The 144,179-nt window shown below is 26.1% G+C and overlaps 12 protein-coding genes across 13 annotated transcripts; 9 read left to right on the top strand and 3 right to left on the bottom strand.

Annotated features, from left to right (window-relative positions):
• The first annotated feature begins 12,928 nt into the window (after positions 1-12,928).
• LOC129606322 (general odorant-binding protein 56d-like) lies at positions 12,929-13,746 on the top strand. Its single transcript, XM_055516585.1, has 2 exons — positions 12,929-13,049; positions 13,117-13,746. Exons 1-2 carry the CDS (start codon positions 12,996-12,998, stop codon positions 13,480-13,482), a joined length of 420 nt encoding a protein of 139 aa, XP_055372560.1. The 5' UTR covers positions 12,929-12,995; the 3' UTR covers positions 13,483-13,746.
• Positions 13,747-43,427: 29,681 nt separating this feature from the next.
• On the top strand, positions 43,428-46,835 carry LOC129606424 (general odorant-binding protein 56a-like). 2 transcript variants are annotated; one of them, XM_055516750.1, is made up of 2 exons: positions 43,428-43,723; positions 46,348-46,835. In XM_055516750.1, exons 1-2 carry the CDS (start codon positions 43,655-43,657, stop codon positions 46,747-46,749), a joined length of 471 nt encoding a protein of 156 aa, XP_055372725.1. In that variant the 5' UTR covers positions 43,428-43,654; the 3' UTR covers positions 46,750-46,835. The 2 variants fall into 2 exon arrangements, with proteins under 2 accessions (XP_055372725.1, XP_055372726.1); XM_055516751.1 differs by lacking the exon at positions 43,428-43,723 and adding an exon at positions 45,691-45,775.
• Positions 46,836-58,538: 11,703 nt separating this feature from the next.
• On the bottom strand, positions 58,539-68,385 carry LOC129606462 (uncharacterized). The gene is made up of 6 exons (XM_055516803.1): positions 68,268-68,385; positions 67,269-67,603; positions 67,163-67,196; positions 60,293-60,604; positions 59,076-59,078; positions 58,539-59,007 (listed from the first exon to the last, which is right to left on the bottom strand). Exons 1-6 carry the CDS (start codon positions 68,319-68,321, stop codon positions 58,663-58,665), a joined length of 1,083 nt encoding a protein of 360 aa, XP_055372778.1. The 5' UTR covers positions 68,322-68,385; the 3' UTR covers positions 58,539-58,662.
• On the bottom strand, positions 60,164-60,885 carry LOC129606233 (general odorant-binding protein 56a-like). The gene is made up of 2 exons (XM_055516428.1): positions 60,749-60,885; positions 60,164-60,604 (listed from the first exon to the last, which is right to left on the bottom strand). Exons 1-2 carry the CDS (start codon positions 60,800-60,802, stop codon positions 60,260-60,262), a joined length of 399 nt encoding a protein of 132 aa, XP_055372403.1. The 5' UTR covers positions 60,803-60,885; the 3' UTR covers positions 60,164-60,259.
• Positions 68,386-78,900: 10,515 nt separating the features above from the next.
• Positions 78,901-80,015, top strand: LOC129606526 (general odorant-binding protein 56a-like). The gene is made up of 2 exons (XM_055516881.1): positions 78,901-79,017; positions 79,590-80,015. Exons 1-2 carry the CDS (start codon positions 78,967-78,969, stop codon positions 79,935-79,937), a joined length of 399 nt encoding a protein of 132 aa, XP_055372856.1. The 5' UTR covers positions 78,901-78,966; the 3' UTR covers positions 79,938-80,015.
• A 12,246-nt stretch (positions 80,016-92,261) lies between these two features.
• LOC129606521 (uncharacterized) lies at positions 92,262-93,232 on the top strand. Its single transcript, XM_055516874.1, has 2 exons — positions 92,262-92,387; positions 92,790-93,232. The coding sequence occupies exons 1-2, from the start codon at positions 92,328-92,330 to the stop codon at positions 93,156-93,158; spliced, it is 429 nt and encodes a 142-aa protein (XP_055372849.1). The 5' UTR covers positions 92,262-92,327; the 3' UTR covers positions 93,159-93,232.
• Positions 93,233-95,895: 2,663 nt separating this feature from the next.
• Positions 95,896-96,467, top strand: LOC129606433 (uncharacterized). Its single transcript, XM_055516765.1, has 2 exons — positions 95,896-96,005; positions 96,078-96,467. The coding sequence occupies exons 1-2, from the start codon at positions 95,940-95,942 to the stop codon at positions 96,408-96,410; spliced, it is 399 nt and encodes a 132-aa protein (XP_055372740.1). The 5' UTR covers positions 95,896-95,939; the 3' UTR covers positions 96,411-96,467.
• A 780-nt stretch (positions 96,468-97,247) lies between these two features.
• Positions 97,248-97,954, top strand: LOC129606434 (uncharacterized). The gene is made up of 2 exons (XM_055516766.1): positions 97,248-97,313; positions 97,607-97,954. The coding sequence occupies exons 1-2, from the start codon at positions 97,254-97,256 to the stop codon at positions 97,931-97,933; spliced, it is 387 nt and encodes a 128-aa protein (XP_055372741.1). The 5' UTR covers positions 97,248-97,253; the 3' UTR covers positions 97,934-97,954.
• A 9,106-nt stretch (positions 97,955-107,060) lies between these two features.
• Positions 107,061-108,462, top strand: LOC129606408 (general odorant-binding protein 56d-like). The gene is made up of 2 exons (XM_055516731.1): positions 107,061-107,195; positions 108,019-108,462. The coding sequence occupies exons 1-2, from the start codon at positions 107,145-107,147 to the stop codon at positions 108,370-108,372; spliced, it is 405 nt and encodes a 134-aa protein (XP_055372706.1). The 5' UTR covers positions 107,061-107,144; the 3' UTR covers positions 108,373-108,462.
• Positions 108,463-110,544: 2,082 nt separating this feature from the next.
• On the top strand, positions 110,545-111,211 carry LOC129606461 (general odorant-binding protein 56d-like). Its single transcript, XM_055516801.1, has 2 exons — positions 110,545-110,655; positions 110,858-111,211. The coding sequence occupies exons 1-2, from the start codon at positions 110,593-110,595 to the stop codon at positions 111,209-111,211; spliced, it is 417 nt and encodes a 138-aa protein (XP_055372776.1). The 5' UTR covers positions 110,545-110,592.
• A 180-nt stretch (positions 111,212-111,391) lies between these two features.
• Positions 111,392-112,618, bottom strand: LOC129606460 (uncharacterized). Its single transcript, XM_055516800.1, has 2 exons — positions 112,546-112,618; positions 111,392-111,808 (listed from the first exon to the last, which is right to left on the bottom strand). Exons 1-2 carry the CDS (start codon positions 112,600-112,602, stop codon positions 111,392-111,394), a joined length of 474 nt encoding a protein of 157 aa, XP_055372775.1. The 5' UTR covers positions 112,603-112,618.
• Positions 112,619-114,432: 1,814 nt separating this feature from the next.
• LOC129606432 (general odorant-binding protein 56h-like) lies at positions 114,433-116,566 on the top strand. The gene is made up of 2 exons (XM_055516764.1): positions 114,433-114,537; positions 115,648-116,566. The coding sequence occupies exons 1-2, from the start codon at positions 114,487-114,489 to the stop codon at positions 116,014-116,016; spliced, it is 420 nt and encodes a 139-aa protein (XP_055372739.1). The 5' UTR covers positions 114,433-114,486; the 3' UTR covers positions 116,017-116,566.
• Positions 116,567-144,179: the final 27,613 nt, after the last annotated feature.

Below are 144,179 nucleotides of genomic sequence, written 5' to 3'. Positions count from 1 at the left end.
GTTGGTTAAATTTATCTTCAAAAAAAGTCATTAATCAAAAACCTAAGATTTTAGGACAGATGCAAACCAAAATTTTACAAATATTTAAAAACATCTTTCTTAGTTGTGTCTCTTAAATGTCCAATTGTTTTTATTTTTTTTTTGTTGCGTTTTGAGCCAAAATTGGCAATATTACGTTTCCAAAATCTTTCAATAAGCTAAGTTACATAAGATTAATAGTCGCATGCTTTTTTCGAGCCAAAATTTGACTGTGTATGATTAATTATTCACGTCCTATACAGTTAATTTGCAAAAAAAAATTGTATAGAAACCATCAATAAACCACAAATTAACAAACATTTAAAATTAGTTTTCATTTGAAAGTTTTCATTCTTGAACTGGAAAGGTTTTAGGAAATTTTGGTATTATCTGTTTTAATATTTTGTTATATAAGATGATGATACAAGCGTGTGTTATTCTAGCATTTATTTCATTTATCTATGTACTATACCGGTATTGGTATAGGAATACATACATTCAGTGTAGGACAAAAAGGATTTATTCATGCTATTTATTGTCTTTTACCATTTTCTTTTGGATAAATTTAATGGTAAATTATGTGAATCCATATTTTGATTATGATTTTTTTTTTGAAAATTTCGAAATATGTTAAAAGCAATTATGAGCAATTTTCTTAATATTAATTTTTTTTAGGATAATTAACAATAACAAATTGATTGAATATAAAATTTAGAATAAATTAATTGAAACACACTACATTTCATATCATACTTAAAATTATTTTAATAAACATAAAATATGTTTAGCCTTTTCTATAAGACAGATTTATTTTATTTAAACAAAATAAAAAGTTAACCTTATAAAGATGTTCTGAAGCAGTGATGCAAATAGATTAGCCCAAATATCTTAATTTTTTTAAAATAAAGTCTTCATTTTGAAGATTCGATAAAAGAAATCTTCACAAACCCTTCGAGATCTTCAATTAAAATTAAATTGTTAGAAGGAGGAAGCCGAAATATCAAGATTTCAATTCGAACTAAATGAGACAGCAAAAAGAAAAATTAATGACACGTACAATGGCATATGATATCATAAATCGTATTGGTATTTAGTAAATGCTCCAAGTCCTTAGTATAGAACTAATTACAGCGGAAAATATCAAAAGTTTTGTGTCATGGAAGTAGCGTTAAAATTGACTTTTTGGTCAAAATATTATTTTTTTTTATAACGAATAATTCTATAACATCTATAATCAAATTTCTTCATTTATTAGAAAAAAAAAGATAACGAAAAAGTGAAATATACTTCATTGTCTTATATGTTTATCTCAGTCTACTCTGCTCCCAAAAACAGTATGGAGACACGGAGACTCTGTATGTTGCGATATATACGATATATCAAAACATTTTTAAATCATGACAGGATCTTAATAATTTTCAAATATTTTTTTTTCGTAATCACCCTAAAATTCTTATATTATTTCTCACATTTCTTCTAATGTGTTATTTTATACGTTTACATATTAAAGTAACTATTACAGGTAAATTTAAATTTAAAGTACACCTCAAATAGAAATATCATTTATACTAAATCTATTCCCATTCTCCATTTTATTAAATTCTTAAATTTCGACCTAATTTTCCTCAATTAATTTTAAGAAATTAAAACCAAAACTCATGTCGTGGGGTAACGGTCATTTAATAGTAAAATTTTGTTTCAAATCCACGTCTATATAGACTCTACCCTTTTCTATTTAATAATGTTAATGTAATTTAAGTAAATTTTAAAAAAGCAGAGTGCTATGCATAATTTTCTAAACTAGGAGAAAAAAAAAATGAAATATCTTTTTTTTTTAAAAGGGGAGAAATTTTAGAAAATGAAGTGTATAATTGTGTGTACAAACATATATTTTAGTTTTTAAGGATATATAAGTATCTGATTACGAAAAATATTTGGACACCACAATTGTTGCTTGTTATTATAAAATATAATTAAAATTTTAATGAAAATTAATGATTATTATGTTAATTAAGTTCAATAATTTAACAAACAAATAAACAAATTCTTGTGCCTATATATACGTAACGTAAATATTGAAATTATAAGTAGCTTATTTGAAATAATATTAATACATATTAAAAATTTAAGTACATTTATATGTATAGAACATATATTTTGTTTAGTAATAATATGTATCTGTATGTATGTATATGTTTAAGTAATAAATGTACTTGAATTATTTCTCTTACTTTACTAATAAGCCCAAATTTAGTTTTGCATAAAATATAAGTATTAAAAAAAATGGTGTATATTCCATGTTATTCCGATAATAAAATATAGAAAATGAGAACCCTTCAAAAATTTTAATAATGATGTATTGATATACTTCTTCTGTATTTTGTGTAGAAAAAATAGAGTTACCAAATCATCTACTTTATATTTGGTTGTTGAGTGATGTGATCATAGATATAACTGGTCGTTCTGTAAATAATTAGAAATAAGTTTCTTTAAGGGGTCCGTTTCAATTTTTTCTACAAAATTAAGAAGCTATAATAAATCGTAATAGATTACGAAAATTTAAAAGCTGCTTTGAGCACAATTTATTTCTAATTATTTAACCTGAAATATTTTGATGAACCTGAGCCTGGTATTTTAGCCGCTTTTAGGCAAAAATGAATAGTTTTTATTACTTCCTTCCAAGTTCTCGCCAATCCAAATTTGTAGAACATAATCTTATTTCTCTCTCTTAACTGTTGAATTAACTCTTAACTTTTATTTATTTAAAATAATTTTCGAATTCTGTTTGTAAAATGAATTTTATATAATAACTGCATATGTTTGAATTCGATTCTAACAAATGAAAAAACAAAAATAATTTGGAAATCTTTACATGTAGTTCTTAAAATTCCCATAAAATGTTTGAAAGATTTTTTTAAAATTAGTTAAGTTTAAAGAGAAGATATTCATCAAATTCTTTTACTTACGTTTTCTTTTACGGTTGCTTAGGAGAATATTTTCTAAACACAAAATAAAATAATCTCCCGCAAAAAGAAATTCTTCTTAACACAACCTGTATTGTTGCATTTTGCATAGTGAACAGCATTTTTGACCTCTGCATAGATGAAACCTTCATAAACCGAAAATCTCTAAAAAATAAACTGCCTTCTAGCAAAATTCATTGTCTCTTTAATCCGAAATTTTTCTTAAAACAAAGTGTGTGAAAATGGATTTGGAAATTATTAATTCATACGCATTATTTTTCGTATCCTATAACGCGAATTCTAAACTATATTCGACTTTAAAAAAATTAAAGAATCAGGAACAATACTACAATTCAATATCAATTGGAAGAATATTGAAATGGTAAAGTGGATTACTGGAATTCTAGAGTTCTTTGATTATCATTTTATGATAATTTGTTAATGAAAACTTTTTGATTTTTACTAAATATGAAAATTAATATAGAACTGACATGTGGATGGCAACTCTGTAGAATTTCAGTGATTGCAATTTACTTTTTTGGATTTAACGAAATTTGAAATCCTCTTTATTTTAATCATGTTTTTGTTAATTTAAATTATTTAATTTCTACACTAAACATATACACATTATATATATATATATGTATATATAATATTATTAGGATATTTGCATTAATATAAATATTTAGAGTATTATGAATTATGCAAAAATTTCATAAATGGTATGAGATTTTACACACAATTCAATATTTTATTATTAAATAAGAAATATAAATCGGAAATTGTAATTCTATGTTTAATTAAGATTATTATAAATTATTGATAATTTGAAAATAATAATTAATAAAATAATATAAATTTTCTTTTACAAGTTTTTCAATGTTAATTTCGAAGTATTATTAAAATTTATTATGATATTTGCTAATATTTACACACACAACAATATTTAAGGTTATGTACTTAACAAATTAATTTAGATAATATTCTAAAGTGCTTGTTAACGAATTTCCTATAAATAAAATAAGAAAATAAATGTGATTTGAAATTTTTCTATGCAATTGAAATTAAAAAATCGTAGTTGTGGATAAGGCTATGTTTTTAAAAACAATTTCTGAAGATTTTTTACTTTATATAAAACACAATAAGTGCCCACTTTAAAATTATTTCAAATAATAGAATTCATGGAAATGGAATGAGAACTAATAATAATTATACATTCACCACATTGCCACTGAATAAACCACGAATTTTCAATCAAAATGTGGTATTCTACTATTAAGACATTTATCATTGCAAAATTTAGTGGCATGTCAATAAAAATTTAATTTTTATTTGAATTTCATATAGAATACGATGTACACAATGAATAATTAATTTTTTATTAATAAATTTGAAGCGCAATGTCTAAGGAATTCACTAAAAATTTATTTTTTGTAACCTCATACCTTACAATTTACATTTCCAAGATATTCCAATTTAAATTTAATATCTGCCGTGAAAGTACATGTATTAAGTTCATAAAACTTGAAAAATATAAAAAATTACGATATTAAAATACGAAAAGTTAATATAAAGCTGAAAGAATCAAGCAAAAGAATAACTTTATGATGGGGAAAAAAGGCGTTTTAATAGTGCCAATAATCCATTTATGCCTTTTCACAATAGAAAAGAATAAAAATTGTAGGAAATTGTAAAACATTTTCTTTTATTGAGATTTTATTAATAATAAAAAAAAATAATGTTCCGGGTATTCCAGTTTCTGTTTTTTTCTTGCTCCGCTGTGTTTTCTTGCATAATATTTTTAAAGAAATAATTCGTTTTCATTTAAGACATTAACAACGAGTAAGGCAATAATTATTTTAGCACTATTTATTAGTTTTCCAATGGAAAAAACTTGAGACCTATGTTCAAAAGTAAAAATTTTTTTAAAGTTCATAGACTTGATCATAGTAGACTAATAACAACGAATATCACAAAACTAATTTGACTATTAATATTGTAATTGTTTTATCTTGGGAATATTTTACCCACAGATTAAAAGGAAATTTTAAATCTAAATCCTTTAATTTAATTAAAGGAAATATTTCATGAATCTCTTTAGATGATTATAACAACAAAATTTATTTAACATTTTGTACTTAATTAACATAACCAGATTCATCTTAGCTCTTTACGAAATAAACAGTTAAATTAAGAATGATGGATTAATGGCTCATTTACACATTTTGAAACATCGATTTCTTAAACAACAATTTTTAATTTCATGCCCATTATTTCATATCTTTCACGTCAATTCTGAACATTTTGATAATGTTCACTGCACTCGAATATATAGCGCAATTTAACAAAAAAAATATAAATGAAAGTTAAAAATATTTTATTGTAAAAAAGTTTTCATTAACTTCTCTTACTTCTTGCTGCTTTTAACTCTTTTCAATTCCTTTTAATGTTCAAGGATTTATGATTGATCGTATAACTGTTAAAATATAATTTTTAATGTCTTATCATATAATAATATGTAGTTATGTATAAAGAAAAAAAAAATGGTAGAATTTTACAAAAAAAGAAAAGAAATTTTAAGCTGTAATGCGTTTCCTTCCTTAATGCATCAAAAAAGCATAAAATGGGCTGAAAATATTATTATGTACGAAAAATCAAAAATTTAAAATTAAACAAAAAGAATAAAAAGGAATAAATAAATTTAAATAAATTTGTAATTTTTGAATTATAATTGTTATTATGTGAAAGCATTTTCACAAATAAATAACACAAGCATAAGTCCATGAAACGCGTTGAATGCTAATGTTTATTGGATAGTTTATTGTTTAATATTTTACAACACACAATGTGCAACAGCAAATTTTAATTAACCAAGAAAATTTTAAATTCAACATAGTTTATGTGTTGTTGTTGTTGCGATTCCTTACGACATTTTTATTGCGTTTTGCAGTTATATACGAAAATTACTGTTCCTTATTATTGGAAACGAAAATTAGATTTCTTTTGCTATCAGTTATGAGTTATACTGTCATTTATAATAGGATCGTAAATTTCTCGATTTTGAATTTTTTCAAAAAAAAATTAAAAAAATGTGCCTTCTGTCCTTATGTTTCAATTGATGCTTATGTTTCAATATCCCTAATGAAAACATATTTGTGAAATATGTTTATAACAAAATATTTTGAGTAACTTCCTCGAATTCCATTCATATTCTGACAAACTCCTCAATCTTATACTTATATTTGCTTAAAAACTGTTCCTAAAAATTACTTTAAAAATTTCTTAAATTTCATTTTTTATTAAAATTTAAAAATTTTTCTACAGACTAAATAAGTCATTGCGTGCTATCTTTTAAAAAATTGGGGATTTATTATGGTTAATGCAGAACTCATTCCTTGGTAATTATAAGCAAAAACGAATAACCAAAAAAAAAACGTTATTATGTACGTGAGTATGGAAAGAATAAAGGACATGAAAATGAAATTCAAAGAATTAAAAATAAAGGAAGAATAATAAAAGAAACCGTAATATTACGGTAAGGATTAATGCCGTAATGTCGGAAACATCATTTCAATACAATGAACTGACAATAAAAGAAAGGATTTTTTTTATACAAAAAAAAATAATAATAAAGAATATAAAAGGAAAAAAGTTTAAAAAAATTCAAGAAGTTAAAAATCAAGAAATCTAAAAACCGAAAATATTTAATGTGAAGCTAACTGTACAAACCCCCTTTTTTCAATTTTTACTCCATGAACATAGATCCTGTTTTTTATTTTAATTTTAATGTAATAAACACTGTAAAATAAGGGATTTGTGCACAAATACAACCTAAAAAATGTTTGACGAATGTACATAGGTAAAAAATACGTACATGCTATAAACATTGAATATAGGGCCATTCATCGATATTTGGTTAATGGTGCAACTGAGTTTTTTTGAATGAATAAAATTTTTAAATTGGCTACTCTAGAATCTTAAAGACGTTCTTATTCGAGCACTTGCAAATTGTAGATTTACGATATTATGTTGTTGTATTGATTTGTGATATATGTACTTTATCCACCACTAACTATTAGACACGGTATGTCTGCAGTATATTCTGCAGAAAAATATATAACCAACAAACTCGAATTATGGAACATATTTCAGATTGTTGATGTTATAATTGGTAAGTACTTTCGTTTCACTTTCTCATACAATTATGTACAAAGCAAATATTGGCATTACCTTTATATAGCTATTTTATATAGGTGCTCCAACGTACAATGACATTGGAAATCTGAGTAGCTGAGAAGAATAATAGAATACTCGCTCCGGTAGATTTATAAAGTTTTATATAGATAGCCTTGAAAAGAATGCACTTATTATAGTTAATTTTATTTTCAATTATTAAAAATTCGTTCAGCTTTACACTTTTAATTATTTTAAATTTAATTTAATTTTTTTTTTACAATAATTTTGAATATTTTAGGACTGAGTTTTCAGTTTCTGCATTCGTCACACTTTTTTTTTTAATTTAAAATTATTTAATGTTATAAAACATATTATAACATTCTTAAGCAAATATCAGCTGCCTTTAATCTAACTCTTGAAATACGTACATAGGTGTTATTGTTAAAGGAAATTTAGAGTGGCGTGTATGAATCGTTGTTTACTTTATTGTTTTATTTGGTGTTTGCCTTATAAATTAATGACGATTTTACTGTTTTATTTTTATATTTTTTATACTCTGAAATGTTATACGTATGCATATGCGGGATATTTTAGAGTTTCTTTTATTTTCGTAATTTTTATTAAACGTATATCCTTTTCAAATTACCATTTACGTATACATATATGCTCATACTATGTACATGTTATGTATGCACGTTTATAATTCATAATACATAAAAATAAAAAGTTTATTTTTATTTCAATTTATGCGATAAAAATAAGCTATGCGTATAAACTTTGTACGTATTTATTTTATTTTTTCATGTTTTCCTATTTAATTTTTTGATAAAATAAATATTTTCAAAATTATCCTTGAAATAAAAGAGCACAAAAAGCACAAGTAAGGGAAAACATTTTCTTTTTATAAGGATCGCGTTTTAAGTGTTTTGAATTGTTCTTAAAAATTATAAGTATAAACGCTATAATAAGCACATAAACCGTTAAAAATAAATTTTAGTAGAAAAAAAAAATTATAATAAGGAAATGAAATAAATGGGGTTTTACACTTACAATTTCTTATTTTGGTTATAACTTACTACCCAAATTGTTTCAATGATGACACAAACTTTGAAGTAGACATTTATGAATTCAGAAATAAGCAATGCTTATAATTATTATTTATTAAACAGGGTGTTTTGCGTAAGGTGGCGAATAATTTCAGAGATGATTCTTTGATTAATTTCCAGTAAAAAGTCATATGGGTGAATGGCAAGGAGGGAGTGCAGATGTACTCGTTTTCAAAGTGCAGTAAATGCTTTTAGCTTTGGAACCATGTAATCATCCGACTTGTTTAAAAGGTAATTGTTTTCTGCACCACAACCCCCCACTCTCACTATTTTTTGTTGCAAATTGATCAAAGATTATCCTTGAAATTATTTGCCACCTTATACTAACCACAATGTGATGTGTACGCAAATGCATATTTGTACAATATAATGTGTTTGTATGCGTAATTTCATAATAGAAGATTATGAGTGCGTGATTTAGAAGTTTTTGGTGTTTTCTTTATCATAATAACGTATTTAAAATTTTAGCAAAATTTTTAATATTATAAAAATTAATTTGATTTCAATCTTGTTAATATTTTTCATATCTATTTTAATGAAGTCTACTCGTCTAAAAAAAATTAATAAAGAAAATTGAAGGAAATGATAAACTATACGATATGGATAATTTAATATTATTTTAGACTCTTTTATTATTTCCGTTCTAAAAATATGTATGTAGGGAATTGATTTTGATAAAAGTGTTAAGGAAAAGCTTGAAAGATCATAAAATGTTCAAAATATTTTTCATTTCTTTCATGAGCTTTTTAAAACTAATTTTTAATTTTATTTCAATAACTAAATTATTTCTTAACCATTGTTTCAAGAGGGCGATTGATATAGAAATTTTAGAAAATATTACAAATAGTTGTTAAAAGAAATTTTAGAAAGTTTGGAAGTAGTTGTCAAATCTCAGCGGTTTCCAAGATACAGGAATTTTAACGAATTTTGACGAAATTTCTAATTACTCAACCTTTTCTGCTTAAAACTTCGCTACCGAAAAAGACAGAAGCTTCAAGTGAACAGTTTTTGAAAGGACTAATAAGGTGCTTGAAAGAAAAATACTGCTTGATTTTGTATTTCATGTACTTTCGGAATACCAAGCATTCGAACTTTAAAAAAAATCAAATTTTTCCTTATTTAGTTTTATTTTACCCCATAATTTCATACAAAATTTTTTGAAACTTTGAAATTTGTTTCTACAGAATTTTGTCCAGTTACTTAAGCTTTAATTTAAGTAATTAAACCCTAAAAATCCGTTTATGGTACTGGAGGTATAGCACAAAAACTATTTCTATTTCAATATTTTAAGGGCTCTAATAAAATGTGAAAAATTAAAAAATTTTCACTATCATAAAAAAATACCTTGCTATTTAGAAACTAGAATAATAAACAGTTTTGATATAAGCTATGGTCATTATCTCATTTATAACACGTTAACATAAAACTATAGTACTACTCTAATTCAAAAAAAAATCCAACGAATTGAATTTATTTTTCCTAAAATTTGGAAGTTTCTGAAACTTGTCAGCTAGTACACAAGTTTTTATTCGTTTCCAGTTAAACAGAATAACCTTTAGCTAAGAATTTTATCAAAAACCGCTAAAATAACCGAACTGGGAAGTTTTCAAGTAGTTGTAATGAGTCGAATTGCTTTTTTTAAAAATTATGCTAAGAATGTCATCTATCGGTGTTTAGTGTTTTATTAGTCTCGATAACAACATTGATAAGATTTCTTATTAAGTAATATATTTTAATATAAATGAAGTTTCTTAAGAAGTGCCTGTTCCAGAAATTGTTGCAATAAAAAACAACTTAACTTAGTGGTATGAAAGGTTAATATTATTTTAGAAAATTACTAAAACTAATTCAAATTCATTGAAAATTTAAATTTTTGCTTCAGTAATTGAATTTATTCATTTCATAGTTGAATAATAATCGAAAAGAATTTGTAATTTCAAAAGCGTACAAAAGCTTTGTTTTTACGGTATATAGCTTTTGTATTATAATTTTGAAATAAGTTTTTATTGAAAAAATTTATTTGAAAAAAAATTTTATAAAATTTCAAAGGAAATTATGCAATATATTCTTCCTTAACGTGAATTAATTTTATTAACTTTACAGAAATCAAATTATTCTGAGCAATAATGTTATACAGTGCTGAAATGCATAAGAATATTATGACAAGGAAGAGCAATAGCAAAAAGTTATAGATTAGAAGTAATACAAAATTGATCTTTTATATTTTAAATTATTTTTACCGACCGTATTGTGTAAACAATAGGTAGGTTATGTGATGGCAACAAATTTTGCATATCGAGTTTTCGGTGGGAACGTACTTCTCCATAGTAGGGAAGTGTAAATAAACTATTTTTAGCAACCTGTCGGTCTGTCGGTCTGTCGGTCTGTCTGTCTGTCGGTCTGTCGGTCTGTGTGTGCACGCGTGTATCTCAAATTCGGCTGAACCGATTTTTATGAAATTTTATATGTAAGTTTGTTTCCACCATGGCACTATGTTAACGTGTTATAAATGAGATAATGACTCATTTATAATGATAATGAATATAATGAGTTTTATGTTAACGTGTTATAAATGAGATAATGACCATAGCTTATATCAAAACTGTTTATTATTCTAGTTTCTAATGTTGAAGAAAATATTCAACCGATTTACTTGAAATTTTATATATAAGCTCAGCACGACCGTCCGCAAAAATTCGTATGTTTTGGAAGAAATCAGGCATCGGCAACTAGACGTTTACTACGGGCCAAATATATATTTTTGTGTATATAAAGAGAAATAGTCAACCGATTTCATTGAAATTTAATATATGAATTCCTCGTATTAAAACAATGAACATATAAATTTTTTGGAAAGATCAGGGCTCGAAAACGGATTTGCGGGCCGATTTTACATTTTTCACCATTTTGAAGAAAGTATTCAACCGATTTACTTGAAATTTCATATATAAGCTTTGCTCGATCATACGCAAAAATTTCTAACTTTTGGAAGAAAACAGGCATCAGCAACTGGGCGTTTACTATACGGGCCAAATATACATTTTTGTGTATATAAAGAGAAATAATCAACCGATTTCATTGAAATTTAATATATGGATTCCCCGTATTAAAACAATGAACATGTAAATTTTTTGGAAAGATCAGGCATCGGCAACTAGACGTTTACTACGGGCCAAACATACACTTTTGTGTATATAAAGAGAAATAATCAACCGATTTCATTGAAATTTAATATATGAATTCCTCATATTAAAGCAATGAACATATAACTTTTTTGGAAAGATCAGGGCTCGAGAATTGATTTGCGGGCCGATTTTACATTTTTCACCATATCCACAGAACAAATTGATGGAATTTCTTGAAATTTGATATTTGGGTTCTGGTTGTTACCGAAACTAACTGGCGAGAATTTCAGGGAATTCGGGTAGCACAAAGCGAAACTCTACTAAGAGCCAAATTTACATTTCTCTAGGTAAGTTAACTATAAGCTTACTAATGTCCTAAAAATTGGAAAGAAGTATTTAACAGACATTTTTATAATATTCTGTAACACTTTCATTTAACTAGACAATACACAATGCGGTCGGTTATGTGCTGACCACATCAGATTTTTTGTTTTTACATTCTATTAGAATTCTATCCCATAAGAATTAATTACCCTATATTAAGTTGATAATTAAAGAATTTTGATTTCAGAATCTATTTCTTTCATTTATTAATCTGGCCTATTGCAATACATGAAATTAGTAACAAATATTTAATTTATAGAATAATCTTCTAGAATCTAAACTACCTATATTGAATGAAAATTTTAAACTTATGACAAATTTTTAATTTTTTACAGAAGCAAATGTTCTTGGGAGCAATATTGTTTTACTTTTTGAAATAAGTATAGATTATTTTTAAAAAGCTAGTAATATTCAGACAACGTAAATGATGACTAATGCAAAAATACGTATAAAATGTCAATACAAAATTGATATAGAATAACTTTTATATTTTTTTTAAGTATCGAATTTTGATTTTTCTAAAATTGACCATATTACAATTTATTGTATTTATTGAATTGCCCATAGAATTATTGCCCATTATCCCAAATGATACTATTCCATTGGAATGATGCTATTATTGGATGGATGATATATTCCTTCAAAATGACTGCAAAAATTTTTAAAATTTTAAAGATTTTAACAGTAACTATAGTCGTTTAAATCAGATTTTTATAGTAAAATCACTTACTAGTAAAAAATTATTCGCATCGGCCCAATATAAATTCACATTCTCTATACGAACTACGAATATACAAGAGGGTGCTGTTCTCCCAAAAACTTCAAAATTTTTTATTGCACATTTGATTTTTCATTAAATTTGGACTAAATTTAAAGATTTTTTCTGACAAGCATACCTAAAGTATTACAGTATTTTGTTAGCAACTATATAAACAATTTTAAATAAGGTGGTACAACGTACCTTTACCTACATAATGAAAAAAAAATATCATAAAAACCGCAACCAAAATTTTGATTAATTCAAAATTTCGAATAATTTTTATTGAAATAAATCAATTCAATTGCAAATTTATTTCAGTTTGTATTCTAGAATATTAATAATGACAATATAATTTTAATGCACATATTAAATATTTTGTGCTAAGTATAAATAACAGTGACAAATAGAATTTTTGATCAGTTCATTCTCGAATAGTTACGGGGATTGAAAGGATAACAACAGAATGAAGTTTATAACATCGCTTGTTATAGTTGTTATATGTATATCATATACAACGGTAAAAATATACTAAATAACTTTTTTATTGAAAAGTAAATTTTTAATATTGAATTTAATGTTTATAGGCTCGCCTTTCTGGTGAACAAAAGGAGCAACTAAAAGAATTTGGACAAGAATGTACTAATTTAATTAGAATTAGTGAACAAGGACTAAAACGTATAGGTAGTGGTAATTTAGAAGACTTAGATTTTAATGAAAAATGTTGGATCGAATGTGTTTTTGAACGTCTTGGAATTTTACGTGATGGACAAATTCAAACATCAGTTATTATGGGTTCATTGACAAGTATGGGTTATGATCTTGACACTGCAACAGGAATTACATTCCAATGTGAAAATCCACAAGGCGAAAATGCCTGTGAACGTGCACATGATTTAGCATTATGTTACTTGCGACAAAATGCTGGATTACATCACAGAAAGAGAAGATAAATATTACTGTAAAAAGTCTATATACAACAACAGAATTAAAAAAAAAAAATAAACATGTTCTTATGAAGACTAAAGTGCTGCTTTAAGGTATAGGAAAACAAAACAGGCATAGTGAAAAATTTTGGGAAAAAAGTTAATGATAAAAAAAAAACATTTTTCTTTTTTTTTTTTTATTTGAATTTTAGATATAAGTTTGTATGTGACCGTGACTTTTCTATTTGTAAATATATTTATTATCTTTTATGGTATATTTTGAAAGCGAAATCGGAAATATAATTGTGTTTTATTTTAAGAAAGTTCTTTATAAGAAAGTTCTTTTTAGTTCGCTATGAAAACCATTTATTAGAATTTACAGGAATAAACTCGTACAGGTAAAGAAAACAGAAGAAATGGCACCGCAAATGACCTTAAACAAGGCACAAAAAGTCGCCATAAGTTTGAGAATTTCAAAAAAGTAAAAAGTTCAGAAACAAAGAACCGAGAATCTAAAAATAAGAGATTCGGATTCAATTATTAGTTTTCAAGGTTTCTATGCAATTTCATTTCACATTCAAAAAAATTTTACAAAAAAAAATTTAAAGTACTTTCCAAGCACACTTACAACGCTAACTTCTATGACACTAAAATTTTCTAACTATTTTGTAATTTTACAATTTTTGTAAAATTTTTCAAATATGCAGTTGGATTACATGCTTTGAAATTAAAATCTCAAAAGGATTTCATTTAAGTTCATTCTCATTGCATCAACTATGCTAATTTTTTAAAGAAAAAATCCTAAAATTTAAATGTTATTGTCAAATTTATCATCCTGATAGAGCGGAAAACTTATCGTATGACATAATTTTCTAAAAATATTAATATTTTTAATGTGTATCACTATGAAACCATGTATCGTATTGAGATTTTTTTGAAATTTATGAGCATATAAAAAGATTAATCATAATTTTTATTATGGAAATATGGTTTTCGTCACCGGTATATGTAATATATATGTATATAATATAATCTAGCACACTATGTATGGCGAATAATATTATGGTAAATTCATTGTAATCTTGTAAAAGTTTCTATTAATCAACGGATCATTTCTGAATAAATTTTATTACCATCTGCTGGCAATTGAATATTTTTACATTATTGTGTATTAATAATTGATTGATAGATTATTGAATTGTTCGCTAAATATTGTCCATTGTAATTTAATCTCGTCGCATAACATATTCGAACCTGAAAAATGCATAGTATAAATATAATATACAAAATGTTGAAATATTTTTTAGGGAAAAGTTCCTAATTTGACTTTTTTTTAAACTAGCCTTTTTAAACGTAACTAACGAAAGTGGTGAAAGCTGCGATAGAGGTACAAAAATTTTACTAAAATATTTAATATTGGAACTAACGATACAGTTTCACGAGTGATTTTATTGCGACTTAACATACAAATAATATCCGAGCAGACAACGGTTTTCTAGATATTGTAGTTTCTACGCCAGAATGCAGGTATTTTAATGTTAAAAAGTGGGGCAAATCTCTCTGCATCAGCATAGAGTTGAAATGATTAAGCCTTGTTGTTGCTTATAAATCCTCAATTTTATATTTTTCTTTAGATAGTTCATGAAGTTTGCTTATACATTATATTTTGGCTGAAAATAATAAGCCATTGCTGTCCATGCCTCAATCTTTATATATAAATAAGAAAATTACCTAAAATTAGATCTCGTATCTACAATAGAAAGGCATATAAATTACAACTTCATTGGATTTTTTTTTTGAATTTTGATTAATTTTCACTTTCTAAGAAGTGCTCCCTCTTGTTTGTATTTGTTTTTTTGATTTTTGCAAAATTGAAAGTTAAATATGTTAAATGATGTGTAAAAAATGCCTGATTGAATAATTATTATGGGTTCAACATATGGAAATCTCTATTAACTATTGTGCAAAAAAAAAAAATAATTTGTGCCTACATTAAAGATTATTAAACCAACCCTTTTTTAAACAATAACACTGAATTAATTTGAATAAAAATTAACAAAAAAAAAAATAAGGCATAATTTTGCAGATGTTTAATTCGTGTAAAAGATTATTGGGTACAGTTGGAGTCAGATTTATTCCAAAAAAGTTTATGAAATAACTTTTAACTATAACAAAGCATCAGGTACAATTTTACGTATGTGAAGAATTATGGAAATATCGGTGTACTAAATTTTGTGAAAATTTTCCTAAGCAATGATTTGGTTTCCCAATGGCAAGGTGAATTTCAAAAGTTGCTTATGATTTTGTTTATTATGGCTCTCTTGAAGCTTATTTTTTAAATAAGGTAACGAAAGTGGAGATAAAATTTGGACATTTTCAGAGGAAAATTAATTTAAATGATTAATTTGTTAAAAAATTGTAAAGTTTTAGATTAATTTGCAAATTGAGTGAATTTCGATTGAATTACACACATAAATAAATATTTATAAAAAAGTATGAATAAAACTATATGTAGCTATCATGGCTGTTACATTTTATATTAGCAATACTTTTAACATTACTTAAATTGAAAAGAAAATTTAAATTTAATAAATATTTTATTGCAGTTAATTTACCTTGTCATGTTATGCTTGATCAGGAATCGTATAACGTGAAAACGATGAACATCCATGAGATTTTTAGTATAAATTTCAACAAAATTTTGAAAAAATCATCATTCAACTTGACATCAGTCATACAACAATTTTCAAAAATTAATCTTTATTAAAATTTAATTGATTAAAAATAAATCATGAACACATCAGCAATTTTCGGTACTCTTTTCATTTTTGGATTTGTTATTTTCGATTTTGTAAGTATGGTTGTTTATAAAAATATTTTTTATTTTATCATTTTTTTTAAAAATTTAAAATTAACCATCTGTACTGCTGTCTTTTTTGAATTACTAATATAGGTCTTAGCTGCTGAAAAGGAAGGAAAAGAGAATCCAGAAAATATTAATAAAAGCTGTATGAAAAAAACTGGTGCTACCATAGCTGAAATTGAACTTTTAGAAAAAGGTGATTTTTCAAAAATTAGTAAACCAAGTGAACATCTTGAATGTTATGTAAAATGTGTTATGGATCATACCGAAATATTAGAAGAAGAAAAAATTAAAGAAAGTGAAATTGAGAAGAAATTTTCTAAGAAAATTCCAAAAGCTGAACTAGAAAAAGCTATGAAAACTTGCAAGCATTTCAAAGGAAAAGATCATTGCAATGCAGCATTTAATATGGCAAAATGTTACGCTGAAAATAAAGTCAAACTATTGTAATTGCAGCAATCGTCAAGACATATGCATTTTTAATTCGTTGCAAAACCAAATTAAATTGAATTGTGGTATTGGTTAAAATCCATACCAATATTATGTAGGTAATAAAAGATTATTTAAATGTTATTCTAAAATTATGTAGTAAAATTCACAAGTATTTAAAAATGTTATTGCATTAAAAATAAATTTCACATATTAAATTGTTGAAAAATATAAAAGATTCTTTGCTTATAATTTTCTGAGCTTGAACCTTAACTTCTTATGAACATGTTAAATGTGAACACGAGAATGTGGAAATCGAAGCGGGAAAATAAGAATAAACTCAAAATTTTGGATCAATGTTTAAACATTTGGTTGGTTTCACATTCCAGTAAATTCACTTCCATCGAATTTTAACTGACAGTACGCCAAAGTACAATATTTTTATTTAAAGTTTGTCAAACTGACTTTCACATTATCCCTGCTAAAATAGATTTAAACAATTCCTGACTTTCAGGATACCTTTAAAATTTAAAATGAGTCTAATGTATTCTTGCAACGCTATATTTATTCTAAAAATTTATAGAAAGGATTAAGATTATTTTCGAACCACTCACTGCTTTTTCCTTCGAATATTAAACGCAAAGTAATATTTCGTCTAAGTTAACGCAATTTTTACAAAAATATGGAAGTCACGAAATCTGACAAAGAAATAAAATACTTATTGTAAAATTGCTGCAATCATACAAGTAGATCTGTAAGAACGGGAGTATACTTTTTGTTGCATTTACAAAATAACAGGTTAATGTAAAGTTTGCATATTTCATTTCGATATTAATATTTACTGGATAATATACATATATGTATATAATAAAAAATTATTTCAGGCTGATTTACAAGGCCTATCGAGAATTTAACTTTCAGTCGCAAAGAAACTATCCGTTTCCATCACACAGATGTAAAAAATTAAATGATTGGTTTCGGGGTAAATGTAATGTTTTGTAACGTAATAGAAATAATTGTTTGAATTTAAAATTTTTTAAAAAAAAATTCGATTTTTAGTTTATGTAACAACGTTGTGCATTATGTAATATATACCGTCAATATTGTTAAATTTATTAGCAACAACAATTTAATCAAGACAACATAATATAACAGTTAATTTTCGCATTTTTACAACAAATTTTCGTCACTATTTAATGTCAACATCCTTTCATACTGATTTGCCACTCTTAGTCTTTATAGATATAATCCAATAATCCTTTAATAAGCAAGATACACGATATTCCCATAGAGAACAATAAAAAGTTTCTATACAATGAACTCAAATGACATTTAAATATACAAACTTTTTAAATAACCCTATAATGACCATTAAATTGTGTTTTTCTTTCCAAAAAATTAAATTAAAAAAAAAATGTCTTTTTTTGTTTTGAAACTTCGCACCTTTCGTCTATAGTGAATTAAATTCAAATTATATTCAATTTTGCACAATGTACACGTACAAATGTTATACATATTGTTATACATAAAATATTTTGTATGTGTACCTAAACCTAAGGTATAATTACGTATTGTAATTTTGAGTCTAATGTTAAAACGAAAAATTTCTAAAGTTTCAACTAGTGTAAACAACTTAGATTTCGTATTTTATTTGTAGAGGGGCGCTTTTAATAATATCATTAAGGAATCAAATCACGTAGAATAGGTAAAAAAAACAACAACAACAAGAATAACAAAAAAAAAAATATTTGAAAATTTAGAATAAATTGTTTTAAATTTACCAATTGGGGTTACCGTAATATTTGTCGTTAATGTGCTCTCTACAGACGAGGGAGAAAATTGTTTTGGTTTTATTAATACAAAATATTGTCATTTGAAAATAATAAAAAAAAAACAATAAGAACAATAAATGAAAATTATTTTTATTACTTTTAATTTTTATTTTTTTTGATAAATTTTCTTTGAATATTTTACTAAAAATTAATATAAGTGCGCGTGTATACGTACGTATAGGCTGAGGATGTGGATGCATGTATTATAATAAATGTGTATAATGGCGTGATTACCTTAAAATTCCTTTAATTCGTACTTAATCGAAACACCAAAAGTCTATTATCAAATGATTTAAGGACCCAACGGGTAAAGGCATACAAAAAAATTGCATTTTTTGTTAGTGGCATGTTGAAATTAAGTTTTATTCCATGCTTAAAAGGAAAAATGAACAAAGAGTGAATTGTTTGAAATTTACAACCTACTATAGATATTGTATTAATTCAATCGGAGTTCTGCTTTAATTCTAATAATTGAATACAGTATAAGAAACCATAAGAATAACAACAACTCCATATGAAGTGTTCTAGATAGCTACCGTAAATGCAATGATTTTCTTTCCTTAATTAAAGTACTCGTACATTGGTCGACAATTTATTGTCACTAGTGTTTTAAGGAAATTATAATACTCTCTTACACCAAAACTTTTACAATATTTTGTATTAAAAAAAATTCACTATTGGCATAATTTGACTGGTTTTTGACATAAACCAACTTGCTGGAATTCATTAATTTAATATTAATAAGTCAGTGTATATGCTCAATCAACCAAAGTAAATATTTCTGAAATCAACTGCTCCAACTACTCTTTACTTGAAAAATATGGGAAAATTGAATTTCTATTGTTTCTAAACTGCCCAAGTTTTACAATCATTGCTTACTTTTTACAAAATAAACAGAAAATTGTTTTATTAAACTTTGCTTTTAAAAATATTAAGAGATTTCAAAATATTCTTTACTTTTGAAAATATCATAAAGAGACTAAAATACACTCAAGCCCGACTGTTGTATTTTGGAGCAAAGTTTTCTGCTATACTAAAATTAAAATTTTTGAAAGTTCTAAAAAATTTTCTTATCTGCTCTTATTTAAAGTTATTGTTTTACCTCGCATAATAATAATCTGATTTTTTAAATGATTCTTTAAACGATGTTTCAAATTTCAAAAGACAAGAGCAAAAAATAAATCAACTCTTATTTTCTTTGTTTTTTTCTTTTTGTACAGAAGATGTCGCCAAAATCCTAATCGATTTTAATTTTTGATTTTGTTTTGAAAATTTTATTTAAAAGTTTTTTTTTATAAATTTTTTGTTTTTCTTTCTTGTGTTCTAAAAAACTTTTCCTTTATAAACTCCAACAAATTTTCAAATAGAAAAAAAAAAACAATGAATGAAAAAGGAAACAAAAATCATTGAAAAGTTTTCGTCTACTGTCATAAAAACTTCCTGGAAATTTGATTTTCCAAAGAGAAATTTTTTCGTCTTGATGTTAGCAGAGAAGAACGATAAGTTTATGTCTGATTATCCTTTTTTTTTTGTTTCTTAAACGCTCAAAATTTACGCTTGAAGCCTTTATATAAAAATATTTTTTATTTTGATTTGATTATTGTTTTTTTTTTAATGTTGTCCTTTTTTATTTTATTTTGTTTTTTCTTATTCTTTTTTTGCGAACAATCGTAGTAAATACAAAACTATTGTATCTTTTATATTATTGTCATTCAACTATATCGTTTAGAACAAGTACAAACGTGTATTTAGTTTTTAGTATTTATTTCCGATTCAAAGTCTCAAATTTTATCTTTATATTTTAGAAAATAATAAAATAGAAAAAAGTAAGATGAAAAATATATTTTTATTGATATTTCTTACGGCATTTTATTATATTATCCTTCCTTCAATAATTTTTTTTTCAAATTTTGTTGCTTTGTATTTTGCTGAATTGAAAGAGGGCGAAAAAAGCGCTAAATTTAATAAAGCGAAACATTGTGAAAAAAAGTTTCGTTTCTTAAAAAATTTTGGTTTTAATAACATACTTACACAGTGTTTTTAAAGATGAAAAACTGATAATGGGCAGATGTAAAGTGATTTACCAAAGCGTGAATAATATGAAACCACAAAAAATATGTGGATTTTTTGTAGTTAAATGATTTTTTTTTTCAACTTTTGCAAGGATTGTTGTTAGGATTATTTTGCTTTTGTGTTTGTACCGTTATGAGACTGTTCCTTTTCACTATCTCCTTAATTAACTGGCTGAGAAAATTAATTTGAAAGGTAATCGAACCATTTTCAAACCATTTTGATCTTATTTTGCACGATATAGTGAGACCTCATTATCTTGACCAGTGAATGAAATCGAGATAAATTAAAACACTGAACATTATTGTTCAAAATATTTTTGTAAATTTGCAACGAATATTTTCTATAACTTTATTTTTATTTGCGTCACATGAATTTTCCTTTCATTAAAGTATTTGTAAAATGAGTTGAATGACAATATTCCAAAAGACTGTTGACACAGTTCGACATAAAAGGAATAGCAAAATAATTCTAAAAAGTTGATCTCAAATGAGTCAACTTCAGTGAATTGTCAAACAAATTTTTCTATGTTGCCTAAATCCACATGAATTTAAAGATGTCCATTAAAAAATGAGTAATATAAAAATTGAAAACAATCAAACATTTTTAATTTGGTTATAATAAGAGCAATTTTTATAATCACTTTATTGTAATGACGTAATTGGAAATAAGCCTTAACATATTATACATAGGTACTTCTTATTTTTCTACATAGCAGAAACGTTTCATTTTCACGTAAAGAAATTATCGTAATTTGAAAATATTTTTGCACACATTTGCTGTTAGCAATATAGAATAGCAACATTTCACACTTTATATGGGGAATAAACTCTCCCCCTCTCATGTAGTCTAGGTTAAAATTGCTTAGATAAGCATATCATTTCGTTTTTCTTGCGTAAATTGAGACTGAATCAACCCTGTGGAATTTCTTCTGAAAACAAAAATTTAAAAAAAAAATTTAATTTATGTGCTGATCTCATTTTTGGCAGAATATGTTGCCCAATGCTACTTGTGTTTTAAGCCTAAGAATATATCTTATTCAGTGCTGATACTTAGGACCGCTTTTATGCTAATTTTTTTTTTAATTTTATGTATAAAATTGAAATTCATTCGTTTCTTTTTATTCCTTTTTTATTTCCATCTCAAATGAAGAAGATAACTGACTCCGTTTTGAAATTATTAAACAAATACAAAAAGGATAATAAAGGATATTGTATATAATAGTGTGCAAAGAAACAAAAAAACTGTATATGAATTTACTTTGCTATCGAATTGAAATTATTTGAAAATAATGATAAAATAAAATTAAATACAAACAAAGCAAAAACAATAAACAAAATTGAAGAAAAACAACAACTGGAAAGCAGTTATAAAGTATTATTTTTTTTTTTGGTTATAATATCATTAACGAACAAATCTGAAATTTCAATAGAAAATAATTTCGCCTCCTGACAAAATCTTTCAGAAAGAGAAAAATGTTAAAGTTTTTCGTTCCAAACAAGCACAAGCGTTCCAAAAGCAAAAGCAACCACAATTAATAAAATTTCTTAAATATTTCCACATAAAGATCAGTGAAAAACAGGAAGAGAGAGATACAATGCAATTTTAGAAACGTAGAGTCAACAATAGACATTGTGGTTAGCTGTTTTTTTATGAAATAAATTGTGGCTCTTAACTAAAACTTTTGTTTGAACTCCTTAAACCATACACTAGAATAAGAACTGTAAAATTTTATAATTATTAATAAGACGAAAATTTATTGTCTTAAATATTAAAGTAGCTTGAAGGGCTTGTACATAGACATATAAAAATGTGCCTATGCAAAGTTTGTTTATGGTTTGGCTAAAACTTTTTATTCACATTTAATATTGAAAAATAGCTATTCAATAAATAATATACACATGTATGTATGCAGATACTTTAAAAGTTTTCTTTTACAAAACCTTATAGTTTCATTTCCAAGAGAGAAACGGCTTTTTATTAATGATTTGTAACATAACTACACATATATAAAAACGTTATAGTGAAGGTTGGGAAAGAAAGTCTGCCAGCCCTTTTGTTTGTGCATCTATTTCCGAAACTTCTATACCCTTTAAGATAGGAAGTTAAAATTTACGCAAATAGATCTTTATTAGAAACTCATGTATGAATACAAAAGTTATTGCTCATCAAAGGTCTAAAAATTCTATTGTTTGACTATATGTTCATTGATTTTTCTTTAAATGCTCAAACATAGAAAGCTTGCGTCCGGGTTTTCCTTCTGTGATGCAGTATATTTGAACATTCAAAAGCCTAAATGATTTCATTGATATTCTAATTTTTTGTTTCAAATCTTTGATAAAATTTTTCACGGTAAGTTGTAGAAATCGGACGGAACTTTTAGACACTATTAAATAACTATTTCCTGGGCAGATAATTTTGTTTCACCTTTCAAAGTTTCTAAAATTTTCATTTTTGAAACCAAGTATTTCCGAAACTACAAGCTTTTCCAAATTTGTATAAAAATTTCAAGTTCACACGGCAATTTAGGTAATTATGTATATACATACATACATATGTATGTATTTTACTCACACATAAATTATAATTATGTAAACAATACGAAAAGGAAATAAGCAAATCACATTTATCCTATAGTTTTCAGGAAAAGCTTGTATAATTTATTTACACATATTCATTCGTTATTCATTATTGAAATTAATAATTTTATTAAAAGCAAATTAGAGTTCTACTTTTCAGTTTGTCAATTCTTCAATTTAAAAAAAAAAATAGAATATTTAAAAACTTATTTATAAATTGAACAAAATACAATTTAAAATATTTTGCTATACATACATACATACCATACGCATAATTATATGAATTTAATATGTTGAATTAACGGTAAATTAAAGTTAAAACAAGAATGAAATGCAAAAATAAAAATTATATTAATGGCACGTTTGACATAATATCTGACATTCATGTGAATAATTTGTGCTGCAGTTTTATTTTCTGCATATTTAACTGTGGATTTTCTGTTAATTATGAACTTATATAGAAAATAACTGAAACAGTTGTTAATGTTAACTGTGATATTTGTTTAAAATATTCTGTGTCGCTTGTTTAAAAATATTTTTACGTTTTCGTTTTTCTGATGTTTTTTGTATCACATTTAATTATAAGTTTTGATTTTATTTAAATGCAAAATGTAAGATTTCCTGGACAATAATATTTTTATTTAATCAAAACTTATGAATAGTATGGTAAATTACATTTAATTACGCGTGAAAAAAAAATTGTCATGTGAATATATTCCCAAATTAAAATATATTTATAATCTGGTTTGAATTGTAGGATCTCTCAAACTGAGCATTCGCAAAAATTAAATACATATTAAACTGAAATATTAAACTGAATCAAAACGAAAAGAAAACTTTGTAGCAAATACAGGAAAAAGTTGATGTAATTTCTATTGTCCTGTCTGTGATAACAATAATATCTGGTGGTGTGAAATTTTATACGAGTATGTTAAGTTTTTAACGAAAATGCGTTCTTCCATGTTGGACTCACTGAATAATTACAGAGAAAATATGTCGAGTTTTTTTATTTGTGCGACCTAGTACCTCAATTTCGGCTCAACCAATTTTTATGAAAATTTAAATCTGAGTTGTCTTATAAACGCTGATTTTCTTAAAATTTTAAGTTAATCTGCTCTGACAAACCAGGAAGCAGGCAAAAGTAATTTCTTTTGATTTAAGCTAAAATTGTTTGTTTTGTATTTATCTGGTTTGTAGCATTTATCTTCGATTTCGATCAAATTAGTAACCAATTTTGACCAAATTTTTAACTAAATTTATTCGTAAAACAGTTATGTATTTTGAGAAAAAAATATTAAAACATAATGAAATAAATTTTTTGTTTATAACCGTAAATGTTGTAGCCCTGAAAGTGACGACATGAAGAAAACTTTTTTACATAATAAAGTATCAATGACAAGTAAATTTAACAAATACTTGAATGTTTGGGCAGAATTTTAACAACCACTGCTTTTCTATATTCGCAACAAAAATGTCAACTGAAGGAGTTGAGGGAAAATATAATTGTACTATGGCCTGAATCACATTATGCATATTATTTAATTTACATGTTTTTCTGGTAATTTAATAATGTGTAATTTTTTTAATTGTAAAGAAATAAATTCTGAGTTGTCAAGTTTTGTTTTTAACATTTTAATTGTTTTTTGTATTTTCTGTCATACCTTTAAAAATGAAGGTTTTTTACACTATCATTTATTTCCATTTTTTTAAGTTGTGACTTATTTATTGCACATAATGTTTTGAATTTTTTCTTTTTAGTACATTTCCAGAAAAAATTTTGAAAAATACTGCTTATTAGTTTCATTTTGTCCGTCAATTATTTGTAAGGGTGTCTGTTTATCATACTGCTACACACTTGTAGATAAAAAGCTGAAATTTTACACAGGGTGATTCAGAAAGGTATACAACAACACATACCATTCGTTAGAGGATCGAAAATGGGTAAAACATTTGTTCCGGACTGGGAGCCAATTCTCAAAGGTTTCCGAATTCCAAGGATTTTAATAAATTTTCACGAAATATTTACTTATACAAGGTTTTTTGATCAAAACTTCCGTTCTGAAAAGGATGGGGATTTTAAGCAAACTGTTTGATTTTATATTTTAAACTGTGCTGTTTGATTTTGTATTTTATGTACTATCAGAATAACAAGCATTCGAACTTTAGGCAAAATAAAATTTTTCCCTTGTTTTATTTTTTCAGTTTTTTCTAAATAGATAATTTCGTAAGAAATTTTTTAATACAGTTTTGTCTAGCTGCTTAAGCTTTAATTTAAGTCCTCAAACATTCAAAAAATTTTATGGTACAAAAGATATAGCACGAAAACCACAAATATTGTGAGCCACAAATTCAATTAAAATCGGACCAGATGTTGATAAAATTAAAACTAAATTCAATTTAATATTCCTTTATGAAAAAATTTGGAAAAATACGAATTCTTTATCTAAAAATTTTACAAATTTCTTAAAACAAACACCAAATTTTCCTATAAAATTCACCTAATTCGGCAAAAATTTATGTTTTTCTTCTATCAAATCCATTTCTATTCAATTGCATATTTAAAATTATTTGCTTACATGGAAGACCTCTTTAGTTGCATCAACTGTATACTAATTTTAGTTTTTCTAGAAATTTGTTAAAAATTATTAATCCCATTAAATTATTTATTAATTATTTATTAACTTCACAATTTTAATACCATATCAATTACAAACTCCATTTTATGGAAAAAAATTAAATTTTCCTTTCATAAAAAAAAAAAAAATTTCTATTAAAATAAATGTCAATACATGGCATGCCTTTAGGAATTCGTTCCAGCTGGATAATATTAATAACTTCAGATGCCAAATGGTGTCTACATTCCGAAAATTATTTTTTCAAATTTTTAAATTCCACCCAATCTGAGAAAAATGCATTTAAAAATTTCAAACCATATAGGTACCATTTCTTACAAAAATTGGCAAAAATTAAAAACCTACCAATTTTGTTTACCAAGAAAAGTTTCGAAAAAAAATTTTTGATTACTAGATTTTTTTTTTGTTTCTCTTAATACAAAATTCTAGTTTTTCTTTTCAAAAATTTAAAATTTTTCAGAATTAATTTTTGTTCTTCAAATTAAAAGTTTGTATGAAATTTCGCTTGAATTTTGCTATTACTTGTTACATTTCAATAAAAATATTAAAATTCAAATTTTTTACAAAAGAATGTAATAACCAAATAAAGCTTAAGCAGCTGGACAAAACTCTATAAAAAAATTTCTTACGAAATTATCTAGTTAGAAAAAACTGCAAAAATAAAACAAGGGAATAATTTGATTTTGCCTAAAGTTCGAATGCTTGGTATTCTGAAGGTACATAAAACACAGAATCAAGCAGCATGCTTATTTAAAGCCCTTTACAATGCCTTTCAGAAACTGTTTGTTTAAAATCCCCATCTTTTTCAGAACGGAAGTTTTAATCAAAGACAGTTGGATAAGTAAAAATTCGTGAAAATTTCCTAAAACTCGGAAACCCTTGAGATTTGGCGCCCAGTCCGCAACAAATGTTTTACCCATTTTCGATCCTCTAACCAATGGAATATGTTGTTGTAATATTTCAGAATCACCCTGTATATGAATTGATTTTACTAGAAACTCATCGAAATTTGCAAAATTTGAATTTTCGGCTACTTATATTTCTAAAAGTAAGCATTTCCAAGTTTCAATAGATGCGGAATGCTAACCATAAATATCTTGCTAACAATATGAATAATTATTTTATTTTAAAAATAATTATTGGCGTTCAATTCAAGTATTATTTTAAAAGCTTTTTTCAATTTTTATTTATTGCTCATCCTAAATGTATGCAATAGTTTCATATAAATTTTGGTAATATCAATTAAAATAATTTAAATTATGTAAATAAATTGCTTTGACAAGCAATATTTTCACTTGTTGAAGCGAAAAGTACTTGATTACAACCCATTGGTTTGCATCAACTTTATTTTGTTAGTGATGAACAGAAAATGAATGAAACTGAATTTTTTACTAATTAAGACGTACATTTGTAAAAACTGATTGAATAATTTATTTAAAGTTGAACTAACAATTATTATTGAAATATTTTAAAAACAAAATTTTAAGATCGATATTGACGATATTTGAAATGAATTCATGAAATTTAGAACATTCGCCAAGTTGCCGGCTGATTTTTGTCATTCAATTACAACTACTTTGAAAAAATTTAAATGTTTTTTAATTATATTGCCAACAAGCATTGAGAACTTTCAAATATTTACTGGGTATATTGAAAACGGGAATCAAGCTTTTTAACCTATTAAGCAAAAAAAAGCTTAATTAAAATCTTTCCGCTGCCTAAATATTAGGTGAATTTTGGATTCTAGGTAAAATTTTATGTAAAACCAAAATGACAGTCACAAAATACGGTCACAAATCAGTAAAATTCAAATTTTATACTTTGAAGAAAATCATATTGTCTCCCAAGTAACTATAAATGCAGCCCTGTAAAATTTTTATAACGTAACTCAATAAAATAGTTTAGAATGTATGAAGCAATCAATAAATTTGTGGTTTGTAGGAAAAATTATAGAAATTATAAATATTTTGAAAATAATTTTTGTAAAATTACTTTTTAGGCCAATAAACAAATTGATTCGCAGAGTGCCTTTCAGCTTTTAACTTATTTAGAATTCTGACTTATAAATTCTAATATGGATTTGCCTTTAATTCATTTTTATTTTTAATTCAATTAAATTTATATTTGGTTTTTCACAAGTACAGCACTTTTCAAACGATTGAAGGAAACCAATGTAATGCAACCAAATTATAGAATTTATTTTCGTTCTTGCTTTTCTTTTAAAATTCAAGCACAGATGGAAAATAAATTTTCCTCAAAATTTAAATTTATTAAAGTCGTTAACGCTTAAATCCTTTCACTACTTCTTTGTTAAATTTCTACTTTAAAAAATTTTCTCAAGAAAAAAAATTGAAAACATTCAAAAAAATAACAATTAAAAATTTTTTTATAGGAACACAAAAAAAAGGAAAAGAACATCAGCGCTTTTCAAACGATCTTACTTTAGTGACACAATTTTCTTTTTCTGAAAAATTTTTCATTTTCGTTTTTCCTTGTTTTTTCTTAGGGTTTTAATAAAATTTCTTCGCAAAAAAAAACAAACAATAAAATCAGCCTCCACCACTGAAAAAAACAGACGATCAAAATTCGCATATTATTCTAACAATGACACAATGTTATGCGGCAGCAGTAACTTTTTACACAAAAACTTGAGAAAAACAAGCTGGCAAATAAAAAAAAATGTAGGGTGACAGTTTTACAAGAAAATTAACACATAATAATATTTTCTGAAGAAAATTAAAATATGATGAGAAAAATAATAAAAAGAAAATAAGATAATTTCTTTCTGAATGCATCCTTTTTTGTGCCTCTGTTCACTTCCTTAATTTTCCTTCGTTGAAGTTTCTTTTTTCTTTCAATTTGTTTTTTATCACATTGCTGTAATGTTTTTTGTGAGCGCGATGGCAGCAATTTTGATTGATGAGAGAAAATTGTAATTTCATGATAAAATTTCAAGCTTTCTGCATCTATTATGAAAATATGTGAAAATATGTTCTTTTCGTAGTTTGGTAATAAAAAATGTAAGGAAATGAGTAAGAAAAGCAAAAAAGATTCAAGAAACCAGAATTTTTTAATTTTCATTCCTCCAACCTATATGTTTGTTATCAAGTCATCGTATATAAATACGTGTAGTTGTGTACGCTAAGGAAATAAAATAACTTTTTATTATTCAATTTTGAATTAAGTTGGCAATAACTTACATTCTTTTTTTTCACTTCAAAATATTAAAGCGAAACTTTTTACACAAAGTAGAACGTACTGTAATAATAATGGTAAAGTACATTGTTTAAGGAGCATATGTTAAAAAAATTTGTTCGAAACTTTAATTGGAACAGTTTGATTATATTATGGCTTGCAACTGTTATGGGTGAATTAAGAGCTTGCAGGTTTTCATTGTTTAAATTCAAGTTTTTCAAGCAATATAGGAACAATGTGGTAAAGAAATTAATTTCTACCTTCAAGTCAATTCTTCATATTAAGGTCAGATAAATTTCTTTACAATTGGGCCTAAAATTTTCTTGTAAAAGTTCTGAAGTTCAATTTTTTCGAGTAACGAAAACACTTTAAAGCATTGGAAATTATATGTAACCTTTGAGGTATTTCAACTTCTCAAATATTTTCTTTACTTTCCTTCAAATATCAATTTTGAAATTACTGATATTCATACCACTTTGCTCAATGTTATTATAAGCATGTTCGGTTCTATCTTAATTGTCATCATTTTGAAGTTTAAATTTTGAGAAATTATTAGAGTACTACACGGTTACTGGTTGTCAAAATACTGGTTAATATTATATAAAATTTGTAAAAAGTTTGACCTCTGAAACTTCACTTTTATTTTCAAAAAGTTCAATCATAAGTAATTCATTCATGAAATAAAGATTTTTTCCGGAATTATGGAAGAAAAAAATCTGCCTACACAGAACCTACACAGAATAATGGCAAAGTTCTATGTAAGGACAAGAAACTTTAAATAATTTAAGATTCATTTAACTGAATTTACTGAAATTATTACAAAATATTTCCAAACATTTGTTTCAAAATATTGGATAATTCAATAATGTTTTTTTCTGTTTTATAATTGTAATATTATGTACCTCCCCCCTCCCCCCCCCCCCCCTTATGAATTTTTATCTTACCTTTTATCATTATTAAAATTATGAAGAGGAAATACCAGATGGGATCGGATTCTGTTTAAGAAAAAATAGGAGAAATTATAAAACTTACTTTTTAGTAAATTTATAACAAAAATATTAAAAAAAAATACTCAGGGAAGCGAAATTGTGAAATATAAATACCGGAGTTCATATATATGCACCAAGCCATATACAATATTTTCATATATAATATATGTATATATTATGTCTCTGTTTATCTCATGATAGAATTAAATGAAGTCATACTTACTTAATTTTCCATAAATTCTTTTAGAAAATTTAATTAAAACTTTTCATTAGTTTTCTTTTTGCCTTTTTTACTCTACGAATTTTTTCTATTTTTATGTCTATATTATTTTCTTCCCCTTTTTTATCTTCGCTCAGTTTCTTAATTCAAAGATTCTTGAATTCGCATGTGAATAGATGGAAAATGAAAAATATTTAAGAATTGCTGCTGCTGCTGCTGCTGAGACGATTTGGCTTAAGTTGATGGTTTACTGCAATGTTATTGGCATTTTTTGGAATATTACAAATACAAGAAAAAAAAAATATAGAACTTTCTTTAATTGTTTGTCACACATTAAGAAAATTAATTATTTTCTTAGAAAAAAAAGTTAGTCTTTTTTATTTTTTATTTCCAAGGACAAAAAAAAACACTATAGATGTTTGTAGGAGGAAAGAAACTCTTGACAGAAATAAGTTTTAAGAAAAATTAAAAAAGAAAATCAATAAGTTGATAATAGCAAAAGAAATTTATTTTTCAGAAATTTTAAAGGAAATTTAATTTTTGAATTAGGCACGCTTGAAGAAAACTTAGCAAAGTTAAAGACACCATTGTATGCGTCGATTTTTTGTCATTTTTATACAATAAATTTTCTCTATTTAAACTAGTGATAAGGCAGGAGCAATCCAAATTAAATTAAAATTAATTTTAAAATTAGGTTTATTTTGATAAATATTTATGTATTTAAGAAACGTATTCAAAATGAAAACCTTACAAATTTCAAACTAGTATAGAAGTACAATAATTTCCTCTAATTAAAACAGCAACAATAATTTCGTAATTCCCGAAAAACAGAACAAAACAGTAAAAGTAATTAACAATTTATAGTTAAAACAAAAAATTAACAGTTTAGCAAAAATTTAATAACTAAATTACAAAAAGACAAGTTGTTAAACACAAGTAAAGTTGGGATGTAATCAATTAGAGAAGTTAAAGGAGTGGAAGGCAAATCATTATCTAGAAATGAAGAAATAATGTAGACTATATTAATAGAAATCAAAAAAAGATATAACTATTTTGGGTCTAATGGATTTTTGATAAATCACGACAAATATCTTGTATTTGGTACTATTGGAAAAGTCTTCAAGAGGACTACTTTTGAAAAAGCCTTAAGCTTAAGTTTTATTAAAATGATAGCTACGACACTCTTGTATTCGAAAAACGTAACAGAGTCATTAAACATGACCAAACAGTATACCGAAATTTTAAGAATTCATTAGTCATTGACCGCATATTTCAAATCACAATTAAAAAGCCTTAATTTTTTTTTCTTTCAACACAGATGTTAAAAATCATCGAAAGACAAAGATTGGTGGACCTACCAATAGAGGGGGCCTGGATAGTCATAAACTCCCAATGCTAGTCAAACTGAAATTTAAAAAACCGAGGGCCTCGTCCGCTTCAGTTTTTTTTCCGAAACCTTATAAAACACTTATATGCTGTTCTAAACGCGCCCTATGTTTCATGGTACATTTCCTGATTTTGTCATTTACTTGGGGAACTTCCAGATCCCTTTGAATGTCACTATTGCGGATATACCAGGGAACACCCATCATATTACGAAGGACCTTTTTCTGGAAAGTTTGTATTTTCCTGATGTGTGTCTGCTTGGCACAACCCCTGGCTTCAAGCCATACGTTCATATAAGCTTTATCATTTAGTTATATATCAACACCTTCTTATATGTTGCCAATTTATGACATGTTCTTTCTTTCTGAATTTGATATCCAAAATTATGCAGAGCATAGAAAGCCTTAATGACTGCAAAATGTTTTTCTCTTTTATATCCCTTCAGCTTCGGATGTAAGAAATTGTGACGTTAGTACCCAATATTTGCGAAAATATTGAAGAGTTTACCTGAACTGCATAGTTGTGGTAAAGCAACGCTTTGGGTTGTCGTTAGATATTTTATCAATGTTAATTACGAAGAATTTAAAAATTTTAAATTAGAATATTTTAAAATCGATCGAAATCATTCTTTTTATCGGTCCAAACAATCAGTTCCTTTCTCTTTTCCCTTAATTAGCGAAATTCTGATGCTTGTAAGCTTTTGAATCTGGATGTGTATGTATATATTATTTTAAACAAGCAAATAACACAACATCCATACTTCCATCAGGTTTGTGATGTTTTAATTCAACAAAGATTTGCTATTTAAAGTCTCTGCTACTGAAAATTACATAAAAAAATTAACCATGTTAACAATTTTGAAAATTTTTAAATTTTAAAAGCTCTCGAAGTATTCTTATTGTTGTAAGAAGAATCTACTATTAATTCTTATAAAATTCCAGAAATATTAACATGTACATGTAAAATTATTCAAATTTCAAGAAACAAAAACAAGCTGAAACACATTCTAAAAAAAATTCCAGACATATTAAAATAACCATAAAAATTTTTTCCCATTAAAATCCTTTAGTCTATCATTGCAAATTTTCATATTAATAATCATTAAATTTCCATATTTTCTTACTTTAGAGACAATTTTGCACATTATATATATACACACAGGTTATCTGTACAGTATCTACATATTCTACATCTCTTCAGTAAATTAGCATCCTTAAAAATCCTTATTATTATTCTTTTTATTATCTATGTATATGCAAAAATTAAGGAGAGATAATTAAAACAGAAAAAGAAAAGTTTTTAAAAGTTTCTAATTACACACATGCATAATTTAGAGGAAGGGACCGATCATAGACTTTTTTATATTCAAGAGTATAATATGATACCAAAATTCATTGTACTTTTTATAAACTATACATGTAGAAGTGAGGGGTACTGGACTTTACGATATTAATTTCATATACGTTAAGAATAATAAAAATTTTCTTAACACATAAAAGTATCAAAAGCATTGGTACATTATTTGTATAGTAAAAATGAATATTTTTATGAATGAAACAAGACAATAATGTAAAAAATTATTACGCGGTTTCACAGTGGAGTAACTCAGAAAAGTATTTTCTTCATATATAATTGAGTTTTGAAACAAAAATAAATGTAGAAACCACAAACGCAATCTGCATTTTTCGTACATAACAAAGGATAGGGATTGCATTTTAATTACCAAAATAAAGAAAAACACACGATCCTATGTATAGTTTTCCATTGCTTTATGTTTTTGTTTTTGAATATATTTTGATGGTTCAGTATAACGTTCCAAAAAAAAGGTCTTTAAATATGTTTTTTTTGTGTAGGGTTTAAAATTTGAATGTAAAAAATATTGGAATTTCAAATTACAAGAGGAATGTCACGTTAAGAATTTTTGGTTTCTTAATCATTTGTTCTAGGTTTAACAGTTTGGGTTTTCTATAAAAAAAAAATGTAGAAAAGTTTTTACAGAATATTATGGAATGCCAAATGATTCTCTCAAATAATTTTAATTTACTAGAGTTGTTACAAAAAACCTAGACATTTTAGTAACCTAAAACGTTTAAACTTGTGCCTTTCGGAAGAATTTATATCGTTTTAATTTGCAAAAAGTTGGTGTTAACCGAAGTTATAAAATTTTTATGATAGACTAATAGAGAAAACCCGTTATGTACTTGGTACGTTTTTGGTATTCCAAATTTCAATTTAATTTTGTCATCGGAGTTGTTTCTGTGATATCTGTAAAATGATGTACACAAATGTAAACAAATTCTTGATCTTAATACAATTGACACAGTTTGGAAGTGTGCCCGAAATTTGTCCAACCCTTATCAAACTTATCTCTAATCGAACAAGTACCATTAACGATATTCAATGCCATAAACTACTACCTATCTCTTGTTTATCGTTATTACAAAATTTTTCTTTCAGAAATAAAACTAATTTCACAAATATTGAGTAAGTGACAAAGAGCTTGTATAAGCCATTATTTTTCTTATCTAGCATATCAACCACTAAATTGAATTTAAATAGAAATTACATTTTGTTTAAAGTTTTCAAAATCATCAGCGTTAATTCATCAGTAGTATGTAAACAGAGAATGAATAAATAGTCAATAAATATTCAGCACTAAAGCTAAGCGAGATTATTCGAAGAAATGTAAAACGGGCATATAAAAACACATTGACTAAAAACATGAAAATTAAAAAAAAAAGAGAAAATTAAAAATAAAACATAAACATAAACACACGCACACCTTTGCGAATAAAATATAAATAAGAAAAATTAATGTTTTAGAACAAATGACAGAAACAATATGACATTTAGGTACTGGAAGAAACTATAACAATCTAAAAGTAATAGCAAAAGAGCAAAGGACAAACAAAGAAGGACAGATTACAACTTTGTTGTTTTCTGTTTTTGTCTTACTATTGCACATCTACACTTCAATTCAATTCAAAGACTCGGTTACATAACCGTAGATTCTGGTCTCAATGATTTTTTGTTCTTTTTGATATTGATGTGATTTTTGATGTGTACAATAATCAAGAACCGGAAAATTACATAAAAGAAAAACAACAAAAAAGAAATTAAATTAAAAAACAAAAATTGTGAATTCTAATTTTGGTTCTGTTTTCTTTTCTCATTTCTCTTTACTCTCCAGAATTTCCTTTACTTTTTGTAAATGCAAGTTGACTGGATTTTCTCCAAAACAATCAAAAAATTATGATCCAAAACATATGGACTATGAAAATTACAAAATAATAACAATAACAAAAATAAACTGTAAGCGAATGAACTCCTGAATTATCACTGTTCTTCTTGAAAATAATCAAGGAGATGGATCCACTTTTTATTTAGTTTTAGAAATTTGTATTATTAGTGGAAAATACGATGATAAAATGATTTTTTTTTTATTTTAAAGAAAAAAAGTAATGAACACAAAACAGATATTAAAAAAAAAAAGCTAAAAAAAATTAACCGTTATTTCTAATGTCCTGAGCTTCTGTCCTGTCTCATATTATAATCTCTTAATTGGAATTATTTTTTTTATTTTATTGTTGCTGTTTTTTTTGTTTTTTTATTCTCACTTTTAATATTAAAACAAAGAATGGCCGGTCTAAAACGAAATGAAAAAAAATTCTTAATTTTTTTTTTTTTGTTGATTAAATAAACGAAACACATAGTGTCCTTAAAATAACAGCAAGTTATCAAAAATAAACAAAAACAAGAAGAAATTGAGAAAAAATCATGATTCCTTCCATATTACAATAGCTCTAAAGATAACTTAATTAACTTAATGTCATTTTCCGTTTCCATCCTCTTCGCGATTCTCTTGTCATCGTTTTTATTTTTATCTTTAATTTTTAACTTTTTCTTCGCGTTTTAAAAAAATATATAGAGAAAATAATGAGTTTTCTTATTCATTTCTATCTCTCTCCCTCTTAATATTTTACAAAATATTCATATATTTCGTGCACAATATAATTATACACATACATGGGGATATATGTATATGTACATACATAAATATTGTATCCTTTAAAAATTTTGTTTTCCTTTTTCTGTTTCGATGTCTACAAACAATTTTTTACTCTCTTTATTGTTCTTTTTCTATACTCATTGTAAATTTTTCACAATTATTGGTGGTGAAAATTTTTTCTTTTTATTTTATTTTTTTTTTTTGTTTACTATTATCTAATTTTTCATTATAGGAAATTTCCAAAAAATATGTACATTTTATATGTGGTAGGAGGATTGTTTATTACAAAATTTAACCTTTTTCACTTCTAGCATCATTAGTTAATTTCACGCAAATACAAAGTTAAAAAATAGGAGGAAGAGGAACAAAATTTTCATTTCTTACTCTTACCCTTGCTTTCAGCGAATTTCCATTCTAATGCTAAAAATTTGGTTATTATTATGAAATTTGTTTTCGTCTATAATTCTGGCACTCCAAAATAAAATTTTGAATTCTAAATTCAATTTTACTCAAAATTTAAATTTAATTTTTAGAAATAATTTTCAAAACTAACTGATGTTCAAGAAGGTTTTAAGATATCAAAAACTTAACAATGGAGAAGTGAAACTTTCGCAAGCAATTGTTGCTTTAAACAATAGAAATAAACATAAAATAGAAGTAATAGTACCGTTTAGTGTCGAAGAGAATATGAAATCTTATGGTCGACTTAGAACCGAACTAATTTTATGCTCGGCTCGAAATGTAAAAATTTTACTTAATGTCTTTAAGTGTGTTATTTTACCAATTCAGCAAAATTTATGGCAACTGTTTGACTTTTTGCAAAAAAAGCGGTTTTAATTTTGATTTTTTTGAACCATTCTTTTCCAAATCATTCCTTTTTTTATTCGTTCAAAAATTACAGAAAAAATATTACCTTACATTTACATTGCTTGTAATTTTACCGTACTTGGTTAATTTTACCGTACTCTTTCCGGTAGCTGCCATAAAACTTTATAAGCTGTTTCTCTATAGCTTGGAAACTATTGAAGTAACAAAGCTGAAATATTTTTTGAATTCACGAATTTGGTGATGTAGCCATAATTTTCAATTAAACTCTTTTAGGTTGTATATGTTTGTATGGTAACAACCATATATGTATAAAACAGCACTAGACATAAAAGGCAAGAGGTTGTAAACTGTATGTTAATTATCTCCGGCATTTAAAATCTTTTATTCGTACGGATATCACAGAGTTGACACGGTCAACACTATCTATTCTCATTTAAATTAGTTTTGAATAAAATCTGTAATTATACAGAATATACAATATCATACCAAAATACCTCTGAGTAAGCAAGCTTTGTATTAACTTTATTGGAAATATTTTGAGAGAATTTTCGGAATCCGTTATACTCGTATAAATAAAATATGCATTTCTGTTGGTTATAACAGCTTTTTATATAAGTATAATAAAATCAATATTTTAAATAAACGAAAAGAAAGTTTTGTAACAACAAAATTTATTTGGGTGAAAATCTTTCATTTCGAATTATTTGTGATTAAATGAGTAAAAGATAAGTCATTACAAACCAGATTTTCTTAACTATAAAATAAGAGAGATTTGAGTTTTTAAAGTTTGGGGGAAGAAACCGATTAAAAAAAGCAACTTTTCCTTATTTTCTCTTGACTTATGCTTAAATATTTTTAGTTTTACTTTCAAGTAATTTTTCTTAAATACTCTCAATTTGTATTTTAAATAAATTTATTAAAATGCAGTGGGAGAAAACTTTTTTTATTCTATAATAAGAAATCGTATATAAGTATTTGCATAATGTAAGTATGTATATTACCTATACTCTCTAATATTATATTGTGTATACCCTGAAAATAGAAAATTTCTATGATTTATTTACAGTTTATGAACGGTTATTAAAGTTATGAATTTATAATGTGGAAGGTATACACAATATGCCTTATATATTGTTTATAATAAAATTTTGTATAACAATATCGTGCTTGTATAAATAAATAAGTATAAATCAACATCAAAATATAGTTTTATAATAATGAGAAAAATTTTTCATTAATTAAATACCCAAGTAGCATTTTAGTCAACAAAATCGTTTAAAACTAAAATGACGATAGTCTTGAAATAATCAAGCGACATTATGGATTTATAAATGATGTTTTGTTGAATATGTACCTAAAATTTAAGTAAATTTAAGAGTATAATAAAAGCTCATCTACATTAATTAATAAAAAATATGCAAATTTTGATTATTAAAGTAAAACTTTTAGTCGGTGTTGAGACTCTAGAAAATACTATATAAACCATATGAACTTTTATGAAAATTTAGTAAACTTAAAAATATTGGACTTGTTAACTGTTTCTCGTTTTAAATAAATCTTAAAACTCGAACAATAAAAATTTCTTTGAATATAATACAAGAGTTATAAAATAAATTATTTTGAAAATATTCTATTTAAAGGACTGCAGGTTGTTTCTGCAAATAGTTCTATCTACACTATTCTGTTAACATCCCACCTAATTTGTTTTAATTATGGAAATAACTGCTAAGCGTGACAATTCAACATGGTATGCTGCTGCGAGTGAAAATTTCTAATATTGAGTGAAAACGATCTTGGCTCCAATATTTAAATTTTAGTATAGAACGCAGTAGGCTTTGTTTGTTGGGTTCAAGTTATATTAATATACCTACATTAGTACATCTCTTTCACTTTCTTGGTTTTGAAAAAGATTTTACAAATTATAAATTGTTAACTAGAAAAATTTGCAACTTAAATAATTATGAACAACTATTTTTACAATATCAAATTGATGTCATTCCTTACATTATTCACGTTCCTCTCTAAACTTACTTAAAATATTAATCTACTAAACGTAATAATATTCCTTAAATGAAAACAGAAGCCAAAAACTGTATGGCTACGTGATAATGTTATTTAAAGTCCTTGAAGTTCAACTTAATTAAAATTTTCGTTTTAACTTTAGTTTAGGCCGAAAATATCTACAATTATAGTATTATGAATATTTTAAATATTGTGTGTATATGCGATAGTAACTCCTTCAAAATTTCCTACCTCTCATACTGTTCTGAACATTGAAATTATTAAAATGAATATAATGATGAGTACAATCCTGATTACTGCAACTAAAAAACAATCTTACACAAGTAATTAACAATATTTTAATCAACATCATTATCCTTCCTACTACTAGTAGTGTTTAAGGGAGTAGTTGAAGAAGAAAAAAGAAAATAAAATAAGAATCATTAATAAGGATATTGTGGCAGATGCTAAGCATCAAGAAGTTATATTTTCAAGGATTCTACGTTTCATCTCTATTAATTATAATAAAAACATAATTCCTAAGAAATGGTTTCATTTATTAATAATTATACAAATGTATAAGTATACTTATAAATTTTGTTAAGGAATATAGAAAAATAAACAAGGTATTTTTAATAAAAGATTCAAGTATAAAATATTCTCAGCTAGTTTTAAATTTCTTATTTACTTAATTTTGTAGTCAACAACAATACGTTACTTTAATAAATGTCTATTAATAAATGTGTTAATTAATGTGATAAACCAAATATAACCGGTTGCTTTGCTTAAAATTATTAATGGCGATGAAATAAATGGCGATTAGTTGAAAATGAAATAAAACTTCAGTTTTCTTGGTGTCATCAATGTTAGGTACGCATTCCAGATGACAATTTGTTCGTCATATATCTGCTGCTGCAGCTGAAAACTTATCACGACTCAAAATAGAATCAAATGTAGAAACTTTGAGTGTTTCTGCATAGAAATTAAATGTAAAAACGACTTTTATTAAATTAATTTTTCAACACCTTTACTATTTGCATAGTTTTAGTATTTATAAATAATACTGGGAATACTGTTCATGTGGTATCACTCTCTCAGGTATTGTAGTACAAACATTTAAAGAATTATTTACTTAAAACCCAGCTTAAACAGTTGAAATTAAAACACAGTAAATTTCGGTATGAAAATAATAGTACCTTTCTTATTGTCGAAGTTATTATTATTGAAATAATAATAATAATAAATTGAGTGAAACAAAATTCAGATGGAAAGGTTCTAAGCTAACTGCTGTTCAAGAGCCACGATATGGTTTTGGAAAAAAACGGTCAATTAGATTACTTGTGTATAATTTGACTTGTAATTATGAAAATGAGGATAGTCTGATCTAACAATATTAATACAAATGGCGCAAATAAAATTACTTCTTGATGCTTCCATTACTTGAATATTTTTAGTTATATTTTTAAATTTCTTTAATAGTTATCATTTATTCAGGTGGTTATAAAATGAATGTGATTAATCACAATTAAGAAGCGTTGAATGATTATAATAACAATATAACGTAAATCACGTAAATCATTATAATATCAATAAGTATTCGTAAAATACAAGAATATTTATAAATAATTGGTAAATGTTGTTTATTAAAGTTTGTTCAGTAATCAGAAATTACTTTATTATAATCTTTCAGGGGGAGTTATTTAAATCGAGGTGCAATAAAGTAATTGAAGCTTTCGTAACTGCTATAATGAAATTTATGCTTATTTTTTGTTTAATAAAATATTTTTATTAATATCCAAATTCACTTCCTTTAATTCAATCAAAATTTGGTCAATAGTAATTCCAAAATTCATTTATTACAAATAGTACTGCACTTTATTTGCTAGGATAAAATTCAGTTATAACGTCATGTAATACGATTTAGAAAGAGTCACCCACTATTTCCTCAAACGATTGCTCCTTCTCTTTTTTAATTAAACAAAACTACAAAATGTTTTTGTTTCTTTTTCATTTATTTTTATTTCAAACAATTTTTATATTCCTTTTATGTTCAGTGGCCTACCATACAACACTTTTCTGCTTAAAAATTTTATCTTGCATGCTTTTAACCAAACAAATCTACAATCTTGCACACCCTTGTTTTCTATAAAAAATTCTAAAGTTTTTTCTCAAATTTTTCTTTGCTCTCATATAGTTTGCAGTTGCAGATAAAAAAATTCATTTCGTTGTTTGTTTCTTAAATGTTTTACAAATGCCCGGTTGATTTAAGACGGTAGCAAGCATTATTTTTTATGTTGTCATAAAAACAAAACTTAAAAAAAACTAATACAATATGAAAACAAAACAAGTCTCGTTTCAAAAGACCACAAAAGGAGGGTGTTTTCCGATATAAAAAAAATTAAACATTTTTTCAGAAAAAAAAATAAAATGAAGTTTGACGATGTGTCAGAGAAATTCAAATAGAGCAAAAAGCTATTGTTAAGAATTATTCGGGTTTTGTTGTTTGTTTCTGGAACATTGAACATAGCAATTCTTATAGCTGTTTTTGGAACTGCATTATAGTATAACGACATTAAGAGCAATTTTGAAATTTCTAAGTTCTAATTCAACTGATAATTTTAAAATCCAGAAAAACGATTTGGTATTCTACTCAGCTCAGTGAAAAACTGTTGAGTCTAAGTTAAAGCTAAATATTTGCAATCATATGTAAAATTATATGACTTCAATTTTGGTAAAATTTAAGTTTTATTTATTTAAGTATAAAAAGCTTTTAACAAATGCTCTTATACACTACTCAGAAATGCTTGCGATCAAATTTTGTAGTTGAATATTAGTACTTTTATTTTAAAACTCTTTCAGAGTTATCTCTGGTAGTTGTTGAAGACGTAAAGAATGGAAAGTAAAGGTCACTTTCCATGTCCAATTCCAACCACCTCTTCCCAATAGGATTGAAACCGCTACTGAAACCTTTCTAACGAACTTTCTTTCAGCTCATTAAGTCTTATAGTGTAGAAGTTGTGATTTTTAAAATGCAGTTTAAAGATAGACACGTTTTCAGGGTAGCTCAACTAATCCCACTATCTATATATTGCATTGTGGATCCCTGCAATTAAAATTGACAGAATTTTTAATATGCGAAAGTTTGTTATGTATGGCTTTTTACACTCTTTTACTTCGTAAATCTTGTCTGCATCTTAGTGTAAACAGGAATTAAAATTTACTTCTAAATTTTTTTTTGTTGCATTTAATGTAAAAATATACTTCAAGCACTTTTCCAAAAAAAAAAAAAATTGCAAAAATACTTATTAGTTTCACTCAGTTCGGCCATCCGTCTAAAAAATTATGTCGTCCTCTAAAAATTATATTCTCTCAAAGTCCCTAAAATGGCATTTAACGGGTTAATACTCCTTATCTAAAGTCCTTTTCTTTAAATTTTTAATATCGTTTTTCTTTTAACAGCAAAATGTAAATTGCTTAAATTTTAATAGTCCTAAAAAAATTTTTCCACCATACACTCTCCTTTCAAATTATCACTCCACGATATTTATAAAATTTGAATTTTTTGCACTTTATATTTCCAAAACTACAATCTTTTCTAAATTTCTATAAATGCAAAAGTTAACGGTAAATTACATGCCACCGAAAATATAATTGATTATCTGGCGCAAATAATTCTTGAATTTGAACATTATGTTACGCCTTCTTCAATATTTTTTCTTGTTTCATCCTAAGTGTATGCAATCTTTGAAATATTTTGGTATATGAATGAAAGTAATTTTAATAGTGTTGAAGGTCCAAATAGATTGTTTTTAAAAGCAGCATTTTCATTTCCTGAAGGAAAAACCACTACTCTACAAATCATTGGTTTGACACGACTCTATTATTTTTAGTTTTAGATATCAAACGTTGGTGACATTTTGAGATTTTATTTTGAATAAGTTTCTCGTGTCTCATGATTGAGAAAGTTGAAGGAGCTCTTTTTTACTTTGTTAATCCTGAAATACATTTCAAATTATGTCGCAATAATTCTTCTCTGTTGTTCATAAAGTTTTATAAATTTATTCAATATAAAATTCTATTGCAATTTAAATTACTAAAAAAAATAATAATCTCTAAGTAAATTGGCCTGTGAGCAAATTTAAAAAGGAATATTGTATGAAAAGTGCAAGACATAAAAATTTTAAAAATGTTAGAAACAACCTTGATTTATCGTCTGTATTCTTACATTATTTCTATTTCAAAAAACTGTACGAGTATACAAATTACTGTAAAAATTAAAGTTTTTAAATTACTGTCAAAATTTTTACTGTTGATATATACATATGTAAGTTTCATTATATTGTAACAAAATTTCTTTGTATTTCCTTCTCGATTTATTACATTCTAAATTTTCGCAAAATCTTAATTTGCGATCCCATATTTCTTTAACAATATTCCAATAACTTCTATAAAAGCCAAAATATGAATATAACAGTAACCGTAATATTCAATTGAGCTAGCAACAACTTTTTATTAACTTTTGCTAAACCTATGTTATATATTGTACACAAGCTATAGGCATAAATTGTTAGCAAGCAAATGGGAAGTTTGAGAGTTAGAAAACATTGCTTAGCTCAACTAGAGCCCTTTTTGTAAAAGATCGTCGGCGTTCTTTTATACCGTTAAAATGTAAATGGTTGACTCTACATTTGAAACGTGAAAACTGTCTCGTAAACCATTACTTTTATCAAATGTATTTCTTCTTGCTAAAGTAAAAGCATCTAAACTTTATATTAAAAATTTAAATTTACTGTTAAAGTTTGAGTACGTAATTGTTTGCTTGCCGTTGTATATTCATTGAAAAAGCTTATAAAGTTCGTATATTCTTTGGTATATTTTTGTATCGTAAATATAAAAACTAATGATCGCTTATTAACGTCAGTTAGTAGAAGATATCATTCTAACCGTTTCACTTTCATTACGAGCTTTTTTTTGTGTTAAAAGTTTAAACAAATTAAATCGTAACCTGCTTTGGAAATATTACACGGGATTATAATTACATAAATAAAAAATTGTCATTATTTAATCGCAATTAAAGTATCGTGTATCGCGATATTGTGAACTTTAGTCTGTGCAAATTTAAAAAAGAAATAAAAATAAAACTAAAATTTTCCTGAAATAGAAAAATGAAGTTTTTTTATGTAGTTTTAATTCTAATTCCGTTAGTGAGTTCGGATACTACCACTGAAATTTCGGTAAATTTAAATCTTAATAATTACAATAAATTTAATCTTAATAACACAACATCAACTAAATAAAAGTAATTTTTATGCTTCATCTTGGTGTAATGACAGTTTAAAATAGAAACCGCTTGTTTCTTTGTTATTAAGAGACATAAGTTTTACTTCAAACCATAGTTGCACTCTAGTTATATAAGTCATAATTTCAAATTTGGCTTAAGATAGTCCAAGAAAAATACTAATAAGAATTATGGCTTAAATATGATTGAGTTTGAAAAAAAGAACATAGGAATATTATTTGAAAAAACCTGATTTTAGTATAGGAATTTCTATCGAAAATACTTTACTGAATAAAGTAGGAAATACTGTTTAAAATGTATCACGAAACAAAAATGGAAGTGCAATATTGCTTTTACTATAATGGAGTATAAAACATTAAGATCTCATTGGAGGTTGTCGTCTTTTCAAAAAGCTAACGTAATGCTAAGTATGGGAAGATGTTTGACATGAAGACCACATGAACCAGGTCTTAAATTAAAGTAAAAGTTCAAAGATTTAGTGAATTACTTGTTAATAATTTTCTTGGTTTTAAGATCACCTAGTTCAGTACATTTTATTTTGAACGGTCTTTATTCAATCTTATAAATAACTTATTTTAACTTACTTAGTATTTGGTGAATTAACCTCTAAATAATCTTAGTATTCAAACTTTTATTGATATAGTACAAAATTTCAATTTAGCATGAATATGCTAATAAAGCGCCTATAAATACGTTTTATAAAGCTATTTTTGAACACAATAATGACTTTGTGAAAGTCAGTATTGTGGTATAACAATATTCGAAAGTATACGAAAATTAAGTACGAAAAAATTATCAAGAAAGTACTAATAATATGTAAAAAAAATAACAGTATTTATTATACGAATTAACATTTTGGTCTACTGAATAGCACATTTAATATCAAAAATCTAATTCTAACGTCAAGTAATCTAATTAATTATTACAATCTCTATTGAAATTAGTTTTATAATCATTGATGTCGCATCAGTAAATTACTAATAATACTGTAATGTGTATAGCGCTTACACATTATGTACCTAGGTATATACATTTATTTATCGCATACCTTCACTCATTAAATTTACAAAGCTTTCAGCACTATAATTTTAGGGCTGCTAAATGTTATTTTCCATAATGTTTTTTCAATTTCCTGTTTATTATACCTAGTCGTACAAACGTTTATATGCTCGAATCGTGTGATATATTTGATATATCGTTTGTGATGCCAAGAAATAATGATCTCAGATATGTTTTTGATTAACTTCGAATTCTGATCACCAAATCTTTACAAATGGTTTTTTATAGATAATAACAGAATTCTAATTGGATTAGATCGAGACCTGTTATACAACTTCAAAAGTAACGTGGTTAACTCAAAAACTACTGAAACTACTGCAATTAAATTTCGTACCGGGTATCAGTGCTATTATGCTTGACAAAAGTCATTAAAATTGCAAGACTCCTTGCAGTAGCTACCATACAACTTTAAAAGGTATTTTAAAGTTTGTTCTTAATTTGGACAAAAAAACATGTGTCAATGGCCATAATTAATGAAAGTAGTGTTTAATTAATAATCAACATAATATAAAACAACATGAAGCATTGTGACAATATCATATGCAATACAATTGCTAAAATCATTGATTCGTAAAAGTGTCGCAGAGTTGATACGGTCAACTCTACCTATTTCTGTTTTTATCTCATTTTATTTTGTACATACATAGATTTAATTTGCATGTCTTACTTCCATTATTATATTCTAAATTTTCTGATTAATTCTAATGAATTTTCATGTGAGTAAAAATAATATACGCTTTTTCCTCTCATAAATAAATCACTTAAATAATTGTATTGGAATTGACCTTGTATAAAATTTAATGGAGATTCATTTTATATTAAATTTTATTTGATGGTTACGTATTTAATTTTCACTTTTCTTTTATTAATTGTAATGCTCGAATAGCGATGATAATTTGAATGAAAATTTTTAAATAAACAAATGAAGGTGAGTCACTTTATATAAAAAGTTTTTTTTTTGCGCTATAAATTATATACGGTGTAAATAGAAGATAAATTTTAAAATTAGTTCATCAACAATAAAATTTACATATGTACTGTGGCAATATTATAAAACTGAATCCATAATAGATATCTATGTAGCTACATTATTGGAAAACAGGATAGCTAAATGAAAATTCGGTTGATTAACCGCTTTAATTAAAGCATATTATTGTTCATAATTTCATCACTGAATTGGTTCATTACTCTATTCTTAGTATTGATAAAAATATTAAAAAGATTGAAAAATTTTTAATTTATATCCGCTCTATTACAGCATCTAAACTTAAAATGTGTGCGTAAAGAAATTGTAGTAATTTTATAAGAATGTAGATCATAGCAAGTCTCCGACTCTTACATGAAAACCTTTCGCTTGTAACTATTGTTATTGAAAACATTTAATTATTGTTATTCCTAAAAAAATTAAAATTTTGAAAAATCAATAACATAAAACATTATTTTAGAGAAAATATTTTTTCTAATTTATTATAACACTTGTATTTGCCTTTTTAATTGTAGAAAAATACAGAGGAACAGATTAATTCTAAAGAAAGTACTACAGAATTACCCAAGGATGGTTTATACACTGAAGAATGTTTAAAAGAAATTCAATTATCTGAAGATGATGTTAAAAAATTAAAAACTAAAGATATTTCAAATGCAAGTGATAAGACACAATGTTATTTCAATTGTTGCCTACAAAAAGATGAAATAATTTTTGATGGTGCACCAAATGATGATATCATTTATGATAGATTACGAAATATAACTGGATTAAATGAAGAAGAATCAATGAAAATTTTAAATATTTGTAAAGTAATTGAAGGTGATGATATGTGTAATGTTTCATATAGATTGGTAAAATGTTTCATTGAACATAAGGCAAATATAATAGTATGGAGAGTCGCAAATGTTATTTAGAATTAATAGTTACTCAAGAAAGATTGCTATATTTTTTGTTAAATTTTAAATATTTTATTGTAATTATCGTAAAATATAATATGTATATATAATATTGGTTTTGTTATACAATTTTACAATTTATTTATGATTCACTTTATGGAATTTATCGAAATTTAGAAGCTCCTTCTCATATGCATTGGTATACAGAAATTTTCAAATCTAAGAAAAATGGATTTAAAACGCATTAGGTATAAAATGTAACTTAAGAAAACACAATGTGTGGGTATGAATGAATTAAATAGTAAAACAAAAATAATGTTAAAAATATAGGAATTGTGATTAAATAACAGTTGTATTTGTAATAGATATTTCCGGGATTTCACTCTATTCCCGGGACAATTCTACAGTTTTAGAAAAACAGCATTTCTGGGTTTCCATTCTGGTGTACTTATATTGGTTTATACTTACATCATTCTCTCTTTTATTTTATAATAATATGATTAATCAAAGAAAGTAGTATACATATAATATCTTATAAATATCTGAAATTTTAATAAATAAATCCAATATGATAATCTCTTACTTCATTTTCAACTCAATTTATGGTTTATTTTATCATTCATAACTTTATTGTAAACATAAATTGCTTTCTATTTTAAGACTTTTATGAATATTGTCTAGCTAGAAAATAATTTAAAAACTTTTGTTTTTGTTGTTGAATTATAAAATTTTCTATTACTTTGTATATCTTTTGAATATACCCAGAAATTTATATAATTTTATATCATTTAAAAATGGGGGAGCCATTTTGATTTCCTTCTTTTTTTTCCTTGGAATTGAATTTTGAATTTTTTTCGAAAATTATATTCAAATAGCCGTAAAAGTGCAAATGTAGCAGAAAAAAAAAATACTTCTCTTCCTCACCAAATGAACACCAAAAAACAAAAAAATTATTATTAATGTGTCCTTAAGAGAAAAACAGCAAAAATAAGGATCATCAATTGTAATAGTTTTATAGAATTAAAGAAAAAAAAACTGAACATTGAAAATTTTATCTTTATTGAACGAAATATCGATTTTAACAAAAGACTGAAATATATGAGATCCCAAATGAAAAGAGGAAAATTTTTGGGAAAAACTTAAAAGGAAAGCAAAAATTCCCCCAAAACTTTTTATCTATTGCTTGTTTTTTTTTTTAATCAAAATCAAAAATAGTTTTTAAGGCTCATTGAATTCCATGAATCCTTACAAATAAACAAAACGAAGAAATGAAAATATTTATTGCTATAACAAAATATTATTACATTGAATAACAGTTAAAAAGTAATAAAATATAAGAATATAGAAAAATTTTTTGGTTACTACAAATACTACATCCATATACATACATACATACATAATATATTTAATATACTTTCTCCGCACTTTTAAGGTTTTGAAATTTCTATGAAAAGTTTTTGTCATTTTTGAGACAAGTACTTTTTTCGTTTTTGTTTAGTAGGATTAATAAAAGTTATCGGCTATTATAGTGGCTTGGTTGGCGCTACTATAATATTTATTCACTTTGATTATATAAGAAACACTTTGTTTTTTTTTTTTTGCCTTTTAGAATGAGATTTATAAAAAGTTTTTCTTTTTCTAATTTTTGTTGTTCCTATATATTTCTTAATTTATTTTATTTCCTCATATTATTTAGGGTAAAGCTATTAATGTAAATTTTTATTTAATGTTATAAAGTTAATTTGTATGTAAGTTGGTTGTTTGCTAAAAGTATCTAGGTGGCGTAAATTAATTTAATAGATGAAAATTATAGTCAATAACAATAAATATTGTAGATCAGGATAAATCGAAAGAGAAAATTTTCAATTTGTTTATTGATGAAATTAAGATTAATTTTGAGTATTTTGAAATAAAAAAATTTACATATAAGAAATAAACTAAATTGTAAAAAATATATTAAAAATATTATTCAAAGTACTCATATTTTTTTTATAGGTCTAATGGCAATCGACTTGTACATGAAATAAAATATTGCAACAAAGTGTAATAAACTGGTATCGAACCGAAATTTACGCGTTAAATGATGGAAGAGTTTTGAAAATTATGATAATGTAAGTAATGCTAGAATCCAAAATCTCTAACCTTGTTCAATAATATATTCTAAGATGAATTATGAATTATCCATAAATACATTTGCAGTCATCACGATATTTATAAAAGCTGTGTTTTCTCTTCCAGAATTATAAAGTGATTTTGTAAATTTTTTATTCGTCTTTATATAAAATTATTTTCTTGTTAGAATTTTCATACAAATATGAGCTTAAAAATTGATTTTATTAGTAATAGCAATCAAAACCCCAAATTTTTTTTTTTTGAATTTTTTGAATTTATTAATAATTGTTAGAATAATAAACATAACAATTGAGAGCCTAGTTCAATGCTAAACTATTAAAATTAAATTTGAACTGATTTTGAAAATTTTATTCAAAAGCTCGGAATTGGTAATTTTGAATTGTTCATCCTTATACTGTACGAAGGGAAAATTATGATTTGAGTAATGCATAAGTTGTAAATTATTGTAAATTCAATAGTTTTCTTATAACTTTTCTTTTAATTCAATTCTGAAAGATTAATGTACATACTTTTATTTTCGTATATACAGATTCATACATAGTATGTTAATTGCAGTAAATCAAGTATACAAATACAATATATTAAAATTATTTTAAAAATTAAATATTAACAGAGAACAATGTTTTAAAATTTTAAATTTAGAGCAAAACCTTGAAATTTCCATCTTTTTCAAGAATACATGCATATATAGTTTCTTATTGCTTGGATAAGAACATGGATGGTTATAGATTATGTACTCGTTATTGTTTGAAATATAATTTTAAACGACATTTTATACACTACTCATTTTCATTTCGAATACAAGTAATAATATAGCACACGTAATGTGAATATGGGGTATGTTTATTTTATATGCCAAACACATATTTTAGTAAAGCAAGTAGAATATAGAAATTTTCTAACTTTAGGCGAATATGAAATTGCGGTAGATAAAATTCACTTAAATTTAATGCTATAGTTCTAAAAGCGTCTAATCAGAAATTTTACATCAAACTCTTTTGTAAGTTGAAGCAACACGAAGTTCGGTATTGAACAAGTATACATTATATGTGTAATCACAATTTCACTTTTAAATTAAGAATAAGTCATCACTAAAGCTGTAAATTTATGTAGATATTATATTTGGACTATGTTTGAAACTCTGATTTCAATTTATGATAAATTTCGAAAAGCGAATCAAATTTAGAATTCTATGACCGCACCAGTAAAATATATTTTATAAAATTAAATAATAAATGAACTTCATTCTGCTTAAAAATGGAAATGACCCGAAGTATCAATTCTATTAGCAGAACTCAAAACTTATAAGTACTACATAAAGTTAGGATTTAGTCATAGTTTAAAGGTAAATCCTATTCCTATATCGCATAGATTTAGAGAATATGTTATGCAATCAATAATATCAATTTTATTTTATGTCATGCTCTTTAAAACGAATAAATTAGGTACAGCCATTAAAATTCGCATTATGCCATAGAACACGTGTTTTTCCACAAAAAAATAAAGTATTGAATTTCGAAATTGCAGTCAGTAAAACCGAATCTAAATTTAAATCCAATATTATCAGTATTTAAAATTCTAACGCTAAATCATAAAGAAGTTCTTTTACTCCCATATTTTGATCCTTTTTTTTGTAAATCCATAAACAAAATTTCATTTTACAATTTAAAAATAAAATGTAATATAACATAAAAAATAAATCCTTTTGCGTATTTATTTACGTATTTTACTTGAAAAGTAAAAAAATATTATTTTTCATTCGAAATACAGAATGATTTCATGTGCTTTACATACTTACCACAATATACAATGACTTATACACGCCATACATACTAATAAAACATGATATCCAAATACTAACGCAAATATTTAGACAGTCTGAAATGTTGTTTAGGTACATTGAAGACGCATAAATCAATTAAGAAAAGGGAACCTGTCATATTAACTCATGTCCCATAAATAATGCGGAGAAAATAAACACAAAATTTATACTTACATATATACAGTTCGTAAAGAGAAAAAGCGTGTATATAAGATGAAAAGAGATAACAAGTATGAATTCTAGAATATGTACATGTGGAAATATAAAACCGAGAACTAAAAGAAAAATATTTTTAAATTAATCTCATACTTTTAGTTTTAAAATAATGTATACAATAGAGGGTTTTCTGAGGCATTTTCATTTCTGATCTTTGGTATGGGGATACTGTATTAATCTTAAATTTCAAGACTTCTGAAGAATAACAATGATAATACAAGTAACGGTAATAATATGTGAACGATTCTTTTTCAAATTTTGTATAATTTATGAAATACGATATAGTAATGGTTTTTTTTTGCTATAATAAGAAAAGAATATTTCCTTATTTAAATACATAAAACTCGTAAACATCAAAACATATTAGTGAAATTAACGCAAAAAAAGATTTTCAATAAAGGTAATGAAGCTCAGTTTTATATTTTAGAAGTGTAGGTGTATATAAATGGACGCCATAGAGAAGATATTATTTCTGTAAAAATTAATTAATAAGAGTTTGGTGATTTTGAGTTGCTTTTCTAATTATTTAATAATGCATAATATTTAATGGTACTAATATAAGAACATTGTTCAACACTGATAGACTTCATTACTGCAAATGAAATGTAATTTTAGGTATGTACGAGCTTGAAAATAATAAAAATATTGGCAATATTAACGGTTTTCTATCATTATTCACATTGACGTATGTTTGTTCAATAAAGGTGTCAAAAATTTCTTGATTGGTAGTTATACATAGACTTAATTATAAAATAGATATTCAGCATTAATTATAATTCTTCTAAACAAGAAGCTTCCCTTCTCTTCCTTCCATAGCTACAATAAATCATACAAAAAATAATTAGGTAGATAAACAAAAAACCACATGACATAAACAATTGCTTTAAATACTTACAAAATATTTGTATTAAATTTTAATTAAAAGATAGTTTGTTAATTTCTTATTGAAAATATTTTAATATTTTATAAGATCTTATGTAAAATTACAGTGTATGGATTATAAAATAGCAAATTGCGCTCTAATTTTTTAAGTCGGAGGCCTCCTCTTTAGATAATTTAGACTAATATATTGAACAGAATCTACTGAAATAGGGCTCCCGTTCATAAGTTTTTGCAGATATTTAGGATAATCAAAAAATAGGGCAATTTTGCATATATTTGGGCTAATTAAAAAAAACTTAATATTTTTTAAATTTTAAAATTGTATTGGCCGAAAAATAGAATTAGGAGTTTTTACTTTAAGATTTTTGATTTTGTAAAAGTTGGATGATAATATTGAAGAAATTTTAAAAGTAATTAATAACTTGAAGATGAAAAAAAAAATTTTGTTCCAGTAAAATAAAATATTTTGTATTCCTAAAATAAGAAAAATTTCACTTATATTCGAGCCGCCGTGTAGAAACAAATTATTCTGAAAATTAGAAACGAAAGCAAATTTGGGCTCTTCTCATACAATAAATCTTGATCTTCTTGCGCTATTGTTGCTTCAATTTTACTTGATTTCAGTAACTTTTAAAAAAATTTCCTTTTTTATTAGTTTAATAACTTAAGTGGTAACTGGATATGTTATGTCCTTATTGAAAATCTGTAATTCCATTTCTTTTCATCGAGTTATGTCGAAGATTTCTAAACCGACAAACAGATCTATCCAAAATATTTTAAAAATTTATCAAAAAGAGAAAATTTTTAAATTAATTTAATTTTTAATGTTCTCACACAATGAGTTCTTTATAGTGCGTCGTTCATTTGGTGATACATTCAAGATGTCGTATGCGAAGGAATTTCGATTATATTAATAATAATGAATAGAAAAAAAAAATCTTTAAATTATTGTAATTAGTTAATAAAATTTGTATAATACTATAACAATTCGAGTGCCAATTCATTTAAATTCAAATTAATTTATGCATATATAAACCGAAGAATTATTATTGTGTAAAGTTATTCATATATTATGGGCTCGATTGTATTTATGTACTCGTTCATTGTGTACATCTTAACTGTATAGAATTTTATATAATATTTAAATTTAATATTCTGTTCCACGTATGTATGATTATGAGCATACTTAATATGTAATATGTACGTATTTATACATGTATGTATAGTTATTGAATATATAATTATTGTATCCTAGTTTTAACCAAAACAAGGCGCTGCTGGCATTTTGTTTTCTTCTGTTTATTTTCATTTTGTTTATTCTTTTTCTCTATTCTTATTTTTTTCGTTTCTAGAAGATAATCTCTTGACATATGCGAATATAATTAAATTTTCCTTAATTATGTTCCGCTAATGATATATGATGATGATGGTTAAAACTGGTAGGTTTAATAACGTGAATATTTTGAAAGTACAAAGTAAAATAATATAACAAACGACTATAATAATATTATAATTATGGGGGTATGAGTTTGGTGTTAAAAAATAATAAACAAGAGGAAAATATACCAGAAAAAGAAACGGAGTGAAAAACAGAGAGAGAAAGAAAGAGAAGGAGAGAGCAAAACAAAAACAATAACAACAATATAATGTAATTGTATTCACATATGTGAGAAATTATGCGGTAACGTTAAAATACAAAAACAACAACGAAATTTGAATACTTTTGATTATGATGAAAAAACAATGAAATAAATTTGCCTTTTTTTTTTGTTTTTGCACATGCTCGATATTTAAGTTAAACTTTTCGCCGACTGCATTGCATATAATAAGAGAGAGTATGTGATGGCAACAAATTTTGGAAGCCGAATTTTTGTTGGGAAGGTGTCGGTTTGCCTATCTGTCAGTCTGTCTGTATGTCTGAATTGATCGGCTGAATTGATTTTGATGAAATTTTAGTTTATTTCGACTATGTCAAGAATTGATCGACTTTTGGGATATATCCTCGGGAATCTCATATATAAGCTTCAAATATAAGTACGCGAAACCTCCTAATTTTTGGAAGAAATCAGCTGTCAGCAACTGGACGTTTACTACAGGCCAAATATACATTTTTGCGTATATGAAGAGAAATTATCAACGGATTTCATTGAAATTTAATATTTAAATTTGGAGAGTTAAAACAATAAACTCTTGAGCTCTGGTTATTATCAGAAGTTATTAACGAACTTTTCGTATAATTATATAAGAGCATAAAATTGTAAAGAAGTGTTTAAAACGCATTTTCGTAATCTTCTGGAATACTTTTACTAATCTAGATAATATACATTGTGGTCGGTTATGTGCTGAGCACATCAGATTTTTTTTAATATTTTTCCATTTGATTCTGAAAAATTGTTTCTTGATGTTATTAGCTATTTATACTTTTTATCAGGTTTAGAAAATAATTCTTTCTGGAAAATTTAAATCTTTTAAAGCGGAAAAAATGCAAAATTTTAAAATATTTCTGTAATATCATGTTCAATTTATTTAGAGATCAAAAAGTATACGTATGTAGTTCCTTATGTAAATTTTTAAATAAAGATGATTGAGGAGCTAGCCTCAATCATCTTAATTGAGTGTAGAATAGAGCTTTAAAGCTTAAAAAAAAACAAAAGTGAAGATATCTCTTAAAGAACTTGTACGTATAAAATAATCACGTAAATGGCTTTGAAGTTCCTTTATGCATCACATACATATTGCCGTTTCGTATAAATTGAGCAACTGAATAAAATAGAAAGAATAAAATAAAGGAAAAATAGAGAGGTATTGTAAATGCCACTATAATTTTGTCCATTTTAAGTCAAAGTAAAGAACAATTAAAAAACTCAAAACTTAAAACAGTTATTCTGGGATAATAAAGGTCATTCCAGGATAACAAAATTATATGCGAGTGTACATAAATTTATCAATTTTAATTTACGCTGAAATCTGTAGGTACCGTATAATTTTCTTATTTCTTCCGAAATAGTTACTTCCAAATATAAATGTGATATTTGTTTTCCAACGCTTTTTCGTACATAATAAAAAATCGTTGATATTATTTAAGTAGCATAAAGACCATATTCATACTTTTCCATCTGCTCATTTTGAATTTAATTTTCAGAAAAACGCGAGAAAATAACGAGACATCATGATTATACACATAACGTGTGTTGTGTGTGTGTATATGATTTTATTTTAATTTTATTTTATGTTTACTTTTTTCGGAGGATAAAATGAGAAAATAATTACCAGGTCATTATCCTTATAAAGAAAATTTCATGTCAAAAGAAAACTCTAAATATATTTTGGCTTGTTATTCTGGTTTTTTATTATTATTTTTTTTTTTACTACTCTTCAAATTATGAATATAATATGGAAAATTTAAAGCAAATAACCGACTTAATTTAATATACATTCAGTTGAAAGAACCTGTCATATGAAATAAGAAAATAAAATTTTTATTAAAGAAAAACGGATTATTAAGTAAAACATTTTTGAGAATTAATCCTTATTAGGATGTAAATGATTTTGAAATTTTCACAATTTTTAAAATAATGTAACAAAAACATGCTGTGTGTAGAAATGTGCGAAATATAGTATGTATATATAGACCTGACATCTGAGCGTAATAATTCATAAAATAGATTATGGTACGGTTTGATACTATGTTAATTTGTTATCTGCTCTACACGAAATTGTAATCTTTGTTCATTATAATAATGTACTGTAGAAATAATTCGTTAAAAACACACTCCGGTAAATAAGAAGTCTTTAATATTTTGAGGATTGTATAATTGATTGCAAACTAAGAACAATATTATAATTAACAATTTTAATTGACTTGATTTTTAGATTTTATTGAATAACATTTTTAATAAGCTCATTTAATAACTTAAATCCAAACCAATTGGATAATATGTAAACGGAGTAGCAGAGTTGAATTATTTTTAACGATTTAATACTAAAACTCTGGTATGAATTGAAGGTGCTCATATTTTCTTTAGTTTCCTATAAATGAAATTAATTTATTTAGAGAGAAACTAAAGAAACTCAATAATATTTAGTTTCTCTTTTTGTAATGTACAAAATGATTATAAATGATTTACATTATTCTCAAACAAAATGGATTTAAATTTATTGCAAAGCATAAAAATTTCATAGTATGTTAGCTCCTTGAAGAAAATTCGTCAGAACATTCATTTTGCTTACTTATAATTAAAGCTTCCGAAGCTTACTTATAAATTTTCAAATTTTAAGTTTAATATTCCTTTTTAGTACAAATTGAACAAAATACGCTCAATAATTTTGTTTGCAGCTGTCTGTTATGTAAGCTATATCCTTCTATATATAAAAATCCCCTGATTTCAAATTATTAATTCAATGTAACAAAAAAATATTACTGATAACAGGTTATTTTTAATATGTTATGTTACTCTGTTGAGCAAACCAGGCATATAAAGAGAATTATAAAAGCGTTGAAACGAATAGTTACGTAAATGAAAAAAATCGCAATATTTTAAAAATGCAAAGATAAACTTTAAAATACAAAAAGAAAATTGCAATATATTGCTTTAAAGATTAAAATGGTGTAACATGAAAATATAGCTGTTGATGCAATTCTATATGATTGTATTAAAAAAAAAAACAGAATATTTTTTGTTTTCATTCAAGTGCAATGGGTTTTTTCTGGATAATTGGAAATTATTGTGTAAAAGTAAATGGTTATTAAAATCATGCAAATATAAAGTGAAAAAAATAAAAGAGTTTTGAAACTTTTTGTATGGTATGATGCACTCGAATATCGATTTGGAATAATGTCCACGAGTGGCATGCGAATAAATCATATAATTTTCTTAGGTTGGGTTGATTCGAAACCTAATCGTTTTATTAAATTATTAGATGAAAATGTTAAAAACTTCAAAATGAAAATTTTAATTTGGATTTCTTGAAAGTAAAGTCTATTATGCCGCGAGTCTTAATAAAAATGAACAAAATTTATGCTTTTTATAATATTCACGTATTTGAATTTTATCATAAATTCATAAAAATGCATAGTAGTTCTAAATTTTCAACATAAAGCAGCAGTATACTTCCCAACTATGAAAAATAAATTGGAACGGGCTATATAATATGCACATATTAAAAAAGTTCTGCTGGCCATAGTGATATCTTGAGATTTTAAGCCGAAATTTTTCAGTGATTATATTAAGTGACCTAGATTTGACGCTAAATTATATAAAGTCATTGTTTGAAGTTATTTAATTTTCACCATTCACACAATAACCCTTGCGACTTTATCAGCGCAAATTATAATTAAAAACATTATTATTAAAAGTTTTTCGATATATGAGAACCACATAGTACTTCTGATAAGTTTAATATTTTCGCGGTTTTCTTTTTTAACTAGCAGAAGGCATATAGTAATAACTATAAAGAAAAAAATAACGATGCTTTTACAGTCGCATTAACAAAGTTCTAAAGGTATTATTTTTATTATTAAAAGAATGGTGTTGCATTTTAATTTCATTGTAATTTACATATTTGTGATAATTTGTAAGGTTATATAATATATTCGGAAAATTTTCTACCATTCTGCGGGGCAAAAAAATTAAAAAATTACAGATTTTCCTTCACTTTTTTTTTCCTGATATTATCTATTTGTTTAAAACGATAGTTTTATTATATAATAAATTTTAATAAAAATGGTAGTGTAAAGTCTTAGGATTAATAATATAATGTAAAGTAAAAGCACAAACAAAAAAAAAAAAGAAAAATTTTTAAAATGTACAGAAAAAGCAAACTGAGGTTATTTATAGCGCATTTTAATGAAATCGGAGAAAATATATTTAATTTATTGAAAATTTTAATGTTGAAGTTTATTTGTAAATTAATTTTCTTTAATTAATTAATTAAAGATTCTATTATATAGAAGAGTAATGATAAGAATTTCAATGGGATTGCAACATTATCCAGAATATGCGACCTTTAAAAAATATACGGAAAAAGTTAAATTCAATAAATTGGACAAAATCAAATTTAAAATTATATTGTTGCCTTATTTTATTAAAAACCAAAATTTTAATATGCATATCAAAGTACATATTTCTTTTCCATTCAAACAATATAGTCAAAAATTTCATTGCATAGCTTGGCAAAATTGTTTGCTATTGAAATGAGATAAAAAAATTAAAATACTTATCCTAAAGTTATGCAATATTACGTATAAATCTACTAGAATCAAAATATGTATATAGCAATTGAATTAAAATAAAATGTTATTGTGGTAATAAAAGATATTCGAAACTGCGAAGAATATTAAGCATTTGTCCACAAAAGAAATTAATTTCGCGAATTTGAATTTAATGTCTTATATGCAATAATGAAATTTTTTGCAGCTTGTACTCTCTTTCATTACCTTGCAATATTACAATTGGAAATTTCTGCTATGTTATAAGATTGGGCTGTAAAAGAGTTACATTTTTAAAAACTTTGGCATTTTTCTATCGAGAATGCGTAGTCAAAAATTTAAGAAGTCGTTGGATGTAAAAGTTAAGAGCTCGTTGGTTGAAACAAGATTTCATTTAAAAAAATTTTTTTGTTCCTCTAACATTAAGCAGAGCTTTTGCGTTGTAAACTCAACGCGTAAGACTGGATGCGGTCGCACTATTTATCGGTCGTATTAAATTAATAAAATTAAATAGCACAAATAAATTATTGTTAATATCAAATTTTAATTCACTTATAATTATTATGTTGTATCCAGCTGCAGGTGAATTCATATAATAATATGTGCTAGATGTGCTTCAAAAAATGTTTGCATTATTAAAATTTCTTTCATTTTCTTCGGGTTGTTGAATTTAAATTAATTTCATTTTGTTTTCTGAGAAACATTTAACCAAATTATAAGCAACTTGGCAATGATCTTGTCCAGTAACTGTTTTGCATTTTCCAATAGCTTTGTTAATCTGTTCTTTAGGAATTTTTCCTGAAAATCTTTTTAATAATAAATTTTCTCTTATCATTCCTTCTTCCAAAAGCTCTGAATGATCTAATATACATTTAGCATAACATCGAATTTCTTCATTTGGCTTGGAAAAATCACCAGCCTTTAATGCTGTTATTTGAGTTGGAGTTACACCAGTTCTTAGAGCACATTTTTGTGCTATATATTCTGGCGATTCATTTGGTTCAGCATAAGCAGTCTGAGAATTTAAAATATTCCAGAATTAAATTATTTCTCACATATATATAAAACTAAGAAAACACTTACAATCTGGAAAGCAATAAATCCAAATGTAAAACCAATTATTGCTAAAGTATTCATTTTGGACAGTAATTATTAATTCTTCAAATAGTTAATTACGTTAGTAATTATAAAATTAAATTGTAAATTTTTGGAAAATGTTGACTGGTTTTATAGTAAAAATTCTTGATCAGAATTTCTTCAAAAAAGAAAGAAAATATTTCTGTTTTTGATGACATGCTTGAAGAGCAGTTGCGCTTCATTTGATTTACATAATAAATACGATGATCATATAAAAATATTGTTAGGAACAAATAAAATTTTTATTCTTGACCTTGATTTGAAAAAAAATTTGATTAAAAAAAAAAAAAATTTTTCACACTTTTTAAATTTAAATAGGAAATCGAAAATAAATACCAAAATGATTCTAAAGTCGAAAGAATTGTTACCACTATTTGTGAGAAAAAAATTACTACATTTCAAGCAAATTCATTTATAGCAGTTAAAAGTTACATGTACACTCATATTATGAATTTCAATTTCTTTTATGTTATGTTTCAAAACATTTTTTAAAAACTTATTAGTTTTAGCATAATTTGAGGCCATGACTTACCAGCAAAATAGTATAAAAAATGGGGAAATTATTACACCACGCATAATTTACAAATTTAATTTGCACCCGTACTTTTATCAAAATCATTGCCTATAAAAACACTTAAATAACTCACTAAAAATAATAGAAACAATTATTTTTGCTGGTTAGGTTTTGAGATTTTATTCTCAAACGGACGGACTAGCAGACATGCATAGTTTAATAAATTTGCAATTTCACACTGAGCGCAAATGCAAAATATGTTAATGTATGTTGAACAGCTTGAAAGTTTTAACACCCTGACGAACAAATTTCTTCCGAGTATAACAGTAGCTCCATGTTGATATTGTGTCTTGAAGGCATTTCGAATTTTTTATCGTCTTAATCTTTTAACTAAATTTCATATTTTTTCAGTTGGGTTTTCGTAATTTTCGTAAAATATCAATTGAAGCTGTAACATATTCATATTTAGATGAGACGAAGCAATTTCAAAATATATTTTTCTTATTTCAAACAATATTAGTTCAATATAACCTGATTATTATATAAATTTTATTTTATAACAAAAATTATTTACATATTAACAAAATAAAATATATCCTACTTTATTCTGGTTCTTTTAAGCTCTTTTCCTTTCTTTATTATAACAAACAGCCAAGTCAAATGCTGATGAACAATCACTTTTACCATTTGGGTATGGACAAGCATTAATAAGGCGTTCAGTCCATTCCTTTGAATGATCTTTTAATAATATACCACGTATTGTATTTTGATCTAATTCACCATTTTTAACGAATTGTGCTTTATCAACTACACATTTTGCAAAACATTTTTGATTTTCAGTTGGATTTTTTAAATCTTGTCGGATTAATTTCTCCAAGTCATTTCTGTCAAGTCGAGTTTCTGAAAGACATTCTAAACCATTTTTGATAAGTGTATCAACCATCTGATCAGCATCAATAAGCTAAAGATATTATTAAATAACATTATAAGTACCAATACATATTGAACATAATAGATTATATAAATATAAAATAAAGTATAAATAAAAAATTTAAGTTAAATAATAATTAACAGTTCTCGAATTTTATATTAATGAATCATTTACCTTTACCGATAGAACTATCGAAAGCAAAGTTAAATAAAATGTGATAATTTTCATAATCTACTTTGTATTTTGATATTCTACAACTTAATTGTATATAGTTTGACTAACAGGATATGACTGACAGAAGTGCTAAAATGATACCCGTATTTTATACTAAAATTATTCATTTAGATCTTAAATATTTGACTAGCTATATGTATAGAAGTAACAACTTTAAGAAGAATAAAGTTCAAGTATTAATTAAAATTTATTATGCATTTGCGATATAATGTAAGTACGTATAAATTATACTAGCTGATTTTGTAATTGCACCTTAATAAAAACAAAGAAATTAATCTGCGACTAAAACAAGCATTAATAATAACATTATAAATCTCTAGTTAATACGTGCAATGCACCCGCACACATAATTGTAGTCTATAATAAAATTGTTTTTCCAATTGTAATGTGCCGTAATTTATTTAGATAATTGAATAGCGGATAGAATTATAAAAATCTTATTTTATGACTGAGGAAAAGCTATTTGTTCCTGAAAATCAAAATGGCCTCTTTGATTGAGATCGTAAGAGCGCCAATTTAAATAACTTAAACAAAAATTTCCTTAATGTTTTTTATGAAGTTAGATAATTTTGGCAGTATTGCCATTAAGTCTTTTTTTAAAACACATAACCAGTAATATTTTCGGTAAATAACTGTTATTAAAACTGTTATTTGAAGGCTTTTGTTTTGTACATTTAATAATAAAGTAAGTAAAGTAAAAAAAATTTTAAAAATTGTTATCTTACATCTACTAGCCCAAAATTTTTAAAAATGGTTACCTACTCCAAAGCTTTTTTACTTGATAAATATTTTTATTGCTTCGATTTTGATCACGATTTTATTGATCCACGTCAATATCAATTAATGAATATAATAAAAATCGCAATTAATTAAAAAATAATTACTACGTCTAACCAAATATTATATAATTATAGAAATTCTTGTAATTAAAAATGAATTCTTTTTAAAATTTAAAAAATCTAAATCAAAAACTCATTGACCTAAATCAGTGCAAAGTTGAATTTGTGCAGCAATGCGAATGCAAATAAATAACGTTTGTCAGTTGAATATTTTGTAATTGAAATTTTATCAATAGTCTAGGCAACGAGTATTATGGTTATTTCGGCTAGAGACATATTTTGAAAAGTGCCATAAACTGAATGGATCGATGGTAAGTGACCTGAACCTTTTGGGAAGAAATGCAAAGTTTAAAAACGAAAATTACATATATTTCTTAAAAAGTTATTAACATTTAAATTACGAACAGGTTAAATTCCAAGTGTAAACATTAAACAGCTGAGAAATAAATAACAAAAAAGCTTTTTTCTCAGTGTTTTCTTTCCGTTATATTGACGTAATTTTTTTTAATTATACCTGTGGCAAATATTATATTTCTATCGGGTAGTTACCTTTATTTAGCTGAAAAATATACTAATAAAACTGAAATCAGGAACTATTTTAGCACCTTTGTTAATAGATACACATTTATGGACCAAAACTAAATCAAAAAATAAATTATTTTATTCCATATATTAAAGTTTTTTAAATACATATATGTACATCAACATTTGCGTGGTCACCGTATTGGCATTATAGCATTAATATTGAATTGAGAATTAGAATGTTAGTTAGCAAACAAAATTATACCTATACAACTTCTTAGTATCAACGTTATAACCGTTCTGAATATTGTAGCTAATTTTTATTTGTTAGGTTGTGATAATGGCGGAATTTTAAATGATACCTTTCAAAGAACTACCGGTAAATAAAGAAATAGAAAGCAATTTCTAGGAGGTTGTTAGTTGGTAAGCAACAACTAACGGTAATGAGGTTTACTTTTAAAATAAAATTTTTAAAAGTTCAAACTTCATTTATTAAAATAAATGGACTGACAACAGAACAAAAAGTATAGGATTATAGCAATTCAAAATGTTAGAATTAATTTTCATCTCTGAACTTGTCATTTAAATTACATAGATAACTAGATATTATTTAATGCTAATTTTATCTGCTGATTTTTCAAATCACGCATTTTAAAATATGTTGTAATATAAATTAATATATGTTTATATGTAATTAAATGCTTTAAATTGATGTATGCAAATTAATTAGAAGAAAAAAAAAACAAAATTAATACTCGAAAGAACAAATTTTTGAGTGGTGTTATAAATTAACCACCAAGTTTTTAACTGGGGTTAAAATTATACTTAAACAGTTAAGGAATGGAGATATAGATCACCTATGTTGGTCCATGTATCATTTCCATAGTTCAAAAATTTCGTAATTGCTTAGTTCAGTAAATTGGCTGAAATAGGCACCATACAACTTGAAAGCAAATATGTACTCATATCGTAAATGACTATAACATTTCGGTATATTAAATACATATTATAATTTAAGACTGTCGTTTCACCAAATTATTTCACGTATATAGTCTTATATAAATCAACCAGGATTTAAAAAATAATATATACTTTGAAGTATTTGTTTTATATTCACCTATGACTATAAAATTTTTTAATTGTCCTTCCAAAACATACAAACGTTGATTAATATTTATTAAAGCCGATTTGAATAATTATTCACTAACATTAACTATCTACTCAAATATTGATTTGGAAATTGATCTCTAAACTCTCATGTAATTTTTGCTCTTAGTGAAAATGATTCATATGAAAAGTTCATATTATAGTATGAAACTAAGTGAGTTCACTAGTACACATCAAATTATTTTGTATATCTATCTATAAAGGTTGAACTTTACTTCCTGTTTAAGGAAACTTGTAGTAATTATATAATGATTAAAAACTATACCTACCCAGTATTGCCACTTTCGCTAAAATAAGTCAAATATGTCATTGTAATTGTAATTAATCGTATTTGGCACATTTCCTAAATAATATTGATTCTTTTAATTTTCCAAAGTTTTATATGTAAAAATTGATAACAGAAATTGTGACAAGACTTTAAAATAACGCTATAAGATTGTTTATAACGCTCTTGCTATTGCGAGTTTATACATAGGATATTTCCATCCTGGATTATAGCTTTAAAATAACGAAAATGTTGTAGAAGTTTTCACGTCGATTTTATGTTCTTATTTCTGCTATAATTTGTACATGATTGTTTGGACTACGATTTCAAATCTTTAAGAGACTAATACGGTTATCAATAGTAAATTTGAAATTAAAAACTAAAATTTGAATTAAATTTTATTATAGACTACAAGTAAGCATTTTACTTCTTAAATCTGAGATTTCCATTTTTGCTTGCTTTTGATCCTCTTTTTTTGAAAATTTGGCTTGGTTATTTTATTTTTTTGCTTTTCATGTGTTGCAACCCTCTGTACCTACCCCTTTTTTCTGAAATACTATCGAACCATTTTCTTTTACGAAGCTTTTCAAAATATGCGTATCAGAGTGGATTTTATTTATTTTTTCTATATTTTTTATAATAGCCTATTTGAAACGCATATTATTTTATTTATTTATTTTTAATATTTTTAATGACATATTTTTCTCCTTTTGAGAGAATATTTTTCTCATTAGGTCGTGCAGCAGACTATTTTATAAAATGAATTTATTTTTTTATTGTAGTTTTGCCTTATGATTGTTCGAATAAACAAATAAAAACATTTCAGTTGACCTTGAAGAATTATTTGGGACTAACTCAATTAATACCCGAATTGTGAAGCTATTTCGTAGGAACTGCGTATCCTATACAAAAAAAAAAACTTTTCTGATCGTCCTTGGCAGAAAATATCGCCTAGGAATGAGATAATATCCAAAAGTTTTAGTGCAAGTTATAGAACAGACGGCTATGCCTTTATTAAAGCTGAGTTTGACAAGGAGAGAAGGAATACACATACATATATACATGTTTATAAAGCTGACGACTGTAGACGGCATCTTCTTGTTATAAATTTGTTATAAGGTTTGAATGCAACTTAATCAAAGAAAACAACAACAAAATGTAGTTCAATACTTCTATAATTTTCTTATAGAAATAAATAAAAAAAATTTTAATAGAACCGCAGAACAGATTTTCGTCAAACTGTACCCGAACTAGCGATTTACCGGCTTACTTGCGGGCGCTCTACCTACTGAGCTACAGGGGTGTGAAAAGACTATCATCAAATTCTTTTCCACTTTACTTCCACGAATAAAAGGGAAACGGTAATTCACGAAAAAAAAGAAATTTTTTATGATCTGACAAAAGTGTTAAATACATTTTCCTGATTTCGTTCTGCGAGCTCCTTATTCGCTCGTGACTAGTAATGTACAAAAAGAATTAAGACAATTACCTTTTGTCCCTATTTATAGTGTAACTGAAACTTACTTTAAAATTTTTTTTTCAAATGTATTTTAGAATCTGTTTTAAGCTCTTAAACAATTTTAAGTTCTTAATATTTCGTATTCGCTGTGTACGAGAATTGAATGATCTTCCGTTTTTTGAATCTGAGAAAATCGACAAGTGTCTATCCATCAGACTTTCATCAAATTTTCATCGATAAAATAATATCTTAAATGGCAAAAAAATTTTGCACATTACAAAATAGTAAGAATGTTTGAATTTGAACTCGACTTAGATTTTTACAAGCAAATCAAAGCCAGAAACAGTGTTGTCTAAATTAAAACTTTGTAATACACAAATGTGTTTTTATAAAATTTTGTAATTTTAAAATTTCTCTTGAAATAAAAAATGGTTAAGCCATTCTAAATTTCTGATATAAGTTTTTTCAAACAACACTTTTAAATTTTATCCTAAATGTATGCAATAGTTACTGTTTAATTTGATTTTGGGTATATTAAGAGAAAAATTTGAGAATAATAAAATAAGATTGTTGTACGAAAAACCATGTTTTACTTGCTCAAGGGAAACATGATACTTTTGTTTTTCAAGTGGTGGATTGATTCGAATTTATTTTATATCAATCATTTTCTCTAATATTCCATTTATTACAATGAACTATATTTTCTTCTTAATATTATTTTATTCCTTTTTGATATAATAAAACGATGATATTGCTATTTGTCCTATATTTTCAAAAACCACATTCTATAAAATCTTTGACTCGTCAGTTTTTCAATTAGCTTACCGTTTCTTTGGCACAACTATAATAATTATTGATTCACTTTTCGTGGAAATCAGAAGCTAGCAACTAAACTCTTGCTTATGTTAGGAAACAATCAAAAATTTTTTCTTAAAATACTTTGCTTCGACTATAAATCTCAAAAACAAAAAAAAAATGAAGGAACCCAGTTTTTGGGAGAAAAAAATCTCGACAAAAAACCTCTCCCAGGCACTGTTATGTTATAACGAGTTACTGCTCAAATACTTTATTGCATTATTGTTGGTTAACTTACAAAAAAAATTTTGGGCAGGTGACAGAGCTAGTAGTATTTAAATTGCTAGTAGTATTAAAATTGTGTTTTTATTAAAATTTTTTAATAATTTGAATTGTCAACTATACTCCCTTTGCAGTTCGTTCAGTCCTTAAATATCAAACGGGCCAATAAATGCCAAATTGAAACTGAATTATAACAAAAACTCGTATTTTAACTGTACAATATAAAGTGTATAATAATTTTAATTCACTAAGAAGAATTTTTCACCTGATCTATCAAAATCGAAATGTTTTCTGATAACATAATTTTTTATATTGTATAAAATACTTGAATTATAATGCAACCTTGAATTGTATTTTGACTTCAGCGCTAACATTGTTCTGCTTTTTTCCCTAGACTGCAATTTTATTGCAATTTATATAACAATTAATTTATAGTGAAGTAAAATAACATTTACTATTGTAGTGTTTCACACGTCATTGATGCGATTGTATCTAAGAGATAAAATTTCAATTGTTTTTCTTCATGAATTTAGTAAAATTAAGACTATTCAATTTATTTTTAATTGGTCATCAATTTTCTCAGAAATAATTCATTGCTGTACTTGCATTGAATAAATAGTAACAGATATGAACTACGGCATTTTTAAGTGCACAGTTCCTCGATTTTAGTTCATTACATTCAGTCATTTTTATGATTTTCAGTAGATACTTAATTTTTCGATTTGTAAAGTTATTTTTTTTGTGGGAGCCTATATGAAAACATTTAGTGCTCAGGAAAACATGCAAAATTTTAGTTTTCCAATTGCTGCTTGATTGTAGAATCATTGCGCACACCTTTAACCAACTAAATTATTGCGTCAATTCAAATCGATTGCATTAACTAAAAATTACAAATTGTTTGATCGCTTAATTATGTACGATTAATAGATAAAATACAAATAAGCAATCAAACAATTGCAAAACTGAAAATTGCATATCAATCTGCGCCCTTAAAGTTTAATAAATTTTATAAAAAAAAAACAAACTTTTTCTTCACACGTAATTTGACATAATCTAGTACTTTAATTTTTTTTCCATAGAAAAAGAATACTTTTATAAATTTTTGGTTTTAATTTTCAGTATTTCTATTACTGATTTGCATGAGCCTCGTAGCATTTTACAATATTAAATGCAGTTCCACATGCATTTTCACCTTTAACATCCTTGCACGTTTCTAAGAGGTGTTCAACTTTGTCTTCTGGATGGTGTTGAGATAAATGTTTACGTGCATTTTCTACATTTAATGCATTGTCTTCGAATAATCCAATCTTTTCAATAACACATTTCACAAAACATTGGACTTGTTCATTAGGTTCTTCCAAATTTTTTGAAATTGATTCATTTAAAACAGCTTCTTCAACTTGGACTTCTTTAATACATACAGCTGCATGTTTACCAATTTCTTTTTTCAATTCATCGGAAAGTCCCTAAAAATTAAAGTAAAATAAGAAAATATTTTCAAAATTTATTACATATTATGTTAGTGATAGATCCTTAAATACTCAAACAAAATTTGATTAATTTAAAATAATTTGTTATTAATTTGTGACTACGGGCATGGCAAGGTTTTAATTTGAGTGTAGTAGTAACTTTACTTTTCTCCATATAATTTTATCTATGTCCAGTAAAAAATTTTACAACCCCAATTAACTTCGATTTTAGGGACAAAAATGTTAAAACGTAGATTTGCTTCCACAAAATAAATCTTAACTCTAAACTAATGTAAATTTACCGGCGAACATGAAAAGACACCGCGCACCGATATGCCAGGATGTTACTTGGAGTCCGTACTCGTCCGTGATTATGAAAAAGAACTTACGGTTTACCGCTGCAACAATACTACTTATCGCATTAATCGAAACCAAAATTTTGTGTAGTTTAATCCGAATTCTGTCAATGCTAATTAAATTTATTCCTAATTTTTTTTACGGGCAAGTTTACAGCGGAGATGCCGAACTAATGAAATAATTGATTTTTACCGTACTATTCACTTTTTTCAGAAATTATCTTTTTTCAAAGTTAAGAATTAATTAAATTTAATTTTAACTCTAGCAATAAAAAATATTTTGCAATAAATAAGGTATACCTTACCCAAGCTGATGAGGTTAAGGCAACTACTAATGAGACAATTACGAAAGTTTTCATCTTTTTTTTTTAAATAACCGATAGATTTTGCTTTCAATTCTTTTAAAATTAAAATATAACTGATGGTTTTGTCGCTTATTTCCACTTTTTTATACAAAAATGTATAAAATTTGCATTCAATATACAAGATATTTGTTCGTGCTAATGTTTAACTGGGTGATTAAAGTCAATAAAGTTTACTACTTTAAGATTATCTAAACATAAGCAAAGCTTTTTATTTATGTAGTTGCATTTGCTTTCCTAAAATTTCTTTCAAAACTAAATAAAAATGTACTTTATAAATTAATTAAATTTATGACTATTAATGTCGTAATGTAATAATGAAATTAATTTATAATTAAACAACGGCAATTGAAATTATTATAAGAAGATTTTGTACTTTGTGTTTTGAATAAAAATTGCAATTAATGCAAAGTGATAGGTTTAAGTGAAAATTTGAAAATATTTCCGTGCATACTTACTCATTTTGCTGAACTATACACACATAATAAAGTGTATGTTTTGCTATTTTAAGTGTAATAATTATTGTTTGTAACTAGCGATTGACATTGATAATCGCGTAACTATTTCTTAAAACCGGTTTTTAGTTACAATTACATTAATTAAACTAAAATAATAGGTAAAGGTAAAACTTTGCAAACTAAAAATTCAATAGTAATATTAGTAAAAATTAACGTTTGTTACAAACACTTTACGATCTACTTACACACTTTATGTCAAGGTACTTGCATACTTCTACTATACGACGATTTCAACAGTTGACCCTTGTTCTGTGATCATGTGAAATTCATTGCAAAATATTTTTAATATTCTTTTTTATTTAATTAGAGCATTACATTCTACATTATTTTAACAAGTTTCACATTAACGTATTTAATAAGTATTAGAAGTTTTTTTGACTTGAACTTAGTCAAGGTTGATTTAATTAATTAGTATCTAATATATTATTATACGAACATTCAGAAGAGATGAAAGTAAAAATTAAATGGTTGATGGATCAGATCTTAAAGTATTTTTGATCTCATTTTTAATTTCTTAATTTCAAATCATTTACCGCAATTTCATGTCACTTGTAATCATAATAATTAAAATAAAAAACTATTTTTAATCGTCAAACAGGTCATTTTGCAAATGAACTGTAACCCTGTACCTAAAACAATCTAATGATCAATATTTATGAGATTTTTTGATTTTTTAGAAATTTATTTTGAAATTACCATTCAAATGTATTATGTATTGTTTCTAATAGTATGTGCATAATATAAACTCTAAATTAGAAAAGAAACTTTGAAACATAAATAAATGGCTCAGAGCCAGAGTCGTCTAAGATAGATTTACAAATAATTGCAAAAAAATTGATTTGAAACTTGAAAAATTTTAATTTTCTAAAGTTTATTTAAGGATTGTTGTTACTCGGAAAATCGGATTGAGAAAGCTTGGTTTTTAAAAATAATTAAAATAATAATTCCAAATAGTTTTTGTGAAAAATAAAAAAAATTGGGAAGCAGTAATAACCGTGACAAATGGTGATGACAGCCTCTCGTACGTAGCTAAGTTATAAAAACTTGTTTGTGTGTCAGGCCATTTTAGTAAGGCCATTCTGACCTATGCAAACAACATCATTTAATAGTTGATTCCATTTAAAGTTATTTTAAATAAAGATAGAAGATAAAATATAGACCACATTTATATAGAAGATAAAGGTAGAATTAATTTGTTTATCTGAGTAATTGGTCTGATTTGCAACATTTTCTTGTAAAATGCGATGTTCTGTGTTGTATGGTTTCTAATTTTAAAATAAACTGATATGTTTTGCAAAGCTCAATAATTATTAGGAAATTGAATTAAATTCCATCATGACATCCTATGAATATTGTCTCAAATAACGACAAATATAGTTTATTTTGGCTAATTTTGCGACTGACGGCAATTCAGAAAGGTAATCTACTAAGCGTTGAAAGTATAATTAAGAAAACTGTAGTAGTGATGTAGGATTGTAACGGGTAGTGAATTCTTGGTGTTTATTTGAAAATTTTTATTTATTTATATGATTATTTGTATTAACAGCCACACTATAACAGATACACGATTATCTCACTTTTTTACTCACTTTTTATTCATTTTTAAATCAGAATTCTTCGTTTTTCTAATAGATGTTTCATTTTTTCAATAGGATTTTTGAGTTTTTCTCAAATTATCGACTGAACGTCTCACTTTCAAAAACAAAGTGAATAAATTTTGTATACACTTCAGGAAAAAACGAAATACGCAAGAGGGAGTAATTTTTCTCACTCGAAAATTATTTGATTTTGATCTCACTTGACTAGTAAAATAGCGAAATACACGATCAACGGCTCTAATTTTCTATTTCGAAAATTTTTGAAAACACAAAATATACTAACTTGAAAAATAATTCAATGTCGAACCTTACTATTCAAAATCAGTTTATTTTTTGTTTGCAAAAGTTTTTGTCTTAAAAAAAGAACTTTTAAATGTTATACTCGTAATATTTCCTACCAGTAGCCTTTTGAATATTGGGGTACCACAGCTTGCTTTTAAAAATAAATTATTCATCAATAGCTATTGTATAATCGATGTTAATGAATTAGTAAGCGTAACATTGGTAATATACGCCAAACAAAAACAAAACTCAATTATAAATCTAAATTTCAAAAATTTTTAAAATTCTTCTCTTTTTTGAATTTTAAATAATTTTGTATCTGAATGAAAAAAAGTAAAAGTTAATTAAACCTGCTCTTAATTCACGTTATGGCTAAAAATTTGTGTTCCACATTTTATTAATTTATGCATATGCGCTACTATGATTGAGTTCAAGTGCTAAAGTTTTATTCACTTTGTTTTTGTTTTATTAGCATCTAAAAGTAGGTACATGACTTACTATAGAAAAAAGAGGCAAATAAAGATATTAAAATTCAAAAAAGCATTCGGCATAATTTAATTTTTAGTTTTATTCTTTAGTATCGTACATTGTTAAAGTGTTTCATATTGTTAATCTTTGCAGAATAGTGGCTGAACCTAATTAAGTTATCTAAAGCTTAATTTTGTTTTATAGCCGTAAATATTCTCTAACAAACTTGTTTGGTTGAATAAAATTGAACAGAACTTATAAAAATTGAAGTGAACGTAATAAAATTGAATTGAATTGAAGATGAAAATCAAGTACTACAGAGCTTTTAATTATTTTTTGTTTTATGAAAACCAATTCATTCATTCTCTATGATTTTTTGCTCGAATGGAGAGCTTAAACTTAGTCAACCATTAATTTTCTTCTTTTCAATTCAATTATTATTTTACATTGAATTTATGTATGTACATAAGAGGCGCTCAGCACATTGGTGGCCAACTTACATATATGACATTTCGAGTAAATTGCTATTGAAATAATTAAATATTTTAAAGAAAATTTGTAAAAGCCAAAAACGAATTGATGTCAAAATAGAGTAAAGAGAAAAGTAAACTAAGTATTTTGAAAATATAGAACAATTTTTTAGGCCATTACAGCTCTATTGAACATAATAATTCATTTTTGCAAAAATGTTGGATAGCGTGCTGAGCGGCTCTATGTATGAATGTAAATACATTAAATTAATATTATACTTTGTTTGCGGAATATATACTTTGATTTTCTCTTAACTTTAATAAGCAGCGAAACTTCTAATTCATTTAAATTAGAAGTTTTGTTTGCATCTAAGTTTATAATTCCGATATACATAGTTGTATACTGATACCATTTTTATTGACTTTTAAATAATATTCTCATTTCGGATTCGGAAATTGAAATTCAATTTTTAAAATAGTGATGTGTGAATACTAGCTACTCCTAATTTCAATACTCGTTACTCCGAAGATTCGAAGTAACTGGTTTCTCGTAGATCAAGAATACTCGTCACTCAATACATTCATTGTACATTATTATTATTATGTTTTGATTTTTATTACTTTAATTAGCTTGTGTTATGACATTGCATATTAAGCTCATGAAGTCGCGATGGCAACAACAGAGTCACATTTTTATATTTGCTGTTATTGTACAGAATTTTTTAATTTAACATATTTACATTTCAGCCACATCAGCTGTGTCAAATAAAAATTAAATTTACATATGTACATGCATAATTTTTCTATACTCGAAATACCCAGTCTGAACATTTTAACATTTTAAACGCGAACCAACTACACATTGGACCTTGGTATTTGCAGATTTTTTTGCATATAAAATATATTGAATTCAAGATTTTGTAGTACGGCGATTCTTGCACTACAAGTAACAGAAACCGATTTTAAAACAAAACTTTTTATGCAAACTTCAAGATTATGCACAAAAAATAAACGGTCATGTAAATATTTAAATCAGCCTTTTCTGTGCAGTGACAGTAAAAAATAAATTCAAATGTTTTATGTTTGTTCACTAAAAATAAATACTTTTAAATATATCCTATACCTACCTTTCATATTTACAATTTTGTAATTGTTTCGGATCTCAATTTAGAATAGTAAGCATGTTTTTAACCGTTAAAATAGCAAGGGTTAATGAATAATAAAAATTAAGAGCTTTTAATTACAAAATTGTAGAGATCGTCTTTAAAGCTATAACAAATATAATTTAGTTTTAATATACCAAGAAGCAAATACTCATAGTTTGTAAGTTTTCTTGATCTATTTTGTATTTGCAAAGAATAAATGGTCATCTAATATACTCAGAAAATTGCACTTCCTGAAAATAATCAGCAGAAATAAAATTAGTTTAAAATTTTAAGCGAAAACAATTTACATAATTGTGGAAGAATTCGAGCGAAAATGCTTGAATATCTCATTTAACACATTTATGCCAATCTAGTAAGTATCTCCATTTTTATACCATTAAATATAGCATATTTATATGTGCAACTTAATATGTGTGTACGGTATTTGTTTTTTTCTAAATTATCTTCAATCGTCTTAAATTGTTATGCAAATTTTTATGGCTTTATCCTTGTTTCGATGTCACGGCTGATGTCATGAATTTAATTTTAAGTTTTCCATTTCTTTGCCTTTTTCCTGTCTTTCATTATTAAATTTTCTTCTTAGCCACTTCTTATAAAAATTTACATTTCTCAAAGGTAAGAAAGAGAGAGACAGAGATGAAAAAAAATATTAAAACAAAAAGCTGAACAAAACAACAGTCAATACGTACACATATTCTTGAAGATAAATACAGAGAAAGAAAAAAATTAGGACAATAATAGCAATAATAAAAAACAAAAATATAAAGGAAATGATAAAGAGAGCAAAAGGGAAAAAAATTACCGGAAACTAAAGATGAGCTAGAAAATATTTATAATTTTTTTATGCTTTTAATTTTAGCCCTTACATGGTGTTACAAGATATGCGATTTGGTAAAAAGTTAGCTTAGACCAAAAAATTCCATACATATACTCCAATATAAAAAAGAATGACGGAGGATGGTCTAGATATCAAAATTCAATTTTTTATAGAGTATTCTTTATGAAAACGAATTTGTATAAAGAATACATGTTAAGCTTCCAGGTTTACGTTACTCGTTCGAATTATCTCGTTCTGTCTATAAGTGTCGTTTTTCGCTTTGAAAAATTTGTTAAATCCTTAACTCCGAATCTTTAATTTTTAATCGTACTACGTTTTAGTATGACCAATTCTATTTAGGACTTAAATTTTTTTCACATTATATGAAAAAATTTGGATATTGGCTGATACTAATATGAAATCTACTGTATGAAACTTTTTCATTATCCCAAAACTTTATCTTAATCTCTTTTATCATAAGTCGTCAATATGGTAAGTTTTAAACTTTTTGCCTAATCTTGGTGGGAAATGATCAATTTTTTTCATTTCTATTCCAAAACTTTATTTTTTTAATTTTTTACTAAAATTTTTTATTAAAACATTTAAATTTTTGCTGATTAATTTTTTGGATATTATGGTAATTAACCATTTTGCTCAATATTTTTTATATTTGACTCAGTTTCTCCATTTTTACTTCAAGTATGTTTGAAAAGTTCGGTAGACTTTCGAATAAAACTAAAGTGATAGCAGAAAAGTTTCACAATACAAACCAGTGGGTTCAAACTCAGTAGATATTCGTGATTGACTTGACCTTAATGAAGAGTACAAAATGGATAGGTTTTTCTGTCACGTATTGCTTGTTTAAATTTCAGTTAAATTTCAAAAGTCAATATTTATGACCCGTTAAAAACAAAATCAGCATACAACGTTTATTTCGCAGAAAAAAATCAAAATGAACTATGACTACTTTTGAAAAGGAACTGAAATTCTTAGATACTAAATTTGAAAAAATTAAATAAAAATTTTTGCATGTTAGATGGACAATAATAAAGCAATAACAAATGGACAATAACAAAGAAATTGTAAGTGACATGATGAACTTTGATTCTTTTGTTTCAAAAAGATTAATTTTAACTTTAACTCTAAGAAAATGTAGTGGGTCGCCAAATCCACCTATTAACATTGCTCTTTTTCAACATCTAAAAAATATGAAAACAAGTGAGATGATTTCCAAAAATAACCATGTACTTAATAAAATAAAGCAAATGAATATTAATACATTTTTTATGGTACTTTTCTCTTCAGCCGTTTTGTTATTTCTTCACTTTTTCAACTCAAGATGTTGTGCATCATTAAAAAATTTTCGTTACCCAAAATGAAATTAGAATACTTTGAAGGAAATCACTTGAATGTTGAAAACCTTAATTAATCTCTTCTAATTTTTTGTTCCCGCCATGTTTATTAGAAAAAATCATTCAGTCAACAGTATAGTCTTAAGAAAATGGGAAAAAAAAAACGCAAAAAAAAATCATAAAAAGTTAACAATTTCAGGAACATCAATAAAAATAAAATAAAATGATAAAAAACTGTAATAAAAAATTTTCTCAAGAAAATTTATGGAGATGTTAGGAAGATACTCTAAATGGACAATATGAAAATTTGTTTACTGAAGGGCTCCAACAACAACGAAAAAAGAAAATAAGCAAAACTTTGAAAACAACAAAAGATACTTGTAGAGAAATATAGTGAAACTCCTCATTTTTACCATCATCCTTTAGCAGAATTTATTATAATTTATTTGAAAGAAAAAGAAATATAATTTTGATGATAATGATAATCATGATGCTTAAAATGATTTGAGGGCGAGCCGGTAATTAATTGATTTCGCCTTAACTAATTTTTTAATTCTTTAATTTAGAAAAATTATGTTTTATTTTTGCGCCTTTTATACTTTTGCCAAATTAAAAAATTCAATGTGAATTATCCTTCATAGGAAAATTTTATTCTTTTTTATTAAGGTTTGAAAATCTTTACATGTTTCGGAGATAAAAAAACATAATAACAAAAATAAAGCAAGAAGGATAAAGTTACAAGATTGAGGTTCAAAAATATCTAAGGATATTTTTTTTGCTAATTGCAAATTAACATTTTTTAATTCGTATTTCAATAATTATTTTTATAATTGATTATACGTATATAAAAAAAATTTTATTTTGCTTAAAAACATCATGCAAATCATGAAGCGTCTTATATTAGAATATGCTCTAACCTAGGAACGCTTTCATTAAAATGACATAATGTACTTCAGTTTCAGTTGAACTAAGTTGGTTTACATAATTTTAAAATGGTTTTGGTTTGAAACCTTAGATTTCTGTAAGTCTTAAAAATTCTAGAATTTTTATCACCAGAGAAGTTGTATTTTCCATTGTATGGGGTAAAGAACTTTATACTGCAGTATTTAACTATTAAGAATTTCAGAATTTCTTTACAAATATCAAATATTATACAAAACAATGTCATAAGTTTTATTAAATAGGTAATGCAAAAGTCACTGTACAGTTTTCCATAATTGTTATACTCGTACATTAAGTAAGTAGTTTAAATTTATAAATATTCGAATTGACTGCTAGCTGTAAGATAGTAAATTTTATATTTAAAAGTGAAATTAAATTTTAAGTTGCTTTTAAGTAACAACTCCGGTAGGTTTGCGGAAATTTAAATTAAGATTTGTAAATATAATAATTGTTAGAACTACATTATAATGTCAGTTTAAAATATACGACATTAAGGATCTCACAAATATATTGTGAAATTAAATTTTTCATTTTTCTTAAATTACGGACTACACCTGTATTAAGCAGTTATTGTTTCGGAAGTGGTTTTTTGTTCTTCATGCGGACAAACAACTCTTAAGCAATGGTTGAATTTGTCCGTCTGAAATTCTGATAAACAATATTCTGAAATACCTTTTTCAAATCAAAAATGAAACAGTAATTACGCCAATAAATTTTTTTCTCTTCAAATGAGAGGTAGCTTTAAACAGAAAGGTATTAATAATATATGTTTTGATTATATTGCCCACACTTTTACATCTGTTGCCATATATTTATTAAGACCTATTATTTTTTTTGGTATTATGAATGTTATCTCAAATTAATTCTTGAACAACTTTCAGGTCGATGCAAAACAAAAAATTGAATTCGAATTCATTGCACTCTTTTTTTAGACTAAGTAATGAAGTTCAATTTTTTTAGCGCTTTTCCAAAAAATTTTTGAAAAAAAGTGCTTAGTAGTTTCACTCTGTTCGTCCGTCCGTCTGTCCGTGTGTCTGTTTACAAAACTTCTACACCCTTGATGATAGAAAGCTGAAATTTTATATCTACATAGATCTTTCCTAGAAACTTATTTTCGTAGAAGAAAATTTTTAGTTGTCTCCCCCCCTTTAGAAGTTGAAAACCATAAAAATGCAATTTTTTTAACGATTTATTGCAGTGAAGCCATAACCATTTTTCAAATTTTGCAAACGCAGAAAGGCAGTGGCTTGCTTCTCCTATCACGGCATATTATAGTTAAACTTCAAGAAATGGTCGTTCAAATTTACCGCTATCTAAAGTCCGTTTTTTTTTTCAAGTTTTTGATGTCGCTTTTCTTCTAGACTACACGTTTTGAGAGCCTGAGATTTTAGGAGCTTTTAGACACTAACAAATAGTTTATTTCGTTAGAAGATTTGTTTCCATCTCCACTCCCTCTCAAGATATCGCCTCTTGAAATTAGTAAAATTTGAATTTTTTGCGCCTTATGTTTCCGAAACCGCGCAAACGTAAGGAGCTAACGGTAAATTCTATGACATTGAAAAGTATAATTATTTTTCCTAACTCACGCCAATAAACTCACGCAACTAACCCTTAAAATCGAGCATTATTTTAATCCCTCTTTAAATTATTTTTCGCTTTATTTCAAAGACTGCATAAATCGTTTATCCTAAATGTATGCAATCCTAGAAATAGTTCGTATATGAATGAAAACAATTTTAATAATGTGCTAGGTTCTAGGTATACATAGACTGTATTTAATAGCAGTATTTTCACTTGTTGAAGGGAAAAGTTCTACAATGCAAACTATTGGTTTGACCCAACTTTATTTTAATATTATTTTCAAATATTAGTGTAATAAATTATATGATCTTTTTTATTAATTCTTATTGTTCCTCGCATTACACGTTTTATGTAGTTTTTCTTTTCTTCAACCTTATAAACTTCCAATCGTATATTGATAAAATTTTATTAATTTTCTTTTAATTCCTCTACTTTTTAATTTATTTGCAATTTATTTCCTTTTTGTACAAAAAACAGATATATAGATTGTTGATCTAATCTTATAATATATCTTGAGTTTATTGACACTTAGATTGTCAATCTACATAATTTATGGTTAAATTAAAGCTCCATTTATTAAGTAAAAATCTTAGAATAATTTTAAAGAATAGCAAACATGTGTTGCTAAATGAGGCTGTAGACCATGTTATTATTAAAAATTAAGGTTTTTTCACTAATCTAATAATTTACGGGAAAATGATGCAAACATAGAGAATTAATATTCCTTGCTAGTGCCAGGCAAGGAATATTAATTCTCTGACGTAATGGAGTAATTTTTACGTTTATATACAGGGGTATTCAGTACAAAGAATGCAATATTATATATCATTGTGTAGGGTATCAGAAATGGGTAAAATTTTTGTTACGGAATAGTTTCCAAATCTCAACGTTTACAGAGATCAGGGATTTAAACGAATTTTCACGTAATTTCTACGTTGTAGAATGTATGATATTGAACTTAAACTTATATTAGATACATATTCTAGTTTGCATAATTATTCAAAACAACACATTTAAACCAATATTTAAAATATAATATGTTATTATAAAATTTAGGGAAGTTTCTGAAAACTGCCTTATTTTACGAGTAGCTAACGAAATTAAAATGATTCAATACGTTTTAGATGATAATTACTCTGATTACCTTGAACCTGGAATAATATAAACTTTAAAAATTGAGACAAAATTAAGTGATTAATTTACTGACATTTTAATTTTATTGTTTATCAAAAACAATGTTTTAATGGATTGATAATTTTATTTGACAGACTAGAGTTATACATACGTTATTTAAATTCAATGACACGTTAGAAAACAAAATATTTTTATGATTGGGAAATTATATATAAAAGTCGGTTCCAGGCGTGATTTCTAGTTTTAGCATTTTGACATTTAGAGCAAACTAAAATAATATTTAAATTGAATTGTGATAAAAGTGCAGCATTAAAATGAAATTTTTATTTGAAATTGTAGTTTTATTTACTTGCTGCGTTATTGTTGTAAGTTTGATTAAATTGTTAAATTCGTATTTTGGAAACTAAGCGTCGAGGAACTAAATAAACAAATTTCAAGAAATATATTGTCTATGTATAATTGATTAACATATGAAAAATCATAAAATTTGATTGGAAAGTTTAAGAGCGACAACATTTTATTTTTTACGAAGTTTAAAATACAGAGCTCTTCTTAGGTAGTTAGCTTCAGTTTTTATTTAAAAACAATTGATTGGATCAATAGTCTTAATTGTTGGCAAGAACATAGGTGAACAAGGCGATACCCACTTATACAATGTTGTTAATTTACATTTTAAAATTTTAGTGTCTTTTTTAAATTTTCAAGTTGAAGTTCCGAAACTTTTTAACTCTATTATCCTTTCCCTTTTTAGTTCTAAAAATATTGTGAGGATTTTAGAATCGTTAATAGTTTCAGAATATATTAGACAAAATTGTTGTAGGTTACATTTTTAAAACTTTAGTAACAATCAGTTAAAAAATTATTTAAAAATTATAATTATAAAGACAATAAAGTGCTATTTATGCAAAAATGTTTATTATTAAAAAATCTTTTTTAGACAATTGCAGTTGACGCAGAACAAGCGAAGTCCGAATGTTTAACTAAATTAGAAATTACAAATGAAGAATATGAAACAGCAAGAAGCGCAAAATTTAAAAATCCTACACAAAAAATTAAATGTTTCTTTGATTGTTTTGGAAAGAAGGTGAAATTCATTTCGAACTCTGAGATAGATGCAGATGAAATTGCAAAACAATATGCAGCTTTAAAAGAAGGATTAAAACCTGAGGATGTAAAGAAAATTATCGCGACATGCAAGGATAAGTGGTTGGCACCAGCTGATACATCTGATTGTGATAAAGCGTACAATTTCACATTTTGTCTTTACGATAATTTGAAAATTTAAGGCTAAAATAATCCAACTCGATTGTATTCCAATAACTTTATAAACCTTACTCCTATAATAATTATAACCTGTGTATATAATAAAAAAAACCTTATTTTGCGAAAATTAAAGATAGTATGTTGTAAATAACACTTGAAAATTTTGTTTCACCAACTAGGGATCACTTACATTATAACAATGAGATAATCTGACAATTTTTGGTAATTAACGAAAAATTGGTTCACAGTAAATTTAAGGACATTAAAGGAGAGGAAAAAAAGAAAAGTTGCCATTTGATGTAGGTTCTGATATATCTTCAAAATTCATTTGTTTGTACCAAATGTAGAAATAGATACTGGACAAGTATCACAATCTATAGAGACAGCTTTGATGACCTTGACAGAATAGAAACACAAATTTTTCAAGTTATGAAATCAAAAACGTTAATTTTGAAAGCCGGAATTCGGACGAAACGAATTCATGATTACTTCTGACATTAAATATGGCATCTTTAGTGTTGTTAACAGAAACAATGAAATTTATAGAAATAATGTTCTGTGACAAAAGGAAATATAGTGTTATTTCGTTCTTGGACAGTGTTAAAGACACGGTGATACTCGTAGATCAAATAGCATAGTATAAACAACAATATCCCATGCAATCTTGCTTTATAAATCTGGCAATGAATTAGTTTAGGAGTAAAATTAATACACAGCACAAAATCAAGTAGTTGGCCTGTTAGTCTAAATTAGTCAACCCCGTAGAAACTTAAGGTATGATCATTTACAAGTCATAAGTTATGTAAGAGGTTGTAATTAATCTAATTTAATTCATAACAAAGTTTTCTGTATGTGGAGCATGTTCGAAGGCAACCGATCTAAGTTATGTATACATTATATCTAATAGGTAAGTTTGCTATCCCTCAACCACTGTCGAATTTAGCTAATAATGAAAAAATAAACTTAGAGCAAAACCCTTTGGTTCCCATATTTCAGTAGGCAAAAAAACCGAAACTAACTTTCAATTTTGACACATATGTAACACTCAAAATTTAAAACAAATATCTGAGAAATAACACATGTTTTAGTCCTTGGCAAATATTTTTCTTCTTGCATGTATGCTGAAAATAACAGAATAATCAATAATGTTTATTACGAACAGCTAATGCAGTCAAGGACTGATATCGGAATTCAATTTAAGAGGTCAACTTTATATTTTTAAGGTTTTTAATCAGTAAACCCAACGATAACTCAAAAACTAATTGAGCTAAGTTCACCAAATTTTCACAAATGATTTATTGTGGTAAGCGCGAGAATCCTATTTAAATTGGACGTGATCGGGGTACCGGTTCGGGTAGCTGCCATACAACTTCAAAATTTTTTTTGGCTATATCTCAGAAACTATAAGAGCTTTGGTATTAAAATTTCACACAAACGAATATATTAGTAGGGCCAATGTGTCTCATAAAAGTCGTTGAAATTACTTGGCTCCTTCCGGTACCTGCCATACAACTTCAAAAGTTGTTTGGCTATATCTCAGAAACTATAAAAGCTGTTGTATTGAAATTTCACACAAGCAAATATATTAGTAGGGCCGATGTGCTTGATAAAATTTTTTAAAATTTCTTGGCTCTTTCTGGTAGCTGCTATATAACTTTAATAGTAGTTTGGCACACAGTATTTTGAAAAAAACACATAGCATCGAAATTTTGCATAAATCAATATGGTAATACAGCAACTTAAAGTCATAGTCTGTCGCATAGCCAATTATGGCATCTTTATTCGCACATAGGAAAACAAATTCGTACGGGTATCACAGAGTTGGCAAGGTCAACTCTATTTTTTCTCGTTTCAGTTCAATTTATAATTCAATTAATATACAATAAAAATCACAATAGAATTGAATTAATTTTCAATCATTTTTAATAAATTTCTGTTTAGAAATGTAATTTAGTACGTATTCCGTCTCATTACTTTACGAACATTACCATACCATTGGGTTATTATGATACGTTACCATAGTTTATTTACTCTTACCATAATTTATGTTAAAAGATAACCTATCACAAGTACAAGTCTCCTTCTCTAAATTGTAAATGAGTCAACCATGTTTGTCATGCACTACATACGTTTATAATTGAAATATTGTTTTGATTCTAACATTTCATACATATGTGTAATTTGACGGTTTAAATAGCTTTAAGTAAAATATGTTATTATAAATAATTTAAAAATACTTCATAAAAATAATATTTCAAATAGGTAGTTCACTATTAATTTTAAAGTTATAAAACAGTTCAAAAGAGACCTTCTAATATCTAGCTCTATATTGGACAAAACATGATAATTTGGAACTTAATATTTTTCATTTTAACAACACTTGGTTTTTTCTCGGTAAACTTATAACTGTAATTTTTTTTTAACATTATTTCTTCAAGAATCTATAACAATAATTACGGTATAGAATACTAATTCCCATATCTTTTAGGTCAAATGTATAGAAACATTCGATTGGAACCAAAATGTAGCACAGTGTTTGAATTACTTGAATATTTCAAATGTTGATTTTCAGAATGCTGCCCAACAACATTTTGCGAATGCTTCAGGAAAAATTAAATGTTATTTTGAATGTTTCGGTAAAAATATGGGTTTCATACATAACGGAGTCTTACACGATGATTGGCTAAAAAATCAAGAATATCTCATTAATGGAGGAAACTATTCCAAAGCAATAATAAAACAAACTGTAGAAATGTGTAAAAGTTATTTTAAAGGTACAGAAGTTTGTCAAAAAGCATATGATTTTTTTATTTGTGTTTTTAATAAATTGAGTTAAATCGATATTTGCAATAAAATTTTATTTGTTCTCATTTTTTTTTCATTCATTTTCTATTGAAAAATTTCACAAATTAATAAATCTAATATCTGAATAATTTATAATTAGTTAACGGTTTTATTTGATCTTGTTCTTGCTGACATCAAATTTATGTCAGTTTCCAATATTTCTATACCGCATTTCAGTAAATTTTATGCCGGAAAGCGAACGACCGCAAGGCACCTTCATACATCACAATCAAACTTTTCCTATTAAAGACCTTAATAGCCGCACGTATTTGATAAACGTTTTATTAGAAATCAAGCTATTTTTTTTTCTCATTTTTAAATTGGATTATTTGAATAAACAAAAATTTCTTTACTTTCAAACTAATTATTGTTTTATTTATTTCTATATCTTAAGTATAAAGATTGGAAAGATTTCCATATCTTAAGCACAAGATTGTCGTAGATTGTTTATTTTTTAGAAAAATCTCATTAAAGTGACACAAGTTTTGTACCAATATTGTTGATCGCTTGTTTCTAGTGTAATATTTACCAGGATATAAATATTTGCAGAGTAGTTTGTGCTTGTACCTTAAAACTATGAACATTATGCATAAGTTTCTTAGAGAAGATTTTCAATTAAGTATGAAACTTTCAGAAAGCAATGCCCAAAAAAAATTAATATTTTGATTTCTCAAAATCTAATTGAATACAAGAGATTTTCATTAATTTTTCCATAGTGAATATATTTGTATATAAAAAAACATTTATTTCTGTATACATCCGCGTTTTTACAACAAAACTTTTTGGAACGAACACGAACAAGTTTTTAAAAATTGCTGAACAACACTTTAATTTAAATAAATTAGCAAACGAAAATAATTATTACCTTCATATTTTAAAAGTTCTTATTTATTTTCAATTTTGTAAACTAGGTGGACATAGACAATCAAATTATCATAATTTGCGAAGAGAACACCAATTAAAGATACTTAAATACATATATAACAAATTTAAAATATATTATATTAAGTATAGATGAAAGATTTTGGTAATGATTTTAATGTGTTGTTTGCAACAGAATGAAAATAATTATCATTACACGGGAAAATTACGGGTAAATTATCTGATATTTTTATTAAATGTAATAATTAATTAAAATTATTACGCATAATTAAATAATATGATTATTTTTCCGCATATTTCGTTTTCCGTTTATAAAAGGAACTTGCAAATTTATAGAACCTAATAATTCAAAATAATCCCATAACTTAATTGACCAGCAGTCAAAATTCGTTTATCTTATTAACTGGAAAACAAAAGAAAAAAAATATTAAATATGAATTTATTGTCGACAGTATTTGGTATAATATTTTTGTCGTATTATAATATGATTGCGGTAAGTGTACAATAATTCGGTATTAAATAAAATTATATTAAAATTTCACATTTTTAATTTTATGTAGGCTCAAAGCCCAGCTGATAAAGCAGGTATTGAATGCGCACAAAAATTCCCTATTCAACAAGCTGAAAAAGATGATCTTACAAATGGAAATTTTGACAAAATAACTCAAAATGGCAAATGTTATATTGATTGTTTTGCAAAAACAATGAATTTCATGACAAACAATGCGCTAAACGAAACCAACATAATAGCGTTTTATACATCAGTCGTGCCAAAAGCGACACCAGAAATAATTAAAGGAGCCATAACTAAGTGCGCAAATTCTACAGGTGAAGGTTGTGACAAATTGTTTAATGTTCATAAATGTCTCTTTGTTACATTGAACGCGAAGCCCGCAAAATAGTGTAAAAAAATTATGTAAATGTGATTTTCTTTAAATTTTTTATTTGTTAAGAAATTACAGTAATAATTTTTAATGTATTGTCAGTAAAGTTATTTGAAATAGAAATATAAAAACTAGTAAGTCTTGACTAATATTTTTTTAGTGTTTGTGTATTGTACCTGATTATACATAGAGGGATACCAAGAAAGTGTCAATTTTCGTAAATTATTTAATTACATATTGCATAAAGCGTAGTTCGCATTTAATAGAAGAATTATATTTCGCAAGCTGCACGCGTCCTTTATGAATCTGACTTTATTATTTTTCCAAATATTTAAAATTAGCTTTTGGAGTTGTATGGCAGGTACCCGAACCTGCCAAGCAATTTCACTAAAACTTCGCTAATATATCTGATCTATAATTGGACACACAACTGCCAAGTTTCATGAATCTAACTTAATGACTTTTCCAAATATTTAAAATAAGCTTTTGGACTTGTATGGGAGCCACTCGAACCTGTCAAGCAATTCCACCAAAACTTCAGAAATATCTTTGACCTATAATTGGACACACAACTGCCAAGTTTCGTGAATCTAACTTTTTTATTTTTTCAAATATTTAAAGTAAGCTTTTGGACTTGTGTGGGAGCTACTCGAACCTGTCAAGCAATTCCACCAAAACTTCAGAAATATCTTTGACCTATAAATGGACACACAACTGCCAAGTTTCATGAATCTGACTTTATTATTTTTCCATATATTTAAAATAAGCTTTTGGACTTGTATGGGAGCCACTCGAACCAGTCAAGCAATTCCACCAAAACTTCAGAAATATCTTTGACCTATAATTGGACACACAACTGCCAAGTTTCGTGAATCTAACTTTTTTATTTTTTCAAATATTTAAAGTAAGCTTTTGGACTTGTGTGGGAGCTACTCGAACCTGTCAAGCAATTCCACCAAAACTTCAGAAATATCTTTGACCTATAAATGGACACACAACTGCCAAGTTTCATGAATCTGACTTTATTATTTTTCCATATATTTAAAATAAGCTTTTGGACTTGTATGGGAGCCACTCGAACCAGTCAAGCAATTCCACCAAAACTTCAGAAATATCTTTGACCTATAATTGGACACACAACTGTCAAGTTTCATGAATCTGACTTTATTATTTTTCCATATATTTAAAATAAGCTTTTGGACTTGTATGGGAGCCACTCGAACCAGTCAAGCAATTCCACCAAAACTTCAGAAATATATTTTACCCATAATTGGACACATGACTGCCAAGTTTCATGAATCTGACTTTATTTTTTTTCCGAATATAAAAAAATTGTTGTTGGAGTTGTATGGCAGCCACCCGAACCGGTACAGCTATCCCATTATAATTTTTAGAGCATATGTAGAATATAATTTTACACATGTATACAAAATTTTATATTTGTACCTTTATTAGTTTTTGAAATAATTAAATTAAACTCTTTGAGTTGTATGGCAGCTACCCGAACCCGTTGTCCGACTTAGTCCAATAACAATAGGGTTCGTCCTTGGCACAAAAGAAAAAACTTGTGAAAGTTTGGTGTCGATTGCACTATTCGTTTTTGAGTTATCGTGCGATCGGACGGACGGACGGACATGTCTAAACCAACGCAGAATTTTACGCTGAGCAAGAATATATATATATGTCCATACCGCAGATGACTCCTTCAAGTAGTTACAAACTCCATACCAAAGTTAATATATCCTTCACGAAGTGCAGGGTATAAAAATTTGATATCGAATATGTTCTTCTTGAAAAATTTCAAATAGATTGTCTTGAGCATATGTTTAGTAGATACAAATTCTTATCAGGTTGTTGCTATAACATATCTTTTAGAAATATAACCAAATCTGAAAATGAGTTACGTATTAGAAAAATTTTCAAACGATTAATTTTAATAAATTAATTTAAAAACATCAATAACGAATTAGAAAATAATTTATTAGATACTTTACTAACAGATTTCACAGATTATTTAGCCATTTTTCGCTCGGAATATTTAGCAAATGTTGAAATGAATGAAATTTCAAAGAAAAACTGCTTGTGGGTATGCTTCTCATTCAATGAAAAAAAAATTAGTTTCAAAGAGTGTCACCAAATGTTTGTCAATGATATTGGAGCAAAGGTGGATAAAATTTATTTAAATTATTTGCAAAGGTGTTCAACCAACCGAGATGGTACAACAAATTCTTTTCATATGTGCGATATTTTTTAAGAAAAAAATTAGAGTTTGAAACTAAAAACTCATTTATTTCCGAAAATAGTAAAAGAAAAATTTTAATAGCTTCCAGAAGCATACAACAAGAAAATTGTTGCATCGAAACAGACAAAATTTGCTATTGTCGAAAACCATATGTATATTGAAATTTTCAAAATGTTACAAATGCCTATGGTAAATCTGTGGTTAATATAATTTTAGCTAATTATTGTAAAAATTTCAATAATGTAAATAGAGACCAAACTTTTACTAAAAGCAAATTAAAAAAATTTTTTAAGAAAAGTGCTTATTAGTTTCACTCCGTCCGTCCTTCCGTCTGTCCGTGTGTCTGTTTACAAAACTTCTACACCCTTGAAGATAGTAAGCTGAAATTTTGTATGTACATAGATCTTTACTAGAAACTTATTTCCGTTGAACAAAATTTTTACCTATCTCCCCCCCTCTAGAAGTTATACCCCCCCAAAACCTTAAAAATGGCCTTTTTTAACTATTTGTTGCAATGAAACCATAAGCATTTTTGAAATTTTGCAAACGCAGAAAGGCAGCGGCTTGCTTTCCCTAGCGCAGTATACTACAGTTAAACTTTAGAAAAACAAAATGGCCGTTCAAATTTACCGTTATCTAAAGTCCTTTTTTTCCAAATTTTTGATGTCGTTTTTCTTCTAGACCCCAGCCTGTAGAAGTTTGAAATTTTAAGGACTTTTAGACATTAACAATTAGTTCATTTCGTTTGAAGAAAATTTTTTTCCATCTCCATCCCCTCTCAAGTTATTGCCTCTTACAATTTGTAAAATTTAATGAATTTTTGACACCTTATATTTCCGAAACCGCAAGTTTTTTCAAATTTTTATAAACGCAAAAAGCTAACGGTAAATTCCATGACATTAAAAAATATAACTATTTTTCTTAATTCACACAATTAAACCTTAAAATCGAGCATTATGTTAACCCCACTTTATATTAATTTTTGTTTTACTTCAAAGGCTGCATATATGCATCATCCTAAATATATGCAATCCTAAAAATAATTTTGTATATAAATGAAAATAATTTTAATAGTGTGGTAAGTATTCAAAGACTGTATTTAAAAGCAGTATTTTCACTTGTTGAAGGGAAAAGTGCAACAATACAAACCATTGGTTTGACCCAACTTTATTATAATATAATAATAATTGTAACATAATTTTTATAATATAGTATAATTTTAGTTATATAGTTTCTGTTTCACCTGATAATTTTTTAAGCTATCTTTCATTTATTTATGTATGTATGTTAGTTTTTATTTTTAATTTGAAAAAAAAGACCTAGCACAATCGTGTAAATTGGCCTATCGTGCCTAGAATCGTACTAAGGAAATTTTGTATTTTATTGAAGGAAAAACCTGTTATTAACCACGATTTTTAATATCTTTTTCAAAAAAAAACTAAGATTAAAGTGACAAAATATCAACTTTATTTTTAATTAAATTAAAAATTAAATATTATTATATTCATATGTATTATAAATAATAACATAAATTTGAACCTTCTTGGTGCTGGTACAACTAAATTGTATTGATTACACTTCAACATTATGAAAATTATCGGAGGTCAAACACCTAGGAGCGGTATTTGATTCCAAGCTTCTTTGGCAAAGTGACGAGGAAGCTATGTGTACACTGGCAACCCGAGCACTTACGGTTTGCAGGGCCATCTCGGGTAGGTTGTGGGGCTGCTCCCCGTCTGTCATGTTGTGGATGTATACCATGATAGTCGTGCTTCTCCCGACTTATGGAGCAGTGGCATTAGCAAGAAGTTTGGCTCTTGGTACGGCTAGAAAGAACCTGGAACGATTGCAGAGACCCGCATGCGTCTGCGTATTTGGGACAAGAACCAAATTCTGCGAACATATGAGAACTTTTTGGAGTGTGTTTCGGGCTGAGCTGCACGCCATTTAAATGTGCGTGCGGTTCAGCTTGGAAAGGGGGTATCGGGGACAGGAGATAATGATTATGTTGGATAGCAGGGCTGCAATCAGAGCGCTGAACTCGTTTTCAGTATCCTACGCGGTAGTATGGGGCTGTCTTGAGAAGCTCAATGCAACCGAGTCACACTGTGTTGGGTGCTGGGCCATGTGGGCGTGGAAGGAAATGAGGCCGCCGATGCGCTTGGAAGGAAGGGGGCAAGAGGTGTGCCAGGAAGAGGTGTGCTGGACCGAAGCCCTTCTGCGGAAGGAATCAGAAAGAAGGTGGTCGGAGCGCTGGAGAAGTTTCCGGGGCTGCGGCAAGCTAAGCAGCTTCTGGGAGATTATGACCACAAGCGATTTAAGAAAATTATAGGGATGGGCATGAACCAGGTGAGAGTCCTGACCGGCATTTCACTGTAGGCTTAGGGGACACGTCAGTCGGCTGGGCCTGGAAAATGAAGATACTTGCAGATTCTGTGGGGAGTATGGAGAGATCTCTCTGCACCTCCTGGGGGAGTGTGATACTCTTGCTCATATGAGGGGGGAGGTGCTGGTGGGCTTTGCTCTAACGGGGGCAGAGTTACGGTTTTCTGGTCCTCACAAGTTGCTTGAGTTCATCAGGAGGGTGAGTCTCGAGCGTGTATTATAGGGCATGCCCCTAAAATTTGAGTAAAATCAAATATTTTTAATTATCTCAAACCTTTAAACTTAAATATATCTTATAGTACTTTATAATTAATAGAAGTTAGAAAAAAATAGGAAACTTTATAACATTAACTATCTAATGACCTGATGAGCTCGACATCTTTCAGTGAAAGGAATCATTTATTCGCCAATGGAATATGATTCCACAACAATTGCAAGCTCATTACACAGTTTTTTTACCATATTTATCATAGGTTGTATATGCCATAATTTATTTTTTTCGTTTGGCTCATCCTTGTCTACAAAGTATATGATACTTCTTAACTTGAAAAATTTATTTCTCAAGAACCTAGTTGCAATTAATTCGTTTCTAAATCCGTCAGCCTAATACAAACGAACTGTTGGATATCCTAAGCAACTTATAATTATATTACAGCCGTAAAACCTTTTTATGTCTTCTACTGTTGTGTCAAACTCAACACCATAATGTTTTAAAGCGTACATTTTGTAAAAACTGCTGTTTGATAATGTTCTTCTGGGAAGTAGTTTTTAAAATATGTCATTTCCTAGCTTGCAAACTAGTAAAATATATGTACTTCATAGCTCGCAAACATTATCACAAATGTAGTACATATTTGGCTTAAATTTCCGTAATGTGTTTTTCTCCATAAATTACTTTATTTCAGATAGGAAGGTTAGGAAGGGGGCCATTGGTCAACCGATATTTGTGAAAAGAAATATCAAATCCACTGTCATTAAAAACATTTATGGTGAGCGCATTTAAAACCAAATCAGAGTTCGAGCGTTAAAGTAACAACTAGTTCATGCCGTTTCCGCTGCTCCAGCTATTATTACTTTGTCACTTGTTATTTCTTGAATTTCTTCAACTACGATATTTTTCATTTTCGTCATTTTCATCATCATCCGAATTTTATAAAAATTCCAATATTTTCTGAATATCGTGATAATTGTTCAAGTCGTAATTTTTTTTTGAATTTATAAGAAAATTGCTATAAATATGTACATATGTATGCTCGAAACAATTGAAATAATTAAGGTAACACAAACGTCAGTCCGATTGCACAACACAAAGAAGCCCAGCTTACACAATCGTGTTATCTAATTTTTAGTTTAATTTTTTTCATAAAAACGCTCAACATTCTTGTAAAATTATATGTATATCAACACGAAAGAGCAAGATTTAACATGTAAGAATATGTTATAAAAAAAGTTAAGAATACGTTATAAATGTTTTTTCTTGTTTCTTTTTTAATCACAAAACGATAGATTACACAACCATTGATTTTGGGTTTCTTTTTTATGAAAAATTTTTATGAAAAATTTTATAAATACGCATTTAAAAAACTTAGAATTCACCTAACACAATCGTTCAACTTTGGTCTGAAAGGGTTATTCAAAAATACATAATATAAGAATATATTTCTTAATAAAAAGTATGATGATCATTTTCGAATACACTGTATGTACATATATATGTATGTAATAGTAAATTGTGTATTACGGAGTCTTGAGAATAAAGATGACTGTGAGACATCATTTTTTTAACAAAAATCAAACATTTGTTTTTTAAAGTGAATTTAATTATATAAGTAGTCATAAGATAAGACTGATGGTATATAAGTAGTCATATAAGTTATATAAGTAGTCATAAGATAAGAAGATGAAGTAACTTAACCCAATAGATGAATCGCCACTTCTAAAAATTAAACTCAGAAAAATTTTTCATGAAAATTAGTGTTTTTGAAGATGAAGTTCTAATACAGGAATGTACAGATCAATAGTTTACTGCAAATAGTTATATTGCATATCCCTATCATGCAGTTCATTTCCATCGAAAAGTTACAATAAGTTTCTTATTATTTACGTACTGTCAGTAAAAATTATAGTATTTTGGAATTTTCAAAATAGCATAACCCTAAAATGGTGCTTGTACCCTACATTTTAGTTAAGGCATACTAATTTTGGTATGAAGCTTGTAACCACCTTAAGAAGTTGTCTGCGGTATGAACATGTATGTGCATATATTCTTGCTAAGCGTAAAATTCTGTGTTGATTTGAAAATATCCGTCTCAAAAGTCAAACTTTCAGAAATTATTTTAAATGGGTCAAATAACTAATTATTTTAAATGGGTCAATTGGGTTAATTTCCAGCATATATCTCAGGAACTGGGTCTTTTCGTAAGATCAATTACATATTTTTTACTCTACATATAAAATATAATCAACATGCTCTCATAAAGTTGTATATTTCAGCTCTTCTTTTTTGATAATGATGACTTGAATTTTAAAGATTGCATCAATCTTTAAAATGATAATGTTTTGCTTATCATGTTCACTCATAATTCTTACTAAGCTACTGCAAGTAAATGTATCAGCATATTATGTAAATGTCATTTTAAAAAATGTGCATGCGGATATATTAATACAATGTCATATGCGGAAATATTAATACAAATATTTACCTTTGAAACCGTATTTATCCATATATTGTAACATTTTATTTTGCAATACTCGTAAAATATTTTCAAATGTATTTCAAAACAATATTCTAAATAGACGAATGAGGAAAACTATTATTTTCTAAATGAATGACAGTTCATAAATAAATTTTTTTCCAAATTATATTAAATCTCTGTTAGCGAATTAATTCCAATAAAAAAAAAATAATTTTAAGCACTTATTGTTAGGACTAATTTTAATAATATTTTGAATTGGACAAATTGTTATTGCGCAAACAAAATAAAATTTTTTTATAAATTATTAAATTTAATCAAATGAATAAAGTAGGTTCATAAGTAACTTTTAAAATTTTTATACTATGAGTATAAAAAGCGGAATTAGTTCTTAAATTATTCTAGAGTTTTATATAAATTTATTGAAACAAGTTAAAAATTGAAGCGGACTTTCAAAAGCACAACGAAGTCAGAATAAAAATATGAATTTCAGTGGAACAATCCTTGTAATCATGGCTATTTTAAAATACTATTGCATAACTGTACGTGGGAGATAGTAATAGTTTAGAGATTATTTTTAGTCAATAATAACAGCTCGCACAACCAGAATCGCGAAATACTTAACCACATAAAATTCTTAATACTATTTAGGCGATTGATTAAAATATTATTTAATAATAAAATTTCACTTAATGGAAATTTTTCATGCAACTGCAGAACAGATGGATGACGTAATCAAAGGAACGAGTTAAAGGCAGAAAAATTAATTAAAAAATTTTTCTCCTCGAACTGGACTCGAACCGGTGACCTACCGCTTTCTAGGCGGACGCTCTAATAAATAAAATTTCAAATATTTAAAGTTTTTTCAATTAAAATTGTAATTTAGTTGTAATTTTAGAATTTTATCCATTATTTTAAATATTTGTAATTTTTCATTTTAAAAGGCGAATGAGGAACTGGCACTTCGCGTCAATAAATCTTATGATGATTGCTTTAAAGAACTGAATATAAATAATAAGGATAAAAAAGATTTTTTGGATGGAAATTTCGATAAGATGTCAGAATCTGGTAAATGTTTTGTTGACTGTTTTGCCAAAAGAATGGATATTATAACGAATACCGGTATCAATTTTACAAAACTTGTTGAATTTTATGAGTATTTATGGAGACTCAAACCAGAAGATTTGAATAAATTAGACTCTATTGTAAATAATTGCATACCAACGTCTTACAATGGAAAAACAGATTGTGAAAAAGCATTAAATGCATATGTTTGCTTACGCAAAGGTGCGATAGAAAATTTAAAACATTAATTTTTTTTTCATTTAAGCATTTATAATAAATATATATGATTTTGTGGATGCAAATAAAATAAAAAAAAATTTATTTTTGCGTTTTGTATTTTTATACTAAGTAAAGGCTTCATATTTTACTGGGCTTAAAATCATTTTAATTTTATAGCGTCCTGACAATTATATCAATAATTTATTATTATTCATCAATTAAATAGTGTAGTTTTAACATAACTATATTATAACTATATGCTAACCTATCAATAGATTTACTTCTACCTTGGACAGTCGTTAAGAATTAAAAATTTTTCCACCGGTGTTTGTCGAATTATGCTTCAACAATCGATGTTTTAAACGCCTTTCAAACCAATTTGTGATACAAATCATATAAAACAACCATTTATAAAGAAGTTTTTGTTTTATAAAACATGGACTTTGGTTAAATTAATTGTTTTTGAAAAAATGTTCTTCATTTGAAAACCAGTGATTGAAATGTACCTATTTATACCGAAAACGGTGCGTTATATCTAGTGTTAACAATTTGGGTGTTGAAATTATAATTTTCAGACTAAAATATATATAAATATTTGAGGAACATTTTCTGTTTTAAATGCCGTGGCTGTTTAAACCTCAGATAGGATAATAGATAAATTCAACATAAACAGTAAACATAATATGTTTTTTGAATATTCGATTTAAATAAAACAAATTTTTACAGAAATTCAACTGTGCCATATTTTTAATGTTATTATAAGCGGGATGAACAATCTTATACGAACATACAATTGGACGAACATACAATTATACGAACTTAACAAAAAACATCTGATATGATCAGCACATAACCGTATCTTTAGTAACATTCTCACTAGTTTAGTGAAAGTATTACTGAAGATTATCAAAATGCGTTTTAAACACATTCCTCGTAAAATGTAAATTTGACACCAGTTAGTTTTGGTAACACCTAGAACTCAAACCTATGTATAGTAAAAAATATAAAGTGTTTCGGCTTCCGAATACTATGATCTTTCCAAAAAATGTATAGGTTGATTGTCTTAACAACCCCGTATTTAAATATCAAATTTCAAGAAAATTGGAAAATTGAAAATAGAAAATTATTTCTCTTTATATGCGATAAAATGTAAATACGGTCAAACGAAACTCTATATACATACGCCCACACAAAGGCAGCCAGACCGATATATCTCTAAAAATAGTTTGTTTACCCCTCACTAAGAAGATGTGCCTTATATTCCTTCCTTATTGTATGCAATGCGGTTTAAAAAGAATGAATTAGTTATTTTTATTCTAAAGTAAAATCAGTTATTTCATTTATTAACCAAAAAAATTCGTGATACTAATTCAAAAACTATCACAAATTTAATTATTTCGCTATCCACAACTACGTGCTGACTTTATTTTGCAATCTTATATCGATAGCTGCTTTAAATCGAACGATCATAAAGATTTTTTTTCCTCTCGTTTGTAGCAATCAAAATTTTCCTGTTTCTAGATCTGTCACTTCTTAATAAAAGATCTGCATATAAAAATTCTTAGATCTTAATTCAGTTTTGTATCTTTCAATAAGACTACCAATTTTATTTATTCTGCTAATATACATAATATTAAGTAAATAAATATTCTTAATTCGGTGACACAATTAGACAGAAATTTATTTAGAAACAGTATAGAATTTCTATACTGTTTTCTGTATAGAATTTCTATTTTTATATTATTGTTTTGCTGTTTGTGCAAAATTTTTTTCCGTAAACGTGAAACCAAATTTATAACTGTTTTGTCCTGTCAGATTCCAATAGAAAAACTTCATCAATCTAAGGACATTGTTAGATGAAAATTCCTTAATTTATCTTTTTTAGCACTTTTCCAAAAATTTTTTGAAAAAAAGTGCTTATTAGTTTCACTCTGACTTCGAATTTTTTCCAACAAGTATTTTAAAGTTTGTGTTAAACAAAAGTTCGTCTTACATATAATCGTTAACAATCGTTTTGATAATTTAAATGAATGAAAAAAAGTGACTTTTTTTTATGACTTTAGACACATTTTTTGAAATACACGTTTGTTTTTAATGAACACGTTTTTTGAAACTAAAATAAATTTTCTTAAATATATTAATTTTTTAAATTATTTAGAGCAGTGCAATGATTTATTGTTAATATTTAAGAAATTTACTATCAAAAGATAACTGAGAGCATTAACTCTTTATTTGAGTTTGTTTTCGCAGAAGCAAAATTATATACATATGACTATTCATGTAGTGATCCAAGATGTAAAGATCTTCCAGAAACTTAATAAACCGCCCCAATTAATGTATTGTAAAATATCTACAGTTAGTGTACTAAAATTGAGGTGAAAATATTCGAATATTAAACCTAGAATGTCTAGGAATAACACAACATAGTTAAATCTGAATATTATTTCAAAATGTCAAATTTCAAATGATCCAGTGTACGAGTACGTATTATTATTATGCTTGAACTCATACTATCAATTAATTTTGAATTACACAAATGTGTTCATTAAAAAAATATATAATATATCGCTAATTTTGCTATAATAAACGAGTAATAACTAAATTTATTAGCAATTATATTATCATTAAAAGATCGCGCAAAAAGTTAAATATATTAAATTATAAAAATACGTTAAATTACAATTAATTAAGATAACATAAGGCAAGTGAAATATAAATCTTATAAAAGATCATAAAAGGTTTAAATATTTGCATATATAATTTGAATATCATTTAGAATTAGCTGAAACCAAAATTGAACCAAAATAATAATGTTCAAAGGCAGAGTATTAATAGTTCTAATTCCAGTGATATTAGCAATTTGTCATCAATCAGAGGTAATATTACAAAATACATGTTAAAATTATTTGTAATTTGACTCTTATTTATTTAAATAAATTTTTCTTAAGGCTCAAAGTACCATTGAAAAAGCAAATATTGAGTGCTTGAAAAAGTTTCCATTGACTCCGAATGAAAATGCTGATATTGATAAAGAAAAATTTGAGCAAATATCAAAAAATGGTAAATGTTTTATTGATTGTGTTGCGAAAGAAATGAAATTCGTGGAGAATGGTGCAGTCAATCAACCTAATATTATTAATTTTTATAAAGCAATACAACCAAAAACCTCGCCAGACTTAATCACCTCAAGTGTAACCAATTGTGCAACTACTTCTTTTACTGGCAGTAATGACTGTGACAAGTCATTTAATGTTTATAAGTGTATTGCTTTGGCTTTATAATGTGTGTATGGTTATAGAAAACAAATTTCATTTGAAAGAAAATTGTATTTTGTTAAACTACCAACGACAAACCCTATACTATTTATGGGTTCACTGATATAAAAAATTTATTAATTTGTTAAGAATTTTAGAATAAATTAAAATTAATATGAAATCTTTTTAACTGTGCTTGTTGATTGTTAAATTTCATTAAATCAATATTTAAAATAGAAAGTGGAATGTGTTTTAGTTTTCATTTATAGTATTTGAAATTAATGAAGAGAAATTTTATTTAATAAATTGGATTTCCTATACAAAGTGCAAAGTAAAACTTAGATGAGACAGGGAATTTTTAGGGGGTAGTGCAGTATATAAGTAAACTGGACCCCTGCTGTAATATATAAATATTATGTAAGTATACTAAAAAAATGTAACTACAAATTTAGTCACTCAAATTTTAATTGTCAGATTATAATTTAGCAAATATAAAAGTTAAATGCACTAAAATTTTTGCACTAAAATTTTAATGTTTTAGAGAACAACAGTTTTTTTCTTATTCAATAACTTAATTACTCACAAATTAAAATATTTATTTATTATTAAACATGATTTGAAGATGTAGTTAATGGTGGCTTATTTAATGATATTAAGAGTAAATGATAATTACCGTTGCACAAATAAATTTAATTTTTGTTATAGATCATTAAAACTAAATGCTTAAACAAATAAATACATCCAGCATATTATTGTCTGTAACTTTTGCTAGCTTAAATATAAAAGTTCTTGAAATTTTTGAAATGCACTAAAAGTCATTTTGAATTTTATAAAATAAATTGATGAAAAGTTAAAACGGATTTTTTCAGAATGAATTTTTTTCTAACAATCCTTGTCGCTATTATGATATTGGAAGGCAATTATATTACTGTAAGTAAAAGATCTTAATATTTTTATAGTGGTCAACATAAAATTTTAGCGACTAATGATCTTCGATATAAAACAGTACAATAGAACAGAATAATAGGTTGAAAATTGAATTAATTCAGAAATTCAATTGAGAACTATAGTGTTATAGTTTCCAGTTGAACTATGTGCATACTGTAAAAAAACTTCAATATAGATTAAACATTCTATTACGAATTTAAATTTTTTAAACTTTTATTAAAAAAAGAAAAACTGCAAGACTAATCAATATTAAAAGTATATTTTTTTTTAAACAGGCTAAAGAAAAGGAAACTTTGGATAACAGTAACTTTGTCAAATTTTCTGAATTTGGAAAATGTATGGTAGACTGTGGAGCAGGAATTAACCCGAAAATGAATAAGAAACCTAATGTTACAATTGTTGAATTTTACGAATATTTATGGCAGACCAAACTTGATTATTTGAATGAATTTAACTCTACAATAAAAAGTTGTGAAATGTATAATGGGCCATCATCAACATCAAATACTAACCCCATAGATTGTGAAAAAGTAATAAATGCTTATGCTAGCCTATATGTATGTGCAATAAAACATCTATTGAATACAAGTTTTCTACTGTAAATATTACAATAAATTTGCATAACTGAGAATAAGAATTTTTTATTCTCATAAATGAGAATAAGAATTTTTTTATTTGGCTCTTATGGTGTAGCTTATATGTGTAGTAAATGCTTAACTGCAGCTATTGGTCTTACTAATAATGTAATTAATTATGTAATACAAAAATATAATTTTATGTTTACCCTATTAAATTGATGCATTGCATGTATTTAGTATGAAAATAGTTTATTGCCTTGATTAATAAATTATAGCACTGTTTGGACAACTCACATACTTTTTCAATGCTTGCAGTTGAACATTGAATATATTTGATTTAAAGAATTTTAACTCAAATTGTAAGTGCTAATCTGAATAAGCAAATTTAAATCATGAAATTTATAGAGGTGTTGAAAAAAACTATGAAAGCCCTTGAATCTACAGTTTCACACATAAATTTCTAATTATGCATATTGTGCAGGTAAGATTTAAGTTTGAACAGAAGCATAATTAATTGTTTCTCAAACGTACGTTAAATTCAAAGTTTTCAGACAATATATAGAGATAAAACAATTTTTGAACCTAACCAATTTTTATAATTCATTCCAATTCATAACCCACTTGCAGTCATAAGATAAAATAAGGATCAGCTGATGAATAAAAGAAAAATTTTGCCTCGCTTGCTTGATAATCATTTTATTTTCCTGTTCTTTTTACTTTATTTTTATTATTCCGATTTAAGCTTATTATTTCAATTAATTACATTAATTTTAATCTACAATATGAAAAAAACAAAATAAATTACACCTTTCGTCGACCATTGTATTTTTGAATTTTTTTCGATAATTGCTGTGTAATTTTCATAATTTTTAAAGATAATTTATTACTTTTTTGTTTCAAAGCGATTAAATTTTTTTTTTGCAACTTCTATTAATCACTTCAAAGAACCTTGCTAAAATTATATAGATATATATATCTAGATTTGAGAGACGCAAAAAATTTAGCTTCAATAGTCACATTTAAATACAAAATATCTAGAGTTCAATTATTAATCTTTCGTCTCATAATATGTAAATTTCCGTTTTCATTTATTGTTTTCATTGTATCTAGTAATATTTGCGAGATTTACAATATACTTAATATTTTTGCGATGTAGTTAAGTTCACACCTATATACGTAGTATTTTAAAATTTTTGTGTCAACCTGAAACAATATTGCCTTTCGCAACTCTCAATATATTAAAAATGATTGTAAATTCTTTAGAATTAACAGGGTACCATTGCATCAACCACTTATCACTTACTACTTTTCAGCTTATCAAAAAATTTGCAAAATTTTCGTTGCAGCAAAAGTGAAAATGATAAGTACTCAATAAGCTCATCAAAACTAAAACGAAATCCCTTATCAGATTATCATTGCATCAAAAAAAAACTAGTACAAGTAATTTTTTACTTAGTGATAAGCGATAAGTTTATCAAATTAGCCAAAAATAAGCATTTTTGGTTGCACCAAAAATTTTTACTTATCACTTTGCATTAAATTATTTGATAAATTATCGGCTTTTTTGATTAGAGCAATTCCGCTTTTCATATTTTGCTAAGTAAAAAATTTTCCTTGAATTTAAAGTAATATAAAGAAAAGTGTATTACATTTAATTAAGCATAAAAGTGTATTTATATATAGTATGCTATTGGAAATGTGATTTCAATTAATCATTATTCATAAAATCCGGCTAAAATCAATGTGCACCACATTGCCCATAACATATTATATGTATATATGTCACACCTATACATGTACATACATGGTATAATGTACATTTTATAATTATGAGGTTCAAAGAAAAGTTAAGCCAAGAATCATTCTTGATAGAGTAATTAAGGCAATTACTACTTTGAAAATAAAACTTTTATTGAATTTCGAATAAAGTTCAGCGCTAAAAATATATAATTAAATTAAAAAAATGAATAGAAGTTGTACAATCATCTGAACGTAGATCAAGAGCCAGAATACGTCCAAGAATAAATTATGAACTCGTTTGCAATACATTAGAAAACCTTCATTGATCATGTGTTAAAATTGAGAGAAAGGAATCATTGTTTAAGCCCAGTCTCTCTTCGACTGCCTTAGTGTTCGGATGTACGTTACTAGAAAATAATTTATATACGAGTGCATTTAGCGATTAAAACACGTGCTTAATTTAAAAAACAGTTAATTCAAAAATTTTATTAATTTATACGGTCATACCTTATATATAAAATTACTTAAATTATACATAAAAAAATGTCGAAAAACAATAAAAAAAGGAAAAAATCTAAAAAAAGAAATATATTGTCAGAAAATGACAATAAAAGTGTAAATAGTTCTATTTCCAGTGATATTTTGAACAACCATACAATAGATGACAAGATTAAAAAACATAAACCACAAATTTCAGAAATGCCTACTCCAATAGTAATCGATACTGAAAATTCAAACATATTAATTAAATCGTTAAAACAAGAAAATAAATTTAAAGAAAACATAAAATTTAAAATTCTTAAAAATAATCAATTAAAAGTTATTTTATCGAACAATGATGATAAAATCACATTGTTAAATTATCTAAAACAAAAAAATGCAAATAAACCGTTAATTCCGTTCTTTACTCACCCCAAAAGAGAAGAGAAACCAATTATATATATACTTAGGCATTATTACTATGATGATATCAATACTCTCACAAATGATTTAAAAGCTATTATACCGTCTGTTATTAAAGTCTCTTTTCTTAAAGACAACAAAACAAATCCATTATATATGGTGAGTTTCTCTTCTTCAACATTGACTTTTCATGAACTAAATACACAATATAGATCCGTTAACGACGTTTATATAAAATGGGAAAAATTTAAAAATTTAAAGAAGAAAGTAACGCAATGTTTTAATTGCCAAGACTTCGGTCATGGCGCAAAACATTGTTTTCGTAGTTTTAAATGTTTTAAATGCAAAGAACCTCATGGAAAAAACGACTGCCCTAAAGCAAAAATTCTGGATTTAGAAAACACAAATGAAAATTTAGAATCCACAGTTAAACCAACATGTGTTAATTGCAATGGTGACCATGCAGCTTATTCAAAGAAATGCGAGAAATATATACAATATGTATCTAAAAGAAAATTAAGAAAACAGTTTCAACAAAATATGATTATAAACAATACATCTCAACATTTGTACTCTCAACAATTAGTTTCACCACCCAAATATACAACAACAAATTTTCCTACCTTGGGAGAGAGCTCTCAACATTCAGCAACAAAAACTCAAGCTACATCTTATAGTTCAGTATGTAGTAAAGCAATATCAGCCACTAGTTTAAGTTTAAATGATCTATGCTCTCTTTCTTCTGAATTTAAAAGTATTCCAGACATTGATTTAACTATAAAACTGTAAAAAGAAATGGTGAGTAAATTAAAGGCTTCTACATGTCAAAAAACAAGATTAGCAATTTTAATTGATTATACTATACCGTAATGAATAACATTTACAATAATATAAACAGCATAAATATTCTTACATGGAATTGTCAGTCCATTACAAATAAAAAAAATGAATTAAATAATTTTGTTTTAAAACATAAAATTGATGTTGTTCTGTTGCAAGAAACTTTTTTAAAAGAAAATAAAAAAATTTTCTTTCCTATTTATGAAATTTATCGATCTGATCGGCATGGTGTTCACGGTGGTGGTGTAGCTATTCTGGTTCATAGATCTATTTCACATAGCCCAATTAAATCCATGGGAACATCATTTATAGAGAATGTTTTCATAAAACTACATTTAAAGAACTATGACCTAATTGTTGGATCACTTTATGCGGCCCCAAATATTAAGTGTAATTCATTTGAAAAGGATATAAAGAAGTTATTGTCATTAAAAGCGCGATTTTTGTTAGGCGGTGACCTTAATGCGATGCATATTCAGTGGAACAACATAAAGTGTAATTTAAAAGGTAAAAAGCTGTTGAATTTATGTGATAAAAATATCTGTGAAATTCATAGTACTGATAATCCGACCCATTATTCGTCTCGGGGTGCACCTTCTACAATTGATTTGGGAATAACAAAAAATTTTTCTCAAAATATTTTGCGCACTAGGGTCATTAATGATCTTTCATCTGATCACTTACCGTTGATCTTCAAAATTAATGTTCAACTTGTTAGGAAAAATAGTAAAGTATTCGACTTTTCAAGAGCCGACTGGCGCTCTTTCTCAAGGGATATTAATGATAGTATAAATTTAAAATCTAACAATTATGTAAGCTGTGACATCGATTCTGAAATTATGCAATTATGAAAATCGATTCTGAAATAGAAACTTTAACTAATTCTATAAAATTTTCGATGCAAAAAAATATACCACTCAGGGACGCATATGTTTTCAAGTATCCTTTTTCTTCTAAGGTTAAAGAACTTTGTTCTCAACGTAATATATTCAGGCAGAGGTATCAAAGAAATCGGGATTTATTTTTAAAGAATTGTGTTAATTTTCTCAATAGGCAAATAAAAGCAGAAATAAGACAAATAAATAACATAAATTGGTCAGAAAAACTTTCACAATTAGAATCAAATAATTATTCGTTATATAAATTTGCAAAAGGTTTTCGCAAGCCTTACAATAAGATTCCTCCGCTTAATAATAATAATGAAATTATTTTTAAAGCTAAACAAAAAGCCAATATAATAGCTCAACATTTTCTTACGTCACATAATTTAACAAATAACGCTTTATCTAAGTCGAATGCAGAAAGACTGGTTAATAAGGTAGTAAACAAGATAAACTCAGTGCAGCAAACCTCGTTTAGGGATTTCACTTTCAAGCAAGTTATGTTATATGTTAGATCTTTAAAATCTAGAAAAGCACATGGTATTGATGAACTTCCTAATAGAGCTGTTAAAATGTTGCCAAAAAAAGCTATAATAAAATTGACTAGCATATATAATTCCTGTATGCGTTTATCCTACTTTCCTAAAGCTTGGAAAATAGGTAAGGTAATCGCTTTACCAAAACCCAATAAAGATAACAAACTCCCTAGCAGTTATAGACCGATATCCCTTCTATGTACTTTTTCCAAATTATTTGAAAAATTAATTTTAGATAGGATCTCCAAATTTGCTGATGAGACAAACATAATTATCAAACAACAATTTGGTTTTAGAGCTCATCATTCGACTTGTCATCAAATTTTAAGATTATGTGAGAAAATTTCTTTCAATTACAATCAAGATAAAAGTACTGCAATAGTCCTTTTGAATATAGAAAAGGCATTTGATAGTGTTTGGCATAATGGATTGCTTTATAAATTAAATAAGATAAAATTGCCCTTAGATCTGCTTAAAATTATAGCCTCATTCCTATCAAATCGTTCCTTTTATGTCATAATAGATAATGAGAGGTCAATAGAGCTTCCAATACCTGCTGGAGTCCCTCAGGGCTCAACACTTTCCCCTCACTTATTTAATTTTTTTATAAACGACATTACTGTTTCTTCTAGGTGTCAGTTTGCAATATACGCTGATGACACGGCTCTTATTACGTCCGTGCATAATCATTCAACGGAAAAACTTAAAAGTATTCTTGAAAAAGAACTTATAAACTTGAAAAGGTTTTTTCAAAAATGGAAAATTAAAACAAATAATTCTAAAACTGTCGCTGGGCTTTTTACACATTCTCCTATAGCAAGGCAACTTTGTGATAATAACAGGTTAGTTATCGACAATATTACTCTTCCTTGGCAGGAAAAAATTAAATATTTAGGAGTGTACCTAGATTCAAAGTAATAAGATTACAATATACAAAAAGCCAACACTGCTTTGAGAATGTTATATCCTCTAATGGTAAAGCATAATAGTGTAAGCTCCGAGAACAAATTAAAAACATATAAAAGTTATGTTCGTCCTTTATTGACATATGCGTGTCCAGCGTGGTCAAATTGTGCTGAAATGCACAAAAAAAAGATACAAGTAATACAAAACAAATGTTTGCGGATGGCATTAAATTTGCCATATATTTCTAAAATTGAAGTTTTGCACCACATAGCTGCTTTACCAACCATTGATCAATTTATTTCTAAATTAACGATGTCCTTTTATAATAATTTAAGAAATTCTTCCAACAGAATAATATTAGGTTTAGGCAAAAATATATATAATAATAACTCATTTCGTATTAAACATAAGTTGCCAAAACCGGATAACATAATTTGTGAATGATGTACTTAGTATTTCTAATTAAAAAAAATTTACAAATAGAAGCTTAAATTTAATAATAATTTAGATTATAAGTTAGTTGTAAGATTTAGTATGTAAGTTTAGTATATAAGTTTACAATACATGTCATATATTAGGTTTTTTTAAAATTTTCCTATACCAACATGTTAAATTTAAGAATTAAAAAATTGTTAATCCAAAATTTTGTAACAAAACTATATAATTTATTAGATAAAAGCTGACATGGCTAAAACTAAGCAAAAATTAATAATGTAAAAGTTTCTATAATGTAGATCAAAACAAGTGAAAATAAAGTTTTATTTAAGATTGTTTAAGCCCGCAGCAGCAGTTGCTAACCACTCTGCATTTTGACAACCTCCTCCCACACTTTTTGTTTTTTCATTTTCGCGCTGGCGTTGTTTTAGAATGATCCAAATAATATGTCCTAAAAATATTTTGTACTATTGTATATTCTTTACAAATAAATATAAGATTGATTTTTGGCAAGTTCTTACTTTATTTTTTTTAATAATTTCCAAAACGGCAAGTTTTTTCTCTATTGAATTTGTTCGTTTCATTTTTTTTTTGGTTTTTAACACAAAATTAATATTGAATTTTGATATTTTTAATAGAACTAAATCAATGAGAAATAAAACTATAATGATAAATTCTTATCAAATTGTAAAAACTACGTCACGTTCGATAAGTTTTCAATTTTCTTGGTCCAACACTTATCATTTTTACTTATCAAAAAATGATAAGTTGCAAAGTTGATTAGTGAGTGAAATTTGTAAAACTTTGGTGCAACACTTACAAACTTAGCTTATCAAAAAAAACTTATTTTGTAAGTTAATAAGTGATAAGTGGTTGGTGCAATAAGGCCCAGGTTGCAGAAAATGGAAAAACGTTGAACTCGATTATTTCAAATAATAGATTGCTACCACTTTGATTATAAAGACAAAATGAAAATTGGCAGGATTGATTGTTTCAACTCTGTGGTACCCGTACAGAATCAATTATTTGAACTTTTGTATGATAACTTTTTTTTAGATAAAAATATTTTAAAAAATTCGTACTAGCATAAGGAAGACAATTGTGATGTAGATTGGATGTAGATTTTTAAAATATCAAAAAATGATATTTTAAAAATCTACATCCTTTAAAATTTATAGTTCCTCAGAGTGCAAAAAATGCCATGTTCCAGCTGTTCAATAAAAAAATTACAAACATTTTTTCCACCTCCATCCACTTTCAAGCTATCGCCTCTCGAAATAAATATTTTTGGCTTCTCATATTTCCGAAACTACAAGCTTTTCCAAATTTTTATAACAGCAAAATGCTACCGGTAAACGCCATGCCATTAAACAATATAATCCTCAATCTAAACTTATGCAATTAAACCTTGAATTTTACCGGAAGTGCTTACTTCTTTCAATATGTATTTTTTTTCTTTTATACTAAATATATGCAACGATTTCAAATATTTTGGTATAGAAATAAAAGTAATTTAAATAGATAGTAGATTGTTTCTAGTACTTTCGCAAAAGAAATTTGTAAAAAAAATGCTTATTAATTTCACTCCGCCCGTCTGTGGACATGCTTACAAAATTTTTAAACCTTTGAAAATATAGAGGTTAAATTTCCCATGTACTTTACTAAAAAAATATTTCCGTAAAAGAAAATTTTGCTTTTCTCCTCTCCCCCACTTCTTAAACTTAAACCAATCAAAAACCTGAAAAAGCCATTTCTTGATTGTTAACTAAAGAAAACGTAAACATTTTTTAAATTTTGCAGACGCAAAAAAATAGTGGGGAAAGATTTTTTTTACCGCTGCCTTGTATAATTGAAACAAAATGGCTGTTAAAATTTACCGTTACCTAAAACCCAACTTCGAATTTTATCAGCTTTTAGATATTAATAAGTAGTTTATTTCATTAGAAGAAATTTTCCACCCGCACCCCCTCAGAAGTTAACCCGCTCGAAATTTGTAAAATTTGAATATCTGGCGTTTTATATTTCCAAAACTGCAAGGTTTTCCAAATTACTATGAATGCCTAAAGCTAAAAATACTACTTTGCAAGCCCTTGATTTGATAAAAATTTGCACTTTTTTAATTCATATTTAATTTTTCCAAATATCTAATAAATCAAAAAAAAATAATTTTGATATGAATGACCAACTACTATATTTTGTATTACAAGTATGTACAACAATATATGTATATGTACGCGTATTTTGTTATTGGCTATTTCTACAATTTGCTAAGAAGTTTAATTCTCAGATAAAAATGTTTTAATATGTTTTCCCATTTTATAAAAATTCACACAGCAGGTGTAATGTTTAATTCGAAAGTATTCTTAAAAAAATTTGTCCCATTTAATGTTGGTAAACAATCTTCGTTGTAACTTCCCGCTATAATTTAAAACGTACTCCTTCATTTAATTTGAAAAACTGTGCATCATTGAATTTTGAATGTAGGAATTCGTCACTATTTGGAATATATAACTATGTTAAATGTAATCAGAATTGGAAAATCATTACATACGTACGTACATAGAACATGTTAAATTGTGTTTTTTGCAAACCAATTAAAAAAATTTAGTAAATTTCCGGAAAAAAGTATTATAAAGAGAAAATTATGGGAAAAATTAATTAAATGATTGCCAATTAAAAAAATAGAAACATTAAAAAAAAAAAACGAACGCTTAATCACACAATCCCCATGATGTGTAAAAATTATGTGGTAATTTACGTGTTTGACTTTTCAAAGGTAAATGAAAAATTAAACTTGAATGAATAGGCTATCTAAAATAATCTTAATCGTTTTTAAATTGGATATATGGGGACTTTCATCCGATATATAGATTAGTAAGTGTTTTCATTCATTATAAATAGGGAAGGTATTTTTAAATTTGTGACAGTAGAATTTTATAACTTGTTTAAATTCAAGTATTTTATTTTAATTAAATAAATAAAATTTTATTAAAAATGAAAAATTTTATTGGATTATTGGTATTCGCTTTAGTTATATTAAATGCTGTAAGTGACATAGTACTTATTACAGTTTTAAATTCAAATAAGTTCTAATATAGAATCTAGAATAAATTTTGAAATATTGAAAACACGATAATTTTTTTTATTGTTATACTGAACGATGCATTGTTAAGAATTTTACGAAAATATTTTTAACACAATGTAACTTGCACAACGATAAATTGTGTGTTGTACATTATAACAGCAATGTGATTAAGGTGCATCTTTGTATACAATATGAAAATGTTATAAATCGGATTTCCGGCTAACACGGGAAAAGTTTTAATTATTTTTCAAAACATTTAATCAATTTCAATAATAACCCGTTTAATTAACCGCTGCCATAACATTGCGTATATGGTTGTATCTGACCATTTGTTGAGAATTATTGAAATAACAACTTTTGTGCATATCTAGTTGACTTTTCAAAAATTATGAAACATTGCGATTAAGTACATTGTAATCTTATTTGTAGTACATATACTCTGACTTATTTTAGATAAAAAGTTAGTTCATTTTAAAGTTTAAACTTTTTTTATTACTGGGTTCCTAGTACCCATTCTTATACCTATATATTATATATTTAACTACATACTTGAATAATATTGAACGACTTGAATTTATTGAGAAGATAAGTTTCGGTAAAGTATTTTTGGCGCTATCTCTTACATCTTGCCAGGGGGCAAAATAGATCATACTAATAATCACGAATTAAATAAAGCTATAATTATAATTAATTATAGTTTTAAAAATATTTATAACTTTAATATCTTCTTAAACTTAGTAATTAAATATAAAATTATTTTAATGAATATATTTTAAAATTCAGAATGCTAATCCACCAGAAGAATTCAAGGAAAAATTTCGAGAAGTTAATGCTAAATGTGCCGAAGAAAGCAAAGTTGATAAAAGCGAATTAGAACGTTTTAAAAGTGGTGATTTTGCCGGCGCTTCACCGGAATTCAAATGTTATTCAAGTTGCTTTGCTAGAGAAATGGGTTTTATCGCAAATGGTGAACCAAATACCGAAAAAATGAAGGAAGTTTTCTCAAAAATGCCAAAATTTAGTGAAGAAAAATTCAACAGAATTGTAAATGAATGTAAATCTGAATATACTGGTGAAGATGATTGTGAAAAGGGTTTTAATTACATGGCTTGTGAAAAGAAAATAATGTTTTCCTAAAAACTAATTAGAATTTAAAGGTAACTAACTGATTTATAAAATTATGAAAAAGATAATCGCTTAAGGAACAATAAATATTTTATGTTCAAACAAAAATTTTGCTTGCATTTTCAATAAGACATGGTTCATTTTTTCCAGAGGCTTAAAACTGTCCAAATATTCAAAATGTAAAAGCTAGACTAAAATTTTGTTGAATATTGTTTTTCTTTTGATGCCAAATACATTGTCTTTATTCCCTTGCCAGAAACAATAATAAACGCTTTATATTAATTAATTAAAATAATTGAAATTAATTAATTATTTAAATAAAAATGAAACAATTAGTTGATTAATAATTTAATCAATTAAATTTTTATTAAAAAAATTTTAATTCCTTATTTTGTAAGAATTTCTGATTTATGGATATTGAAATATCTATGACTAACTCGAGCTAAACAGCCTTCTAAATGATACTGAAAGTACAAAATATTTAAAATAAGAGCAAATCCAAGCCCCTTTTCCTACTAAATTCTGTTATGAAATGACAGTTAACTCCTATATTCACCGTATATAATTTTTTGGTTTAGAATTGTAGTTATATACTCTATAACAGGGCTACTTAAACTTTTTATATAGCGACCTCCTTCAAGCTTAGGAAATTTTAAACGACCTCCTCCTCCATATAATGAAATATATATTAACCGTAGATTTAGATGTAATATCGCACTATTTTACAATGTAAATAAAATAAGGATTAAAGAATACGTACCCATTCGTTTCACATACATATATATAATTGGAAACGTTGATGGGATATCGGTTGTAATAAAACACAATAAATAGAATGACATACAACTATATATATATTTATTCAATAGAAAAAATAAACTTTTGTAACAATTTTTTGACACCCTTTCAGTAGACCCCAGGGGGGTCGCGACCCACAGTTTAAGAAGTCCTGCTCTATAATATTTAAGCAGCACATTGTGACAGGCATATGTACTTAAAATGTATAATTTCCTTTCATAAACGAATTTGTTCCACCTGTATAGAATGAAGGAAAAATAATTTTCAATATTTTAAAAAGTTTTTATTAAAAAATGATGGAATTTTGGGATTTTGTGTAATGTTTTGCAAGATACTAGCATAAGCCAAATGCTATTCTGCAGAAAGAAATAAATTTATATAGTTGGTATTCGAACACGTTCGACTTTCAGAACTTTTTGTTTCCCATTTGGTTTTTGGATATAATAAGCCGAATTATAGTAATTACTTTATTAAATTACATAAAATGTTAAAATAAGCTGGAAAATAAGTTTCAATGAGTCGACTCACTAAATAATTGTTTAAATATGTATATCGCAAATTTACAAATTTTTTAGATTTCTGTAGGCTGTCCATCCTAAAAAATTAAATAATTAAGATCCTTCCGTGCAGCATAATGACATACTGCTAAAAATGTTATAAAAATTCTAGCACACATGCTATGAGTATACAACCTTCTAAAAGCTTTAGAGCAGATGATGTGTATTTATTACTTTAATTCCGTCCGTTATGGTAGTCTCTACGGTTTTTTTTTGTTGCTTTCACTTCTCAAAACGTTAAAAAGTGAAATTTTATAAACATATTAAGTAATTCAAACCACGAAATTTAACCGTAACGTGCTTTTTATGGATACATATGTGCAAATTTGGTTAGGTATTTAGCAGATTCTGAAAGTAAACTACAAATCAATGGTAAATCAGCCATTTTTGTTACAAACAGTATTGTATGCATCTAAGGAACTTGTGTGATGGTACGGAAATTCGCAAGTTCATTGTAGGGAGCCGAAATAAAATAAAGCCTGCATAAACTACTTTTTGCGAGATGCGGTCTGTTAGCCTGTGTATGTGCGCGTGTACTTCAGTTCATGATTAATCAATTTTCCCAATAATGGTGAAAAACTTTGTACACAACTTATTTTTTGCTACAATATTTTTTAAACACGTGTTTTTAAAAAACCATAATGATAAGGTTGTGTACTCATAGCATGTAATTTAATATGATGTATATTATTAAACATTAATTCAATACAATGTTATATAATTAAAGGCATTTTTAGATAAATGAGAATAAAAATAGAGTATTATAAAGTGTCAACTATCGTTAACCTTCAATATATAAAAATGACTTAAAAAAGTAGTTATTGCGGCAGTAACTCTTCTATACTTGAATAAATCAAATAATTATTTTGTGATTAAAATGCTTAAATTAAAAAATTATAAAATTTTTGTCACACTGTTAGTTTTGATTATCGCAAAAAACGTAAGTAAATTAGAAAAGTTAGTTTGATTTAGTTTGTTAGAGATTTTCAACTGCACAGCTTATAGAAAACTATATTTTAGTTATATGGCCTTAAGCCGATTAGACGAGCTTTAACATTATAGTTTTGAATCGGAAATATTTAAATTTTATTAAATGTACATTACATGTGAACTAATATTTTCAAAATTTGTTGTTTGTTTAGAATTTGGCAGTTCCAGAGGATATTAAGGAACAATTTTTTAATGCTATTCAAGTATGTGCTACAGAATCTGGTGTGGATTCTGATAAAATTCAGAATTTCTTGCGTGGTGAATATGAAACTGCAAGCCATGAGTTGAAATGTTTTGTTAATTGTTTTGCAAATAAAATGAGTTACATTGCTGACGGTGAACCACAAATTGAGGAGATGAAGAAATCATTCGAGAAATTACCTAATTTCGATATGAAAAAATTCGATAAGGCTACTGAGGATTGTAAATCCCAGTATACTGGCGCTGATGAATGTGAAAAAGGATTTAAATATATGACATGTCGAAGATCAATTATGGAAAACTAAATCATAATAAATGAAAAGGTTTATGCATACATATGTCAGTATTCGATAAAAGTATGAATAAAAAAAATTTAACTGAAAAATATTTAGTACTCTTTTATCTTTTTATTATAAAGCTTTTTCATTTACAAATTTTAAAAAAAAATTTTATAAATCACTTAAAAACAATTAAAATAATGTTAACTATAACAAAATTTTCTGATATCCATTCGGTATATTAGATTTTAAGCATTTTATCAAATTAAAAGCTAAATCACAGTCATCCATAGAATTAGATTTTCCACTATCGTTGGTAGAGCCAAGCCCTGTTGCGTTATTATTACATGTTGTTATAGCTTTTTTAACTGGAGTAACATCAATTCGCCTTTGAGATAAAATACTAATTACAACCTCTTCTTGAATCGTTTTATTTCTTATGAAAGAAATTCCGGTTAGAAAACAATTCAAATAACACTTATATTGTTGATTACTGTTAGCTGTTGATTTCGAAGATTTACTAGAATTTTTTAATTCATTTGAATTTGTTGAATTCAGTCCAATTTCTTTCATGCATTTATTTTTAATTTCGTTTTCAAAACTATCCAATATCCAAATTTGCATCTAAAAGTAAAACATACTGAAATAATCATAGAGTTCAAATAATATTAGCAAGGAATATTAAAGACCAATTTATTTTAGAAAATAATACAGTTATGCAATTTTGAGTTGATTCATTGAACATAATTGTTTCAAATTAATTCGGTATATTTTTTTAAATTAAATTTTAAAATAATCTTGACAAAATTCAATTAAGGCTAGGTATTATAGAAGCATATTCTAAATAAATTTAAATACTGAACCCTTCCGGACAAGAATGTGTACGTTCATCAACTTTAACAAGCCTACTTGCCTTTACTATAGATTTCTAATTGCGTTGAGTGAAGCTACGTAAGTTTCATATATTTGGGACATTAGCATATTTATAAGCACATTAACAAAAGTTCCGATTAAACGTTAAAATAAGTCCGGCTTAGTGACTTCTAAATTAAGCCATTTTATCTAGTTATATAAATTTGTTTTTATTATTTCAATTTTAAATAAGTTTCCTGTGTAATAATTTCATATTGCTAACATTATTAACATGCTTTTTTGCTAAATTATTAATCTTTGCCTAATAGTTTCTGTATTTTAAAAAATTACGATTGTTATTTTTAATCAACTTTAACACTTAAATTTTAAAAAAATTAACAATTAAATCGATTCACTTCAAATACTTAAGTAATTACAAGACGAGTCTTAAAATCAGCTATCATTGTTGATTTTATATTCAAAATATTTTTAAATCCGAAAAAGCTTACCATAGATAATTTTAGAAAAGAGAGCAGAAATATTCCAATTAAAATAAATGAGCTCATAACTTTTTAGTTATACAGCAACGTATAGCATTATAAATATTTCTAATATACTAAAAATTTAAAACTTTATCACAATTTATTTTAAAAATATTTTTATATTTTGATCTGTTCAGATTTTCATCCGATATTAATGGCTTTACATTAAAGTAAATTAAAATCTGTTTTCGTATTTTTAAAACAAATTGCTAAAACGTTTTGTTTTCTAAAGTGTTAATTATCGCGTCTGAAATGTCATTATTGGTTGAATAAAATTTTTTTTTTTTAATTAAAAACGTGTAAAATTATACATAACTTGTTTTCATTATTGTTATTCACTTATTTTTTTTTCAATTATAGTTACTTACTTACACATGTCCAATTTTAAATAGTGAATAATTGTGCGTAAAATACATTTTGTTCTTAGAAACTCATTGAATCATTGTATAGAGAAAGTTTCATCAAAAAAAAATTTTCAAGGTCAATAACACGTATATTTAAAGTTTTGAATTCAAGTGTATAATTATCGAAATTTGAAGCGTTTATAAGCTCATAACAATTGGAGTAAGTTAAATTTTGCATCACAATCAAATACTTTTGTACATATGTGAGTAAATAATTATTGACCGTAACGAAAAACGTTAATTAACATAATGTAGAACACGTTTAAAAAATAAAAAAATTTTAAATTTGTTATTGACACCGTAAATATATTAAAAATTCTATACTTCCAAAATCCTTTATTTCTAATATAAATCTACCGCATATTTAGCACTCTGCAATTTGCTTCTTTCCTCTCAACAATTGCGTTTACCTCTCAAAGTATGTAAATCAACTTAATTTCAAAGATATACATATTCCCAAAAATAAAACTTATTTTTTTCAAAGATATTACCATAGTATCAAAATTTTTGGGTAGTACTGTATTAAGTGCTTGTAATAAAATATAATGATAGATATTTAACTATACATATTTCCTATGAAAACAACTATTTTTAGAAAATGTAACAATAAGTATACATTTACATGTTATTGAGAAAAACAATGGAGCTTGTAAAATAATTTCAACAATATTTCCTCAGAAAATACTGAAACATTATTGAATCTACTTCTTGAAATTTTCTAACCCTATTAAAATGCTCTGTCGTACAAAATTTGTGGCGATAACCCGCAAAAATTTTACATTATGATTTTAAATTTTTAATTATTTAAAATCAAATTTAGCAAATATAATAAGTATTTAAAAATTTTATAAAAATTAAAAGAATTTCATTTCAGTTAATTAGACAAACATTGATTTCAATAATTACATAAAGTTCAATAATTATTTCATAATTAATGTGTAATTGCAAAACTTTTAATTAGTTTATTTTTGCAGGATGGAATTACATTAGTATACGTTAGTTCATTTATAGAAATTTGTATAATAACACAGCCGATTATAATTTAATTATTTACACAAAGTCGTATTTTTAAAATTTTAATGTAATTCAAATGTAATTATTCTCCTATACTTTTTAATATTTTTATTCAATATTTTCAGTAACTTAATAACCTTATATGACAAATAATAAAGAACTTTAATAAAAATAATTTAAATTTCCTGCCTGCCACCATTATTTTTTTTTCACTGTTTTATTATTTTAATGGCGTTGTATTTAATCAGTAAAAATTATGGGTTAATTATACCTAATTTACACAAAATTATACCACTACAAATTACATGCTATTTTTAAAGCATAAATTCAATGAAAATGCTGCTACTGTTTACAAAAAGCTGAATATGAAATTAAATAAATGTTTAAAAAAAATTAATTAATCAAATTCAATTTTAACTACAATATTTTGAAGTGCTGAAATTTGCTGTTCACACATTGTTAGTTCATTTTGATTCAGAATCTTATTCGGATGGAAATATTAAAAATTGTTCTTATTTTTACGTTCTTCATACAATTATCGGTAAATAATTTTTAATTCTCTTTATATTTAATCACATTTATATAATAATTATATAATAAATTAGTTATTCACTAAGTTATTTAGTGAGTATTTTAGTAATTACTACTTGAACATTAGTTATTCACTAATAAAAACAATGTTTGTTTTTCAGCAGCATAGCCATTTTTCATTTTATTTCTAAAACAAGCTCAAAAAAGCGCGAATTTCATACAATTTGGAAAATTTTTAATTTTGTTGAGTAGAATTGAAACAAGTGTACAATAACGTATTATATTTAAATTTTTTTCTTATATTCATTGTTGTTTTGTCGTACTTTTAAACAAAAATATTAGGAATAGAAATTTTAAAAATGTAAAACAATTAAAACGCTTCAGTTTGTAAAAATCGACCGAATGACAATTCGAGTTCAAAAATTTTTTTTTTGGAAATATCTGAAATTAGCTTTCATTTTTATAAACCATGTAGTCGAAACTTTCAAACCACTCAATAGATATTGTATGGATATATCTAACATTAACATATAATTTGACCCACAACTGTCTGTTGTTTAATGAAACTAACTTTGTGTTTTTTCAGTGCAGCCATTCCATTTAAATATTTAGAACTTTCATAAAATAATATAATTAGACTCACCTTTGCAAAATTTAGTATTAATATCTTAATGGCAGTTATCCTAGCTCGTTGTCCGAATTGGTCCAAATACAACAGCAGCCGTCGTTGGGAAAGTTTGGTGTCGGTTGCATTATTCGTTTCTGAGTTATCGTGCTATTGGACGGACTAAATCAACGGAAAATTTTACGCTGAGCAAGAATGTATACACATGTTCATATCGGATTCATTCACGATGTGTAGGATTTAAAAAATTGAAATATCGAGAAGATCTTCATATCGCGCTATTTGTTACAAATAAAATTTTAATTTTCTAACACGCAAAATTTAGTGATTGTGTTGAAACTTAACAGACACTATAGATAAATTATGAATTAATTAAATTATTCTAATTATTGATTAAATCTATAATTTAAATTTACAACTTGCATTCACAGTATTATTAATTTTTAATAACTTTAAGATTTTAAAATAATTCAAAATTTTATTTATAATTTTTAGTTGTCAAGTCAAAAAAATGCATTCGAATTGGCGGATATGTGTATTAAAGAATTAAATATCACAAATGACACCATAAAACTTTTAAGTAGCACAAATGTTAGAGATCCAACAATGGAATATAAATGTTTTCATAAATGTTTTTTTGAAAAAGCTGATTTTGTCAAGAACAGTGCTATACAAGAAGCAAATATTATTAAAATGTTAACAGAAGAATTCACTTTCACTAAAGAAAATGTTGAAAAAGCTTTAAGAGCTTGCCGTGATGTTGATATAATTTCAAATGATTGTGATTCGATATTTGATTATTTATTATGCATGAAAGAAAATTTGCCGAAACGTGGTATACAAGCGATAGAAAGCACAGTTTAAAATATTTATAGAAGCGTTTTACAAAAATTTTTTGATTTCAATTCCATGAAATGATAATCCGAATTAAAATGATAATACAAAACAACATAAAGCAATTGTAAATCTTTCTTTAACCACTTCTAAGGATGGCATCACAGAACATTGCCTTTTCGATAAGAGAGTCAGTACAAAATTTCCAAATCTTCTACAGTTACATTAAACGATTAATTTAATTACAAAATAAAAGATAGAATTTATAATTTTGTGTTAAAATAGCTTATAATAAAATATGAAGAAAATTTAAATATTCCTTGAGAAAGAGAAAGTAAAACATGAAATTTTTTTATCGTAAACCAATACTGTGCTACAAATTATCCGCAAAGAAGAAGTTCTAAAATTTATGAATTATAATATAAATATTATGAATTTGACCACTCTTGATTTTTTTGGGATCGTCGAAATATTGTAAATAATAGACGATTGTGGTCAGTTAGATTCTTCAAATAAGCAAATTCTTTGCAAAGAAGCAAATTCTTCGTAAGCAGTTTTAAAAAATTATTACCGATTTGGCGATTTATCACTCTTCTTTAGTAAGTCAAATTAGAAGTAAAAATTATATAATATAACTCCAATTGTACATTACATTGAAAATTTTTGAAAATTATATAAAAATTTTGCATTTTTGAACCATTGCTAAAAACAGAATATTAAATACTATAAGTCTTGAAACGATTTTGCCAGCTTCGACAGAATTACTAATATTCTCATCCCAATTTGGGAGAATAGTTGACTCTTAAGTTACACCACATTAAAAATCAAAAGAAATATTAAAGCATTACCTTAATAAAATACTCAGTTAATTTTTTAAACATTTAGATCTTCTATTTGTAAATTTGAATTTATACATTGCTTTAAAGGACCGCAACTATACCATTACATTCCTTATCCCTTATAATATAATATTATGGCCTTTATTTGAAATATGTGTGTATAAATGCGTATTAAATGTAAGAAAATTTCGTAGGCTTAAAAGGAAATGTAAATGTCCAGTTACCGTTGCAGGTTATAAAAAATTTTATTTCAGATTGACTACTATTGTTTATTTTAATTGTTTGTTTTATTTTTAATTTTGTTTTCATAAACTTTTTATTTTTCGGCACATAAAAATTCAATTGCAAGATGTCTCTGACGACGAAAACAAATAGTATCACCGTCATATTTATTATTTTATCATAATAAACAAAAGGAACCAAAATGAAACGCAAAATAATAAAATGAAATTCATAACAAAACCTCTTAATGAGTCCCATAGGGATCAAGGATGTGCTATGAAAGAATTAAATAAAAATATTGTAGAAATGAATTTCTGAATAAAGTATATTGTGTCTCACAGTAATACTAGACGTATCAAAAAAAGAAGAATTACGAAAAAAAAACTGTTTAAGGTTATTTTTTTTTATTGACAATGCAAGTTAAACAAAAAACCGAACATAAAACGAAAATATTAGCCCAACATATTCATAGAAAGTTTTTCCTTTAGGTTTTTACGTTATTTATGTACGCAAATATTATTTCACAGTTTTTAAACCAAGGGAATTAATTCAAAGCGTCTCTCAAGGGTTTCATATTCTCTGTATACTTTCTGTATTAAAAACAATGGTTTTCGATAGATCTACCACATCGGACTAAGAGATGAGCGGGGGATGAAGGCACAGGACATATACAGAAACAAGAAATTAAAACATAAAAGTATAATACAAGCAAACTGCAACTCATTTCCCTTCAGTTTAGTTTAAATATTTACGGTTTCTGCTTTTTTACAATTTTATTTTTGATTTTTGGTGAATTTATGAGCGTTCTTTATTTTAGAGAACACCGCGATATTTGATATGATTGCGGCCATTAGTATTTTAAACAAGAAAGAAAAAGCACAATTTAATTATTGTCTTATCTGGTGTAAATATACTAAAATAGTATTGTGTGATTTGGAATTCTGTGGTATATTAAAGAATGTGTGTTATATATATTATTTCATAATAATATATATTATGATGATATATGTATGTATATTTTCATATCATGAAATATGAATGAAACCGCACGAGAATTTTCATTAACAAAATAGCATTCTGCAATTATTTTGCACTTTAATGAAGAGGATGTAACGTGCACATAATGTAACATATGTACGATTATACTCTTGTAATATGTAGCCTCATAAATATATCGCTTTTATTTCGAATGTTTAGTTTGTTTTCTTTTATAACAGACTTCCGAACAGTTTACAAAAATTTTGTGTAAAAATTTATCCCAACAGTATGCAATTTTTATTATACTTTTAATTAGCCATACTTTTAAATATAAAAAATCATACTTTTAGGGAAAATGCATAGAAAAACAGAGTATTGAAGCTCTTGACATTATAATATCTATTATCTATTTATTAATTAAATTCGTTGCATAATATCATGTACATAATATATGTATAACTATTACAAAATGTAATATTGCTGAATAACTATAAATTTGTGTAATAAAATCACAAAGTTTAGTTTAATTTTATTCTAATTAATTATGTACTGGAATGTACGCCTCCATTTTTTTAAACTATTGTAGTATTGTTGCAAATATTATTAAAACATTAAGTATGTATGTATGTATATTTCCTACAATTTTCACAATTATTTTAATTTCTTAATAAGCCGAAACTATCATAACATACCGAAATATACAAATCTTTGGAACATACAAAAATCACAAACAGGTTTTGCAAATTTGATTTTAATAAACGAGTAATTTGTTTTAATAAATTGACTAATTTTGAATTAAGTAATTAAGCATAATAATCTGAAGTGTAATTTACATTTTTCCTAAATTAATTTTACGACATCTTTCTATTTATTGAGGCAGAAAATCGAAAGTATCATATTTGCATCGTATGTCCAAGTCGTATCAGATAAATTTATATTAACAAATATTTTAAATTAAACATAAGTATAAAATATAGACAGAATTACAAAATCGGATTTATCAATAGTGTTGTTAAAATATGAAAGCCATTTTGGGATGCACAATATTAATCTATTGTTTAATGTCCGTGAATATGGTAAGTAAAGTGTATTGTTTAAAACTTATTTGCAACTGAAAAATCTAAGTAATAATTATTAATTCTTTTTAATTAGGTTTCCATTGGAAAATATTTTGCTATTGGTTTAGTTCCTTTTCAAATATGGAGACCTTGTATGGAACAATTCAATGGAACTTTTACGGATTTACGTTTACTACAAAATAACACTTTACCTCAAAATCGTACAAATACCGTTAGTTGTGTTATAAATTGTATTTTTGAGCGACTACATTTAATACGAAATGGAGATATAAACGAGAAAAAGGCAGTTGCAATGTTATCACCGTATTTTTTATTCGGCACCTACAGCAATCTTACAGCTATTGTAAGTAGTTGCAATAATAAGACGATGAAAAATAATTGCCAAATTGCATATCATTTTTATCATTGTCTCAACAATTTTGTAAACCAAACAGCAGTAGAAATTTTTATTTTTTCAGACTTATGAAAATTTTGTAATGATTAAATTCTAGGAAAGAAGGAAGAAAACATTTTAATAAATTGTAGACACTATTATTATTTTATTGCGAGAGAATGACTAAATAAACTTAAATATTAATTGACAACAAATAAAGGATCACTAATTTTAACTTTATTCTACTTGTGTAATTTTTCTTTCCGTTTAATTTGGGCAGAAGATTTAATTGAAAAAAAACGTTCGGTGTCCGCCGTATTAGATTTCAGTTATTAATTAAATAGTACGATTATACCCCCAAAAAAATTTAAATGAAAACATAATAGATAGATATTTTCCGTTTTAAAGAATAGAATCTTTATCCTAATACAGCCTATAAAAACCACTAGACCAATAAAATTCTAAGTAAGTTCTTCTATAGTTACGTATGTGCATAATACGTACAAAATTTGGGACAACAAGGTAAAAGAAATAGATTTCAGGCGTTTGACGAGCTGTAATTAAAGTCTAGTTCAGACATCTCCAATCAACACTATTTAAATTAAACTAATTATTTTTACTTATTTTAGAAAACCTGCTTTAATTATTGCTTTAACTTTTTTTTAAATTACAAAAATAAAATTTATGTGATTCGAAAAAAATATTTTGTTAAAATAATTTGAGTGGTGTGTTTTTCAATTTGATGTTTATTAAACCTAATCGGTTATCATTAGCAATTTAGTATTACCAAATATTCATTGGCTTATTGTAGTGGAAAAGAATCCAGCCATAGTTTAAACACTTTTCTATTTTAAATATTTTAGTTTTCTTAATAAACTAAGTAACACTTTAGAAAATTAATGAATAGGGTGCTATAAACCGCGTTAGAATCTTAAAAGGTCCAAATGAAATGAAAAAAAAATTAAAGCAAAATAAAACAAATATTATTTATCAATTCCTTTCAACAACAATTTTTATTTTATTATTTTATTAATAGCAATTCATTTATTATAATTTAAATAAAAAAAAATATAAAATAATTTATATTATTTTACTCTTTTAACATTTTTATAATTTATTTATATAAATCTTAGTAAGGACTTCTTAAATTTCAATTTATATTCAAGTATATCATCGCCATATGTCAATTTTCTCATCCCAAATCTATACATTATGTTATATGTGTGTACATACATTATATATGTACACATAATACATAATATCCTTCAATAATAATGGGGCATGTCCTCTAATAAAAAATTATAAACTCCAAAAAAAAAAGAAATATAAAAACCCCTCTAACCAAAATAGAAAATATTTCCTTTAAAGCACACACATGTATAAAAATAATGTAAATAATAATAACAACAACAACAAAAATGAAGAGAATAACAATAAGAGAGGCGATGGAAGAAGCAATACATCTCATTATTTCGATAATCCTTTTTAACTGCCTAAAATGAATTTAAAATAGCAGAAAAAAACAAACAACCAAATCTAAAATAATAAAATACTAAAAATCCTTTATCCTTAATCAATTTTATATCACAAAAAAATAGAAAATAGAAAAAATAAATAAATAGTTAAAGTATAATAACATCCCTGATAGAATAAAGAAAGGAAAAATTCTCTTTTTGTAAACTAAACTGAGTTTCGATAGCTGGTTTAAGAGTGTGACGAAAATAATCTCATTGATTGTCTTTTTCCGATTTCAAAATAATATTATGCACATACAAGCATACACATACATAAAAATAAATTATTTTGAACTTTAAAAAAGAAAAAAATTCTCTCATTTCATTTTTTATTATCCTTCCACAAATGATATACAGTATAGTAGCGCAGTTGATACTCATATGAATGTTTGTGTACAGTACTGATTTTCAATACCATAAATACTGATTTTTCTGTCTTCGATATTATTATTATTATTGTTCCGTTCACTTTTTCTTCTTATTTTTTCAAAACAGAAACCTCTGCATGTGGGCTTCGCATCTTTTCCAAATTTATTTCGGTTTTTTTTCTTCTATAGTTATGGTTTTTTTTATACTTTCGAATTTTTCAATTTGTTTTTCTTTCCACATTTTAAAGGATCTTCATTTTCAATATCCTTTCCTAGAAAATCTTCCAAGGAAAAAATTTATTTGTCTGAATTGGTCTTGCAAATACTTAAATATGAAGAAAAAATAAGAAAAAATATATGAAAAAAAAAGTAATACTAAAATTTTTTAAGAAATAATATATTATTATATAAATTGTTATCGAATATCCTTTTCGGAATAATAGATTCATAATAGAGATATAGACATTTCATGTAAACACAGAGTGTTACATTTGCATTAGTTATATGGAATTATCTTAACATTAAAAAGTACAACGAGTTAGTTGCACTGGCAAACAGATTATGTCACTTATACAGTGTTTGAACAATAATTTGTGGTTTCATGTTTATATTAGAAAAATTACTGAGTCTCTGAGTCTTATTAGTATTTAAGTAAAGTTTTTCTTTCTCAGTGTTGTTTTAAATTATGTAGGTACTTGCTTGAAAAACGTATATAGTACGATTCCGCGGTTACAAGAATCAGCTGTTTAAGTCGCTTTTTATCTACCTTAATACTAATGCAAATTCGAACATTTTATTTTTTTTTTAGTCATATTTCTCTATAATTACATTATTGACGATTCATTTGGTTTTGAAATTCTGAGTAAATGTGTTAAACAATTATAAATTTATTGATACATAAATTTTAAGTTAGAAAATTGAGAAAATTAAGAAAATTTTTATTTAAATCTCAAGGTAGATGAGGAAACGCTAATCAAAATATAAAATATTCAACTTTCTTCCAAGGAAATTTATTTTCATATCAAATTAATTAAAAAGTAATAAGCATTTCCTTTTTCGAAATGATTGCAAATTTTCTACAATTTCCACTCTTAAATAAAGATCCGAAAGAATTTGCAATATTTACTGACAACGGTTCCTGTTCATCAATATTCAAAATAAGTCTTAAAGAATTTTTAATAGAGTAATAAATATGGTTGGGTCAAACCAATGCACCAATAGTGTAAAGTAGCACTTTTCCCTTCAACTGGTGACAGTACTGCTTTAAAAAAAATCAATTACATTATTTGAATTACTTTCATTTATGAAATATTTCAAAGATTGCATACAGTTAGGATGAAGCAAAAGAAAATTTTTGAAAGAGCTGTTAACATAATGCTCGAATTTAAGGGTTGAGTTAAGAAAAATATTTCTCTGCTCTGATGGCATGAAATTATACTTTTTGATGGTTGAAATTTGGGAAAGTTTTAAGTTTCGGAATATAATAATTTGGTGTCGAAAATTCAATTTTTACAAATTTCGAAAGGCAATAACTTGATGGGGCATCGAGGTGAAAAAATTTTCTTTTACTAAAATAAACTATTTGCTAATATGTAAAAGCTTTTTAAATTTCGGGCTTCTACATGTAACTGTTTTGACAACATTTTGTTTTTTTAAAGTTCAATTATGCTGCGCCGCGGTAAAGGAAACCAACTCCAACATTTCTGTATTTGCAAACCTTGAAAAATGGTTTTCATTTGGTTCAATAAATAGTCACAAAATGGCATTTCAAGTTTTTCAAATGGCTCTAACTTCTAGAGAGAGGGAGATAGCTTTTCTTCAAAATAAGTTTGTAGTAAAGAGTTATACTCGTTAATTCGCAACTATGATGTTGTATTAGTAAAATTCATAATTTAATTAGTGCAATAGGCACAATCCTATAAATATATATGTTCTTGTTATTGTGTGTTTCAATAGTAGATTGTATGTAGCAATCAATGTAAACAAAACAAATACTTAGTAATCATGTGAATTACAGTATAAGCAATGTAGAGAACATTTCGTCGGCAATTTCTTCATGCCTCTGTAGCTCAGTTAGTAGAGCGTCTGCCTAGAAAGCGGTAGGTCACTGGTTCGAGTCCAGTTCGAGGAGAAAAATTTTTTAATTAATTTTTCTGCCTTTAACTCGTTCCTTTGATTACGTCATCCATCTGTTCTGCAGTTGCATGAAGAAATTTCCATTAAGTTAAGTTATACTCGTATTATACCTATGATATTTCAGCTTTCTATTTTCAATGGTGTAGAAATTGTGTAAATAGATCCACGAACGGGTTAACGAATTTACGGACAGAGTGGAACTAAAAGTACAAAATATCCAAAATTTTTGTAAAATGTGCTGAAAATAATTATTAGTCACACATTAAAAGAATTTGCAATAAATTAATTTTTTCAGATTTCACTGCGAAATTATCCTAGTCATAAAACAATTTTAGAAAAATCATTTTCTTCAGATATTTTATGCATAAAATCGTCTCATCAGAATCTGAAAGTTTTTCCTCATCAACAAAGAATTATTCGAAACGCAATTAATCGTTCAATTTTAATTTTGTCTCTTGAATTCTTCTTCCATCTTATTTAATATTGAATATATGGAAGCTATATTGTAGATTAAAACCAAAAAATTTAACTATAAATTTCATCACTTGAATCAAGTCACTTGTCCACAACACAACTTGTATATTAACAAAAAATAAAAATTATTCTTTATATAACTGGTCGGGTTAAAAAGGATAAGATGATGATGAAAATGATGATATAAAATTCGAACGAAATATAATCCGTGTACAAAAGTTATAAAATATTGAATTATGGTAAGGATTTTAGAAAAATGTTAAATGGAAAAAATATTCAAAAATTAAAAAGAAAAAAAAATTCTAATAAATTTTGATTTTTCTTATTTATTTGGTTTTCATTTTTTTTTGTTCGTTTTTCACTATACTATTTTTCAAAATATTATTTATTACAGAATTACTGAATACATTTTAAATGTGTGAAAAGAAAAGAGGAGAAAATTTGATTACAAAATGATTCATAGTAAATTGGAGTCAAAATTCTTCTTCTATTCAAAAGGATTATATTGGAATGATGGAATGAGATCTCTTCATTTTTTTTTTGGAATATATTTAAAAAATTTTTTTTTTTTTTATAATTTTAATAATAAAAAAATTTATCATTTATTATTGTGTATGCTGTGATGTTGGTTTGGATTCATGCAACATTATTATAAATAATATTTTAAAACATTCTGAATTCGAGAAAAGAGTTTATTGCTTCATCTGGGTAATTTTTCACATTTTCAAGGTAATAATTCAACGTGTGTAATAAAAATAGATTAATATTTAAAATAAATAAAATTAAAAAAGAGTGTGCATTAACTGAATTGACAAATCTCGTAATGAAAATTTTATTTTAAAGGAAACTGTTTCTCTCGGTATTAAGCATTTCCCGACAATATCAAATACAAAAACTTTGTAATTATGCTGAAACTCTGTAGTGAAATTCAAATTTACTGAAACGTATTTAGAAAAAAAATAAAGTTATTTAACATTAATATGACCAAATCTTAATAAACCTCTAATAAAACATTAAATATAATGCTTTTGAGAACAGAAAAAAGCAAAATTGTCTGTCGTAGCAATTTAAAATAAACATCTTAAATTTAAAATCTCAACTGGTGATTAAGGTACATAAGGGATTCTAAGGGAATAAGGGATTTCCTGCTTCAAGTAGAATCACACGTCTACATGAACATAATTTGAAGAGGTTACTGAAGGATCCTTCCAACAAATATCAAAGTTAGCTTATAATCTTTCTAAAAAATCTGAGTTAATATACGAAAAATTTCAATTTTTGGAAAACGTTGTTACTTTGCAGCTTTTTCTAACTTGAGTATATCTAATATCCCTATAACCTGTACCTGAATTTTGTATATAAAGATATAGGTATAGAAAGATATAGGATTATACAAGTATAATCCTATACTTGTTACAGTTTAGGTGTTAGTGAGAAAAATAAAGTACTGTAAATGTTTTTTAGGCCGATTTGTTTTTGTTCAATGATTCAAAAAATATTCCGAATTTCCCGAACAATACTTAATCATGTGTCTATAATCTCAACAATTAATTATTCGTTTTTGCGATCCAAGCAAACTGATGGATAACTTTTAATCATGAGAATACGGTGGGAGCAACTTAAGAATGCAAAGTTCGTTAACCGGTTAACCACCCATTACCACATGATGAAGTCTCCTTAGTATTTATAGACGACTTATTTTACATAAAATTTGCAATAAGTTGCTACCAAATAAAAAATTAAATTACTAAAGACTTTTTATTGAAACTTCACTGAACTAGAGAACTAAAAGCTCTTAGGCTATATAAAATATTATACCATTCTATACAGAATCATATTGGTTATTAATCATACATAACACAGCGTTTACCTACAAAACATGTAGATTTTTCTGGTTTCACGAATATTTGAATTCTTTATTGAATTTTCTTTGTTGTTTTCCGTTGATGTCACGACATTTTTAACATTGTTTTTTACTGTTTTCTCAATGTTCCCCCCATTAAACCCCACGAAATAATTATAACGAAAATACCTTCCTTCTTACCTTTTCACTACAATATTCAAAAGTGACGACAAGACATTCTTAACTTTTGGTTTTATTGGTATACAATTTTTTATTCATTTTTATTTTTATGCAAAAAATAAAATTTCAATTAATTTGGCATATGTGAAATAAATTGCATAATTAATGAGATCAAACTGTTTATACAGAATACAAGAAAATAAAAAAATTAATAAATTCGAAACAAATACAGAAATATTTTTCACATAAACATTTCTAATTACGGTAGCGAGTCGTAATTGCGAAGAAAAATAATATTAAATTAACTAATAAAAAATATTGTTTTGTACTGGGCCTTTTTAGGGTAATTCTAGAGAAATTTGGGAAAAATTGGGCTTTTGCTATTTTCTGTTTATCTTACCACCTTTCTTTCTACATGTTCTTGGTCGCAACTTCTATTTAAAAGACTTGTATCGCTTTAAGATTTAAAGATGTAGTTTTATGCATAGGGCTAAATATAAAAAGGGTTGTGAGCCACTATTTACAAAAATTGCAACATATTAAGTCAAAACTGCAAATGATTCTTAAGGCTTATATAAACGTATAAAGATGACGACTTCCTCTTTCTATGCCATTAAATCGCATTGGCATGAGTCAGTGTGACAAAACAATAATTTAAGTAAATCATCTGAACCTTTTTTGTTTAATTTTTGAAATCAAGTTGTTTAACGTATAGTTTCTATATACAATAGCAGGTTTCCTACTATAACCTTCGTCACCAATTTTCAGTTAGTTAAGAAAAGTTTAACTTTCGGCAATTTATGTTCCCAACACTTTAAGCTTTATCCATTAAAAAAGCTTAATCTATTAAAGAAAATTATTCTCGCATGTCCTCTTACTGTGTCCAAGAAATTGGCGGTAATAAAATGGCATGCACAAGAGTAATTTTTAATTTGTTTCAGAAAATTGTGGTACTTTAAAAACAATTTTAACATTGCTACACAGACTGTTTACGACTGTTGACAATTTCAGTTAGTTACCCAAGACATCTAAATATTACATATAAAGCTAAACTTTAAAAATTTATTTTTTTTTATTTCTTATTCTTCTTGCATTACAGCACAACTTCTTAAATCTTTAAACATAAACATTTCTAAAGCAGTCTGATTTACAATTTTACGAAAGCAGCCGTAATAGATCAATGATTTATCACAATTGTCGGTTCCATTTAATTTTCCACATTCTTTAATAGCTGGTGCAATATTACCATTTGTATCATATTGTTGTAACAGTTGGAATAAATTATTTTCCATTAGTACACCATTTTTTACTAGATTTAATGCTTCAAAAACACAATTAATTGAACAACCGACATGACGTGTCTGATTAGCTAATACACTATAGAATGCCAAAGCTCGTAGTTCATGTGCAGTTCCATTAAATTTAGCAATACAATCCTTCCATAATTGTGGTGGTATTACTGCCAATGAAAAATATTTTCCTGAATCAAATTTATCTGGATTTTGTGGTAACTATAAAGAGAAAATTAATTTCTGAATAAAAAAATTTGAAAAAAAATTTATTGAAATGTCTTTTTTAAGAAAAGAAGAGGAATTTGTCAGTACTGTGTTTGAACAACTTGACGAAATCAAAAATTATAGCATCTATATTATATGACACGCTTATTATAATTGTAATTCTTCAATATAATCGCAACATCCGAATTTTAATTATGCGACTATCTTCAAAATTAAAATAGATACAAAATAATTTTTAAAATCCCAATGAAACTAGATAGTACTCATACTAGTTACTCATTCTTTTTAAAAATATTGTAAAAATTAAAAATGCTTACCGAATTAAGTCCGATTAGCAAAGCAATGGAAATAAGGGTGACAAAGAAAATTTTAATCATGTTTTTTATTTTGTCTTTTAAGTAAATTAAATAAATTTGACGCGATTCCCAAGCAACAAGCACAAACAAGAATTTCAACTAAAATAAAATTTTAATCGAAAATGTTTTCAAAATTATAATAACATTAATTGTATTGTTATTGACACCATTAATTTAACGATTTTAATTCAATTAATGAAAAATTGTTTTCCAATTAATTATTTTATGTAGATAATTGTGTATAATTTGCCATTTAACAATTTTTAGATTGCAAAATACAATAATAATGAAATTAATGATCATAATTTTAGTTTTGGAAAAAAAATTTCTTATATAAATTTTCATTTTAAATTTATGGGCATTTCCACACGGTATAGAAATTTTTTGACTATAATAGGGTATTTAAAAATATTTGATATAGCAACTGATAATTTTGGTAATTATTTACAGTTTAGGTTTGTAATTAACTGTAACTATAATATGTTACACCCGAAAATCAAAACAGAAAAATTTTACTTCAAATAGATATTTTCTATTTTAGTATTTTGGAATTTTGAAAAAACACTGCTGATTACTTGCACTGAACTTGTATAACACTGCCAGAAAGAAACGCTTAAGTCTCCATTTATTTAGAATACAGGCCATCATTTTATAAAGTATGAAAAATTTCAGTACGTGAAAATAAGTTTACTGCCAGATCCTTATTCTTTTCATTATTGATTGTCAATATCATATTGGTAATTTAAAATGCTTTCAGTTCTCAATTCAAGAGATAGTGTCTTAGGTTAAATCCATTTGTAAAATGTATGATTATTCTATTTATATTAGAAAGATTTTTCTTGAATTTCATTCTAATAAAGATTAATTTCAATAAATTCTGATAACGAGTGTTTTATTTAGATATATAAAAAATATAATCGTTTGTAGAAATGTCAATCTTACAAAGACTGGAGCAGATTAATACAATATAACAGTTTTATATGTTGATAAATTATACACTCAGTTTTAAATCAAATATGTATATACTTTAATTGACAAAGGTCAGAGTAAATAAAAGTTTTTATTGTCAGTCAGCATTGTTTTTTTAAAAATACGTGGAAGGCGTAATATTTATCACATTAAACTTAAATTATAATGTTTGTTTTAGTAACAATTTTTTCTTTTATTCAATTTAAAAGACTAACATGAAATTTACTTGATTTAGACATAGAGAAAACGATCAATTGCTTCTTACGGGTCTAAAAATATTGGAAAATAAAATTTTTTCGGTTTCTTTTTTTATTTTTTTTTGTTGTGAATGGAAAACCATTATCACGATTTTCTTTTGAATTTCCTTTTGAAAGAGGAAAACCTCATAGGGAGAATTACTTTTCTTGGTCAAACCTAAAATCTTTAGTACATACATCTATACAATCATTTTTCGCTCATCACACGAATTGGTAGTAAGTTCTCCTTTAATATATTTAAGAAAGCAAATGACAGCGATAACTACAAAAATTTTTGAAACCACTATCAAACACAAATGATATTTTTGTTATTTAATAAAAAACTAAAATATTTTTCTTAATTATTCATTTATTTCTAGCATTTAAATAATACGAAATACTTATTTTATTATCGAATTTTTAATATTAAATTTGAATTTTTTATTTAATTTTACCATTTTCATATACAAATACCGCTTACGAATGTTTGACTGTGCAGTTGCAATGTATTCCGCTACCAAATTTAAATTTCTACTACCACAAAGTTTATTAAAATTCTCGATAGTCTAATTTTCCAAAAACAAAAAAAATGGAAAAAACTTTAACATTTTTGTGCGTTTTTATTGTTGCTTATTTCATTTCTTCTCCCCCAGTGTTCTTTTAGTAACAAATGAAAAATTTATGTCAAAAAGCGTGTAAATTCGTGTTTGACGGTCGAAACATCCGCAAGTTTTTGCTGCTTAATCTCTTAATGCACTGAGAGAGAAGTGATGTGTTGAATAATGAACAGTTTTAAAGGAAATAAAGGTCAATAAATTCAAGATTGATTTGGGAAATTTTTTGATAGAAAAATATTATAAGTTTAATAAGAAAAGAAAGATGCTTTAATAAAAGCACGCTATAAAGTTGTAGACATTTTTGTTTTTTGTGCACTTGAATTTTTCATTTGTTCCTAATTTGTCTCATACAAACTACTGTTTCTTATGATACCGAATTTATGAAAATTAAAAAATATTGATTGCCCTATAAATGCTCTGTAATACTCAAATTTGTAACAAAACACATTTATGTATAGTTCTTTTCAATGTTGTCCTCGGAAACAACTGATTATAATCTATTCCAAAATAAATTCAAAATTTTAGTAACCAAAAAAGGGTTTTCTTATTTTCTTATTCATATCAACACAAAAAGTATAAGAAATTTTAGCTCAGCAGTTGTACAAACAAGAATTTTCATTTTTATTTTTCTCATTTTCAGAAAAAAATACAGAAAGAATTGCAATAGCAGTGTGAAATTTGTTATGAGAATAATAACTGCTATTGTAATGTGAAATTATTTGAAGTCAATAGAATGACATGTCTTGGCATTTCTTAAACACTATTTTATATCCTTAGCATTTTGTCCTTTAAAATACGGATAACTTATTTACATTATATACATGAATGTATTGATATACATATTATGAAGACTATATGCTACAAATATCCTTTATTTTATTCTAGTAAAAATTTTAAAACTTAAGAAAAGGAAGGAAGTCCATAAATAACCAACTGATGTTGCAGTCATGATTCGGAACGACAGATATATATATACATATTTTAATATACATATATATGTATAATGTATAATATGCATTGAAACGTAATATTGCGTTTTTGATACTTCACAATATTTGTACATAGAATCGAGAATAATATAAAAAATTCTGTTTATACTTTGAAGTTTTACCATATTAAAACGCAAGAAAATGTCTTTCTCATCACAGAAATTTCAAGAATTCTAACAAAACCGTTTGTTTTAAAGAAAAATAGATTAAATCATCAGGAAAATATCCTTTTTTACACAAAATATAATTATATGTATTATTAATTGTATTTAAGTATAACTCTTACGTTGTAATTGCAGTACTTTCACTACAATTTCAAAAATTTGCGTCAAGAGTCAAAACACTAGATGCTATAGTAGTAATAATAAAAAACTAAACAGCACTTTTTTTAAAAGTGGAAAAGTAAAAGTGAAAAGCAGTTGGTGCAAAACGGTCCAATTTCTATAAATAATGTAATGTGAAAATAGGACGAAAGAGAGAAACTTCAGAAACTACATTTGCCAGAAGGCTCAAAAAGAGAAGAGCAAACATTTTTTTCCCTCTTATGTTTTGTTCGTTGTGGTCTCTGAATGATGATAAAGTTTTGCATTCTTTGTGTTTCAAAATATGTTTCAAAATATGTTTGCGAATCTCAATGAATTTCTAAATAATTACTCCAATTTTACTGTTGTTTTTAGATTAATCTAACATTAATAATCAGATATTGTGACTGACGTCATTAATTAAAAACTAATTCAATTAATTACGACCTCTTCGAAATAAAAATACTTTTAGTTTTTGTTTAACAGGAGAATACCTTTATTACTCTACTGGATATTCCTTCGGCATTATTCAATAACGACAACACTTTCATAAACTTTAAATTTTGCATATTTTCTCTTTTTTAAATTTATTACACAGAGCATACAATGCATATTTTCTACCCCTTTCATTGTTTTTTTTTTTTTTGAGGAAGCAAAGGCGGGAGAAATATAAGTAACAAATATTTTTATTTAATTTATTACGTCGGCATTAGCATTAGTATTAGTAAGAATACTGCTGATTGTTGGCGATTGCAAAAATTTCTCTTTATACGATTTTAAAAATGATAAAATGAATTTGTAAGGAGCCTTTTATGTACACATACTTTTTGTTTTTCTGTATTTTTTTTATATTGCCGCACAAACAAAAATTATTTGCATTATGGCGTCCCTTTTTTTTTTGATGCTCTTTTGATATTTTTATTTCCATTTTGATTGTTATTTATGTCAATTTTTCTACGTTTACGGTTAGAAAAATATGCACAACAGCGGGAAATTCTTTTTCCAAATTAAAATAGCGGAATGGAAAGATGCCGAAGAAAGTAAACGAATCATTTTCTACTTACATAAAATCCGTTCTGAAAAGAATCTAAATCATTGATTATTAAAAATTGAAGTCAAGCTAGATTTGGTGAACTTTTCTTATACAAAAGTTTTAAAAATAAGTATTAAATGAGATCAGATTATTAATTATTTAATTTTCTAATTATCATTCGCATTTAATAATTGTCATTTACGTGCGTTTTGAATCACAAAATAGGTATCATTTTTGTTTACATTTAGTCTTACAGAATTTAAACAAAAAATTATTAAAGATTTAAAGAAATCTGTGAATTTAAAGAATTTTAACAATAACACTAAATCCCCATTCACACCAAAAATGGTCTAAAAATTGTTAACATTAGGAATTTAAATTTAATCTTCCATTAAATGAAAATTTTTATTTACAAGTTTGAACCAAACATTCATTAAATTAAAAAAGTAAAAAAAAATTTATTTATTTTTTTTTTTCAGAAAATTTATGAAAAATCGCTGCTGTCACTTAACAAACATAGAAAACTTTTGTACAAGATACTTTTTTATTTCCCTTAAGTTATTTAAGGATATTTCAAAAAGAAAATAATAATTCAGTTTAAATTTAAGAAAAAGGAATGAATAGAAAAGAAATAAAATGAGGAATTTCTTTGTGTACAAATCCGAGACTGATAAGGAAAACAATTTTTCAACCCATTGGATTCATAGACGTAAATATTCGCGTGTTTATCTAGCCTAAAAAATCTGTCTCTTCCTATTCATTCGCTAATTTTTTTTTTGTTTTTTTGTTTTTTCAAAAAAAACAGGCTGCCATCTATGAAAGAAAAATAAAATGTATGTAAAAAATTTGCAATAAATTATTATGGTGAAAATTTTACGATTTTTTTTTTCTTATAATTTTATATTTTATTTCTATTTAACATAAAACATTTTTGGAATATTATTTAAAATATTTCTGATGGTATAACAAAGTACATGTAGTTATATTATGTATAATAATGTAGTTCTATGTGTACCAAATATTCGTAATAGTACAATGAAAACAGTAATAACGACGAATAATGATTTGTTGCTTTTGGCTATTCATTTCAAAGGACATTGACTTCATTATAATGTCAACGGAATTTAAAAATTTCTTCATTTGCTATAAGTGTTGATTAGTGGTTTATAAGCTGTGATGTTGATTACATTTATTATATTGACCATATTGTAATCAAAAATTAATTTTTATTCAGCAAAACTAAAGTGCATGTAAAAATGTGGCCCAAAATACCAGAAGCATGGTGTTCCACAATACACGGAATTTCGATCTTTGGAAAGAATATAAATTTTGTAATCAAAGTAAATGCTCACATCAAATTTTTCTAAACAGAGTATTTGTATAGCAAAAAACTTTAGCAGAAACCGAACTATAAAACACAAAAAATGTTAAAAACACTCCAGATACTGAAAGCTACAGCAATATTTAATTCCGAGTAAAGATTTTTTTTCTTATTAATAATTATAATTTTGTAGGGACATGCATAAATAGGACACTACATGTATAGTTTCTGGGATATAATGATAGCCCACGTTAATCGACTGGGCCACAGTCAAGAATGATCAATTAAGTATTCAAAACATCAAGAAAACCAAGAAGAAGCTAGTATGATTCTAAAAACGCAATATATTTATATAGGAAGGAAGTGCAGGATAGTGGTAAAAAATAACAAGCAAGAAGACATTTTTATATAATAATAAAGCCGAAAAAGATAAGAATAAAAGTTATTTAATTTCATAAACCAGTATTAATTTTGAAGATAAATAAATTTGTTATAAACAAAATTGTATTTATGAATGTTTATGAGATACGTAATCATAATTTTTTTTTGAATGATCGCCTACGGTATATAACAGTCTCATTATGCCAAAATCTACACTTCAATAAACTTAATTTACAAAATTAAACTTTCTGCAACATGTACCTACATTTTTAATACATTTTTCTACAGTGTGTTCTAAATAGTTTTAAATTGGAAAATAATTTCATCCTAAAAGTATACACTGATTTAATTCAGATAACATTTAAGTTTGTTTTTAACATCTGTCATAAGAATGATTTTTTTTCCTTAGTTGTGTATTGCAAGTTGAATAGCGGGCTATAGGAATAAAAAATTTTCTCTTAAATTGAATTTAGCAATTAGTCATCGACATTAGCTTTTTATTAGATTTATAAGGATTAGTAATGATAATTTTACAATGTATGGCGAGCCAGATTTCAGTCTTTTTGAAAATATGCAATCAAAACCAAATTTCACGAATGTAAAAGTTATATTCGTTAATTTAATACCCACATATGAGCCTCTAGATTCCATTGAACTTTGTAGTTAATTTTTATGATATTGAAAACAACATTAGTTTTAACTTTAATCAAATTATGTACAGTACAATACAGGAAACTTTTGTCGAAATTTTAATGAAAATTAACTAAAAAAAAAAACATAAATGCAGGTAAGCGGCCTATCAACCTACCAACGATATTTTGCTCTTTTTAATCTTCACAACATTTTTATTTTTATTTCTACAAATTTTCACCACACAAGTGTCTAGACGTAATTTTTCACCTCTATGTAACTGGCATATATGTAAGACATGTAAGAAGCACTTAGCATGAAGTGCAAAAAAAATGAAAACGCAAATTATGTTGGTAAGAACTTTTTTCTCCTAAAATTGTTTTTTTTTACGATTACCAGCTTTAAGTTAAAAATATTTTAGTGCTTTTATTTAGTTTAAGGATTTATTATAATTTGATGTTGAGTATCCTTAATTACATAATGCAAAAGAAAACGTTAAAGAAAACAGGAGAGAAATTCATGTTTTTTTATTAAAGTAAAATAAAATTTTCATTGTTTTTTCAGGTGCTTTCAGTTAAAGTAGGTTTACTTCATTCAAAATTTTTTTTTTTAACTTTTAGAAATCGTAATGGCTCATTCTTTTAAGGAAACTTTATTAAATTGACTTCTTTAAAAATTCTAGTTAAAAAGGAAATATTTAATGAGGTTTAGTGTTGGATAAAAATATCTTCAAAATTGATTCAAGTTGTTATGGCATTTCTGGTAAATTTTTTTTTTTGATTTAGTAGAAAAGTTTTATTGCAAAATTTTAAGAGTTTTATACAATGTTGCGCAGTTAGTAAATTTTTTAGTAAAGTCGACTATTTGCGTAAAGCAATAAGAAAGTAAAATTTTCTTTAGATAACCTTTACAATATTTCTCCATTTTGAAGGCAAGAAAAGTGAAGTAAAACATTTGATTTAGACAAAACTATAACTGCTTCTTTTTTCTAGTAACATAACTCGTGTGTTCATATCGCAGGAGAATACATATCCTCCGACTATTGAAGTTCTCAAACTAAACTGAAAATGAAATATTAGACTGGATTTCTGGTTTCTTAGCAGATTGTCACAGGCCATCATTTTTGTTGTTTGAATTTTAGGATTTTGTCAGCAGTTTTTTAAAAACAAACTCTTTTATATTATGCTAAGGGTATTATGGATTTTTAATTTGGGATGTAGAATTTTGTTTTCCAAAATCGGTTTAATGTTTCCTTGTACTTAATAATTTATATTGTAATTTATAAATGAGGCAAAGTTGCAATGACAATTTCTTACGTATGTTATAGAGTGTTTCATACAATTGGAGTAATATTGAAAGGGGGTTGAGGAGTGACAATTAAATTAATTATTTTAATTTTCCAAAGAGCTTAGAAAAAAAAATTAAATTTTTTTTGAAATTTCTCTTAAAAGATCTTTAATAAATATTTTGTTAGTAGTGATGCTCTTTAAAACATTCAAATATTCTTATCCAGTTTATAAATTTCAATTGATGCAAGAACTTATGCTTTAATTGTGTTCTCACAATATCAAACATAAATTTCCTATTGTTATAATGAATTCAAAATTTCTGCATTATGTTCCACAAACAATGCCAGAGAGTAATAATTTTTGAATACAAAATGATTCATCCTAAAAATATGCAATAAAAAGAATTATCGGAAAAAATTTTTTTTTTTACCTTTTTTCTTAAATATTACAAAAATTTGTAATAAAAATCAAATCAATTTAACTAAAAATGAAAGTTGATATGTTAAGAGCCAAAATAACTTTCAATATTTTTAGAAAAGTTTTTCTATAGCTTGAATTAAAAAAAAAAGCAAAAAAAAAGGCGTCGTCGTCGGAAATACTGTAGACGACATTATTGTTTCGATTGATTGGATATCAAATTCTGTCAAATATCACAGCATGAGTCTACGATTTTTTACACTTACGTATTTTGACTCGAATTTTATTTTTTGCTCCTTTTCTTTAGAAAATCTAAAAAAATTCATTGCTTATTTCAATGAAATTTTGTAGAAGGCAAGGGTGGAATTATTCTTTTTTAATTTTTTTTTTTAGGAAAGTGGCTTTCATGGTTTCAAAACTTTTTTTTTTCGCGAAAAAATTGATAATTCTGATGAACTATATACGTTAATATGGGAGAACGAAAAAGGATACGTGTATGCAGTGAGAAACAAATAAGTTTATTGAAAAAAGAAAATGAAAATGTAAAACGAAAAAGTCGAGAATTAGAAAGCCAAGTAAGCCTTCTTTTAAAAAATGTGTTTTAAAAATAATAAATGAAAAATCGGAGAAAACGGGAACGATGGAAAACCCACTTGCACAGTGCCTCTTTCCTCCAATACTCACATTTTATTAGTGAGAAAATAAAAGATTGCCGTTTATTCTTAATTATTCTTTTGTGTTCATTGTCGGTTTTTTCATGTATGCATTCAGTTTTTGTAAACTGTTATAAAGTATGAATATTTAACAATATTGTTGTTGGTATTTTGATATTTCACATTCAATTACTATTTGAGAAAGGTAAAGGGTCATATCTTTATTTCGAATAAATATTTGATTCTCGCAACAGCAGCCATTGCCAACCAATAATTCATTCCAAAGAAATTTATTTGTAGAGCCTAAAAATTTCAATACAATTGAACTGGCAATACTAAAATATAAAAGAAAACTTTAAAAATTTTACTTTTTCTTAGATCGTTCGCTTTTAACCCTTATAAGATACTGAACAAAAAAACATTGTCTTTACAATATTCAAAGCAAAGAAGCGAAATTCCATTGAAATGAAAAATACAATCAAGAATCTCTAAAGAAAGAAAAAATATTTCATATATTTTATTATAAAGAACTATAGGAAAAATTTCTTGACGGGTTTCAAATTTAATTTTCAAGTTTATTCGACTTTTTCATATTGTGTTTTTCTATTGCTTTAAATTTTTTCATTTTCCACCAACCCCGATTATAGGTTTTTTTTTTTATGAAAAAATTGTGGAAGAAAAGTAAGGAGATTTTTCTATTTTGTATTTAAATTTTTTCTTTGTTTTCAATTCTTGCAGCAGTTTCTTTCTCTTTTTTAATAAGAATTGGCCATCAAAAATACCATCAACACTATTGCTGTCGTCTTCATCGTTACTATTATCAACCACCAGCTTACACCGATAATCATTTCGAATAGTGATGATATTTAGGAATTTTTGTTTTTTTTTTCTTGTTGAGGAAACTTGCTAGGTTATCATAGAATAGGGAAATAAATAATAGTGCGGTGTAGCAAATTGAAAAATTGACATCATGGAAATTAAGTTTCATTGTATTGAAATTGAAAAGTAAAAAATTGTTCTTTAGAAATTTTTTATTTTATTTCAAAGTTACGTAGACGATTTTCAATATTTTCTTTTCATTTTGGTGTGAAACATTATAATCTCAAGATTTATTAATTTTATCTTCCATTCTTAACGTTGAAATTATCGTTTTCCTTTTTAACTAAAAAATATATTGCAAGAAATTGCTTGAATCAACAGTAGAATATAACAAAATTAATACTCGTGTAGCTCGCCGCGCTAAGATTGAAAATTGAAAACTCGAATGCGAAAATCAAGGAGGAAAATAAAATACTAGTATGACACAATTTTTTTGCGTGATCTTTTTTAACTATATAGCGTCAAAACCCATATAACATATTGGCCCACATAACAATTGCATTCATATATGCACCCTGGCTTGATCAACTCTGCATATTAGAACTATATGCATTGAAAAAAACTTATAACAATTAGAGTTACCGAGGAAAGTATCACACTCACTTAAAATATCATAAGATTTATCTGACCGAAGAAAGAAAATCTATTAACGTAGTCGACAAAAGGCTATAGAAATTTGAAGAATTATGGACCTTCAGGTTTTCGAGGCAAATGATGAAGATCTAAGGACTAAATTTAGAACGAAGTTAGAATATATTTATTTAGCAGAAGGCTTATGTATATCAGTAAGTAGGAAAAAGATATACACAACTGAAGGACATGTTCCATAAGGAAATTAAAGTACTTACTAATCAAAGAAGCAGCTTTAACTAAAGCAAAATGCAAAAAGAATTGGAACAAGATATCAAAAATATTGCAAAAAAATGGAATTCAAAATATTAATTAATAAGATAAAAAAACATCAAGAGAATTCAAGGGCATTGATTGAAAACAAAGGACCTAAACACTCAAACAGAATCGAATTTGAGCTCAAAAATACAAAACAACTTCATTTCAAAACAATAATAGCTAAAGAAGACCCACCCGTAATCGGTGATGATATTACGGCATAATCACATCAAAATTATTTTATAGAAATAAATTTATTCTGAAATTCATTCAATAATTTTGGTAATGTATCGTAGTTCCTTAATAAAATACACTCTCCTTGTATAGTAAGTACAATTACTTCTTAACTTGTATATCCTATAGTTATTTTGAACAATTTCATTTAAACATTTTGAAATATTTATGTAAGAATAATATTACAATACTCAAATTATATCCAATAAATAAATAAATACGAGTATTTAAAGAAGAATCAGATAGATGAAAAAATGAAAAATTAATAAAGTGTTATTTTTAAATAAAATGTTAGATGTGCTTTACTTATGGTTTTAGATTAAGAAATTGAAAAGTTTAATTTTGTAAAAAGAAATTTTAAGGATACAATCCTTGATATTGAATCAATAGTTTTATAAAATGTTTCTTTCAAAGTAACATTATGCATATAAATGTAAATGGAAAATATTTTAAAATAATTTATTATAAAAATGTATTCGATTAAAAATTCTTAGAACGAAAATTGTAGGCCAAGGCGGATCACATTACTTTAGTTAAATTGTCACTAGCTCTATCAATATAATTACACAACTGTTTCATTTTCCTATTGAATATCGTACCGAAAAGTTTCAAAAAAAATTTATTTTCATAAATATGCAGCTGAATTTAAGTATTGCGTTTTTATAGAACAACCGATCGAATGATCGAATATATTTAAAATAGAATATTTTTAATTATTCTAAGTGAAAAATGAATAACATAATATTTTCACAAAATATAATTTATAATATTTTATTTGAAATGGAATTGTTAATAATTTATCATGCTCTTCTTATATTTTGTAGCTCAATTTTTCGCTCTAAACACAAAAATTTTATAAAAATCCAAAAATATCTATGATATGTTTAACCTTGCAATTTTGATTAGAATTGCTTCATAGAACAAGATGTATTACGATGATTATCATGGAACAGGAAAACTGAATTTGTATTGTAATGAGTTCTAACAAAACTTTAACAGATGAACGTAATTTGAAATTAATTTTTTATTTTTGGAAAAGTGAAGTAGTTGCGATATCAATTATATAATATAATATTTGTTATAGGATTATATATTTATTGACAGTAGCAAGCACGTGTTAGAGAGTTTTTTAATCAATATTTTTTAATCACAATTATTACTGCGGAACCCAATACCTCTTGGAAGTAGCAAGTAAAGAACTAGTAAAGGAATTCACATTCGCTTCATTGTATGACGTGGATTATTGTATTACGTCATTGTATGACGTAATTTCAAAATAAATGAAAAAGTAAATGACACCGATTCGAATAAATCTTTCTAAACAAAAATTCTTTTCATCAATTTTTCAGAAGTGTAATTGTTATTCAATGACTGTAATCGAAATTTCTGTTGGTTACCACGCCGGTATTATGTTTGCCTTTAAACCTGTTTATACTAAATGTCTAAAATCGCATTTTATAAAAAAGGAACGCTATATCCTGAATTTATTCTTTGGAAGGACCTGGAACAATTTCAATATAAATAAACGAAATTATATTTGGAAGTTGGTATAAAGAAGTACAAACAAATGCTTGTGGCAAAGAACTTTTGTAAAACAATAGTGATTTAAATTGAAATTTATACTCCACGAACATCGCTTAAGATTCATGCCATATAGCGGAATATTAAATAATTATATTAATTCCTTTTTCCGAATGTGTTGACTGAGTCTAATTTGCTTTTTTTGAAAATTTTGACTTAAGATTGGTTTTATAGGTTTTGAAGGATGTTCTTTTACGTGACACAAATCGTTTTTTTCCTATTTTCCTTAGTTCGTAAGATATTCGGTGTTATTTTTGCTCCACAAACCAGATTTTACAGATTTTTATGCTCCTTTGCTCCATTAACCATCTTTTTGTCAATGGAGCACATTTTACATGAAAAAAGTAGGATTTTTTATGTAAATTTTAGTGTGCTCCATAGATTTAGTAAAATTGCCTATAGCATTCAAAATGTATCAAAAAGTATGATAAAGTTTGTTTTATGATATTTTGATCTTATCAAAATATCTTATCTTTATTTTTACCTACCGCCTCAAAATTCATCTGCATATCTAAAATTCTTCAAAAAAATAATTTTTCAGCTTATTCTTCCCCAAGTGACGAAATGCTTAGTTTTCCTTCAGATTTCTCGAATAATTTGCTCCACCATAATAGGATTTCAATATCGTTTTACTGAAATTAAGTTTCACTTCTAATGTGCTCAAAAATTAGTATTGCTGAAATCAAGCTCATTGAATATAGAGCAATGGCAAAAATGATCAACTTCAAAAGAATTGAATTTCTCCGAAAACTCTAAATTTGGAAAGATGAAATTTTACTCCGTTGTACGTAAATAATTAATAAACCAAACTGGAAAATTTAAATAAAATCGTTCGAACATATTTTTTTTAATTAAAGTTCAAACATTCCTTTTCAAATTTCTCGAATACGTGTTTGTGGTGAATAGAGTAAATTAGAACTCAGCCGACGATAAGTGTTTTCGCCGTTACTACTGTACGATATTTTAATACTTTACGAGTAGTTACGGCAAAGTATAGTAATTTTGTATAGAAACATAAAATGTTTTAAAAATACAACTTTTTGGATGTTTTCATGTCCTGATTATGCGATGAACCTTCATCAAATTTGAAGCAGTACCCCACATGATATAACATTTTCTTTATTATTGTTTTGCAACAAATAATAAACAAACAGTTAACAAGCTGTGTTTATTTGTTTTTTTTTTGGAGAAAAAATTGGGGCAGTTTTTCAAAGACAACTTTCCAAAAGCTGAGAACAAGTAAAAGACAGTTTTCAGAATAAAGGCAGAGGGGAATCGTTTTATAAATGTGAACATACACAGCAGAAAAGAAACAAAATTCATTTGCTTTAGAAAATTCGCGAGGGAATATTTTATTTTTATATTTTCATTTTTAACAAAAAAAGGAAAAATGGGGATAATTTTCCACATAAAAAAAACTTTTAAAAATTTTTGCTTATTCTAAATGTGTAAAAAAAAACAAAGTTAAAAAATTTAGAAAATATTAAAAAATTTTTTTTGCCGTTTAAGTTTTGTGTCACACTATTGCGTTTCCAATGGCAACGAAAGTTCATTATTTTATCAGTTCTAATATCTACACTTTTCAAAACCAATCTCTTAAGTTTTAGCTAGTAACCTGCATGGAGAAGTCACTTCATTGTGACAATGATTGTTTTCTCTGAAACAACAAGTGCTCCTTCTTATTTTTGTTTTCATTTTCATTCATCATACTTTTTATACAATCATAACTTTGTCATATAACAGTTTATTCGGTTTGTAATACGAAATACAACGATCCAAATACTTGCTCTTTGGAAAAGTATACGCTATAATGGTTAACCAAGTTTTTTTTGAAAATAAAAAAATCTTTTTATGCAAGAACCGCAAAATTCCCCAAATTCTTGCCAGCTTAGCAAGAAATCTATGTATGTCATAAATGTTGTTAATTTATCGAAAAAATTTTGAGAAGATTGTTATACACTCACAAGTTGCTTGAATATCTAGAAATTGGTCGAATGGTTTTGTGCTGTTAAAGTAGAAAAATGTTCTATTTTTTATGCTGCTTCATCAAGAAATTTCAAATTTATTTAGAGTTAACATAATAAATTTTGATTGGCCGACTAATCGATTTTAAAAAACTTGAGAAGCTCGTTTTACACACTGCAAATTTTTCGAAATTTCAACTAATTAGCTTATTTTTGTATGCTTTGTTTGTGTGACTAAAATTATCTTTGTGATAAAAATCATTTTCAATTTATTCGACAACAAAATTTGACTCTAAAAGGCAACTCCATAAAAATATTTTGTGAATATCAAAAACTTTTTGAATCACAATTCTAGTATGCTAAAAAATGAAGCAACATTAATAAATTTCGCGATTTTGAAATGTTTTTCCCTATTTTTTTTTATTCTCTCTCTCTTTTCTTTATACAATATGAGTTAGATAAAAAACATATAAGTGGTAAAAGTTTAAATACAGTGACGGATTTTTTTATTTTTTTTTATCCTACTTCGCTCCTAGAAGGAGCATAGGGCAGGTGCATGATTATTGTAAATAACCATGAACCAGTTTCTGACGTCATTGCGTTTACAGTTCTTTCTAATTTAGCAGATTATGGCTGCAGAAATCAATATAATTTGCACAAAAATTCCTTTAATTTATAATTATACGAAAATCTACCAAGCTTAAGAAAATCCCTATAAAACTTTAGTTAAAATATCGATCCAGCAAAATATCATGTGCTGGAAAGATCTAAAAAAATTATTGAAAAAAATTCTTTTAATAAAAGGGTTTCTTTACCTATACTTACGGGAATTCCAGTTTTGGAAGAGACCAAAAATTAAATTGTTTACGTCATCGGGAGTAAGTCGACATCATTTAATTTTTAATTCGTCCAATAAGTGTGGTTTACTCAGCAAATGAATTGTTTCGAACGAAAAAATAAAATATACCTAAAGTATAGCATCCACATTTACCCACCTACAATGCAATGAATGTGGTTACCACTTTGGTAGAATTTGTTGTATTGGGTATATATTTCTTTACGGACGCCCTAAGTTCTACATTATAATTTCCATTAAGTACATGTAGATACGACCGTACAGTGTACTGATAGAATTAGTAAAAAATTCTTTATCACAAGTTGTTTTAATTTTATTGATTGACATTTTATATTTGGTGGAGGAGAAAAGATATACGAAATTTCGTTTTCTCTTTTACTTTCTATTTGAACTTGTTAAATATTAAAAAAAAAATGGATTAAAAGATTAAATATTAGAGCGAGATAGACATACAATGTTATGAAAAGTTTATTTTCTCTTGTTTAATCTTTTACATAAGTGAAATTAGAGAACTTTTTTTTTTTGAAAAACAGTAAAAACAAACCAAATTTTTTGTTTGTCAAAAAAAAACTTTTGAAAATTTTCTTAAGTATTCAAGATGCGAGTGATAATAATTTTGTGAATGATGAATAAAATTAAATTTAATCCAAAGGGGGAAAACTTAAATTACTCCAGGGATAATTTCAAAAGTTTCTAATATTTTTTCGTAAAATTTCTACAATATTATAAAAATAAAGAAAAAAAATTAGAAAAAAGTTTTCAAATTTATTTGGCGTTTATTAAAGGCTGTGATTCATTTAGAAATCTTATTGTCCTTGGATCAGTTAATTATTTACTGTTTATAAAATAAATCCTCTTCTCTCTTCAATTACAGAAAAGTGTAGAAAGCTGTTAGGGAACTATATTATTAAAGTTGAAATCATAATGAATTGAAATTTTCTAATGAATCACCAATTTAATATTTTTCTCACACCTTTATTTCTTTGAATTTAATTACCGTGATTATAATTTGGTTTTCATCATAATTTTCTTTAAAATGTTGGGGTTAATGATTATGAAAAATTTTGAGTCAATT

This window comes from Condylostylus longicornis, unplaced genomic scaffold (assembly GCF_029603195.1).
Source record: "Condylostylus longicornis isolate FDR11 unplaced genomic scaffold, ASM2960319v2 ptg000018l, whole genome shotgun sequence".
NCBI lineage: Eukaryota > Metazoa > Arthropoda > Insecta > Diptera > Dolichopodidae > Condylostylus > Condylostylus longicornis.
The sequence above is the reverse complement of the archived record's forward strand: the minus strand, read 5'-3'. Positions and strand labels throughout refer to the sequence as shown.

Bases quoted from the DNA above. Each gene is read 5' to 3' on its own strand.
- LOC129606322 (XM_055516585.1), top strand. From the start codon at position 12,996: ATGAAGTTTATAACATCGCTTGTTATAGTTGTTATATGTATATCATAT. The intron at 13,050-13,116 runs GTAAAAATATAC...TAATGTTTATAG, and splicing joins TATGTATATCATATACAACG to GCTCGCCTTTCTGGTGAACA.
- LOC129606424 (XM_055516750.1), top strand. From the start codon at position 43,655: ATGAAGTTTTTTTATGTAGTTTTAATTCTAATTCCGTTAGTGAGTTCG. The intron at 43,724-46,347 runs GTAAATTTAAAT...TTTTAATTGTAG, and splicing joins ATACTACCACTGAAATTTCG to AAAAATACAGAGGAACAGAT.
- LOC129606233 (XM_055516428.1), bottom strand. From the start codon at position 60,802: ATGAAAATTATCACATTTTATTTAACTTTGCTTTCGATAGTTCTATCG. The intron at 60,605-60,748 runs GTAAATGATTCA...TAATATCTTTAG, and splicing joins CGATAGTTCTATCGGTAAAG to CTTATTGATGCTGATCAGAT.
- LOC129606462 (XM_055516803.1), bottom strand. From the start codon at position 68,321: ATGAAAACTTTCGTAATTGTCTCATTAGTAGTTGCCTTAACCTCATCA. The intron at 67,604-68,267 runs GTAAGGTATACC...TTTAATTTTTAG, and splicing joins CCTTAACCTCATCAGCTTGG to GGACTTTCCGATGAATTGAA. The intron at 67,197-67,268 runs GTAATAGAAATA...AAAAAATTAAAG, and splicing joins TACGAGGCTCATGCAAATCA to TACTAGATTATGTCAAATTA.
- LOC129606526 (XM_055516881.1), top strand. From the start codon at position 78,967: ATGAAATTTTTATTTGAAATTGTAGTTTTATTTACTTGCTGCGTTATT. The intron at 79,018-79,589 runs GTAAGTTTGATT...AATCTTTTTTAG, and splicing joins TTACTTGCTGCGTTATTGTT to ACAATTGCAGTTGACGCAGA.
- LOC129606521 (XM_055516874.1), top strand. From the start codon at position 92,328: ATGAATTTCAGTGGAACAATCCTTGTAATCATGGCTATTTTAAAATAC. The intron at 92,388-92,789 runs GTACGTGGGAGA...TCATTTTAAAAG, and splicing joins TAAAATACTATTGCATAACT to GCGAATGAGGAACTGGCACT.
- LOC129606433 (XM_055516765.1), top strand. From the start codon at position 95,940: ATGTTCAAAGGCAGAGTATTAATAGTTCTAATTCCAGTGATATTAGCA. The intron at 96,006-96,077 runs GTAATATTACAA...ATTTTTCTTAAG, and splicing joins CAATTTGTCATCAATCAGAG to GCTCAAAGTACCATTGAAAA.
- LOC129606434 (XM_055516766.1), top strand. From the start codon at position 97,254: ATGAATTTTTTTCTAACAATCCTTGTCGCTATTATGATATTGGAAGGC. The intron at 97,314-97,606 runs GTAAGTAAAAGA...TTTTTTAAACAG, and splicing joins TGGAAGGCAATTATATTACT to GCTAAAGAAAAGGAAACTTT.
- LOC129606408 (XM_055516731.1), top strand. From the start codon at position 107,145: ATGAAAAATTTTATTGGATTATTGGTATTCGCTTTAGTTATATTAAAT. The intron at 107,196-108,018 runs GTAAGTGACATA...TTTAAAATTCAG, and splicing joins CTTTAGTTATATTAAATGCT to AATGCTAATCCACCAGAAGA.
- LOC129606461 (XM_055516801.1), top strand. From the start codon at position 110,593: ATGCTTAAATTAAAAAATTATAAAATTTTTGTCACACTGTTAGTTTTG. The intron at 110,656-110,857 runs GTAAGTAAATTA...TTGTTTGTTTAG, and splicing joins TTTTGATTATCGCAAAAAAC to AATTTGGCAGTTCCAGAGGA.
- LOC129606460 (XM_055516800.1), bottom strand. From the start codon at position 112,602: ATGAGCTCATTTATTTTAATTGGAATATTTCTGCTCTCTTTTCTAAAA. The intron at 111,809-112,545 runs GTAAGCTTTTTC...TTTTACTTTTAG, and splicing joins CTTTTCTAAAATTATCTATG to ATGCAAATTTGGATATTGGA.
- LOC129606432 (XM_055516764.1), top strand. From the start codon at position 114,487: ATGGAAATATTAAAAATTGTTCTTATTTTTACGTTCTTCATACAATTA. The intron at 114,538-115,647 runs GTAAATAATTTT...TATAATTTTTAG, and splicing joins CGTTCTTCATACAATTATCG to TTGTCAAGTCAAAAAAATGC.